The sequence below is a fragment of the Arachis hypogaea genome, chromosome 12 (assembly GCF_003086295.3).
Source record: "Arachis hypogaea cultivar Tifrunner chromosome 12, arahy.Tifrunner.gnm2.J5K5, whole genome shotgun sequence".
Taxonomy (NCBI): domain Eukaryota; kingdom Viridiplantae; phylum Streptophyta; class Magnoliopsida; order Fabales; family Fabaceae; genus Arachis; species Arachis hypogaea.
Genome location: NC_092047.1, coordinates 4,268,849 through 4,408,028, shown reverse-complemented (window position 1 = coordinate 4,408,028; position 139,180 = coordinate 4,268,849). Strand labels below are relative to the sequence as shown.

The 139,180-nt window shown below is 32.0% G+C and overlaps 9 protein-coding genes, 1 long non-coding RNA gene and 1 pseudogene across 21 annotated transcripts in view; 2 read left to right on the top strand and 9 right to left on the bottom strand.

The window, feature by feature from the left end:
• Nucleotides 1–11,481: 11,481 nt before the first annotated feature.
• Nucleotides 11,482–14,696, top strand: LOC112726483 (probable WRKY transcription factor 46). Its single transcript, XM_025775882.3, has 3 exons — nt 11,482–12,303; nt 12,443–12,571; nt 13,726–14,696. The coding sequence occupies exons 1-3, from the start codon at nt 11,987–11,989 to the stop codon at nt 14,363–14,365; spliced, it is 1,086 nt and encodes a 361-aa protein (XP_025631667.1). The 5' UTR covers nt 11,482–11,986; the 3' UTR covers nt 14,366–14,696.
• An 11,162-nt stretch (nt 14,697–25,858) lies between these two features.
• On the top strand, nt 25,859–27,650 carry LOC140177261 (uncharacterized). Its single transcript, XR_011869085.1, has 2 exons — nt 25,859–26,427; nt 27,274–27,650. It is a non-coding gene; the product is annotated as an uncharacterized lncRNA (long non-coding RNA).
• A 1,941-nt stretch (nt 27,651–29,591) lies between these two features.
• LOC112726482 (putative disease resistance protein RGA3) lies at nt 29,592–39,396 on the bottom strand. Of its 4 annotated transcripts, XM_072208558.1 has the most exons (5): nt 39,251–39,396; nt 39,088–39,153; nt 37,208–37,404; nt 31,136–33,568; nt 29,592–29,997 (listed from the first exon to the last, which is right to left on the bottom strand). In XM_072208558.1, the coding sequence occupies exons 4-5, from the start codon at nt 33,545–33,547 to the stop codon at nt 29,950–29,952; spliced, it is 2,460 nt and encodes an 819-aa protein (XP_072064659.1). In that variant the 5' UTR covers nt 33,548–33,568; nt 37,208–37,404; nt 39,088–39,153; nt 39,251–39,396; the 3' UTR covers nt 29,592–29,949. The 4 variants fall into 4 exon arrangements, 3 of the variants coding, with proteins under 3 accessions (XP_072064659.1, XP_025631666.1, XP_072064658.1); XM_025775881.3 differs by lacking the exon at nt 37,208–37,404; XM_072208557.1 differs by lacking the exon at nt 37,208–37,404 and having other exon boundaries at nt 31,136–36,191; nt 39,251–39,394.
• Nucleotides 39,397–43,709: 4,313 nt separating this feature from the next.
• LOC112726481 (putative disease resistance protein RGA3) lies at nt 43,710–50,554 on the bottom strand. 2 transcript variants are annotated; one of them, XM_025775880.3, is made up of 4 exons: nt 50,314–50,554; nt 50,124–50,214; nt 44,341–46,773; nt 43,710–43,967 (listed from the first exon to the last, which is right to left on the bottom strand). In XM_025775880.3, exons 3-4 carry the CDS (start codon nt 46,750–46,752, stop codon nt 43,947–43,949), a joined length of 2,433 nt encoding a protein of 810 aa, XP_025631665.1. In that variant the 5' UTR covers nt 46,753–46,773; nt 50,124–50,214; nt 50,314–50,554; the 3' UTR covers nt 43,710–43,946. The 2 variants fall into 2 exon arrangements, with proteins under 2 accessions (XP_025631665.1, XP_025631664.1); XM_025775879.3 differs by having other exon boundaries at nt 44,341–46,742; nt 50,314–50,532.
• Nucleotides 50,555–56,228: 5,674 nt separating this feature from the next.
• On the bottom strand, nt 56,229–78,375 carry LOC112726480 (putative disease resistance protein RGA3). Of its 2 annotated transcripts, XR_011868194.1 has the most exons (5): nt 78,188–78,343; nt 77,679–77,753; nt 60,045–62,150; nt 59,718–59,926; nt 58,142–58,517 (listed from the first exon to the last, which is right to left on the bottom strand). XR_011868194.1 is itself a non-coding variant. In XM_025775878.3 (4 exons), exons 3-4 carry the CDS (start codon nt 62,127–62,129, stop codon nt 58,503–58,505), a joined length of 2,427 nt encoding a protein of 808 aa, XP_025631663.2. In that variant the 5' UTR covers nt 62,130–62,150; nt 77,679–77,753; nt 78,188–78,375; the 3' UTR covers nt 56,229–58,502. The 2 variants fall into 2 exon arrangements, 1 of the variants encoding a protein (XP_025631663.2); XM_025775878.3 differs by having other exon boundaries at nt 56,229–58,517; nt 59,718–62,150; nt 78,188–78,375.
• Nucleotides 78,376–84,597: 6,222 nt separating this feature from the next.
• On the bottom strand, nt 84,598–88,463 carry LOC112726478 (uncharacterized). Its single transcript, XM_025775877.3, has 4 exons — nt 87,801–88,463; nt 87,628–87,729; nt 87,400–87,513; nt 84,598–84,832 (listed from the first exon to the last, which is right to left on the bottom strand). Exons 1-2 carry the CDS (start codon nt 88,461–88,463, stop codon nt 87,691–87,693), a joined length of 702 nt encoding a protein of 233 aa, XP_025631662.1. The 3' UTR covers nt 84,598–84,832; nt 87,400–87,513; nt 87,628–87,690.
• A 991-nt stretch (nt 88,464–89,454) lies between these two features.
• LOC140177260 (uncharacterized) lies at nt 89,455–91,777 on the bottom strand. Its single transcript, XM_072210424.1, has 2 exons — nt 90,961–91,777; nt 89,455–90,509 (listed from the first exon to the last, which is right to left on the bottom strand). The coding sequence occupies exons 1-2, from the start codon at nt 91,759–91,761 to the stop codon at nt 90,420–90,422; spliced, it is 891 nt and encodes a 296-aa protein (XP_072066525.1). The 5' UTR covers nt 91,762–91,777; the 3' UTR covers nt 89,455–90,419.
• A 72-nt stretch (nt 91,778–91,849) lies between these two features.
• Nucleotides 91,850–93,589, bottom strand: LOC140176575 (putative disease resistance protein RGA3; annotated as a pseudogene).
• Nucleotides 93,590–99,936: 6,347 nt separating this feature from the next.
• Nucleotides 99,937–110,585, bottom strand: LOC112726477 (putative disease resistance protein At1g50180). Of its 4 annotated transcripts, XM_072208556.1 has the most exons (6): nt 110,375–110,585; nt 110,212–110,277; nt 108,332–108,528; nt 102,260–104,692; nt 101,075–102,154; nt 99,937–100,313 (listed from the first exon to the last, which is right to left on the bottom strand). In XM_072208556.1, the coding sequence occupies exons 4-6, from the start codon at nt 104,669–104,671 to the stop codon at nt 100,239–100,241; spliced, it is 3,567 nt and encodes a 1,188-aa protein (XP_072064657.1). In that variant the 5' UTR covers nt 104,672–104,692; nt 108,332–108,528; nt 110,212–110,277; nt 110,375–110,585; the 3' UTR covers nt 99,937–100,238. The 4 variants fall into 4 exon arrangements, 3 of the variants coding, with proteins under 3 accessions (XP_072064657.1, XP_072064655.1, XP_072064656.1); XM_072208554.1 differs by lacking the exon at nt 108,332–108,528 and having other exon boundaries at nt 102,260–107,315; XM_072208555.1 differs by lacking the exon at nt 108,332–108,528.
• A 4,251-nt stretch (nt 110,586–114,836) lies between these two features.
• On the bottom strand, nt 114,837–121,683 carry LOC112726476 (putative disease resistance protein RGA3). Of its 2 annotated transcripts, none has more exons than XM_025775875.3 (4): nt 121,443–121,683; nt 121,253–121,343; nt 115,468–117,900; nt 114,837–115,094 (listed from the first exon to the last, which is right to left on the bottom strand). In XM_025775875.3, the coding sequence occupies exons 3-4, from the start codon at nt 117,877–117,879 to the stop codon at nt 115,074–115,076; spliced, it is 2,433 nt and encodes an 810-aa protein (XP_025631660.1). In that variant the 5' UTR covers nt 117,880–117,900; nt 121,253–121,343; nt 121,443–121,683; the 3' UTR covers nt 114,837–115,073. The 2 variants fall into 2 exon arrangements, with proteins under 2 accessions (XP_025631660.1, XP_025631659.1); XM_025775874.3 differs by having other exon boundaries at nt 115,468–117,869; nt 121,443–121,661.
• A 5,668-nt stretch (nt 121,684–127,351) lies between these two features.
• The window catches only part of LOC112726475 (putative disease resistance protein RGA3), a 23,140-nt gene continuing 11,311 nt past the window's right edge, over nt 127,352–139,180 (bottom strand). The window contains exons 3-5 of one of the 3 annotated variants that reach the window (XR_011868193.1): nt 131,171–133,276; nt 130,844–131,052; nt 129,265–129,640 (exon numbers count right to left, since the gene is read on the bottom strand). Coding sequence is in view for 2 of the 3 variants with exons in the window: in XM_025775872.3 (XP_025631657.2) it covers nt 129,626–129,640; nt 130,844–133,255 (2,427 nt within the window). In the remaining variant the exon portion in view is untranslated. Of the gene's footprint in view, nt 129,641–130,843; nt 133,278–139,180 lie in introns of those variants that run through there. The other 2 variants (XM_025775872.3, XM_072208553.1) reach the window with 2 other exon arrangements.

Genomic DNA, 139,180 nt, shown 5'->3' with positions numbered 1-139,180 from the left:
ATGGATACTTTTTTAAAAGAGAAATATCACTTTATACATTTGTTTATTTTAGTGAATCCAAATTATAAAATTGATATATGTTTAAATGTCTCTATGATATCATGTTATCACTGTCTTGTGAACTTTACAACACATGAGGAGGAGGGACCGTTGCACACGGCACACGTGGTTATTTGTCTCCATTCTAAATATCAAACCATTTTTCTAAACTTTTCTAGATTCCCTCTACTTTGCTTTTTGACCCATCACTATTTGATTGATTTCATCCTCAAATAACACCGAAATAAACTATTACTACTAACACAAAGTTGGTAGATAAAAAAAAATATTAGTGTTTTTATTGAAAATTAAATTATTTGATATAATTATATATGAGTGAATTTTATAAGTAAAAAGTTGATACGTGTCAAGAAGCAATAGTTCAAATGGCATAATCTTTTTATACTCAATTAAGAGGTTGCAAATTTGAATCTCTATATCTTCGATAAAAAAAAAGGTAAAAAGTTAATACGTAAAAAACGTATTATTTATGTGGCAATATCTTAATCAACACGTTCCTAAATTATTTGAATAATTTTCGTACATCTGTAATATATTTTAAATATTAATATTTAAATAAATTAAAATACTATTTTTATTTTCATATTAAAGATAATTTCTGAAATTATTTATAATCAGGCGCCAAAATCCACACGGTTGTTTTACTTTTTTGTTGGGTTCATTCTTATCAGATAACGAAATGAAGTGACCTTGTTCCCTCTCCCCTTTCCACAAAATTACATGGTAGTTTCATGGAAAATTTGCACTTCTGTCTTTTTCTTATTACAACATTATTGTTATTTATTATTTTTTTTTATAACACTGATGTTGATAGCAGCATAACATGATTTATTATTATTTAATTTTTTAAAATAAAATAAAATAATTTCAGTTGAAACTAATAAAATTTAATATTAGTTCATTTTTTAAAATATAAATAGTTTTTGTTTAAGAAAATGGTAACTATAGAAGTGTGGGTAATTAATTAAAATTCTTTTAGGAGACATAGAAATTAGACTCCAAAAGGGAAAAATTATATATATAATAACATTAATAGTCTCTGTTTATTCTTAGGGTAAGGTGTGGATATTAATTAAAGATGTGTTATCCAAAATTGATACATGCATCTTGAAGTCAAGAGATGTAGCTCTTATGTGCAGAAAATCTGTGCAAAGTTTCATTTGAAATTCTAATAACTTTTTCATTTTTTTTTTCTTTCAGAAGGTTTTTAATTTGTGGCTTTTGTGTCCTCATTGACTCATTGAAAATGGAAACAGCTGTAATAATAATAATAATAATAATAATAATAATAATAATAATAATAATAATAATAATAATAATAATAGTTAAGCGTTTTTAAGTACGGGTCTCTAAAACATGTACCCAACTCAATTTAGAGAGCAAGTTAAGCGTTTTTAACTACTTGGATATAAGGATTACTTTTCCAGAAAACTTTTCCATCTTAAGAGTCATCCCTAAAAATAGTTAAGTCTAATATTTTTATTCTATAAATATTTTATTATATAGATATTTTTTCAATTCAATTTTATCTAAATTTACTAAAAAATTTTGTTAACTTAAGAATTAGAATTTTTTATAGGTATTTTTTACTATCATCCAAATAAGGACATCAGACAAATTATCGTATCGATGCGCAAATCAAAATTCTTATTTAAAAATATTTGGATCTTAAAGTCACTCTAATTTTAAATAATTTTTTAATAAATAATAACTATAAAAAATATCTAAATTTTCCCAACAAACTATAAGGAGATCAAAAGAATGGCTAGAGGACTTTCTTTGTAATAATGGTTGGTTGTTGGAATATTGGCTCCTTATTGTTGAATTAGCATTTTCCTAATTAAATGAAAATTATCCATCTTAAAATATTATTCTTTTTATATCCACTAAAAATTAATAATATATCATTCATTATGCATCTGTATATATTTATTTATTTTGATAAAAAAAATTTTTCGAGCATAAAAAAATTATGCAAACACTTATTCAAAATCTTATTTATCAGATTTTATTGTGTTGACAGATTTTTCTCTTCCTATAAATTTCATTATTGTCGATCTACATATTTTTTTGACGAACCGGTAAATATTTCTGCTGTAAAAAAAAATTATAGACAGAACTTTTGATTTTTTCATGATGTCAAAGAGTTGAACAATATAATGAAAATAGATGACGAGTGCTTGATCGAATTGATCAGATCATGTACAAACAAAGTTTAAGTCTACCGGTTTGTTATGCATTGTATAAATTGTATAAAAAAAAAGAGGGGGTGAGAAAAAAAAATTTACTTTTCGCCTATTTTTTCGAATTTTTTGCCATAAAAGACTACAAAATCTCGTACATTAAAATCTATAGTTATGGTTATGTACTCGAGTTCATGTCCAAACTAAGAAATTGACTCTGAATAGTCCTGACAAATGATAATTATGACGAAATTTTCGAATGAATAAAAAAAAAAAAGACACCAATTTATACGTGAAAGAAAATCCTAATAACAAAAAAACAAATTGATTTACACATTTTTTAATTAAATAATCAATCATCAAAATAATTAAATATATCATAATAAATAAATAAATAAATAAAATTATTAATAGTAATATAAAATAAATTTAATATACATGTAAGATGTTTATATTAAGGAAAAGTATGAGGAGCTAATGGAATATTTATACAATGTGTACAATGACATTAGCTTATATATGTAGCTACAATCTATAGGGTTATTTTATGGACTCAGACAATACTAACCTATTTTATAGAACTTGTAATAATTAATTATCAAGTAAAGTCGCATTCTGTCTCTTTGAGTTGATCATTATATTAATCATATAGCTCAATCTATTATTTTGATTTGTTTGATAGTTCCTTAAGATATAACTAAAACTCAGGATTAGACTCTAAACCAGCTGACATTAGGGACAAAATATCGATACAAATTAAAAAACATTAGATATAAAATTAAATGAAATTAAATATTAAAAATATTTTTGAAAAACCACAAATATTTAAAAAAAAAACTAAAAAAAAACAATACCTGATTTCATAATGTTAGTGTTATTGGATGAATCGGTACTAGAAGTGGAATTGACAACACATATATTCATCCATGCATTGTAGAATAAAATTTAGGTCTCAATTGGCACCTTGAATCTTGAAATATAAAGAGAAAAAGACAAATTGATTCCTGATTTTTTTATATTTGAATATTTAATTTTTTAAAAATTTGAAAATATATTTAAATTTTTGACTTTTTTAAAATTTGGATATATACATCGATCTTTGAGTTTAATTTTTTTTTATTTTAAAAATTCTCTCACGTATGTATCTGTATCAATTAGGTTAATACAATAAAAGTCACGTATGAATTTATTGGATCTGATAGACCTAAATGAACATGAAAGATCGATATGTCCAAAATTTCAAATTTTAAAAAATCAAAAACTTAAATATATTTTTAAATCTTTAAAAACTTAAATATCTTGCAAATCAAAAAGATTAATAACTTATTTATTCTTTTCTATAATATAAATTCAGGGTAGAGCTAGCGTTCAATATTTATCTTTTTGGGTGGTACAATTCAATCATTTGTTTTAATGGCAATTTGGCAAGTAGGCTGAGTTTTTACAACAAGTTGGGTATCTATTTGCACAAGTAGGTTATAAAAACAAGGACACTCGTCCTTACAAATAAATGAGATGAATACAAAAAAGAGACTCGTTAAATTATTTCTATAACTTAAAATTATTTTTTTTCTATTATATCATTTATATAAAAATACAAAATTAGAATTTAAGTTATTATTGATTTTGTTAATGTAAGATTTTAGACAATGTTATTATTAAAATAAGACAATATATTAATAATCTTATATATTTAAAATGGTTTGACCTTAAAATAATGTGAGTAATTTTTTATGTTGTATTTTAATTTTATATTATATTTTTTAATGAATAAATTATAAATATTTATTTTTAAGTTATATTATGTTAGATTATATGGTATTATTTTTATTATGTTGTGTTAAATTTTTGAAAGTTAATTTTTTTTTAATCAAGGCTCACAAATATCCGTAACAATCTATTTTTTCTACAATAAATAGACGACAAAAATTAAAAAAACACGAGACATTTTTTTGATGTAATGAGGACACACCTGCCCTCACAATAGTGTCACATTGCCATCCTTATTAATAAGGTAGCTGCATATATGTAGGGGTGCACGCGGATTGGATTGGATCGGATATGACCAAAATTTCAATTCGATCTGTACTAAAATCATTGGATCGGATCGGATTTAATATCCATAGTTTTTAAGATTGGAACCTATCCGCACATTTGCGGATCGGATCGGATATCGGATATATCCGCAAAACACAAAAATATTTTTAAAAGCTTATTTTTATTAAAAAAATATCAATAAAATTCATTTTTCTATTCTTTTAAATATGTTTACTCTTAAAATAATATTAAACATACTTTTTTTAAATAATAAATTAAAATAATACAACATATATGATAATTATTAGTTGAAATAAAACATAAAAAAAATATTTACTTATTTATTTCTTTATTTTTGCGAATATGCGGATATGCGGATACCAACACAAAATCCGCAATCCGATCCGATTAGTGTGTGGATCCGATCCGATCCGAAAGCCCTACGGATCGGATCCATATCCACAATTCTTGGATCGGATTCGGATAAATACTGCAGATATGGAGATCGGATTCGATCCATGAACACCCCTACATATATGACAAACTTTTTTTAATTATTTATGATATCTCCCAATTTACAGGTTAAAGATTAATTTATCGTAAATTTGAGTTTTTATTTAAGAATTTAGATAAATTATTACATGCTCAAATCTCAATATTTATTTAAATAAATGAGTAAGCCAATCACTCGATCAACTCAAGTTGGTTTGTGTAAGACCCACATCGGTTGGGAGGGAAACGAAGCATGCCTTATAAGAGTGTGGATACCTCTCCCTAGCATGACGCGTTTTGACGAGTGAGTGTGGGGGGTTTCGGCTATCATCCCTATCGTCAAAGGCAAAACCGTGAGACCTTGTGTGCCAAAGCGGACAATATCATGCTAGCGGGTGGTCTGGGCTGTTACAGATTGTAAGGTCTCACATCGGTTGGGGAGGAGAACGAAACATGCCTTATAAGGGTGTGGATACCTCTCCCTAGCATGACGCGTTTTGACGAGTGAGTGAGGGGGCTTCGATTATCATCCCTATCATCAAAGACAAAACCGTGAGACTTTGTGTGCCAAAGCGGACAATATTCTGCGGACAAATTAATTAACAATATTATCTTTCATTTGGGAAACATTTATGAAGACGGACATTTTCAATATTCTTAGCATTGAAATTCAATAAGACAAAAGAAAAAGTTTGATTGATAAGAAATACTGTTAAAGCAATATTCCCTATTTAGGGATCCCTCGCAGGACTTTTCTACTCTAATTTTTAATACATGTCTATTCAAAAGATAACTAATTAAATAAAAATATTGTATACACATAAAAAATTAGTTATTAAATAATAATAATAATAATAATATGAAGATCTAAAAGATATTGAGTATTGTTAGTCATGAGATTGTTTGATTGTTATCAACTTCCTAATTAAGTTGATTGTTTAAAATTTATAAGAGAATTAATAATCAGCCCCAATTCTAATTACTTACTTTATTATTTATGTAAATATTATTTCACTTTCTTTGAAATTTTGGTTTATTTTTGGTACATCAGAAAAGTAAAATTCTGAATAGTTTAGTATGGTAAAATACTTGTTTACATACTTGAATAGTTGAATGTGTCACCCACACACACACACACATTCTAGCATTTATGAATGGTTTTAATTTATAAAATACTAAGCATTATTAAATGTTTCTGAACTACTGGTCCTTATCTTTTAGTAGTTTGTCCGCAGTTTTTTCCTATGCAAATTAAACCAGCTTTGGTTTGTATATATATATATATATATACAACTAGGCTATCAATTTGCACACACATATATTGACTCGGTATATTTCTTTTGTTGAGTATTATTAGATATATTAGATTAGAATTATGATACTAAACTTGTATAATATAATATGGTAATAAATATTCTAAAGTTGAAAGTTGTATTTGTGAGTTAGCTAGCTAGTATAGTATAAAATTAATTAATTATTAATCTCATGTGAATCATGTTACATTCTTTAATTAGGGGAACATTATTCCCAATAACTAAATTAATTAATAGTACACCCAATTATATATATTAGAACTCACAGCTTGTGTGTACTTTTTTTAATTAAAAAAATTTAGACTGAGGGAGAAATCATACTCACTTAATGATTAGTATGTAGAGCTAATAACTATAAAATGTTTAAAGAAATGAACAACTACTTAATTCAATTCAAGTTATGAAAATGTATAATAAGCAAAAAGGTAAGGTATACAACTATATATTTCTCGAATTCGCAGTCATAACTTGTTTTATTTAGCATTCATTAATTATTATGATAATTAATAAATATTAAATAAAATAAATTTTAGTTAATTTTTTTGTCTTTCTAATATTACTGTTTTTATTAATTTAATGTCAATGATATTTATAATTAACAATTAATATTTTTATTCAATAAATTAGACATTTCTCAATGTAATTAATTAAGATATACATGTCAAGTTGGAATATAATATTGATCATCACTTATTAAGATATGCACATGTTCTTCAAATAAAATAACACTTCTCAGCAGTCAAAATTTTCATAAATCTAATTTGGATATTTCGAAAACTACCTCTAACTATATTTTGGCGTTATTATTACTAGGGGATTAATTCATTCTTAATGTATTAAATATTGGTTAAAAGTAAACGCCAACCTTTAATTTATATATATATCCTCTTTATATATGATATTTATTTATTAGGTACATGCATATATGTCAAATTCATCATAATATTTCACAACCTTCATTCGGAAACATTTATGAAGAGGGTCATTTTCAATATTATTATCATTTGAAATTCAATAAGACAAATAAAATGTTTGATTAATATATAATAAGAAGAAACAATTTTCCCGAATATATAAATAGTCAGCTTATCCTTTAATTTTTTGTTTTGATTATTGGCCTTTTATAATTTAACTAAGTTTTTAATTAAGTTTTTATAATTTAAAAATTTATAATTTGCTTTCATATTAGATAATTTTTTAAGTAGTTGTCTTCAAACTGTTTTTTGTTAAAACATACAAAATGCGTTTAGAATATTTATTTTTGTGTTTGATATAAGATGAATTATAAAATATTATAAAAAATATAAACACTAACAAAATAATAACTAATAAGAATTTAATTATATTTAAATATTTAGATATGTTAAATAATTTTTAATAAATGTTAATTGATTTTAATGTATTTTAACATTTTTTTAATTTAATTAAGTGGTAACTTGAATTTAAAATTTATTTAATAATAAAATAAAAAAAATCTGCAGCAAAAACTGACAAAAAGAATGTAGACAAAACTGTTAAAATGAAACACAGAACTATTTGAATATAGTATAGATAAAATTATAGTAAAAAAATACAGATGAAATTACAATAAGAAAATACATATAAAATTATCAGAAGAGTGACAAACTATCAAAAAATGGTGAATTGTCGAAAAACAATTGAAAATGTGATAAATTGAAAAAAAAATGACAAACTATTAAAAAATGGCAAACTCTTAAAAGATGATAAAAAAAATTAATTTTTTTATTAGAATAGATATAGCGACAAATAACATGGATGTTTGGCTCATTAGAGTTAGAAAAACAAGACAGAAGAATTGGATTTATTGGTGAGATGAAAAAATATTAAAATAGTGACAGAAAAAAAAAAAATAGAAGAAAAAAATATTTTTTCTAAAGAAAATATCATAACTCTATTCGATACCATATTAAAAAGAATAAAAAAATAATTTTTTTATGTTTATTCAAATATATTAAAATAATAAAATATATAAAAATATTTATAAATATTAAAAAATTAAAATAATAAAAATATAATATTTTATAATAAATATTTAAATATATTAAATAACTTTAATAAATATTAATTAATTCTAATATAATCAAACAAAATTAACTGAATGTTTAAAATTTATATATGAGTCTCAGCCCCTATTCTGATTTTACTTACATTTTTATATAGTAAAGATTTTACTTTCTTTGAAATTATGGTTTATGACTTTATGTACTTGAATGTGTCATATATATCTTCTAGCATCTATGAATGGTTTTAATTTATAAAATATTAAACATTAAATATTTCTGAACTGATTATCGTTTTATATAGTACTTTGTCGGCAAGACCCTTATTAATTATTGGGTATCATACTTCATAAAACATATATATATTGAGAGAGAGATTGAACTAGCAATTTGGTTCTCAACAATTTTGAGCATAGATTAATTAGTTTTAAAAAATATTAATGAGATATTTTATAATAATAAATAATATAAAATAAAATTATTTATGTGTTTTATTATTTATAATAATGTATTTCGTTGTTGCTACACAAATATAAAAATAATATTATTTTAAATAATAAAACATTATATATTTCAACTTTCATATAATTTTCGTCAATTACTTTTTATTTATTATAAATTCTAATAAAACTAGTGAAGTTTCACTCTAAAAATTATTATCTTTATAATAAGTTTTTGTAAATATATACATCAATATTGCAGTTAAATTTTACACAATAAATTAATAAAAAGATATTATGTATCTTGATTATTGTCGTAGAGAATTAAATTAATATTTTTTATTTTTTTAAAAATAATTAATCTGAAATTAAAATTCTCAATAAATTAAATAACTTAATTATTTATTCTTTTATATATGGGAAAACAAGCTTAAGTTCCAGAATCAGTGCGCCTACAAAATGGTTTGTTAATTACTTATTATTTAGATAGGTTTTGGTTGAGTAAGAATTTCTTTCTATTTGAAGATTTTGTTTTGAGGGTAAACTACTAAAAAAATTTTATCTTTTTAAAAATGTTTCAAGTGTTTTATAGTGCATGATAATTCAATAATTTTAATAATTATTTTTAATTATGTATATATTTTATAATAATTTTATAACTGAAATTCATAACTAAAATTATTAAATTATCATACACTATAAAACACCGCCTGATCAAACGCATCCTATTTTTTTATTTTTTGGTTCGGAAAACGTAACTAAAGAATAAATTAATGGAGTAAAAATATTTTAATTTTTGATTGTATTATTGTTAAAATCATTTCACTTTATGGTGCGGCATAGATTGAATAATATATAAATATAATGGCACATACATTGCATTAACCATCAACATCATCAAACGTGAGCAAAGGGTTGCACATTGCGACATCAATTACGTCAACAACAACAACAACAACGACATCAATTACGTCACTACTCAAAAATCCTTGTCGCTTTTGTAGCATAAAAAAATTATCATAACCATAATCATTACAAAACAAATCAAGAAAAAAAAAAAGATTTATAGATTAGGAGATTATCATCTTGGACAAAGTCATGAATTTCAGTATTGAAAATAAATAAATAAATAAATAATATAAGATGCATTCCTAGAATCTTCTCTTTCTCTTCTTGGGTGGTTCTCACTTCCCTCTTGGGACAAAATTAGGGCAAAGCGTGTTACTCTTTTTAGTTTTTTTTTTTATCACTTTCTTTGACCCATGTAAGGGGTTAGGCACTTTTCTAAAAAAAAATTTATTGCTCATATTAAAACTAGGTTAATCTTCGATTTTATTTTATTTTATTTTATTTTATTACAGATAGAGAAGTTTAAATTTACGATCTCTTAAATAAGTATAAGGAAATTATGCCATTTGAGTTATAACTCATTGACGATTTTAATTTGTATTTAAAAATTATCATAAGTCAATTTAATCTTTAAAAATACTAACACAATTAAATTGTCGTATATTATGTTTTTATCGTGTCATGTGATACTTAATGATAATATATCATTAGTAGAAAATTAACAACTATTAATATTTTTTGGGACCAAATTAAACCACTAACTTTTTTTAAAGATCAAATTAACTTATGCGTAATTTTTTTAGAAATTAATTTGAATATTAATCCTATTGAAATTCTATTGTTATGAATTTAACTTATTTGATTTAAAAAAAATTGTTGTAACAGTTTCTTTTGGTATATTTTTCCTTTTCAATGATCAATTTGAGATGATCTAAAAAGAGGACAAAATTATCATTTATCATCTTATACTAGTATCAATTCAGTGTTGGTGGATTGAATTGAATGGGATATGATTGAAAGTTTAGAACTAATTGAAATGGTCAATAATTCAATTAAGCATGTTCATGTTCATGGACCACGCTCTTGTTCTTGTCTCTCCCAATATAGAATGAACATCACAGAAATTGGAAATTTTTTTTTATATATTCTTGAATGAAAGAATTGTTCTTATTAACTATACTCATCAATGGTAGTTTGACAATGATTGATTACAATAGGAGTGAAATATACATAATATTATAATGGTGAAATATATAATCTCATGTAAATTTCTTAAAAGGTTAGAAAAAAAATTGAAATATTAGAAATTAGACTAGCCACTTTGAAGATGAACTTTATTTATTAATCATTACTTTCAATTGATTTTGAAAAAAAAAAAAACATTTCAGTTACTATATATGGCAATGAAAATACTTGTTATGAAGAATGAGATATTTACTTTTGCTTATTTCAAAATTACGGTTATAACCGTTTTCGGTATCTATAAAATTTATGTTTTTTTTTGTTTTAATTAATTTTTCTTATATTTTGTTCAGAAAAAAAAATTTGAAATAGTTTATTATATTTTGGCCTTTACAATTAACTTATTTTGGCTAAATTTTGACATAGAAAAAAACATTAATTAAACTGTCATATTTTTATTATTTTATATATGCTACATCAATAACAGAAACAAGCAAACAACAGCTAATTAATATAAAATATTTTAAAATTTTATTGAAAAAATATTTAATTTGGTCCCTGAAATTACACTTGAGTCTCAATTTAGTTTTTAAAGTTTTAATTGTCTCAATTTAGTCCATACACTTTTAATTGACTCTACGATAGAAATTATCGCAGAAACTAACGTGATTAAAATTTAAAAAGTTTAGAAATTAAATTAAGCCAATTGAAATTTAATCAAAAGACCAAACTGAGTATTTTCTCCATTTTTTTTAACCCCAAAAAGTTGCTGTTAATGTAATTCACCTATGTTTGAAGCCCAAGAAAATTGGACCCACAATTGTAGAAAATATTACATGGTTTTTGTCTAGTCAACATCACCCTTCTTTTCCTTCTCTTTTCCCATCCTTAAAACCCCCTCTTCCTCTCACCTTCTTAGCTAAGAAAGCCTCTTTCTCATTTCACACACACCTCCATTCATATATGAACCTCATAATCTCTTCCAATTAAAGCACCTTACTCTTCTCTCTCTCTTAGAATCTTCACTCCAAATTTCACTACAATATTTGGGTTGATCCATTTGGCATTTATTTACTATAGTCTATTACCAACACACTTGGCCTAATCCAAGTGGTTATATATTCTAATTCCTTGTTCCCTATTCTATGTGCTTGTATTCTTCTTCTTAATGAATCATCATATGTTTTTGGTAACCCATCTGAAATTTCCAACACTAAGTTCCCACTTCTTCACATACCCTTTTTCAAATCATTGATGTATATTCACTTTGTAAAATGTCCAATACTATATATACAATCAAATTGGCATCTTTTTTAGTCCTATAGTTTTTGTGCATAAGCTCAAATTAAAATTCAAGTCTACTATTATTAATACTTATTATTATTAATATTATATATAATTCTCCAAAAATGGAACAAGTTAGTATTGTTGGTGAGTTAATGCAAGGAAAGGAGTTAGCAAAGAAGCTCTTTGACCATTTGAATTCACCATCACCATCATTATCATCATCCTCCTCCTCTTCATCATCATCATCACATGAATCTAATGAAGCTTTGATAGAGAAGATACTTTCAACCTATGAGAAAGCACTCACCATGCTCAATAACACCAACTTCATGAAGGATTCTTCTCATTGTTCATCTTCTTCTCTTGCAAATGGCAGCACAAAAAGTGAGGTCTTGGATAAAGAGGATGTTGCAAAGCACAAACAAGTGTCCAAGAAAAGGTAGAGTTTTTAATATTCATAACTTGCCAAATTCTTGTTCTTTTGTGATTTTTTGGGGGATGAGACTCTCAAGATTCATGATCTGGAAAGTTTTCAATTTGGGGTTCTTAAAAATTTGAACTTTTTTTGTGGGATTCAGAAAGACTATGTCAATGTGGACAAAGCAAGTGAGGGTGTGTTTGGGAACAGAGCTTGATGGTTCTATGGAAGATGGCCATAGCTGGAGAAAATATGGACAGAAGGACATTCTTGGAGCCAAGTTTCCAAGGTTAGAAATTTAGAATTATTCATCTAAAAAAAATATTTTTTTTTCCAATAATAACTCTATTAATATATTTATTATTGAATTGTACTATTTTTTAACATACTAATAATAATTTGACACTCTGAAATTTTATGTCTAAATATATTAATATTAATTGTTAGATATACCAATTCTATCATATTGGCATATATTATTGGAGAAATGGGGAAAATTGAATGTGCTTGAATATGATAGAAACATTCACTTCATTAGCATTTTTTGATATAATAAATATCTTCTAGTTAGTCACAAAGGGGGACATAGGTAACCATATAACTACCACACCATTGGTGAGTTAACCAATGATTATATAAATGGGGAAAAATAAACAATAAAAAAAAGATAACATTTATTTTTCCAGCTATATAATAAGGACAAATTGCTTTTTTAAAAAGGACTATGTAAAACTTATCCAAAGGACAACATTAGATAGATTCAATTCAATGCAAGATAGCAGCTTTTTTATTAATGCATTTAGGTTTCATTTTTCATGTGGTTTTATTGTGTTATAGAAGCAATGGATCCGTACATTGCAAACTGTAAAAATCAGAGACAAAGTTATTTGGTGGCCCTATTTAGTTTTGGATGCACATGTTCTCAATTTATTGCACTGAAAAATTAATAGAATGCAGCCAAATCCAAACCATAATAATATACTAATGTTCCTTTTGTTATTTTGTCATTCATAGTCATATTTTGTAAGTGCCTAATTTCAAGGTTTCTAAATAATTACAAAATATAATGGAGAAGTAATAATTATATATATATATATAGTCCTTAAAAATTGATGTTGTTGGCAAAATAATTTTTAGAAGATTGTATCTCTACTTAGTATACTTAAGAGTATTAGCTCCATTTGATAAATTTATTTAATAATTAATTAAAATTAATATAATTACTATTTTATCAATAAAAACAGAATGCAGCTGGGGATTTAATTTAATTATTAAATAAATTAATCTTCTAAACATATAGAATATGTATTCAAAATTTTTTAAGATATATGTTGAAAAAGCAATATTTTAAAGATTATTTTGGATTATTTTATAATAATACAAGTTTTTTTATTTTAAAAAAATTTATATGTGTTGCTGACAAAGATTGGCTTTGGATTGCAGAGGATATTTCAGATGTACACATAGACATGTACAAGGTTGTTTGGCCACAAAACAAGTTCAAAAATCAGATGAAGATCCAAATGTGTTGGAAATAACCTACAAAGGAAGACACACTTGCATTCAAGTTAGTCATCACTCAAAAAAACCAACAATTTCAAAACCAAACATGGCCTTATTATTAGAAGAACAAACCAAGAATCATCAACCAACACAAAAAGAGATGAAAACAGAACAACCCCATGAAACAATTCTCACATTTGGAACATCACAAGAACTTGAAGTCAAACTTGATGACTTTGACTTTGACTTTGACCCTGACACAAAGGAGAACATTTTCTCTTCACTTTGCTTCACTTCCCCATCAATAGTTTCTGAAAATGATGAAGACAACAACAAAATGTTCTCTTACATTGAAAGCTTTTCTCCTGAATTCATATCACCAACAACAAATTCAGAATCAAACAACATTTTCCACTTTAATGATGGACTAGGCCTATGTGTTCAAACCTCAGATTCTGATTTTAGTGATAATGTTTCAGCACCAACTTCATCAGTCTCTAATTCATCAATAGAAGGCTTGGATTTTCACTCCTTTGATGAAAAGGTGGATTTTGATAATTATTACTCCATAAACTCCTAGAATTTTTCTCTTCATATGAAGATTTTCCCACCACTTTTAAGTTAAATAGCATAATTTTGATACCAACAAGGACATATTTTTATATATGCTAAGATTAAGTGGTGAGTTTTGTAGGATCCTAACTAGCACAATTATGTGTCATGTGAATAGACAATAAAATTTCACTTTGATGCTAGTTAAGAGAGTTTAGTTTTCATGTACCTAGGACAATGTAATGTGAAAATAATGTAATATATCCATGCATGTGTCTTGTTCTGGCTCAATAAGGCTAGTAGCAAGAATTTGTGCAATGTTCTCTTTATATATAATAAATGTCTTTTTGCACAAAAAATTTATCTATAAATGATGGTAGCTAGAATTTCGATTTAACACTTAAGATCTTTTAATATTATTTTAAATGAGTCTCAGTCGATTTCACAAAATTTGTACTAAATCTGACGATTTTACAATTTAAATCTTATTACGATTTCGTATTTTACATACTTAATTTATTTTTTTGATTTTACGTAAAATCTCGATTTTTTTTACCTTTCTATGAATATATCATAAAAAGTCTTACATTGGTTATAATTTAATTTTCTAATTTTTTTATTATTTTAATTATCTTAAGTTTGTATAACTATTTGAGATTTTTTTTATAATATATTAGTTCATTAATAAGCACTAACTTATTTGTTGATTTAATTTTTTATAAATTAAATATATGTAATAATATTCACGTTGATAAATATATGTCATATTTTAATTTAGAAATCTTGGATTCAAGTTTTGTATATAATGTTTTTTAATTTATTATATATAGTGAAAGATATTTTGAAAGAGAAAGTTATAAAAAAAATTCTGTATTGTTTGTTTTGAGGTATTGAGACAGAGACTGAGAGACTGAGATTCAGTATTGTGTTTGTTGGTTCAGAGACTGGTCTTAAAATTTCTGTCTCTGTCCCTAAAATTTCAGTATTTCAGTACCTCCAAAAAGTAGGGACACAGGGGACTAAAATTTTTAGAGATGGAGACTGAAACTTTAATAACATTTTATACCTAAAATATCCGCATTTCAATTAATTAATTCCAATTTTACTCTTTGTACAAATTAAATTAGAGTTTCATTCTTGTTTCAATTTCTGTCTCCCACTTTGCACCAAACAGAATACTAAGATTTATTTCATTCTCTGTCTCTTAGTTTCTGTCTCTCAGTCTCAGTCTTTTCGTCTGTATCTCTCTACCAAACGCTACTTTATATTCCTATTTTAGTAGAGGTAGATGTCCGGTCCTAAGGCTAAGGCATATGCTTAATTTGTGTTTTCATTTTTAATTTTTTATTTATTTCTAAAGTTATAGTTTATAAAAGAAACAAAAGTATAAGCGATAAAATTATTTTATTTTCACATATTCTTTTACAAAATTTTGAAATAAATAACACTAAAAAAAAAAAAAACAAACCAAACAAAATATTTTCTATGATTTTTTCTTTAGCGATTGCTAAATAATTTATTTTGGTCTAAAATCCTATTTGGTTTGAAAATAATATTTATTAAAAAAAAAGTAGTTTTTCTTTTGTTGTCTGTTTTTTTTTTCGTTAAGGTTTTTCTTTTCCTGCCTGAAGAGAGAAAACTTCTTAGTCCAACTTAAATATGCTGTTGGGCTTTCTGAAATATCTTGTTCCTAATATGTTCTTTATAATGTTTTCAGTTATGGTCACTTTTTTATTGGACAATCTTCACTACTATGCTTTTATTTTATCTTAAAGCCAATTTCCTTTTTTCAACTTCTACTGGTCCTAAATTTGATTACAAACTAATATATTTTGGTTTTATTTTATCTTCAACAAAAGCCCATATTATGACCGAGGTTTTGTATTTAATTTTTAAATATTTTGCTGTTGGGCTTTCTGACATATATTTGTCTTAGATTTGATGTTTATTATTTTTATAGTTATAATGAATTTGTCATTTTGGTATTATGTATTTAATTTTTTTAAATATTTTAAAAATATTGATATTTCAGTCATTTTAATTATTGATCTCAGTTATATCTATATATTTTATAATCAGTGGATAAAATTACTGAAACATCAGTATTTTTGTTAAAACGCTTCTTAACTTATATTCGACAAAATCCCAAATACTAAGGCCAAGGCTAATATTTGAATTTGTTATGCCAGTATTTAATATGATACATCATTATTTTATCAAAAACGGATGAGAACAATGACCAAAATAAATCTTCTAGTTTTAGTTAAAAATTACAGGAACCAAATAAGACTATTTTTTAATTCTTAAAGGATGAACGAAATAAGGTACTTGAGTAGTATTAAATTCTCTATGCAATCAAAACCTGGGAAATTTTTAAACTATAATATCCAATTAAAAATCGAATTAACCTATAGTAACATTCCGAACAATTCAAACTTAACATATTCGTAGTTTCAAACTCAAGTCTGAGGTGGTCAAATACATAGCTTTACTTCAATCTTAAAGAATAATGCAACATTATATAAAGGATAAAGTTTTGTAGCTAAAACTATGAATTGTACTCAAAACAAAGCAATTAAAACAGAATCATTAGACAAAGACATTACACACATAAAGATAATGCTTTTATTTCCCTTTCTTCTCTTCATATTTGATCTTTATTGCATGCATCTCCTCCATCTTAATCTTCATCTTCATCATTTTGGTCTTGCCCATCAATCTGCAAAAATTCAAGGGTACACTACTAACTACTAGAGATGATATATGAAATAATAAATATAGCTACAAACAAGTAAGTGCATGTAGGTAAGGATTTTCAAAGAGTAAATACTAATAGGAGTCTGAAAAATCATTCGTTCTCTAAATAGGTTTTTGAAATATTTTTTAAATTAAATTTGTTCTTCAAAAATTTTAAATTACGTACATTAATCTTTTCGTCGTTTTCATTTCTGATGGCGTCAAAATTTGCTAATTAATGTGACACATTAAATATGAATAAAGCTTTCGAAATTTAAAATTTGTGAAGGATAAATTTAATTAAAAAAAATTTTAGAGACTAATTTAAAAAATAAATAATTTTTTTAAAGATAAATTTAACTATTTACTTAATTTTTATTAAAAATTTTCATGCAAATATGAATAAAGCATTAGAAATTGAATAAACTAACATTGCAATGTGGGATATGAGCAATTTTTTTCAAATCTAGACCTGTCTTCTTGTTATACCTTGCACTTAGTATAGGACAATCATCTATCTCTAAAAGTTGAAGATTATGGAATTGATCCATGTACTACAAGAAATAATACGAAGCTCTTCAAGAGAATCACTTGGAAAGCATGTGGGAAATGATTCCATTCTTCCTCTCCATATTCTCAAATAGTACAATTTAGTAGTTTTGTAAAGCGAATCTGTAAGAACTGCGAATAATTAACCATTTAATTAATTAATTTAATTGTCTAAAATAAGATTAAAAAATTTAAAATATTAATTAGAAAATATAAATATGATATTTGGACTTAGTAGATTTTTTTTGAGTTGAAAAATGTAATTTTTTATGAAAAATTACGTAAAAATACGTACCGGTAAATTGGCCGGTAGTACTGGCTTAAGTCTGTCCAGTACTGCGGTGAGAATAATAAAAACTGTGGAAAAACTTAGAAAAATAATTAAAGTTGAAAATTGGGTACTAATTTTAAAGGTTTGGTCCGAAATTGAGCCAAAACAGGCCAAAAATACTAACAGATTGGACCCAAGCCCAACTTATATATATACTTAAGTGAAGGCCATTCAGCCTCATTCATCATCAAACACAACCCACACCAGCTGCAAGTGAGAAGAGAGAAAAGGGAGAGTGTCACTATTCATCCTCTATTTTCGGTGGCCATAACTCGAGTTACGGTGCTCCGATTCGGGTGCCGTTAGTGGCTACGCGAAACTCTCGCCGAGCCCGTTAGTTATATCTAACTTGTGTAGGTAAGATTTCGAAATTTTCTCTCCTTCCTGCAGCCCTAAAAAATTCGTAGATTTTGATTTTGGGTGAATTTTTGTGTTTTGATTGATTAGGTGGTCTCTAAACTTGGGCTATTGGTAATTTGTGAATTTGTATATTTGAAAACTCTAGATATTGATTTATGGTAATTTATATGGTTTTAGTTAAGTTCTTGCACTTGTTGGAGTTGATTTGGAGCTTGGAATGTAAGTTGGTGATTTGTTGGTGATTGGAAGCTTGTTTGGACTCAAATTTGGTGTTGGGTGCATATTGGGAATCGGTCAAGGTATGATTTTAGTTTTCTCTATGTAATATATAATATTTCTGGACACTTAGACTAGTGGACTTTAGGATAGGATAGGATTGAATTGATTGTTGGAAATTGTTGAATTTGATAATGTATGATGGTGTTGTTGATTTTGATGAATTATGATGTTGAACTTTGAAGTTATTATTGATTGTTGAAATAGAGGTTGAAATTGATAATTTTGAGTGTTGATAATGGTTGTGAAGTTTATTGATATTAATAAATGTTGATATAATGCCTTGTGTGGATTAATTGAGAATTTGAGGAAGGTAAGTGAGAATTTTTTGGAAAAAATTGGTAGAATTGTATGTCAATAGGTTGTAGAATAAATTAGAAGGTATATAGACATCATTTAGACTCATTGAAACTTTTTTAGGTGTAGGATATTTGGTTTTAGTTGTGAATTTTGGAAGTTGAGAACCTTGTTAACTTTTTGGTAAAAATCAGTTTTTGGTGAATTTTGAGAGATCATAACTTGAGCTTCTATTTTTTAAATTTGTTGAAATTTGTCTTAAATAAAAGTTCATTTAAAGATCTTTAAATTGATATAAAGTTTGATGAAAATAGATTTTTGTAGAGAAAGTTATGACTGTTTAAAGTTTGGTGCAAAAAACTGAATTCTGCAACTTTAAAATTTTTCTGAATCTGGCGAGGGTTGTGTACATGACATGGTGCACGCAACGCGACCAACCTATTCGGGATGGGCATTTCGAGTACGCGAGGCACTTCATGCTTATGCGACACAGTGCACGTAACGCGACCAAACCATTCGGCTTAGGCATCTTGCGTACGTGGACACTGCATGCGTATGCGAGCTATTCAAAAACGAACTCTTGCGTACGCGAACTTTAATATGCGACGCGAGCAACCCATTTGGGTTGGGCATCTCACGTACGCGAGCAGAAGGTTGCGTACGCGACCACCCCTTTTTCAACAGCATGCGTACGCGAGACCCCTATTTTGCTGAAAAATAATTTCTCTTTGTTTTCAAAGATTTTCCTACTTTCAAACTTCCTTCAAATGCTGATTTAGAGTATTATCTAATAATTAGGTTCTAATATCGTTAAAGATAAGTTAGCGAATTATTTTAGTGAATTTCTATATGAATTTAGCAAACGAAATTTTAGGTTTTTGGAGTACTGAGAACGGAATTGTTGAGTGAGATAGCGAAGTGCTGTATGGATGATTAATGAGATGAGTTGTGGAAATTTGTGGATTACTAAGGACTAAAAAACGATTTCTGAAACCACTGATGTATTAATTTTTAATGAGATTGTTGAGACGCTATGCGCCTGGCAAGGATGGTGGTTAATCCCGTTTGTCGAGATCGCGGCAACGGCGTAAAGACGGTGGTTAATCCCGCTTACATTGAGATGTGAGGTCCGTGGAAAGAGTATCCCGCTCGCATCCCTTTGGAATCCTTTCGGAATCACTAGAGTGTGCAGGCACTATATCCTGGACCGTGTTTTGGGTACGATATCTCGGGGGTTCCCATTTTGAGATCGAAGGGTGACATCTCCATGGAGATGTGTCGGGTTGGTAGTTAAACCAACAATGTGATATCACAGCCAAATAGGACAGGTTTTCATCATGTGCATTTTCTATCTGTTTGCTTGTTTTGTATAACATCTCGGTTTTTTTTGAAAATTAAATAATTAGTTATTTATAAGTTATCATATTATATTGAGATTTTGTTTTTAAGAAATCTATTTTTTTTAACAAAGATAATTAAATAAAATTTTATGATTATCGAAATTTAATTTAAATATAACTTATTCTATTAGTTTGAACTATTTATTAAAAACTATTTTGATAGGCAAAAATTAAGTTAATCTTTTATAGTTATTATTAGGGATAAGTACGATTTTGGTCCCTCACGTTGAGGGTCAGAATCGAACCCGTCCCCGATGTATATTTTGATTTAAAATCGTCCTTAACGTGTTTTTTTCGTATTAAAATCGTTCTTTTTATTTTTTTGGACAAAAATACCCTTCCCCCACCCGGTCTCCCCTTCCCGCCTCCCTCTCCCCTCCCCCACCCCCAACCCCACCCCCGGTCTCCCCTTGCCCTCCTCCTCCCCTTCCCCTCTCCCCCACCCCCATCCCCACTCCACCCCCGGTCTCCCCTTCCCCCTCCACCTCCCCGTCTCCCCTTCCTGCCACCCCCACCCCCATCCCACCCTCGGTCTCCCCTTCCCCCCTCCCCCACCCCCCGGTCTCCCCCTCCCACCACCATCCACCCCCACCCTCACAACCACAACCACAACCACCACCAACCACCAACCACCACCACCACCACCACCACCAAGAAACAGGAAACAACACCACAACCACAACCACAACCACCACCAACCACCACCACCACCAAACAGAAACAGAAACAAACAAAAACAGAAAACAAGAAAGCAGAAACAAGGCGTGAGGCGGAGGCGGCAGAAGCGAGGCGGAGGCGGCGACATGAGGCGGCGAGGCGAGGCGGCAGGCGGACTCCAATGTTCTTCCCCTTCGCCGCCGCCGTCCTCCCCCTCTCCCCTTCCCCCCACCCCATTCCCCACCCCGCGTTCTTCCCCCTTCCCCCTTCGCCACCGCCGTCCTCCTCCCCCTCTCCCCTTTCCTCTCCCCTTCCTCCCACCCTGAACCCGCTTCTTCTCCGGCTTCTTCCACTTCCCCTCCTCCCTCTCTTTGCCGCCGGCGCCATCCCCCCCGCCGTCCCCCCTCCCCCTTCCCCTTTTCCCCCTTCCCCCTTTCCCCCTCTCCCTTCGTAAACCCTTCCCCCCCTCCCGTACGCGTTTTATTTTTTTTATAATTTTATAATTTTTTTATTTTAGGGGTAGTTTAGGAATAAATTAAAAAAATTTATTAGAAAGCACGATTTTAAATTTAAATGCGACTTTAAGGACGATTTTAAATCAAAATATACATCGGGGACGGGTTCGATTCTGACCCTCAACGTGAGGGACCAAAATCGTACTTATCCCTTATTATTATTATTATTAGTTACTTCTTTCTTTTGGCCGAAGCCATTAAGAAAATATGTATAAAGAAAAGCCAAATGTGGCTCATTTACAAGTATGTGTATATATATATAACTAATGTCATTAAGGGACTAAGAAAGAAAAGAACGTGGCTTGCATGCTATTATACTTATATATGCTCATGACACCTAATAATACTTTTACACTACAAACTATTATTCATTAGCATCATTTTCTTTTATTACTTTTATTCATTATAGCCGAACCCTTTAGAAAGAAAAAGAGAAATAAAGGTCGTGGCTTATGTGTATACATATATCTATGCAACCATGACACCTGTTACATTCATTTAATAACCAATGACACCTAATAAACCTTATTACCACAAATCCTGTTTAATCACCCTCATCACTAATCATACTTCCTTTTCCTTCATGCATCACCGAACCAACTTTGAAAGAAAAAGAGAGAGTAAGCCGTGAGTGAGAGGAATCAGAAACCATGGAACCTTACCTCTTCTGAGTTCGATTTCTTACGATTTGTAACTCCAATAAAAAATCTAATCCGGTAAAAGTGTTTGTATCTTCCTCCTCTACGTGTTGGTGTTACTTTTGTCCGGTGGAAATCGACGGTGACGTAGCTCCCCTACCCCTTGAGCTTGGCCACCTGGAGTTCTAGGAGGCACGGAGGATTCCGGACGTTTTTCCCTTCAGCAGCATGGTCAGAAAGTTTCTCTAAAGTTTCGAGTATTTCGATTACGTACGAAGGTAGGGTTTTGATAAATTTTCACCGACTAAATGATATTTGAAAGTAAATTGATGTTTGGATTGAGTGTTATTGAAATTTGATTGCATTTCCTGTTGAATTTTGTTGGTATATTGATATTTTGATGAGGTTGTGTTTAGTCAGCTTGGGAATGGATCAATTTTTAAGCTAATATTTTGATAAAAATAAAACAGGTTTTCAGTCTCGTTGAAGGACAAGATATCCGTTTGGAAATTTTATTTTAAGGGAAGTCATTATATTTTTATAAAAGACTGAGGTTATGCTTACTATTATAAACTAAGTTTTGAAAGGAAAATGATACTTTGAGCTTTTATTCAAAATTACTGCCACAGGAGAGCAGATGTGACATTGTTTGGGCCTTAGTGCCAAATGTAAAGTGGGGACGCCCACACACTGAGAACTGTTTTCCAGATGTACGCTTATTGATTTAGAAAGTCACACTGATGCGGCCTAGCCGTACGACTTAAAGTCACACTGATGCGGCCTGGCCGTACGACTTATAAGCACACTGATGCATCTGGAAAACCATATCTGGGACTTGTACCCGGGTAATGTCGGGAGCGGGTAGGCAACCGACACATGAGCTCATGGCCTGCGTTAGGAATAGACATACATCATTCTTGTTGCGCATTTGCATTTTACTTGACATTGTGAAATTGTTTGTGATTGTCTTCTTGTGTTTATACATTCCTTAATGTTATTCTGAATTGTGGTGACTAGATATTTCGTTGTGAATTACTTGAACTGTGGTAATCCTGACTAAACTAACCACCCTCGACCCTACTAAGAACCCCCCAGTTCATACCCCTTCTCTTCCTCCCCTTCAGATGGAGACCGGAGTTATATTCTACGAGATGGACCCTCCCTATATATACGAGGATCCTGAGGAGTGTTCTGATGTGGTTGTGATCTCTTCTGACGATGACAGCTGAGTCCTGGGAGCTGCGGTTGGGCCTTTTGATAGTTTTTTTTTTTTTTTTGTGTTAGTCTAGCCTTTGTGTTAATCTCTCACTTTTGGTCAGACTCACTGAGAGAGTAGGGTGTATATAGTGGACTAGGCTAGTTCGGGTGCCAGTTTAGGGGTTTTCTATATGGACCAGAGCCCGGAGTGTTGGGTTGTACATAGTAGTATTTTCTGAAGGGTTGTATGCTAACTCAGGATATATATATATATACACTTATATGTACGACAGTACCTGTATGCTTATGCTTGTGTATGTTTAATTAGTTGTTCTTGCAAGTTTTCTTATAAAAGTTTATCCAAAACTCGATAGTACGCTAACCCGATTACAGGCTTAATAATACATAGTAAAGGTTTCATGTGAACAAGTTGGTGACACTTGATTTCTAGTATGATCATGACTTACTAGGGATTGGGTCGTTACAACTTGGTATCAGAGCAGTTCGTTCCTATTAAAGCCTGGGGATATGGACTGAATCATGCTTCATTGCATTCTCTGAGTTGTGTCTCATGCACATAGGATATCGTTGTGATATGAATTGCATGATTGTCACTGTGTTTCCATTTTAGAGACTATTCACACTTTGCCTGAAATGTTAAGACTGATCACCTTAATATTACATGTTGGGTGTGCACAGAATCTTGATGGCTGCACGGGGACGAGGACGTGGTAGGCGTGGTGCGAACCATGCAGAGGAACCGACGAGGGGTGCAGATGCTTTTATAGCTGCAATGAACACCATGGCTGAGGCTGTGCGTGAAACGACAACTGCTACTACGCGAGCAATTGACCGTTTAGGGGAGAGGAACGGAGATCGTAACGGAGGACGCAATGGTGAGCGTGGTGGAGACGGTAATGATAATGAAGGTGTCGGAAACCACGATAACCCTATGACACTAGCAACCTTTCTGAAGGTAAATCCGCCCAAGTTTAAGGGGACACTTGTTGCAACTGAAGCTGACAATTGGTTCCGTGGTATTGAGAGGTCATTGCGAGCGCAACATGTACCAGAAAGACAGTACGTGGAATTTGCGACCTATATGCTGGAGGGAGAAGCTGAACACTGGTGGCATGGAGTGCAACGCTTGTTAAGGCAGGTGGTGGAAGAGATTGACTGGGATACTTTTAAGGAGGAATTTTACAAAAAGTACTTCCCTAGAACTGTTCGTGATGCCAAAGAAATGGAACTAATGCAGTTGACGCAGGAGAATATGTCAGTAGCAGAGTATACTCAGAAATTTGAGGATTTGTGCCGATTCTCTAAGATCTGTCAGGGAAACCCAGATGATTTTGAGGAATGGAAGTGTTTGAAGTACGAAGGAGGACTCTGCGAAGAACTAATGCACTCCTTGGTACCACTGCAAATACGAAACTTTGCAGAGCTTGTCAATAGGAGTCAGTTGGTGGAAGACTGCACCAAGAAGGTGGCGGCAGTAAAGATGAGTCGTCAAGAATTACCTCCGAAAAATTTTAATCGGTATATAGCCCCTCAGGGAAGGAACTTTAAGATGAATAGGACACTTCCTTATGGGAATCAACAAGTTAGTAATCTTCCTGCTCGTGACAATATTGATAGGCAAGGACGAGATACTGGAAAGCGACCACAGCCAGCATTAACAAACCTTGTTTGTAATCAGTGTGGGAAGAACCATGGTGGGAATCCATGTCGATTGGGTTCGAGCGTTTGTTATTTTTGTGGTATGCCTGGACACATAGCGAGGAATTGTGAGAAGAAGATTGCTCAAGATTCAGCTAAATCTCAGCAGCCGGAAAGAGTATTTATAATGATGACTGAAGATGCTCGTACTCGGACTCCCTGACCCAAGGTCAGTATTGTGCTAAGACTCGCTCCTTAACTGCACTTTATGTTTTTGGTGCGTCACATTCTTGTATTTCTTTAACTGCTATACGTAAGTTGAGACGAGATGAGGACACACGACATACCTGAGGATTAGAAAATAAGATAAGAACTGTTTACTCGCACCTGCTTACAGGTAAAGGAAGTTGAGGGCAAAATTTCCTTTTAGGACGAAAATTTTCGTTTATAGCAATTTTCGAGGACGAAAATTTTTGTAAGGTGGGTAGGATATAACATCTCGGTTTTTTTTGAAAATTAAATAATTAGTTATTTATAAGTTATCATATTATATTGAGATTTTGTTTTTAAGAAATCTATTTTTTTTAACAAAGATAATTAAATAAAATTTTATGATTATCGAAATTTAATTTAAATATAAATTATTCTATTAGTTTGAACTATTTATTAAAAACTATTTTGATAGGCAAAAATTAAGTTAATCTTTTATAGTTATTATTATTATTATTAGTTACTTCTTTCTTTTGGCCGAAGCCATTAAGAAAATATGTATAAAGAAAAGCCAAATGTGGCTCATTTACAAGTATGTGTATATATATATAACTAATGTCATTAAGGGACTAAGAAAGAAAAGAACGTGGCTTGCATGCTATTATACTTATATATGCTCATGACACCTAATAATACTTTTACACTACAAACTATTATTCATTAGCATCATTTTCTTTTATTACTTTTATTCATTATAGCCGAACCCTTTAGAAAGAAAAAGAGAAATAAAGGTCGTGGCTTATGTGTATACATATATCTATGCAACCATGACACCTGTTACATTCATTTAATAACCAATGACACCTAATAAACCTTATTACCACAAATCATTTTTAATCACCCTCATCACTAATCATACTTCCTTTTCCTTCATGCATCACCGAACCAACTTTGAAAGAAAAAGAGAGAGTAAGCCGTGAGTGAGAGGAATCAGAAACCATGGAACCTTACCTCTTCTGAGTTCGATTTCTTACGATTTGTAACTCCAATAAAAAATCTAATCCGGTAAAAGTGTTCGTATCTTCCTCCTCTACGTGTTGGTGTTACTTTTGTCCGGTGGAAATCGACGGTGACGTAGCTCCCCTACCCCTTGAGCTTGGCCACCTGGAGTTCTAGGAGGCACGGAGGATTCCGGACGTTTTTCCCTTCAGCAGCACGGTCAGAAAGTTTCTCTAAAGTTTCGAGTATTTCGATTACGTACGAAGGTAGGGTTTTGATAAATTTTCACCGACTAAATGATATTTGAAAGTAAATTGATGTTTGGATTGAGTGTTATTGAAATTTGATTGCATTTCCTGTTGAATTTTGTTGGTATATTGATATTTTGATGAGGTTGTGTTTAGTCAGCTTGGGAATGGATCAATTTTTAAGATAATATTTTGATAAAAATAAAACAGGTTTTCAGTCTCGTTGAAGGACAAGATATCCGTTTGGAAATTTTATTTTAAGGGATGTCATTATATTTTTATAAAAGACTGAGGTTATGCTTACCGTTATAAACTAAGTTTTGAAAGGAAAATGCTACTTTGAGCTTTTATTCAAAATTACTGCCACAGGAGAGCAGATGTGACATTGTTTGGGCCTTAGTGCCAAATGTAAAGTGGGGACGCCCACACACTGAGAACTGTTTTCCAGATGTACGCTTATTGATTTGGAAAGTCACACTGATGCGGCCTAGCCGTACGACTTAAAGTCACACTGATGCGGCCTGGCCGTACGACTTATAAGCACACTGATGCATCTGGAAAACCATATCTGGGACTTGTGCCCGGGTAATGTCGGGAGCGGGTAGGCAACCGACACATGAGCTCATGGCCTGCGTTAGGAATAGACATACATCATTCTTGTTGCGCATTTGTATTTTACTTGACATTGTGAAATTGTTTGTGATTGTCTTCTTGTGTTTATACATTCCTTAATGTTATTCTGAATTGTGGTGACTAGATATTTCGTTGTGAATTACTTGAACTGTGGTAATCCTGACTAAACTAACCACCCTCGACCCTACTAAGAACCCCCCAGTTCTTACCCCTTCTCTTCCTCCCCTTCAGATGGAGACCGGAGTTATATTCTACGAGATGGACCCTCCCTATATATACGGCGAGGATCCTGAGGAGTGTTCTGATGTGGTTGTGATCTCTTCTGACGATGACAGCTGAGTCCTGGGAGCTGCGGTTGGGCCTTTTGATAGTTTTTTTTTTTTGTGTTAGTCTAGCCTTTGTGTTAATCTCTCACTTTTGGTCAGACTCACTGAGAGAGTAGGGTGTATATAGTGGACTAGGCTAGTTCGGGTGCCAGTTTAGGGGTTTTCTATATGGACCAGGGCCCAGAGTGTTGGGTTGTACATAGTAGTATTTTCTGAAGGGTTGTATGCTAACTCAGGATATATATATATATATACTTATATGTACGACAGTACCTGTATGCTTATGCTTGTGTATGTTTAATTAGTTGTTCTTGCAAGTTTTCTTATAAAAGTTTATCCAAAATTCGATAGTACGCTAACCCGATTACAGGCTTAATAATACATAGTAAAGGTTTCATGTGAACAAGTTGTTGACACTTGATTTCTAGTATGATCATGACTTACTAGGGATTGGGTCGTTACATTTTGCCGACTTGAATTGCTTGCCTAATTGTATAACATGATTATTTGCTTCTTGAATTTCTTGATATACATGCTATACTTGTGTTTTACTTGTATTGTTATTACTTATGTTTTCTGTTGGGATTGAGGAGGTTCGGAAGGCGGTGGTGATGGGATCGCATGGCGGTTAGGCTGGCGAAAGCTGTGGGACAGTGAAAAACTGCTAGATTAAAAATTCACTAAGTTAAACTCCCTTATTTCATTATGGTTTTTAAAAGAAATGGTTTTAATTTTAGTATGCTTTAAGTTGAATCTCATGATTGATATGAAACTCTAGAATTGCCTATGGCATCCCGGGGTCTTATATCTTACATCATTGGGCACTGTTATAATACTGAGAACCTTCGGTTCTCATTTCATACTTTGTTGTTATTTTTCAGATGCAGGTCGCAACCCACCTCGGTGAGTTGCGTGATGGTGACAGAACGGAGGATCTTTATCTCATTTTTGAGTCTTTTGGTTTTTTTGATTAGTTCTCTCACTTTTGTATTTATATTTTGTCTTAGAGGCATACTTTGAAAGAGATATTTTGTATATGCTGTTTTATCTTTCAATATTCTGTATGTCTGTATATACTAGTCGGCTTAAACTTTGCGGGCTGCGACTTGTCCCTTATGAATATAGTATTCTTTTATATACTTATATTTTTGTTATCTTGTACCTTTATCTTGTGCCTTAAGTTTGTAGTTTTGTGTAAACGTTTTGCGTTTTTGTAACTCTGTTTTTAAGTTTATTTCTTCATCGGACTTCTAGAATTATCATTCCTTTATATATATATATAAGCTTTAGGATTATCTTAACCTTTTATTAACCTATACTTTATGGCATGAGATAAGATTTAGGATAATTAGGGTGTTATACAGTTAGTTAAAGCTTTCAACTTGAATGATTCATTAATATCAAGTACTTGAAAACTTTTAGATAGTTGAATTTGTCAGAGGCCAATTACTCCTTCATTGTTAATTTTGCAAGTTCATGTACAACATCATGCATTTTGAGTCTTTTAAATATTGAATTTTTCAAATTCAAGGAGTAAGAAGAACCGAAGAAGCATCAATTTAAAGCAAAGAAGCGAAACCAGCTTATTAACATACAACTCTCCAATGTCTTCTAGTTAACAACAAAATTATTATTTAATTTGTATACTAAAATCAGTCATTATATATTTTTGTATAGGTATATATATAGTTTAATTTATTTTTAATGTGTATTCTCATTATTGTGTATTTTAATATATATTTTATATTAGAGACTAATTTTTAGTAGTTAATTTTTATATACATCTAATATATATAATTGAATTAACAAATATACTAATATTAATTAACAGGATTTCAATAATCCTTTGTTATTTTAATTATTCTTTGCCATATTTTTTAAGTCTCTAATTTCCAAGCTACTAAAAGGTTAATAGATTTTATTAAGCCTAGATCAGATGTTATTGTGGTCATATATATATTTTGTGGTTTTGTTGTTTGTCGTTCATTGAAAAAATCCAAAAACTCCTATTAAGTTTTAGTGAATCAAAAGAAAAGTAATTACAAGAACTAAAGCAAAATATCATGTATTTTATAGAAGTCATTTATTTAACCATTTTATAATTGTAATAAGGATGAATGAAATAAAATGCATGCTTGAATGTAAAATTTGTTTGCATAATCAAATGTGATTAGAAATTTTAGCTGTAACACCGAATTAAAAATTGAATAAAATAGATAGAAATGTAGAACAATTAAAACCTTGACATATTCAAACTACTTTAAACTCAACACCCAAAAGTTTGAGGTGACCAGCTACATAGCTTTCTTTCAGTTTTAAAAGAAAATGGGACATACAAAAGCAATCGAACCACACAAATTAAAGCATTTATAAAGTAGTTGTAGCTAAAGACAGTTAGTGTTGCAAGTGTGAGAAGTGCATGAAGTTAGTCTCACATTAAAGAAAATAAGGAAGAGTGAAGAGTTTATAAAATGAGAGACTCATTAACTTAACACCTTAAGATTTTGAGTTAGATGTGGTGTCTACTCATCTTATGTTCTCTTGAACGTCGAGGCGGCCCAAGATGGTCAAAAGCTCCTCCTCATGATCTCCCAAGATAGTCAAAAGGTAAGATCAGAGGTGCCAAGATCTGAGTTGCCAAACAAAACAATTATGAGAACACAACCATTAGGCCCATCAACTTTACGTGTCACTTGATAGTTAAAAATCATTAAATTATGAAATTAAAATAACTTTAGCTTTAATTCAACCATTTTCTGTCAATTGACAATAAAAAAGTATTTCACTATCCAAAAATAAAGATTCATGCATCAACTCCTATAATCACAATAATAATAAAATTTTGTGCTCATTTTAAATAATGTATACTCAATATTCAAATGATTAAGAGTTATTCATTCTTTGTATTTCATATAATAATTAGCTTATTGCGGTTTTCAATACAATAATTCATAATACGTAGTAATTAAAAGAGTTACCATTATTAGTAGATTCATAACTAAAATTCAAGACATGTGCTGCAGGCATAATAATGTTAATCGATTTCATGTATTTATTTAGAAAGATTATTAAAAAGAAATTCAAACAATTGACAAGAACTGCTTTCTTCTTCTTCACTATTTCTAACTTGAACAAAAAAAAAAAACTCTGCTTATTAGACATTTAAAATGAATTGACGACTAATAATTGTGTCGCTAAGCCGTGAAAATTTAAAGACAAACATAGTTAATTGGTGGAGCTCATTTTTATCGGCGAATATTGCACGGGCTTTAAATAATTAAAGGTAATGTACATTTGGATAATTAATAACTAAAAGCAATGATTAACTAACTTTGGAAAATTTTTACAACAGAGTAACAGAAGGAATTTTATTTCATTTAATAAAAATTTTGATTTTAATATCTTAATATCATTATTTTCTTAAAATTAAAATGAAACATGGCTAGGATATGACTCAAGTTGAAAGTATAAATTTATAACCTATATTATATTGCATTTTCAAAATTTGGAAGTATTCCATATTATAAGGACTAATTAGTTCACTCTACCATACCTTTTATATATAAATTATACACAATTATTTAGAAAGAAAATTAGATTGTCAATTTAAAAAGTTCTAGAATTAATTATAGGGAGAGTAAGATATAACTCTAACTGGTTAATTAAAATTCGAACAATTAATTATTCATGCAAAAATTGAAATAATAATAATAATAAACCAGTATGGTTAGATTTGTAATATTATGAGATAGATTATTTGAACTAACCTTGCAATATGGAATATGAGCAATTTTGGGCCAATCTGAACCTGTCTCCTTATTGTACCTTACATATAATTTGGGACAATAAGATATCTGTAAATATTGAAGATTATGAGTTTGATCCATGTTGGGAAGAGATGACAATTCTTTACACCAATAGATATCAAGTTCTTCAAGGGAGGTCATCGGCAACCTTGTGGGCAATGATTTTATCCCTGACATGCTTATACTCAAATATTGCAATTTAGTAGCTCTTTCAAGCCATTTTGGTAAAGCATCCAGGTTATTTGATCCAGTGATTGAGAATAATTGAAGGTTTAAATTATTTACCAACACATGTTGCTTTCCTTCTTCCTCTTCATCCTCAAAATACACCAGCTTATTACAAAAAAGAAAGACCAGCTTCTTTAAAGTAGTCAAGCGACCAACAGCACTTGGTACGTACACTAACCTTGAACATTTGAAAAGATACAAGAATTTGAGTTGTTGGAAGCGCCCTATATTCATTGAAGACAAACTTGTAATTTTGATATCCGCCAAAAGCAAATATTGTAGATAGATGAGTTTGTTCATGTTTTTGGGAAGTTCTTCAAGGCTGTCACAATAAAGGCGCAAACTCTGCAAACTTTGCAGCTTACAAATGGAATCAGTTAGCTTTTTCAAACTAGCACAATTTCCAAGATAGAGATATCTCAAGTGCTTCTTCATTCTGGCAAAGCAATCATCAGGAAACGAGCTCAATTCCGTATCTTTTGTTAGGTGCAACACTCTCAGATAGTTGAACTTGTCGGAGGTCCATTCTATCGATGCTTCTTGTTGCCCCTCTTGCACAACGGTTCTTGTTCTGCTTGACTCTTTCATTGTTAATTTTGCAAGATCATGTACAAGATCATGCATTTTGAGATTTTTAAATGCCATCGAATTTCGAATCTTGGGAAAGTAGAAAGAATCTTCTTCATCAATTTGAAGTAAAGATGTTGAAACAAGCTTTTTAATATATAACTCTCCAATATCTTCTGCATCTTCCTCTTCGCGTGTAGGTTGGAGGAGTCCATGAGCCATCCACAACATAATCAACTCAATAGCCACATATTCATAATCTTTTGGAAAACAAGAGCAGTATGAAAAACATTGCTTTAGTTGTGGTGGCAAGTGATTGTAACTCAATTTGAGTGATGGCAAAATGTCAGTTTCTTCTTGATCGAGATTCCACACCTCACTATCCCTTATTTTTCTCCACTCATTTTCATCATGGCATTTTGATCTAAGCAAGCAACCCAAAGTTGTTATAGCCAAGGGTACTCCTTTGCATCTTTTAACAATTTGCTCCCCAATTTGCTTTAGCCTTGGGTACTTCTCTTCGTCCTTCTCTTCTTGGAATGCACATTTTGCAAAGAGCCGCCAACATTCATTCTCAGGAAGTCCTTCTAATTTCATTACAAGATTACTCCCCACAATGTCAGCAACTTTTCTACTACGAGTGGTCACTAGAATTTTGCTGCCTTTGTCACCACCTACTTCTAACAAGTGATTTCTCAATTCATCCCATTTGTTGTGGTTTTCATTCCAAACATCGTCTAACACGAGTAAGAATTTCTTACCATGTAACGTTTGATTGAGAAGAGATATCATATATTCCAAACTAGAATTTGCATCCACCACATTCTCTCTCTTTGAGGCCGCATGAATGATTCTTTGTATTAGCTTCTTCACATCAAAATCATCAGAAACACAAACCCACATTAATGTATCGAAATGCTCATTCACTTGGGTATCATTGTAAACCATCTGTGCAAGTGTAGTCTTTCCCAAACCTCCAATCCCAACAACTGAGATCACATCAATACCATTAGCTTGTGATTTTTGTGTCATCAATGAATTTATAATCTTTTCTTTTTCTTCACGTCTACCACACACACGGAAAGACAATGAAGAAGCAGTTTCTCGCCATGGTAAATTGTGCTCCATAGCTGGAGTGTTGACATGTTCAACTATACCCAACTTTCTCCCTTCTCTTATTTTTTCATCCATTTTCTGTTTCATATCTTTGATTTTGTGGGCCATCCTGATGCGAAATGCAAGTGGATTACTTGTGTATGAGAAGAATCGGCGAACCTCCGTGCTAGTGCTTCCATACATTTTGACCACTTCATTAAGTTTTGCTTCATACTCTATTTCATCTAATATGTCACCAGCATCATCAAATGCCTCTCTGAGTTGCTTCAACCACTCATCTATACTGCGGTTTATTGCTTGCTTGTTCTCAGCATCTATGAGATATGCATTGATGGTTCTCAAAGAACTTTCAAACTTTTTTACATCATCTTTAAGACCACATGCCAGAGTAATCTCTTGGAATGATTTTGTTGCTAAATTGGCCAAGAGTGTTGATGCCACACCAGAAACAACTTCAGACATTGAAGAATCAATGAGTGGAACCTTATGGTGATAAAAAGTAATGTTAGAGGCCAAGAAAATATATATATACATATATGTGTGGTGGGTTTTCTGATAGCATTGTTTTGGATGGCTAAGAATGACCATGTATTGACTGACAATCTTTAAATGCTGGTTGATTGAAAAATATGTTAAAAGGGGAATGTGGTAAATGACAATCTTTAAATTTAAAATTTGCTTTAAAAAAAAAAGTATTTTAACGTGTGCCGTTGAAATAAATTGGAGAAAACAGGCCTCGAATAAAATTACTATTTACCATACTGTCTTTTAATACACTTTTCAATCAACCAGCATTAACAGTATATTGATTACCATACATATCATTTGTTGTAAGATTATTTGTCAATTAACATATGGTCATTTTTAGCCATCTAAATTAATACCACCAGAGAATTTTATATATATGTATATAAAACAAACTATCAAGTTTTCAAATTATCAAAGCCTGAAGTTTGCTTAGACATTTTGGTTGAATAGCAGTGTATAAGTAACGAATTCATCCAAAAAAGATATCATCCCAAAAGCATAGTTCAAACCTTTTTGTTTTAAATTTTTTCGAATCTAAAACAAAATAATAGATATTTTAATAAATACTTAAAATGGTCCTTGAAATTAGTATCATACATTAAAATCATCTTTAAAATTTTAATTACACCAATTAGGTCTCTAAAATTGATAAGAATGCATTATATTAATTCTTGATCCGTTTTTTATTAACATCGCATTCACATAGAATATTAATGACACATATCATATCATAATATATATGGTCACGTGTAATAATATAATAACAGGTTGGTTAATGACACGTGGTATCTTAATGTGGACGGTTATACTACGTGTTACAATATTATTTGTTCATGTGTTAGCTTATGTCACGTGTAACAATACTATTCGTTCATGTATCATTCGCTATGTCATCATCATTGCGGATGCACAAATTAAATTGATCCTTGACTTTATGCTAAGTGAATTATTTTAGTCTCTAAAATTAAATATTCTGTACCATCTCTTCATGAGTTTTTTTTATAAATTTAAAATTCTCAATATCTTTGAATGGATTAATTTTAATAATATTTTTCATATATTTTTTAAATACAAAAACTTTTATAAAATATTTTTAAGATTTTAGTTTTAGTTATCTAAATTTTTTTATAATAATTTAATACACATAAATTTTGTAATATATAAAGATATTATTTAAATAAATGAATGATATGATTGATTAACACACATTTTTTATTTTCGTCTAAATATATGTGTGTTTTTCATAAGAAATTAAGAATTAAAATAAATATTTTTTATTTTTTCAATTCTTATAAAATACACATTTTTAGACTAAAATAAAAAATATATTTTATACTCAATCAATCAATATAGCTCTTTTATTAATAACATAATTTTATATTACATAATTTTATATTACAAAATTTATTGATATTAAATTATTATGAATAAAATGTGTATGGTTAAAAGTAAATTTTGAAATTTATAAAGAAGAATGATAGAGGATCATTAGAATTTATTATCTTGGTCAATAATTAGCTATTAATGTTTAAAAGTACAGTGTGGAATAAAGGAGGTTGATAACTAAAAGTAATAACCAAAAACAATAAATTCTAATGATTCTCTAACATTTATCTTCTATAAAAATACTTGTATTTAAATAACTTATGAAAAATTAAAGAATTAAAATTAGTGCATTTAAATATATTAAGAATTTTAAATTTATAAAAAAATAAAAAAATTATGAAAAGACTAATTTGATGTACGACATTTAATTTTATGGACTAAAATAAGTCTTTTTTTTTTTTACCAAAGATAGAAGACTCGAACCCGCAACCTCTTAATTGAGTATAGGGAGACTATGCCATTTGAGCTATAACTCATTGGCGGCTAAAATAAGTCATTTAGTACAAATTCAGAGATCAATTTAATGTATCTGCAATTAGGGGTGGCAAACGGGCTTAAACCCGCTGGGCCGGCCCGCGTAACCTGCCAAAAAAGGCGGGGCGGGTTGAAAAATTGGAACCACCAAATAGCAAAAATCCGCCTAACCCGCACCGCTTAAACCGCGGGCTTTGGCGGGGCGGGGCGGGCTTAGTTTTTTTTAGTGAGGGGGTATTTTTGCAATTTTTTTGCCAAAACCTAACTTCCCTTAACCTAACTTACAAGAGTATGAAGATAAAAATTGAGTGTTTTGGATTATGTTTATGTTACTTTGAAGACAATATTTATAATTATGTTTTGGATTATGTTTATTTTGCTTTGGAGAGAATATTTATACTTACGTTTTGGATAAAAACTTGGTTTATAATTATGTTTATTAGATATTTTATAATTACAAAGACTTTAATGTTTGTGAATATAAAAATATAAATTTTATGCCTTTAGAAATTATAAATTTATTAATATGGTTGTGCAATTATATATATTATTTAGTAGTTAATAGTAAAAAAAAAAAAAGAGGAGCTTTGGCGGGCTTAACCCGCCAGCCCGCAGTTAGGCGGGGTGGGGTGGGATTCTAGGACCGCCTCACTAGGTGGGGCGGGACGGAGCGGACTTCTGGCGGGACGGGACGGACTTCTCCGCTTGCCACCCCTTTCTACAATGATGATATAATAAATGTCAGTAGATGAATAATATTGTTATAGATGGCATAACCATCTACGCCATCATATCATATGTCATTAACTGACCCGTCATTATGCCACGTGTTATTAACCAATCTGTCATCATACAGTTATATATAATCAAACCATAAGGTAACATATATCACAAGATTTATATATATTATCAATTAATGTCAATACATTGTTAACAAAAAAGATAAACTAATGTATGTGGTGCTGTTTTATCAATCTCAAATATATAATTGATGTAACTAAAATTTCAAAGATAATTTAAATACACAATATCATTTTCAAGTGTACGGAAAAAAATCCCTTTTCAAAAGCAGTCTCAAAATTCATAGCATAACTGAACTTATTATCTGATTGCTCGCAATAATTTAACCTTCGACCAAAGGGCAAAGATATTAAAACAAATCCCTGTCCAAATTTCATCAACAAATTCAAATGTTAATATAAAACTGGAAGCAATTAATAATGATAATAATTTATCTCTCAAATTTTAGTTTATGTGTAATTTATCCTATTTAAAATGTGCTATCCAGTATTTTACCTCCGGAGGAAGAGACTATTTATAATTATAAGTAATTTTTACGGTGTTTTGAAATGATGTCTGGTTTGAGTATTAACTTTGATAAATCTAATTTGATTCCGGTTAATTGCGAGCGAGAGTGGTCACAAAGGATGTGTAGTTTGTTGGGGTGTAAGAAAACAATGTTGCCAATCAAATATCTTGGTATTTCTTTGAGAGCAAATCCGAAATTGGTCAAGACATGAAAATCTATTATAGACAAAGTAGAAGAGAAATTCAATCTGTGAAAAGCCAAAACGATTAATAAAGCTGGTAAGCTGATACTCATTAAATCTGTACTTAATAGTCTGCCGGTTTATTACCTTAGCTTATATAAGATACCCAAAACAGTAGCAGATAAGTTGATATTTTTACAGAGGAGGTTCTTGTGGAGTAATGAAGACAGAAGGAATGGGGTACCTTCGATGAGGTGGGATATTGTGCAAGCTCCAAAACGTTTTGGGGGTTTGAGCGTGGGCGATGCAATGCTCCGGAATACAGCGTTATTGTTCAAGTGGTGGTGGCGATTTTCAAATGAGGATTGCCCATTATGGAAAAAAATTGTGGCTCCTACAATGACTTGAATCCAAGTGTCCTTCTTTCTTGTCAGCCGGTTCCTAAAACAAAGGGTCCGTGGAAGGACATTTGTCAGTTGCAGATAAGAGAACAACAAGCGAGAGATAAGATGGTCGGAAGGTTATCATTAGAGCTAGGAGATGGTAGAAGAATTCGTTTCTGAGAAGATAATTGGCTACCATGTGGTGTGTTGCAGGATGTATTTCCAAGGCTTTTCTCGGTTTCAAACCAAGTCGGATCTGTAATAGGGGATTGTGGGTTATGGGATGGGTTGGAGTGGATATGGAACTTTTATTGGAGAAGAGTAATATTCCAATGGGAGTTAGAATTAGTTAATCATCTTCATGAAGTTTTACAATCTGTCAGGTTAACAAGTGAGAGGGAGGACAGAATTATAGAACTTTGATAGATTAGGAGTTTATTCTACTAACTCATTTGTGCAGGTCTGCAGGCTGAGACTCTCTCGGAGGACATTACGAGTTATAGTTTCACTAGATCTATATGGAGAGAACTAGTACCACCAAGAGTTGAGCTATTCACCTGGTTTGTGTTAGTTGGTAGGATCAATACTAAGAAAAGATTGATTAGATTGAGCATTATTAATCACAGGGATATAATTTGTGTTTTATGTAAAAAAGAAACTGAGAATGATTTTCAGTTATTCATTGGCTGTGAATTCACATGGCAGGTGTGGTGTGCTAGTTAGATGCCTATAATAAACTTGGTCTATTCCAAGAACCATTAAGCAACACTTTGAGAGTTGGACAGGAGCTCCTGTAAGAAAATATGAGCGTAACAGCTAGCTGATTGACTTTTTTGCTATCATTTAGAATACGTGGTTGGAAAGGAATGCCAGGATTTTCAGGAATCAAGAAACAGGTGTTGCGGAAGTTATTACCAAGTCGATTAGGAGCTACAAAGAGTGGGTTGACTTTGTTCCGTCTAATTGTTGATGGCAATGTCGAAAATAACTACGATTTTTTTTTAGTATTTGTATTATAATTCTAACTTTCTAAATGCTTCACTTTACTGTGTTGAGTTTTTATTTTAAAAAAATAATGTACATCTAATATAGTTGATGAAACATATATGTAAAGGGACAGTTTGAAACAAAAGTTTTGAAAGCCAAACCAATAATCGAATAAGTTAGAGATTTAAAAATTCAATTGAATTTAAATTATGTGGAATCGAATTTAATAAAATAATTTTTTATGTTTTATTATTTTTAAACCGTTAATCGCTAAAAACCAAATTGATTTGACAGATTAATCGATTGTTTGACCCTTTTTTTTTGTTCTTTATCAGTTCATTGCCGATCAATTTTTATCTTGGCTGAATTGATTCGAGGATCGGTCTTGATTAATCAGACTGATTTCAATTATCAGAACAATAGTTTAGAAAACACAGACTAATTTTTTTTGAACATCTTAACAACTCCAGGAGATTAAATTGCACATTTAGAAAATTTACGATATTATGTTTTTTTTCCTTCATGATTTAGTATAAGTCTACCATTATTGATATTATTAATTTATTTTTTAGTACTTAATTTTCATTACTTTTAAAACAATTAAATAAATGGTGGAAATTGAAATATAACAAAAGAAGCCGCACGAGAAGGTCAGATCTAAATCCTTACATATGAAGTAAGACTGAAAATTAGAAACTAGAATAAAAAATTCAGATCTAAATTCTTGTTTTGAAGACTAATCAATATATCATACCTCCTGACGTTGCTGAAGTGTGATTAAAGCCAAAGAACATCAAACAACAGCTTATATATTTTGCAGCTAAAAAAGAAAAAAATTTATTATTAGAAACTTGTTGCATTTGAGAACTACACATTGAGCTGAGTAAACTCAAAAAAATAAGAAATAAGAAAAAAACCTTCAAGTAGTGAAAATTTTGGTTATTGCTTGCTTGGACTCTCTTGTATTAGTGGATGAGCAACGAATTTATTGAAGAAGTGAGCAATAATGGACAGAGAGATGAGAAGTGAGTTATACGGATAGATTTTTTTTTAGATTTTTTATGTATGGTCATTATTACAACTAGTATAAAACCTGCGCGGACCAAATATTCCTCCATTAACATATATGATATTTATGTTAATCTTTTAAATAATATAGTTGATAAATAATGCTAAAACTATATTTAGACATAGGAATCCGATTGTATGTTTATAAGCACAAATTTGCTGTTATATAACAAACATATATAAAAAAAAAATCTAATTTTTCATTAATCAAAAATTAATAACCCTTCACAATAACAATTTGGTCATGCCCATCTGACATATGTACTGTATTAAAAATTAGAGTAGAAATTAGCGAAATTTATCACGTGTAGAACCATTTAATTATGGCTCACGCGCTAATTAATCTATTTTGTTATATTTATGTATGGTTTACTTGTAAAAAATTTATATTTTTTATTGAAAGAATTAATTTACTTAAGATACACAAATTTAGTGGTTAATCTTTGTTATATTATTGGTGTTTAATTTGGTTAAAAAGTTAATATTAATATTTAGAGTGGTTAATTTTTTTAATATTTTAATTAATATTTTTTTATCATTTCTATAATTTTTTTTTCAATTTATAATTTTAATAACACATTTTAACTAAAAGTCAATAAGAGCAGCGTCGATAAGTCAAGCACGAAGGAAAGCAAAGGCTTCAAAGCAACTATAAAAGTCAATTTTCTTATCATTTAAGCAACTATACAAGTATGAGGCTGATTTATTCAAAAATTCATAATCTAAGACGTGTTTGAGAGTTTTGACTTTGAATTCAAAAAGTCATATTACGAATGTATGATTTTAAATGAGTCAGTCGATTTTATAAAATTTATATTAGATCTGACGATTTTATAATTTAAATCTTATTACGATTTTACATTTTATGTATTAAATTTACTTTTTTTTACTTAAAATCTCGATTTTCTTTAACTTTTTGTGAATATATCATATGAAAATCTTATATTGGTTAATTTTTTATTTTTTTTATTATTTTAATTATCTTAAGTTTGTATAACTATTTGAGATTTTTTTGTTTTTATAATATATTAGTTCATTAATAAGCACTAACTTATTTATTGATTTAATTTTTTATAAATTAAATATATGTAATAATATTCACGTTGATAAATATATATCATATTTTAATTTAAAAATCTTGGATTTAAGTTTTGTATATAGTGCTTTTTAATTTATTATATATAGTGAAAAATATTTTAAAAGAGAAAGTTATATAAAAAATCTCTCTTATATTCCTATTTTAGTAGAGATATATGTCCGGCCCTAAGGCATTTGCTTAATTTGTGTTTTTACTTTTATTTTTTTTAATTTATAAAAGAAACAAAAGTATAAACGATAAAATTGTTTTATTTTCACATATTCTTTTACAAAACTTTAAAATAAATAACACTAAAAACTTAAAATACAAACCAAACAAAATATTTTCTATGATTTTTTTCTTTAGACATTGCTAAGGAATTTATGTTGTTGATCTAAAATCCTAGTTGGTTTAAAAATAATATTTATTAAAAAAAAACTGATTTTTCTTTTGTTGTCTTTTTTTTTTTTTGGGTCAAGTTTTTCTTTTCCTGCTGAAGAGAGGAACTTATTAGTCCAACTTATATATGCTGTTGGGCTTTCTGAAATATCTTGTTCCTAATATGTTCTTTATATTCTTTTCAGTTATGGTCAATTCTTTATTGGACAATCTTTTCGATATTGGTCCTAAGGGTTTTTTTGAACTTGTATTGGTCCTAAATTTCGATATTGGATCAATATATTAAATCTTCAACAAAAGCCCATATTAAGGCCGAGGTTTTGTATTATTTTTTTAAATATGGTAGTCGTTGGGCTTTCTGACATATATTTGTCCTAGATTTGATATTTATTGTTTTTATAGTTATGATACACATCTGCTGGTATAGCCACACCAACACAGTTGAGCCCCATGATAATGCCCTACACCGATCAAGGTCAGTTAATAGAGGCGACAACCTAATGTGCACCCGAGAGTAAGAGGTATCCAGAAATAGAATGTCTCTGATGATCTGTATGATGTAATCTTTGGTGTAACACAGTAAGTGCTCGTTCGTCAGGTACTCCTCCAACTCCCCACAAACAATATTTTAAAACCAAGTAAGATTAACAATTCACTTATTTTACGACTGTCTATCATGGGGCCCGAAACAAACTTCTAGTAATTCCTGATAAAAGTCCTCAATAGATCGCCCATTATAGAACTGTTCCCATCCATCGATGCAGTCGCTGACTGGATCTCCATCAATGTTGAGTTCCAACTGATACACCACATTATGAAGGGTGATAGTCATCTTCCCACATGACAAGTGAAAAGTGTGTACCTCTCGATCAAAGCAAATATCAATGGTCCCACTCTAGCATATACGCTATATGCTCAAATTTCGTGCTCGTGTAAGGTGTGACCTAATCTGCTCGGATGGCTGCTGTAGTAAGTTTCTTCTTGTACGCAAGATTTGAGGCACCTACCAAAAAATCAATGAGTCAAGCACAACGGAATCCATAAGTAATAAGACAAATTTCAAACTATGAAACAGATAAGTTATAAAGTATACCATTTGGCCTAATCTGCCAGCAATGTAGTCGATCGGATCTCGCCTATAAAAGGTATTCTTATACTCTAACATATTTTGCGCCATGAAACTACAATAGGATAGAATAAATTAAAATACAATAATTTTAAGTTAACTTATTTTTTATCAAACATATTTAAACTTAATCTAACTATCTAAACCATAACATATAATTTAACCCTAAACTATAATCAGTTCAACTGAAATAGTAATCTAAATAAAAAAATAATTTAAAATAAACTAACTTATTCTCAAACCCAACTGCAATAAATCTAAAAAATCTAAATACTTAGACCATAAACTATAATTTTACTCTAAACCTTAACTAGTTCAATTGAAATAATAATCAAAATTAATTTTTTCATTAACCAACATAAACTAACTAAAATATCTAAATTAATAATACATGGTAGAGCAAATTAACTATATGATCTAATTATCAAACTAAATAATTATCAAACTAACTAAAATTAAAAACTAAAAACAAAACTTAATCTAACTAAATAAACATGTTAAAATCATAAAATAATACAATAAATTAGATTGAAAATAACTAGAAGAATAAAATTATATGAAATTCTTAAAAATGCTAAAAATAAAGAGTCTAACAAGAAGAGAGGATGAGAATGTGGAAGGATGAAAAAGTGAAACGTGAAAAGTGAAAAAAAAAAGTTCACAGATTTTATATTTTGGCGAACATCTTTAAAGTTCGCCAAGGAGGCGATGAACTTCATACAATACATAAAGCTTGCCGAGGGAAGCGACAAACCTTGTGAAACCATCAAGGTTCGCCGAGGGAAACAACGAACTTCCCCCTAATGCCAAAAAAAAAAAATTTCGAATTTAAAATTCGATTAATTTTTTTTTTAAAAATAATTTTTTTATTTTATATAAAAATATCCTTTATATTTGAGTTTAGTTAACTTTATATTTAAACTCTTTTTTTATATGTTTTTATTTTCTGTTTTATATTTAGAAGTTTATAAAAAATAATAATAATAAAAATAATAAAATTACTTTTTCTATTCTCATTTTATATATTTACTTTTTTTTTCCCTAAAATTCTAACAACTGAAAACACTACAAATAAAAATACCAATTAAACTGCCCCTAAATTTGAGATAGTTTTCATGACAGTAATATGCAATGGTGGTGTAGCAAATTAGAAATTAAACTCCATGCTATTGATCATAACTAGATTAATATTATTGTAATTGCTAATATGTATCTTGTCTTTCTCATCAAAGAAGCATTAATAAAGCGATGTTCATCTACTTTGCAGATATACTACCCAAGGAAATAAAATAAAATGTCATTTTTTGTTATGGAAAATGAAACCACATATAACATGTAATTTATAAAATTTAAAAGCATATTTCAAGCCCCTGAAATATTTAATTTAATTTATTTGTTTTTGTAAAGATGACCAAAATAAAGTAGTTGAATATAAGTTTGAAGAATATTAGAGGTACATCAAAATTTATTATTTTTGGTTATTAATTAGCTATTAATGTTTAAAAGTGTAAGTTAAAATATGTTGTTAAATTACTAAACTTAAAAAAATAAGTTAATGGCTAAAAATAATAACCAAAAAATAATAAATTTTGATAACAATTTAAAATTTCTTTATAAATTTTTTACACTGTTAAATTTGTTTAAAATTTTTTAAACAATAACACCCAATTAAAATTTTTTTTGGTGACTCAATACTTTAAAGAAATTTAGAATAATAATTTAAACTTTAACATATCAAACTTCAAACTGAATACTTGTACATGCATAGATTTTGTTCAGTTTTAAAAGAAAACAATTATAAAAACACAACCATGCATGAGGCAAAGACATTACACAAAGATAATGCTATTATTATCTTTTTTTTTCTTCTTTTTCTTCTTTATCAACTGGCAATGATTCAAGGCCTTCATCATCATCATCTTCATCTTCATGTTCAATATCTTCAATATGCATGCAGAGCAATCTGCAATAATTCAAGGCCAGTATTAGACTAGTGCTTATGAAAATAACTTGAGCTTTAATTCAACCATGCATATATATACTAAATATAATTAAATTGTTTTATAATTTTCAAAATTTGAAAGTATTCCATATTATAAGGACTAATTAGTTCACTCTACCATATCTTTTATATAAAAATTACACACAATTATTTAGATAGAAAATCAGATTGTCAATTTAAAAAGTTTTAGAATTAATTATAGGCAGAGTAAGATATATAACTCTAACTGGTTAAATAAAAATCCAACAATTAATTATTTATGCATAAATTGAAACAACAACAACAACAGTGTGGTTAGATTTGTAACATTATGAGATAGATTATTTGAACTAACCTCGCATTGTGGGATATGAGCAATTTTAGGCCAATCTGGTCCTGTATTCTTATTGTACCTTGTATATAATTCAGGACAATAAGATATCTTTAAATATTGAAGATTATGAGTTTGATCCATGTTAGGAAGAGATGACAATTCTTCACAGGCAACAATATAAAATTCTTCAAGAGAGGTCATCGGCAACCTTGTGGGCAATGATTTAATCCCTGTTGTCCTTATTCTCAAATATTGCAATTTAGTAGCTCTTTCAAGCCATTTTGGTAAAGCATCCAACTTTTCTAATCCATCGATAAAGAATACTTGAAGGTTTAAATTCACATGTTGCTTTTCTTCTTCCTCTTCATCCTCAAAATTCACCAGCTCTTCACAAAAAATAAAACCCAGCTTCTTTAAAGTAGTCAAGCGACCAACAACACTTGGTACAGACACTAACTTTGAACAGTTGTAAAGATACAAGAATTTGAGTTGTTGGAAGCGCCCTATGTTCATTGAGGACAAACTTGTAATTTCCATCTCTAAATGCAAATATTGAAGATAGATGAGATTTTTCATGTTTTTGCAAAGCTTTTGGAGGCCGTCAAAACCACGAAGGCTCAAACTTTGCAGATTTTGCAGCTTGCAAATGGAATCAGGGAGCTTTTTCAAATTACGACAATTTCCAGCTTGCAAATGCAAATATCTCAAGTGCTTCTTCATTGTGGCAAAGCAATCATCAGGCAACGAGCTTGATTCCATATATTTTGTTAGGTGCAACACCCTCAGATAGTTGAACTTGTCGGAGGTCCATTCTATCGATGCTTCTTGTTGCCCCTCTTGCATAACGGTTCTTGTCTTGCTCGACTCTTTCATTGTTAATTGTGCAACATCATGTACAAGATCATGCATTTTGAATCTTTTAAATGTTATTAAATTTTGGAAATCAAAGTAGTGGTAAGGATATCCTTCTTCAATTTGAAGTAAAGAAGTTGAAACAAGCTTCTTAATATACAACTCCCCAATATCTTCTGCATCTTCCTCTTCACGTGTAGGTTGGAGGAGTCCATGAGCCATCCAGAACATAATCAACTCAATTGCCATGTATTCATAATCCTTTGGAAAACAAGAGCAGTATGAAAAACATTGCTTTACTTCTGGTGGCAAGTGATTGTAACTCAATTTGAGTGATGGCAAAATATCAGTTTCTTCTTGATTGAGATTCCACACCTCACTATCCCTTATTTTTCTCCATTCATTTTCATCATGGCATTTTGATCTAAGCAAGCAACCCAAAGTTGTTATAGCTAAGGGCACCCCTTTGCATTTTTGAACAATTTGCTCCCCAATTTGCTTTAACCTTGGGTACTTCTCTTCGTCCTTCTCTTCTTGGAATGCACATTTTGTAAAGAGCTGCCAACATTCATTCTCAGGAAGTCCTTTTAATTTCATTACAAGATTACTCTCCACAATGTCAGCAACTTTTCTGCTACGAGTGGTTACTATAATTTTGCTGCCTTTGTCACCACCTACTTCTAACAAGTGATTTCTCAATTCATCCCATTTGTTGTGGTTTTCATTCCAAACATCGTCTAACACGAGTAAGAATTTCTTACCATGTAACGTTTGATTGAGAAGAGATATCATATATTCCAAACTAGAATTTGCATCCACCACATTCTCTCTCTTTGAGGCCGCATGAATGATTCTTTGTATTAGCTTCTTCACGTCAAAATCATCAGAAACACAAACCCACATTAATGTATCGAAATTCGCCTTCACTTGGGTATCATTGTAAACCATTTGTGCAAGTGTAGTCTTTCCCAAACCTCCAATCCCAACAACTGAGATCACATCAATATTATTAGCTTGTGATTTTTGTGTCATCAATGAATTTATAATCTTTTCTTTTTCTTCACGTCTACCACAGACACGGAAAGGCAATGAAGAAGCAGTTTCTCGCCATGGTAAATTGTGCTCCATAGATGGAGTGTTGACATGTTGTTCAACTATACCCAACTTTCTCCCTTCTCTTATTTTTCCATCCATCTTCTGTTTCATATCTTTGATTTTGTGGGCCATCCTGATGCGAAATGCAAGTGGATTACTTGTGTACGAGAAGAATCGGCAAACCTCCGTGCTAGTGCTTCCATACATTTTGACCACTTCATTAAGTTTTGCTTCATACTCTATTTCATCTAATATGTCACCAGCATCATCCAATGCCTCTCTGAGTTGCTTCAACCATTCATCTATACTGCGGTTTTTTGCTTGCTTGTTCTCAGCATTTATGAGATATGCTTTGATGGTTCTCAAAGAACTTTCAAACTTTTTTACATCATCTTTAAGACCACATGCCAGAGTAATCTCTTGGAATGATTTTGTTGCTAAATTGGCCAAGAGTGTTGATGCCACACCAGAAACAACTTCAGCCATTGAAGAATCAATTAGTGGAACCTTATGGTGATAAAAAGTAATGTTAGAGGCCAAGAATATATATATATACGTGGTGGGTGTTTTCAGGTAACATTGACCGACAAATAATCTTGCAACAAATTATACATATGGAGAATCAATGTATTGTTAATGCTGGTTGATTGAAAAGTATATTAAAGGGAAGTTTGGTAAATGACAAACTTTAAATTGAAAATTTGCTTCTAAAAAAGAAGTATTTTAACGTGTGCCATTGGAATAAATTAGAAAAACAGGCCTTGAATAAAATTACCATTTATCACACTTTTTAATACACTTTTCAATCAACTAGCATTAACATTATATTAATTACCATACGTATCATTCGTTGTAGGATTATTTGTCAGTTAATATATGGTCATTTTTAATCATCTAAAACAATGCCACCAGAATATATATATATATATATATATATAAAACAAACTATCAAGTTTTCAAATTATCAAAGCCTAAGGTTTGCTTAGACATTTTGGTTGAATAGCAGTGTATAAGTAACGAATTCATCCAAAAGATATCATCCCAAAAGCATAGTGCGAAGCTTTTGGTTTTAATTTTTTTGAATCTAAACAAAATATATAGATATTTCAATAAATTCTTAAAACGTCTTGAAAATTGGTGTTGTATATTAAAATCATCTTTAAAATTTTAATTACACCAATTAGATTCTTAAAATTAGTAAGAGTACATTACATTAATTCCTAATCATTTTTTATTAATGGCGCATTGACGTGAAACATTAATGACACGTATCATATTATAATATGACCATGTGTAATAATATAATAACGGGTTGGTTAATGACACATGGTATCTTAACGTGGACAGTTATACTACGTGTCACAATATTATTTATTTACGTTTATATCACGTGTCACAATACTATTTATTCACATGTCTTTCACTATATCATCATTGTAGATGAACTAATTAAATTGATCATTGACTTTGTACTAAGTGATTTATTTTAGTTCCTAAAATTAAATGTCGTGTATCAAATTAGTCTTTTTCATGAGTTTTTTCTTTTTTTTTTTGTATATTCAAAATTCTCAATATCTTTGGATGCACTAATTTCAATCATATTTTTCACATATTTTTTAAATACAAATGCTTCTATAAAATAATTTTAAGATTTTAGTTTTCATTATCCAAATTTTTTTCTATAATAATTTAATACACATAAATTTTGTAATATATAAAGATGTTATTTTAGTAAAAGAATTATACGATTGATTAACGCACATTTTTTATTTTCGTCTAAAAATATGCGCGTTTTTCATAAGAAATTTAGAATTAAAATACACTTTTTTTTTTTCGATTCCTATAAAATACAAATTTTTTGGACTAAAATAAAAATATATTTTATAACCAATCAGTCAATATAGCTCTTTTATTAATAACATAATTTTATATTACAAAATTTATGGATATTAAATTATTATGAATAAAATGTGTATGATTAAAACTAAATTTTGAAATTTATAAAGAAGAATGTTAGAGGACCATTAGAATTTATTATTTTGGTAAATAATTAGTCATTAATGTTTAAAAGTGTGGGTTAAAATATATATTGTTGGATTATTCGACTAAAGAATGTTGATAGCTAAAAATGATAACCAAAAATAATAAATTTCGATGGCTCTCCAACATTTATCTTCTATAAAAATACTTGTATTTAAACAACTTGTGAAAAATAAAAATTGAAATTAGTGCATTCAAACATATTAAAAATTTTGAATTTATAAAAAAAAAAAATTATGAAATGACTAATTTGGTGGACGACATTTAATTTTATGGACTAAAATGAGTCATTTAATATAAAATCAAAGACTAATTTAATGCATCTGTAATGATGACATAACAAATATCAGTAGATGAATAATATTGTTACATGTGGTATAACCATCTACGCCATCATACCACCTGTCATTAACCGATCCGTCATTATGCCACGTATTATTAACTGATCTGTCATTATACTATTATACATAATCAAACCATAAATAAAATAACATGTCACTAAAGACTTATATCATCAAGTCATGTCAATGCATTGTTAACAAAAAAAAAATATCAAAAACTAATGTGGTTCTGTGTTGCCAATCTCAAATACATAATTGGTGTAACTAAAATTTTAAAGATAATTTAAATACACAATATCATTCTCAAGTCTACTGAAAAAAAAAAAGAAAAAACATAAAAATCCCTTTTCAAAAGCAGTCTCAAAATTCATAGCACAACTGAACTTATCTGATTGCTTGCAATAATTTAACCTTCGACAAAGGGCAAAGATATTAAAACAAATCTCAGTCCAAATTTCATCAACAAATTCAAGTGTTAATATAAAACTGGAAGCAATTAATAATGATAATAATTTATCTCCCAAACTTTAGCTTATGTGTAATTTATTCTACTTAAAATGTACAATTCAGTATCTTGATGAACTTGTCAAATAGTACAAGAAAGATATTTTATTAATATTTTGTCCAAAATTAGTTTTTATTTTGTCAATATATAAAATATTAAAAATACTTTTGCATATTAAAATTAGCTATTAAAATTAATTATTATGTATTTATATATAAATATATGTATAATTTAATTTATTTTTAATATGTATTTTATATTTCAACATATATTCTATCTTGATAACTAATTTTAATTTAATATACATCTAACATAGTTGATAAAACATATATATAAAGGAGCAGTTTAAAACAAAAATTCTAAAAACCGAACCAATAATCAAATCAGCAGAGTTAGAGGTTTAAAAATTCAATCGAATTTAAATCACGTTGAATCGAATTTAATAAAATAATTTTTGATATTTTATTATTTTTAAACAGTTAATCGTTAAAAATCAAACTGATTCGACCAATTAATTGATTGTTTGACCTTTTTTTTGTTTTTTATTAGTTCATTATTGTCGATAAGTTTTTATCCTGACTGAATTGATTCGATGATTGATTCCTCAATTAATATTTCAGTTCTCAGAACAATAATTTAGAAAACACAGAAATTAACATCTTTTTTGAATCTTTTAACAACTCCAGGCGGTTAAATTGTACATTTAGAAGGTTTACGATATTATATTTTTTTTTTTCCTTCGTGATTTAGTCTACCATTATTGATATTATTAATTTATTTTTTAGTACTTAATTTTCATTACTTTTAAAACAATTAAATAAAACGGTGGAAATTGAAATATAAGAAAAGAAGCACGAGAAGATGAGATCTAAATCCTTACATATATATATGAAGTAAGACTGAAAAATAGAAACCAGAATAAAAAATTGAGATCTAAATTCTTGTTTTGAAAACTAATCAATATATCATACCTCCTGACGTTGCTGAAGTGGGATTAAAGCCAAAGAACATGAAAGAACAGCTCATATATTTTGCAGGGAAGAAATTCCCACCAATGAAATGCTAAAAAAAAAAAAAAAACTTTTATTAGAAACTTGTTGCATTTGAGAACTACACATTGAGCTGAGTAAACTTAAAAAAATAAAAAATAAGAGAAAAAACCTTCAAGTAGTGAAAATTTTGGTTATTGCTTGCTTGGACTCTCTTGAATTAGTGGATGAGTAACGAATTTATTGAAGAAGTGAGCAATAATGGAGTGATGAGTTTTTTTTTTGGACAGAAAGATGAGAAGTGAGTTATATGGATGGAAGAAATTGAAGGGTGTGTAATGGGGGTAACATATACTTCAATTACTGGACCTAATCATCCACTATTTTCTATTTTTAATTCAAGTATAGTGCAGTAGTCTATAATGGGGGTAACACGTCTTTTGTCCCTTTCCAATAATCTATTAGGGAAAATTAACTAAAAAGAAAACAAAAGATTCTTTTCTTTTCTTTTCTTTTTCTTTTCCTTTTGGTGTCTATCTTCTCTTTTACTTTGATATATATGTATATGAATAATACTATATAATTAATAAATATTATCATTTTCAATAAGCATTTAATTAGTAATAATTTGTATTTATATTTATAAATATTTTATATACAACAAACATATAATTTATAATTTGCCGATGTTAAGTGTCAATTCTCTTGTAGTGATCCTAGATAAATAATAATGACGAAAATCTTAAAAATTATAAACATTTCTCTATATATATAATTGATGTTATAATTACTGTATAACTTTGTCAACCTAAAGGAAAATAATATTTTTTAATATTTAAAAATATTTTTTATTTAAAAAAAAAAATGTTGCAATAATATAAAATATATAATTTTAATTTTAGTAATACTACTATAACCACCATAATAATAATTAGGAAAAGTATATGAAACCAAGAGGTTACCAACCAAAAACTAAACAAAATCACATTAATTTATATTAATAATTAATTTTAAATTTTTTAAATTTAAAATTTTAAAAATTTAAAATTGATTAAGTAAACCTAATTAAAACCTATAAAAACCTTCCTCTTCTCTCTCACATTAACCTACCCACCTCCAACAATCACATATACAGACCTCTCTCTCACTGTCAGACTCTCTCTGCCTTCCCACCGCGACCCACTCCTCCGATCGCTTCCGCTTCCAGCCCGAACTGTCTTTACCAGATCGGGAGCTCGTGATATCTCAGTAATGTTTGCACCACTAGATCCATGTGTATAACGAGCAAGAGCCGAAAGATCGACATCCTTCGAGATTGGTGACTTCCTCAAGCACGCCTTGAAGATCTGGAGACGTGAACTCTCATCCAGTAAAAGAATGTATAAATTTTTAGAGACTAATTTAAAAAATAAATAATATTTTAAAAATAAATTTGACCATTTACTTAATTTTTATTAAAAATTTTCATGCAAATATGAATAAAGCATTAGAAATTGAATAAACTAACCTGGGATATGAGCAATTTTTTTCAAATCTCTAGACCTGTCTTCTTGTTATACCTTGCACTTAGTATAGGACAATCATCTATCTATAAAAGTTGAAGATTATGGAATTGATCCATGTACTACAAGAAATAATACCAAGTTATTCAAGAGAATCACTTGGAAAGCATGTGGAAAATGATTCCATTCTTTCTCCCCATATTCTCAAATAGCACAATTTAGCAGTTCCGTAAAGCCAATATGTAAGAACTGCGAATAATTAATCGCTTAATTAATTAATTAATTTAATTATTTAAAATAGGATTTAAAAATTTAAAATATTAATTAGAAAATATAAATATGATATTTAAATTTAATAGATTTTTTTGAATTGGAAAATATAATTTTTTGTGAAAAATTACGTAAAAATATGTACCAATAAATTGGTCGGCAGTACTGGCTTAAATCTATCCAGTACTGCGGTGAGAATAATAAAAACTGTAGAAAAATTTAGGAAAATAATCAAAGTTAAAAATTGGATAATAATTTTAAATGTTTGGTCCAAAATTAAGACAAAACGGACCAAAAATACTAACGGGTTGGACCCAAGTCCAACTTTTATATATATATATATATATATAATGTTTGGTCCGAAATTAAGTCAAAACAGACCAAAAATACTAACGGGTTGGACCCAAGTCCAACTTATATATATATATATATATATATATATATATATATATATATATATATATATATATATAATATATATATATATATATATTATATATATATATATATATATATATATACTTAAGTGAAGGCCATTCAGCCTCATTCATCATCAAACACAACCCACACCAGTTGAAAGTGAGAAGGGAGGAAAGGGAGAGTGTCACTATTCATCCTCCATTTTTGGTGGCCATAACTCGAGCTACGGTGCTCCGATTCACATGCCGTCAGTGGCTACGCGAAATTCTCGCCGAGCCCGTTAGTTATATTTAACTTGTGTAGGTAAGATTTCGAAATTTTTTCTCCTTCCTGCAGCCCTAAAAAATTCGTAGGTTTTGGTTTTTGGTGAATTTTTGTGTTTTGATTGATTAGGTGGTTTCTAAGGTTGGGCTATTGGTAATTTATATGGTTTTAGTTAAGTTCTTGCACTTGTTGGAGTTGATTTGGAGCTTGGAATGTGAGTTGGTGATTAGAAGCTTGTTTGGACTCAAATTTGGTGTTGGGTGCATATTGGGAATCGGCCAAGATATGATTTTGATTTTTTCTATGTAATATATAATATTTCTGGACACTTAAGCTAGTAGACTTTAGGATAGGATTGAATTGATTGTTGGAAATTGTTGAATTTGATAATGTATGATGGTGTTGTTGATTTTGATGAATTATGATTTTGAACTTTGAAGTTATTGTTGAAATAGAGGTTAAAATTGATGATTTTGAGTGTTGATAATGGTTGTGAAGTTTATTGATATTAATAAATGTTGATATAATGTCTTGTGTGGATTAATTGAGAATTTGAGGAAGGTAGGTGAGAATTTTTGGAGGAAATTGGTAGAATTGTATGTCAATAGGTTGTGGAATGAATTGGAAAGTATATAGACATCATTTAGGCTCATTGGAACATTTTTAGGTGTAGATATTTGGTTTTAGTTGTGAATTTTGGAAGTTGAGAACCTTGTTAACTTTTTGGTAAAAACCAGTTTTTGGTGAATTTTGACAGATCATAACTTGAGCCTCTGTTTTTGAAATTTGTTGAAATTTCTTTTAAATAAAAGTTCATTTAAAGATCTTGTAATTGATATAAAGTTTGATGAAAATAGATTTTTGTAGAGGAAGTTATGACTGTTTAAAATTTGGTGCAAAAAAATGAATTCTGCAACTTTGAAATTTTTCTGAGTTTGGTGAGGGTTGCGTACACGACATGGTGCACGCAACACGACCAACCTATTCGGGATGAAAATTTTGAGTACGCAAGGCACTGCATGCGTACGCAAGCCAGCAGACTTTCAACCCTTGCGTATGTGACATAGTGCACGTAACTCGACCAAACCATTCGGCTTGGGCATCTCGCGTACGTGGACACTGCATGCGTATGCGAGCTATTCAAAAACGAACCCTTGCATACGCGAACTTTAATACGTGACACGAGCAACCCATTCGAGTTGGGCATCTCACGTACGTGAGCAGAGGGTTGCGTATGCGACCACCCCTTTTTCAACAGCATGCGTACGCGAGACCCCTGTTTTGCTGAAAAATATTTTCTCTTTGTTTTCAAAGGTTTTTCTACTTTCCAAACTTCCTTTAAAGGCTGATTTAGAGTATTATCTAATAATTAGGTTCTAATATCGTTAAAGATAAGTTAGTGAATTATTTTAGTGAATTTCTATATGAATTTAGAAAACGGAGTTTTAGGTTTCTGGAGTATTGAGGATAGAATTGTTGAGTGAGATAATGAAGTGCTGTATGGATGATTAATGAGATGAGTTGTGGAAATTTGTGGATTACTAAGGACTGAAAAACAATTTCTGAAACCACTGATGTATTAATTTTTAATGAGATTGTTGAGACGCTATGCGCCTGGCAAGGACGGTTGTTAATCCCGTTTGTCGAGATCGCGGCAGCGGCATAAAGACGGTGGTTAATCCCGCTTACATTGAGATGTGAGGTCCGTGGAAAGAGTATCCCTCTCACATTCCTTTGGAATCACTAGAGTGTGCAGGTACTATATCTTGGACCGTGTTTCGGGTACGATATCTCGAGGGGTTCCCATTCTGAGATCGAAGGGTGACATCTCTATGGAGATGTGTCAAGTTGGTAGTTGAACCAACAATGTGATATCACAGCCAAATAGGACAGGTATTCATCATGTGCATTTTCTATCTGTTTGCTTGCTTTGCCGACCTGAATTGATTGCCTAATTGTATAACATGATTATTTGCTTCTTGAATTTCTTGATATACATGCTATACTTGTGTTTTACTTGCATTGTTATTACTTGTGTTTTCTGTTGGGATTGAGAAGGTTCGGAAGGCGGTGGCGATGGGATCGCATGGCGGTTAGACTGGCGAAAGCTGTGGGACAGCAGAAAACTGCTAGATTAAAAATTCACTAAGTTAGACTCCCTTATTTCATTATGGTTTTTAAAGAAATGGTTTTAATTTTAATATGCTTTAAGTTGAATCTCATGATTGATATGAAGCTCTAGAATTGCCTTTGGCGTCCCGGGGTCTTATATCTTACATTATTGGGCACTATTATAATACTGAGAACCTCCGGTTCTCATTTCATATTTTGTTGTGATTTTTCAGATGAAGGTCGCAACCCACCTCGGTGAGTTGCGTGATGGTGACAGAACGAAGGATCTTTATCTCATTTTGGAGTCTTTTAGTTATTTTGATTAGTTTTCTCATTTTTGTATTTATATTTTGTCTTAGAGGCATACTTTGAGAGAGATATTTTGTATATGCTGTTTTATCTTTCAATATTCTGAATGTCTGTATATACTAGTCGGCTTAAACTACGCAGGCTGCGACTTGTCCCTTATGAATATTGCATTCTTTTATATACTTATATTTTTGTTATCTTGTATTTTTATCTTGTGCCTTAAGTTTGTAGTTTCATGTGAACGTTTTGCGCTTTTGTAATTCTGTTTTTGAGTTTATTCCTTCATCAGGCTTCTAGAATTATTATTCCTTTCTATATATATTTATGTATAAGTTTTAGAATTGTCGTAACCTTTGATTAACTTTTACTTTACGGCATGAGGTAAGGTTTAGGGTAATTAGGGTGTTATACCGTCAGGTAAAGCTTCCAACTTGAATGATTCATTAATATCAAGTACTTGAAAACTTTTAGATAGTTGAATTTGTCAGAGGCCAATTACTCCTTCATTGTTAATTTTGCAAGTTCATGTACCACATTATGCATTTTGAGTCTTTTAAATGTGAATTTTTCAAATTCAAGGAGTAAGAAGAACCGAAGAAGCATCAATTTGAAGCAAAGAAGCGAAACCAGCTTATTAATATACAACTCTCCAATGTCTTCTGGTTAACAACAAAATTATATTTAATTTATACACTAAAATCAGTCACTATGTATTTTTGTATAGGTATATATATAGTTTAATTTATTTTTAATGTGTATTCTCACTATTCTGTATTTTAATATGTATTTTATACTAGAGACTAATTTTTAGTAGTTGATTTTAGTATACACCTAATATAATTGAATTAACAAATATACTAATATTAATTAATAGGATTTCAATAATCCTTTGTTATTTTAATTATTCTTTGCCATATTTTATAAGTCTCTAATTTCCAAGCTACTAAAAGCTTAATAGATTTTATTAAGCTTAGATCAGATGTTATTGTGGTTGACGGTTATCAGTGGCTAAGAGAACGGGGGGTTGAATCTTAGCTTCTTTTTTTGCTTAGTAACACTTGCTGGCCTTTGCAATAACTTCAAGAGACTTTTTGCTTTTTGTCTCGTACCTAGCCACGAGACGTTTTCTTTTTATCTCCTAACCAGGAAAGAGATATTTTTCAGTTTTATCTCCTACGCAGCAGAAACAGAAATGGAGTAGAAAAGAGAGAAAATCATACCACGAAGTATCCTGGTTCAGCTGCCAAGTGCAATGCAGCCTACATCCAGTCTCCATCACAACAATGATGAAATTTCACTATAATCATCATGATTACATACACCAATTCTCCCTAGGAACTACCCTTCCTATCTGGGACAAGTCCAGAATCTATTTCCAATCCTGAACTTGACTTGGTAACCTACCAAACTTTCAACTGCTAAGTGCTAACCCAACTTGCAAGGGGATTCCCACAGAATCATGAAACACAACACAGATGTACAAAGGACCTCTAGGACATCTATGATTTTTTCTTTTAATTTTGTATACTCTGTCTTTTTCCGCTCTTTGGCTTTTTCTTACAAACCTCACTGTTTTCCTTTTTCCATGAGACTCAAGACAGACAAAACTAAACAGAAAAATACAAAATGAAGAACATTGAAGGAGAAGAACTTCTGTTAACTTGGAAAGCTATGAGAACTCTGTGCTTACACTCTTTTCTCCTTGCTTCAAGCCCTGCCTGTTCTCCCTTATTTATAGAAGGGGAAGCCTCCAAGGTTGAAACTGTTGAACCGAGCTAATCTTCTTCTTCTTCAAACCAAAACCAGTTTGGCCAGAGAGAGAGGAGAGGAAACTGAACACTAAAATCAGCATACAATTACCTCTATGTCATTCCTTCTCACCAAACTTCATCAATCTGAGCCTTCCATCTTGACTTGCTCCCCAAGAAGGATTCCTGACCCTTGATGAGTCCTTGATGCTTGACAGCTCCTCCTGCTCTTATCTTCTGCCTCTTTCTCCACGTAGCTACAGTAGCTACCTCTTGTGGTAGTTGATCAAAAGTAGAGACGAGCCATGCTTCTAAGGGATCTTCTTCTCTGACCGAAATGGATCTCTTCCATTTTCGGGTATGGAGAGCTTGAGACTTTCTCACCATTTCTTACCATAAGTGGCAAAGATCTCAGCCACACCCTACTGTGGATCTTCTTCTTGATAACGCCATCATCATTATGGCCTCTTCCTTGCTACTAGCTTCTTCTTCTTTCTTCTGATAGCTTGTTTTCACTTCTATTTTTCCTGTAAAGTGACAACCGAACAGAGAAGAAAGAGAAGAGAGAGAATGCTTTCAAAGGAAATAAAGAAGGATATTAAAATCAATTACACTCAATTAAAACCTACTTCCCTCTTTCATAGTAACGTGTGAAGCAATAATAGCAATCAAATCAATTTCAAACTTTCTCTTTCATGTTTCCAATGCTATTAATGCAACTTAAATGAATTTGAAATCCATCAAAGAATGAAAGTGGCATCCTTTGAAAGCATGCAATCTTTGCTTTCTCTCTTTTTCAATTTCGGACCAAGTCTTGTTGGTCTTGTAGCAAATGTTAATTTGGGCTTGCACAAATGATTCATGGCCCAAATTCACATGATAATAATTTCAGCCACATATTCTTAAACATTTTTGCACAAGGCTGAAAATTCACTTCATGTTGGGCTTTTTATTTTCGGTCCAAAATAAAATCTGCACAACAAAATTATTAATTAACAAATGTAAATTGAAGATTAAATTAATAATTTTGTAATTAATTATTTTAATAATGTTTGATCATCATCAAATTAATTTAGAATTTTTCAAATTCATCAGTGGTAATATATATATTTTGTGGTTTTGTTGTTTGTCGTCCATTGAAGAAATCCAAAAACTCCTATTAAGTTTTAGTGAATCAAAAGAAAAGTAATTACAAGAACTAAAGCAAAATAATATGTATTTTATAGAAGTCATTTATTTAACCATTTTATAATTATAATAAGGATGAATGAAATAAAATGCATGCTTGGATGTAAAATTTGTTTGCACAATCAAATGTGATTAGAAATTTTAGCTGTAACACCAAATTAAAAATTGAATAAAATAGATAGAAATGTAGAACAATTAAAACCTTGACATATTCAAACTACTTCTAAACTCAACACCCAAAAGTTTGAGGTGACCAGATACATAGCTTTCTTTCAGTTTTAAAAGAAAATGGGACATACAAAAGCAATCGAACCACACAAATTAAAACACTTATAAAGTAGTTGTAGCTAAAGGCTGTTAGTGTTGTAAGTGTGAGAGGTGTATGAAGTTAGTCTCACGTCAAAGAAAGTAAGGAAGAGTGAGGAGTCTATAAGATGAGAAACTCATTAACTTAACACCTTAAGATTTTGAGTTAGATGTGGTGTCTACTCATCTTATGTTCTCTCGCTTGATCTCTCTCCAAAGTCTCTCCAATGATCGAGAGCTCCTCACGGCATCTCCACCTGATAATTCAAGGTCAGTAGATAGACTAGTGCTTATGAAATTAAATTAACTTGAGCTTTAATTCAACTATGCATGCATATATATATAATTAAATTGTTTTATAATTTTCTAAATTTCCATTTTCTGTCAATTGACAATAAAAAAGTATTTCACTATCCAAAAATAAAGATTCATGCATCAACTCCTATAATCACAATAATAATAAAATTTTGTGCTCATTTTAAATAATGTATAGTCAATATTCAAATGATTAAGAGTTATTCATTCTTTTTATTTCACATAATAATTAGCTTATTGGGGTTTTCAATACAATAATTCATAATACGTAGTAATTGAAAGAGTTACCATTATTAGTGGTAATATTAAGATTCATAACTAAAATTCAAGACGTGCTGCAGGCATAATAATGTTAATCGATTTCATGTGTTTATTTAGAAAGATTATTAAAAAGAAATTCAAAAAATTGACAAGAATTGCTTTCTTCTTCTTTACTACTTCTAAATTGAACCCAAAAAAAAAAAAAAAAAACTCTGCTTATTATACATTTAAAATGAATTGACCACTAATAATTGTGTCGCTAGGCCGTGAAAATTTAAAGACAAACATAATTAATTGGTGGAGCTCATTTTTATTGACGAATATTGCACGGGCTTTAAATAATTAAAGGTAATGTACATTTGGATAATTAATAACTAAAAGCAATGATTAACTAACTTTGGAAAATGTTTACCAACAGACTAACAGAAGGAATTTTATTTCATTTAATAAAAATTTTGATTTTATCTTAATATCATTATTTTCTTAAAATTAAAATGAAACATGGCTATTGGCTAGGGTATGACTCAAGTTGAAAGTATAAATTTATAACCTATATTATATTGCATTTTCAAAATTTGGAAATATTCCATATTATAAGGACTAATTAGTTCACTCTACCATACCTTTTATAAATAAATTATACACAATTATTTAGAAAGAAAATTAGATTGTCAATTTAAAAAGTTCTAGAATTAATTATAAGGAGAGTAAGATATAACTCTAACTGGTTAATTAAACATAAAACATCAACAATTAATTATTCATGCATAATAATAATAATAATAATAATAATAATAATAATAATAATAATAATAATAATAATAATAATAAACCAGTATGGTTAGATTTGTAATATTATGAGATAGATTATTTGAACTAACCTTGCAATATGGAATATGAGCAATTTTGGGCCAATCTGGACCTGTCTCTTTATTGTACTTTGCATATAATGTGGGACAATAATATATCTCTAAATACTGAAGATTATGAGCTTGATCCATGTTAGGAAGAGATGATAATTCTGCACATAGAAGGATATAAAGTTCTTCAAGAGAGGTCATCGGCAACCTTGTGGGCAATGATTTTATCCCTGTTAACATTATACTCAAATGTCGCAATTTAGTAGCTCTTTCAAGCCATTTTGGTAAAGCATCCAACTTCGCAGACCCAATGATTGAGAATAATTGAAGGTTTAAATTATTTATTACCACATGTTGCTTTCCTTCTTCCTCTTCATCTTCAAAATTCACCAGCTCTTCACACTCATAAAATCCCAACTTCTTTAAAGTAGTCAAGCGACCAACAGCACTTGGTACGGACACTAACCTTGAACATTTCAAAAGATACAAGCATTTGAGTTGTTGGAAGCGCCCTATATTCATTGAAGACAAACTTGTAATTTTGATGCCCATCAAAAACAAATATTGTAGATAGATGAGTTTGTTCATGTTTTTGGGAAGTTCTTGAAGGCTGTCACAACCAAGGCCCAAACTCTGCAAACTTTGCAGCTTACAAATGGAATCAGGAAGCTTTTTCAAACTAGGACAATTTCTAAGAAAGAGATATCTCAAGTGCTTCTTCATTATGGCAAAGCAATCATCAGGCAACGAGCTCAATTCCATATATTTTGTTAGGTGCAACACCCTCAGATAGTTGAACTTGTCGGAGGTCCATTCTATCAATGCTTCTTGTTGCCCCTCTTGCATAACGGTTCTTGTCCTGCTTGACTCTTTCATTGTTAATTGTGCAAGATCATGTACAAGATCATGCATTTTGAGTATTTTAAATGTCATTAAATTTTTGAAATCAAAGTAGGGGTTAGAATCTCCTTCAATTTGAAGTAAAGATGCTGAAACAAGCTTCTTAATATACAACTCCCCAATATCTTCTGCATCTTCCTCTTCGCGTGTAGGTTGGAGGAGTCCATGAGCCATCCACAACATAATCAAATCAATAGCAACATATTCGTAATCCTTTGAAAAACAAGAGCAGTATGAAAAACATTGTTTTACTTCTGATGGCAAGTGATTGTAACTCAATTTGAGTGATGGCAAAATGTCAGTTTCTTCTTGATCGAGATTCCACACCTCACTATCCCTTATTTTTCTCCACTCATTTTCATCATGTGATTTTGATCTAAGCAAGCAACCCAAAGTTGTTATAGCCAAGGGTACTCCTTTGCATTTTTTAACAATTTGCTCCCCAATTTGCTTTAGCCTTGGGTACTTCTCTTCGTCCTTCTCTTCTTGGAATGCACATTTTGCAAAGAGCCGCCAACATTCATTCTCAGGAAGTCCTTCCAATTTCATTACAAGATTACTCCCCATAATGTCAGCAACTTTTCTGCTACGAGTGGTCACTATAATTTTGCTGCCTTTGTCACCACCTGCTTCTAACAAGTGATTTCTCAATTCATCCCATTTGCTGTGGTTTTCATTCCAAACATCGTCTAACACGAGTAAGAATTTTTTACCATGCAACGTTTGATTGAGAAGAGATATCATATATTCCAAACTAAAATTTGCATCCACGAAATTCTCTCTCTTTGTGGCTGCATGAATGATTCTTTGTATTAGCTTCTTGACATCAAAATCATCAGATACACACACCCACATTAAGGGATCGAAATTCGCCTTCACTGGGGTATCATTGTAAGCCATTTGTGCAAGTGTAGTCTTTCCCAAACCACCAATCCCAACAATTGAGATCACATCAATACTATTAGCTTCTGATTTTTGTGTCATCAATGACTTTATAATCTCCTCTTTCTCTTCAAGTCTACCACACACACGGAAAGGCAATGAAGAAGCAGTCTCTCGCCATGGTAAATTGTGCTCCAGAGCTGGAGTGTTGACATGTTGTTCAACTATACCCAAGTCTCTCCCTTCTCTTATTTTTTCATCCATCTTCTGTTTCATATCTTTGATTTTGTGGGCCATTTTGATGCGAAATACAAGTGGATTACTTGTGTATGAGAAGAATCGGCGAACCTTCGTGCTAATGCTTCCATACATTTTGACCACTTCATTAAGTTTTGCTTCATACTCTATTTCATCTAATATGTCACCAGCATCATCAAATGCCTCTCTGAGTTGCTTCAACCACTCATCTATACTGCGGTTTTTTGCTTGCTTGTTCTCAGCATCTATGAGATATGCTTTGATGGTTCTCAAAGAACTTTCAAACTTTTTTACATCATCTTTAAGACCGCATGCCAGAGCAATCTCTTGAAAAGATTTTGTTGCTAAATTGCCTAAGAGTGTTGATGCCACACCAGAAACAACTTCAGCCATTGGAGAATTAGTGAAAACAACCTAGCAAAAAAGTATAAGATGGAAAAGAAAGGTTAACCACACAACGGAAAAAAAATTACAATTGCATAATGTAAAAATTACTAGTAAAGTAGTTAATTTCCTAGTTAATGAAAAAACAACATCGTATACTATAACAGATAAAATCTCCAAATAAAATATAAGTGGTTTATTCTTTTTAATAAAATTGATTTGGTTTAGTCAATTTGGTCACACTACTTTATGACTATATTTGTTATCTGATTCTTGCTCGAAATTGGAACTAATTTGACCAGACAACATGCAGCTCTCTCGCGATCCACATGACAATCAGCATCAATGTCTGGATATGAGGCCCAATTAATATTAGTAAAGCCTTTCAAACTAAAATCAGGTGAGACAGGGAATAAAATTCCAGTAGCAGGGCTGTTTTTAAGGTACATGAGAACTTAAATTGCTGTTTGGTAGTGTGCGGTGGTAGGAGAATCTAGGCATTGACTTAATTTGCAAACAGCATAGCAAATATCAGGTCGTATTGTTGTCAAATATACTAATCTATCCACTAATAGATGATAACCTAAGACATTAATGCAAGGAAGAGCCACTATCTTGGATAGTTTGGATGTGTATTCCATAGGTGTACTTGCAAGTTTGGCATCACCAAGGCCATAGTTTTTCAACAAATTAGTAACATATGTGAAAAGAAGAAGCAAAATTCTTCTTTTATTAAGTGATACAAGTAGAACATGATGAAGTTTCAAAAAAATTAAAGAATATTATAGAACTTAAACTTGGTCTATAATCAAGTATGATGCAAATGGTTCTTATTAAGTTACAAGACTCATGAAACTACTTGCAAGTTGTCCAACTTGTATAGTTAAAGTTCTAGTCAAAATTTGCAATAAAGATAAGTTATTGTGGTTGCAATATTTGACTTAATCAAAAAATGAGTTGTTACATAAGTTGATATTTATCAACTTGCCATATAACTTGATAAAAATGAATATGAAAAAAGAATCTAGTACACACACTTGTGCAATTTGTGCACAACTTGATCAACTTGTAAACCAGATGCACCTCTACAAAATACTATATAGGTGGTTAAGGCATTTGCTAATGTATGTCATGTTTTTGCAATTAGTGAGTGAAACTTAAAGAGAAAAATAGTAAGGCCTCTCATGTGTGTAATCTCTTTGTATGAATTTCTATAATACGTAAGAGAGTATTATAGACTTCTCTATGTATTGTAAGAGATTGTGTTTTCACCACTTTGTCATATTATTTCCACTATTGTCTATATTCTTATTTAGTTCCATCTATTTCTCGTCCACAAATTATAGTTATGTTATTTTGTCCCTATTAACTCTGGTACCTAACAGTGGTATTAGAGCTTTAGGTTCTTAATCTTCCGCTACAAAAGTGCAAGTTGGTATCAGAATCATGACAACAAAATTTAAGATCGAGAAATTCAATGGGAATAACTTTTTTCTTTGAAAATTGAAGATCAAGGCAATTTTGGAAAAGGAGAATTATAGAAAGCAGGCCTACCGGCACTCTTGATGACAAGTGAAAAGAGATGGAGGGGAACGTCGTTGCCAATTTACACTTGGCTATGGCAGAGTCCGTATTATCAAGCATATCGGAGAAACAGACAGCAAAGGAGATTTGGGAGGCGCTCACTAAGTTGTACGAGGCAAAGTCACTTCACAATAGGATATTCATAAAAAAGAGGCTCTATACTCTTCGTATGAGTGAATATCGGTGACGGATTACATCAACAATCTTAATACTGTATTTTCACAACTAACAGCTATAGAGTGTCAAATTGTAGAAAATGAATGTACTGAAATTCTTCTCCAAATTTTACTAGACTCATTTGATCAACTTCGATTTGATGATGTTGTTGCTACTATTCTTGAAGAAGAAAGCATGCACAAAATAAAGATGATCGAAATGGAAAGTTCTAAGAAAGCAGAAGTTTTGTCGGTGATGAGAGGCAGATCAACGGAACGTGGCTCTAGTGGGAGTCAAAGTCATGATAGATCAAGGTCTCGAAAGAAGAACCTTACTTGTTACAATTGTGGCGAGAAAAGGCACTTGAAGAAAGATTGCTAGTTCAACAAAAAGAGCACAAAGAAAACTGCAAATGCAACTACCTCACATGGTTATGTTGCAAACACCTCTGATGATGGAGATGTCTTGTGCATCAAAACTGCTATTGGTCATGAAGACAATAAACTACTAGTTGATGTCTGGCTGTTGGATTGTGGAGCAACATATCACATGACTCCACATCATGAGTGGTTTAGCACTTATGAACCTGTTTCAAAAGGATCTGTACTCATGGGAGATGATCATGCCTTATGTAAACCCCGGTTAAATTAGTAAATAATTAGTCAATAAATTAGTTTTTAATAAGGAAGATTAGAAACTCGAATATTATATCAAATTAGGATAGAGCTCATCGAAACGAGAATTTTGACACTAATTTCGAAGAAATCGGTCTAAGATTGGACCGAATGGGCCAAATCGGTTGAACCGGATCCAAACAGGGCCGTTAGTCCAACCGAACCGACCTGTTAAATGAAGCCAAGCTCCTTTCTCTTCCTTATTCAGCTGGAGCAACGTGAAATGCATCGAGGGAAGAGAGGAAACACCGAAACCCTTACGGTGAACTCCAATCCCCCGTAACTTCTTCGTCCGAGCTCCGATCGCCGCACCGTTTGCAGCCACGCGTCCAGCGCGTCGAGCTCTATATTTCTACCGGAACTATTTCACTGGTAAATTGTTTAATCACTCTCAGCCTCCTCTTCCCCTAATTTTTGAATTTTGAGTAGGAATGTTGAATTTTTTTTATTTCTAATGTTTTAGGATCCAATTAGATTGAGAAAAATGTTCACTCTTGCTTATGTGAAGTTTGGGTAAGGTGAGGATATAATAATTCTATTTTAACTTCATTGAATTTGAGCTTTGAGTATTAAATTGGATATATATGTGTTATAAATGTGTATTAGGTTGAAAATAAATAATTGGAGCTTGAAATTGTGAATATTGGAACTTGGAGGAAGTTGAGCTTAGAGTTTGTTGAATTTTGAGGAGCTGCCTTGGTTTTAAATAAATTGATTTGGTCGTTACGTGGAAATCAGCCAAGGTATGGTTTAGGTTTCTTGCATTTAATATATAATGTTCTGTGAAAACTTAGGCTAGAGGACCATAGGATAAGTTGGAATGCTGGTGTATATTGAATGTTTAGGAATTTGTTGATGAATATGTTTGGTTAGTGCTTGTTGGATAATTGATAATTTGAATATATGGTGGAGATTATTATTTATGTTGAAGATGGTAAGAAATGTGGTTGGTTGGTTGATTTTAGGTTTACAAGAACATTGAATAAAAGCTTGATGGAATTGTTGAGGAATGAATTGTTTAGTGTTATTGAATGGTAGTTGATAAATGGTGGAAACTTGTGTTGAGTTTTGTTATTGGTATATGGTGTTAGTGTTGGGTTTGGCAAATTTAACAAGGAAAGGAGTGAAGTTTTTAATTGAAAATTGAGGTTTGGATACTTTTGAAAATGTTGGTTTTTGGCTGAACTTTGGCAGGCTATAACTTGGCTTCTGGAACCCCAAATTGATTATAACTTGTTTCAAATAAAAATTGGGTTCGTGAAGTCTATGCCGTTCGAAGAACGGAAGAAAAATGATTTAAAACGATTAAGTTATGGCCATCGGAAAATTTGGTAAAGAATATGTGGATATGCAGGTGGTTTTCCCTGATTGTGCAGCTCTCTGTTAATTCTTTTTTTTTTTTGAAGAACGCATGCCCACGTGTACCCGTGGCATGAAATTTTGGGGATGCGTACGCGACCGGTCCCATGCGCATGCGTAAGTTAATCAAGCATGTCCACGTGTACGCGTGACCCATGTGTACGTGTGACATGGAGTTTTCACCCACACGCATGCATGACAAGGGATGCGTGCACGAGCTGCGTTTTCACACTCCCACGCTCACGTGTGAGCCACATGTACGCGTGGCACCTGTTCCAGCAAACATGATTTTTGAGGTTTTAAAACCTATTTCAAACTTCTAAACCTCTATTTTTATTCCTTTGGTCATAAATAATAGTGTTAAACCTGATAAATCAGATGAAGTTAGGAGGTGGGAATAACTTGAAGGTGAAGTAAAGTTGAAAAGTGATTAGTTGATTATGAAATGTTATGAATAATCATATATGATACTTGGCTGGATATTGAAATGAATGATTATGTATGATACTTGGCTTGGATGATTAAATGATCTGAGATACGAGATTCTCTAGATAAAGTACCGTGGCTTGCCACCACGTGTACCAGGTTGAAAACTCAATAATCTGTTGACCCTACGACGTAAGGGTGACCGGGCACTATAAATTCCCGGGAATGTAACCCCCATTGAGCAATATTGATTATTTGAGAAAAAGCTATGCATAAACTCTTAGGGATGCACATCGAGGGACAGTCTAAGGTTTTCGGACTTGTCAGGTTGGCTGGATAACCGACAGATGAGTCTCATGAGCCATAGGACAGGCATGCATCATATGCATATTACTTGAATTACTTGCTTGTGCATTAACTGGGTGTGCCTATGTGTACTTGCCATGCTATATGTATATTTGTTACCTGCAGTATTTGTAACCTTCTTGTGTTTGTCTTTATCTGTTTATCTGTCTGTGAAATGCTGACAGAGATGGAGGTATGGAGGAATGGCAGTATGTGACTTAGATTTAAGGTTAAGTTAAGTTAGGTTTAGATACTTTTAGAAAACCACCTTTTATGGCTTCTGTTTAATACTTTAACCTCTATAATCTGAGTGTCGGCGTTCTAGGATTGCCTCTGGCATTTCCAGGACCTTATATATTATGTGTGTGGCACATTTATCATACTGAGAACCTCTGGTTCTCATTCCATACTATGTTGTTATTTTTCAGATGCAGGTCGATAGGCATCTCACTAGGCGTCTGGATACCTGAGGCGAAGTGGTTACTGGATTATTTTGTTGTGCTGTGATATATATATATATATATATATATATATATATATATATATATATATATATAATGTGTGTGTGTGTATATATACTATGTACTTAGCTTAGAGGTTTATGGAGAGGCAGGATTGTGTTTATGTACATTTGGGTTTTGGATATGTATGTGTGTGTGTGTGTGTGTGTGTGTACATTTGGGTTTTGGATATGTATATATATGTTTGTGTATGTGTGTGTGTGTGTGTGTGTGTGTGTGTGTGTAAATATTCTCCGACCAGTCTTGACTTCGCGGGCAGAGTTAAGAGCTTGTTATTTTGTATCTTTGGCACTCTATTCCTGCTTTTATTATCTTATGTTTAATAGTTATAGTTTTTTTAGCACGCAAATTAACTCGTCCCTTGAGCGTTGCGCTTTTATTTCGCGATTTTTATTTCCCCTATTCTTCAAGGCTCTTAGCATATTACAATCTTTCTGCTATTACATGTATACATTTTATTTTAGAGGTCGTAATACCACACCACCTCTATTTTACGACTTAAGCGTAAAGCTTTGTATGGTAGGGTGTTACATTATGGTATCAGAGCAGTTCGTTCCTATAGAGCCTGAAAGACGGACTGATTGTGCTTCTGTGCATTCTCTGTATATGTGTTTATGTGCTATTAGGATATCTGACTGATATATATGGCATAAACGTTTGTGAGCATGCATTTGGAACTTAAAGGATTAGACCTGCAATATTGAGACTGTTCAACTTAATATCACTTGTTTGGTGTGTATAGAGACCAGATGTCGACTCGCAGACGCGGTCACGGGCGAGATAGAGGTAGGATAGGCACTATTACTCCTAGCCCAGCAGGGACTGATCCAGCAGACTTTATGGCTGCCCTGAAAAATATGGCTGCAGCTATGCAGGCGACAGTCGAGGCACTGGGTAATCAGATAAACCAGGGTAATCATGGGAATAATAATGATGAGGACAGTCCTATGGCACTTGTTACATTTTTGAAAGTTCACCCTCCGACCTTTAGGGGAACCTCAAATCTCACTGATGCAGATAATTGGATTCAAGTTATGGAACGAACATTGCAGGCTCAACAGGTTCCTGAAGAACAATGGGTTGAATTTGGAACTTATCAACTGCAAGGTGAGGCTCAGTATTGGTGGCAGGAAACACAACGTATATTGCAGCCTGATGGTGCTGCGATTCTTTGGGAGGTCTTCCAAACAGAATTCTATAAAAAATACTTTCCTAATTCAGCCACAAAGGCCAAGGAACTTGAATTAATGTAGTTAAAGCAGGGACAGGTGACTGTTGCTGAGTATACTAGCAAATTTGAGGAGTTATATCGCTTTTCTCGTATCTGTCAAGGTGCGCCTACAAATTTTGTTGAATGTAAGTGTATTAAATATGAGGGAGATCTTCAGAGCGATATTCTGAGCTTCATTGCTCCAATGGAGATCAGAGTATTTTTTGAATTGGTGAATAAGAGTAGGGTGGCTGAAGATCGTATGAGAAAGAGGCAGCAGAGAAAAGAAGTTTGAGGGTGCCTTTTCAGAGGCCTTCAGGGAGGAACTTTGCTCCGAAGGCCGAATACTAATGTTAATCAGGGAAGAAGGTTTGGAAAGCAGCCACAACAGTATTTGAACTGTCAGAGGTGCAGAAAGTATCATCATGGAGTTCTGTGCAGGTTAGGACTTGGGGTATGCTATTTTTGTGGACAGGCCAGGCATATGGTCAATAATTGTCCAGAGAAGAAGAAGTACGAGACTGGTAGGGTGTAGCAGCCGGGGATAGTATACACCACTTCTGCAGTAGGTGCTGAGGGATCTGAGATACTGATTAGAGGTAACTGTGAAATGGCTGGTAAAATCTTAAATGCTTTATTTGATTTAGGAGCAACTCATTCATTTATTGCATTTGAGAAGGCTAATGAGTTAGGATTAAGAATGGTAGTTTTAGGTTATGATTTGAAAGTGTATAATGCTACTCATGAAGCTATGGTGACTAGGATAGGATGTCCACAAGTTCCCTTTCGAGTGCAACAACGTGAATTTGTTCATGATTTGATTTGTTTACCGATAACTGGTCTTGATTTCATCTTGGGAATGGATGGGTTATCTAAAAATCATGTTTTGCTTGATTGTTCTGAGAAATTAGTACAGTTTATGCCGGAAGGATAAGAAGCGCCGGTTGTGGTGAATAGTTATTATTTGAACTCTATGATAGTAAAATGTTCTGGAACTGAATGTCAGGATATTATGTTATTAACTGCGGGAGTATCAGGTGATGATCAGAATTTAGAGCATATTTCGGTTGTATGCGAATATCCAGATGTATTTCCAGATGATATTAATGAATTTCCACCTAACCGAGAGGTTGAATTTGCAATTGAGTTGGTGTCTGGAGCCGGTCCGATTTTGATTACTCCTTACAGGATGTCACCTTTAGAAATGGCTGAACTGGAAAATGTGTTAGGTAAGCACTTTATTCGACCAGGTGTTTCTCCGTAGGGAGCACCAGTGTTACTGGTAAAGAAGAAGGATAGAAGTATGTGCTTGTGTGTCGATTATCGACAATTGAATAAGATCACTGTAAAGAATAAATATCTGCTACCTAGAATCAATGACCTAATGGATCAATTACAGGGTGCAGGTGTGTTTTCTAAGATTGATCTGCGATTCGGGTATTACCAGATAAGGGTTAGAGATGAAGATATTCTGAAAACTGCTTTCCAGACACGTTATGGTCATTATGAATATATGGTGATGTCTTTTGGGTTAACTAATGCTCCAGCAATATTCATGGATTATATGAATAGAATTTTCCGGCCGTATCTAGATAAGTTTGTTATTGTCTTCATTGATGATATTCTTGTTTACTCTAAGACTGAAGAGGGGAATGCTGATCTCTTGCAAACTGTACTACAAATTCTGAGAGACAGGAAGTTATATGCTAAGTTATCTAAATGCGAGTTCTGGAAGAGTGAGGTGAAGTTTCTTGGTCACGTGGTGAGTAAGCAGGGAATAGGTGTGGATCTTGCTAAAGTGGAAGCAGCGATGAATTGGGAGTGACCAACCTCAGTAACAGAGATTAGGAGTTTCCTAGGTCTAGCAGGTTATTATCGCAGATTCGTTAAGAGATTTTCACAGCTCGCCTTACCTTTAACTAAGTTGACTAGGAAGGATACGCCTTTTGTCTGGACTCTGGAGTGTGAGGAGAGTTTTCAAGCATTGAAGCATAGGTTGACTACTGCACCCGTATTGATATTACTTGAATCAAGTGAACCGTTTGAAGTGTACTGTGATGCATCACTGAAGGGTTTAGGGAGCATTCTGATGCAGCACCAGAATGTTGTAGCATACGCCTTATGGCAGTTAAGGCCGCATGAGATGAACTATCCGACTCACGATTTAGAACTTCCTGCTGTTGTGTTTGCTTTAAAGATTTGAAGGCACTATCTCTATGGCATTAAGTTTCATATTTTCTCAGACCATAAGAGTTTGAAGTATCTTTTTGAGCAGAAAAAGTTGAATATGCGTCAGAGGAGGTGGATGGAGCTTCTAAAAGATTATAATTTTGAATTGAATTACCATCCAGAAAAAGCGAACGTTGTGGCGGACACCTTGAGTCGTAAGTCTTTGTATGCAGCTTGGATGATGCTACAGGAAGAAGAGTTACTAAGGGCATTTCAAGGTTTAAATTTGGGAGTTAGAGAAGAATCTGAAATTCTGTGTTTGAGTCAGTTGCAGATTTTAAGTGATTTTAAATCAGAACTTCTGAAGGCTCATCGAGATAGTGAAGCGTTATGTAAGGTATTACTAGCAGTTGAACGGGGAAAATAGTGGAGAGTGTCAGAAGGTCAGGATGATTTGTGGAGGTTCAAGAACCGAATCGTTGTGCCAGATGTCGGAGACCTGCGACAAAGTATCTTGAAGGAAGCTCATAAGAGCGGGTTCTCAATTCACCCGGGGAGTACCAAAATGTACCAAGATCTGAAAGCGATGTTCTAGTGGCCAGGAATGAAGAATGATGTGGCATTGCATGTATCTAAATATTTAACGTGTCAGAAGGTTAAGATCGAGCATCAGAGACCATCAGGGACCCTTTAGCCTTTAAAGATTCCACAATGGAAATGGGAGAGTATCGCAATGGATTTTGTGATAGGGTTGCCTAGAACCCGGTCTGGTTGTGATGCTATTTGGGTGGTTGTGGATTGACTGACAAAATCAGCTCACTTTCATCCCATTCGAATAAGTTGCACAATGGAGGAATTGGCTAGAATGTATATCAAAGAGATTGTCAAGTTGCATGGCGTGCCTTCTACCATTATCTCTGACAGAGATCCTCGTTTTACCTCAAGGTTCTGGGGGGCCTTTCAGTGCGCATTTGGGACCCAGTTAAGTTTGAGTATTGCATATCACCCTTAGACATATGGTCAGTCAGAAAGAACTATTCAGACCTTGGAGGATATGCTAAGGGCTTGTGTTTTGGACCAGCCGGCGAGCTGAGATCGGTATATGCCATTAGTGGAATTTGCTTATAATAATAGCTATCATGCAAGCATCGAAATGGCTCCATATGAGGCTCTGTATGGCAGGAAATGTCAATCTTCGCTATGTTGGTATGAAACTGGAGAAAGAAGTTTATTAGGGCCTGAGATGATAGCTGAAACTACTGAGCAGATAAAGAAGATTCGTAGCCGAATGCTTATAGCCCAGATCCGTCAGAAGAGCTATGCTGATCAGAGGTGAAAGCTTTTGGAGTTTGAAGAAGGAGAGCATGTCTTTTTGAAGGTTACACCAACCACTGGAGTGGGAAGAGCTATTAAGACCAAGAAGCTGAATCCCCATTATATTGGGCCATTTGAGATCCTGAAAAGAATTAGGCCAGTGGCTTATAGAATTGCCTTACCGCCGTATCTTTCGAATTTGCACGATGTGTTTCATGTGTCACAGCTTCGGAAGTATACTCCTGACGCAAGTCATGTTTTGGAACCGGAACCAATCCAAGTAAGAGAAGATCTAACACTCCCAGTAATTCCGGTGAGAATTGATGACACCAATTTTAAATGATTACGCGGGAAGGAAGTATCATTGGTAAAAGTAGCTTGGAGTCGAGCTGGTATCGAGGAACATACTTGGGAACTCGAATCAGATATGCGGAAGGACTACCCACATCTCTTTTCAGGTATCGAGGAATGAATTGTTTAGTGTTATTGAATGGTAGTTGATAAATGGTGTAAACTTGTGTTGAGTTTTGTTATTGGTATATGGTGTTAGTGTTGGGTTTGGCAAATTTAACAAGGAAAGGAGTGAAGTTTTTTATTGAAAATTGAGGTTTGGATACTTTTGAAAACGTTGGTTTTTGGCTAAACTTTGACGGGCTATAACTTGGCTTTTGGAACCCTAAATTGATTATAACTTGTTTTAAATGAAAATTGGGTTCGTGAAATTTATGCCGTTCAAAGAACGGAAGAAAAACGATTTAAAACAATTAAGTTATGGCCATTGGAAAATTTGGTAAAGAATATGTGGATATGCAGGTGGTTTTCCCTGATTGTGCAGCTCTCTGTTAATTCTTTTTTTTTAAGAACGCATGTCCATGCGTACGTGTGGCCCAAGCGTACGTGTGGCATGAAATTTTGGTGATGCATACGCGACCGGTCCCATGTGCACGCGTACGGTAAACAAGCATGTCCACGCGTACGCGTGACATGGAGTTTTCACCCATGCTCACGCGTGAGCCACGCATACGCGTGGCACCTGTTCCAACAAACATGATTTTTGAGGTTTTAAAACCTATTTCAAACTTCTAAACCTCTATTTTCATTCCTTTGGTCATAAATAATAGTGTTAAACCTGATAAATCAAATGAAGTTAGTAGGTAGGAATAACTTGAAGGTGAAGTAAAGTTGAAAAGTGATGAGTTGATTATGAAATGTTACGAATAATCATATATGATACTTGGCTGGATATTGAAATGAATGATTATGCATGATACTTGGCTTGGATGATTAAATGATTTGAGATACGAGATTCCCTAGATAAAGTACCGTGGGTTGCCACCACGTGTACCAGGTTGAAAACTCGATACTCTCTGTTGACCCTACGACGTAAGGGTGACCAGGCACTATAAATTCCCGGGAATGTAACCCCCATTGAGCAATATTGATTATTTGAGAAAAAGCTATGCATAGACTCTTGGGGATGCACGTTGAGGGACAGTCTAAGGTTTTCGGACTTGTCGGGTTGGCTAGATAACCGACAGATGAGCCTCATCAGCCATAGGACATGCATGCATCATATGTATATTACTTGAAGTACTTGCTTGTGCATTAACTGGGTGTGCCTAAGTGTACTTGCCATGCTATATGTATATTCGTTACCTGTAGTATTTGTAACCTTCTTGTGTTTGCCTTTATCTGTTTATCTATCTGTGAAATGCTGACGGAGATGGAGGTATAGAGGAATGGCAGTATCGGACTTAGATTTAACGTTAAGTTAAGTTATGTTTAGATACTTTTAGAAAACCACCTTTTATGGCTTCTGTTTAATACTTTAAGCTCTATAATTTGAGTGTCGCCATTCTAGGATTGCCTCTGGCATTCCCAGGACCTTATATATTATGTGTGTGGCACCTTTACCATACTGAGAACCTCCGGTTCTCATTCCATACTATGTTGTTGTTTTTCAGATGCAGGTCGAGAGGCATCTCAATAGGCGTCTGGATACCTGAGGCAAAGTGGTTACTGGGTTATTTTGTTGTGCTGTGATATATATATATATATATATATGTATATATGTACTTAGCTTTCTCTCTGCATAACTTATTCTTTTTGATCCTCTTAGAGGTTTATGGAGAGGCAGGATTGTGTTTATGTACATTTAGATTTTGGATATGTATATGTGTGTGTGTGTGTGTGTGTGTGTGTGTGTGTAAATATTCTCTGGCCAGTCTTGACTTCGCGGGTTGAGATAGGAGCTTGTTATTTTGTATCTTTGGCATTCTATTCTACTTTTATTATCTTATGTTTAATAGTTATAGTTTTCTTAGCACGCAAATTAATTCGTTCCTTGAGCGTTGCGCTTTTATTTCGCGATTTTTATTTCCCCTATTCTTCAAGGTTCCTAGCATATTACAATCTTTCTGCTATTACATGTATACATTTTATTTTAGAGGTCGTAATACCACACCACCTCTATTTTACGACTTAAGCGTAAAGTTTTATGTGGTAGGGTGTTACACCTTAGAAATTGTGGGAATCGGTACCATCAAAATTAAGATGTTTGATGGTTCCATCCATATAGTTCAAGGTGCAAGACATGTGAATGGCCTTAGAAAAATTTGTTATCCGTTGGGCTGTTAGGTTCTTAAAGGTACAAGATCAATATTGAAAGTTGATTGTTGAAGGTGACTAATGGTGCTTGTGTGATTATGAAGGCAAAATGGCTAACAACCAATCTCTACTTGCTTTCTAGAGATGCAGTTCGAGATGTAGAAGCATCAGTTGCATCTGCAAACCAAGAAGACACAACGATATTGTGACATCACAAATTAGGCCATATGTCAGAATGTGGTCTATAGGTTCTTGCATAATATAATCTCCTTCCATGGCTTAAAACGGTGAATCTACCTTTCTATGAGCACTTGTGACAAGCAAACAGCATAGATTAAAGTTTGAAAGATCAACCGCTAAAAGCAAACGCATACTAGACTTGATTCATTCTGATGTGTGGGAATCACCAGAATTATCATTAGGAGGAACAAAATATTTTGTCTCCTTCATAGATGATTACTCACGAAGAGTCTGGGTATTTTCCATCAAGAAGAAGTCAGATGTGTTTCTAGTATTTAAGGAGTTTAAAGCACGAATATAGCGTGAAAGTGAGAAGAAAATAAAGTGCTTGAGGACAGACAAGGGAGGAAAATACACTGATGGTGATTTCACTATATTTTACAAGCACGAGGGTATTCAGAGGCAATTCATAGTTGCATATACAGCTCAGGAAAATGGTGTTGTAAAGTGGATGAACAGAACTCTTCTAGAAAGAAGTCGAGCTATGTTGCAGACTGCAAGATTAGCCAAGTTTTTCTGGGCAGAAGCAGTCAAAACAGCCTGCTATGTGATTAACAGATCATCGTCAACAACAATTGGGTTGAAAATTTCATTGGAGATGTGGCAAGATAAGCCACCTGATTATTCTTCTCTCTATATGTTTGGATGTCCTGTTTATGTGATTTTTAATATCCAAGAAAGAACAAAGCTTGATCCTAAATAAAAAAAGTGTATCTTCTTGGGATATGCTGACAATGTAAAGGGGTATCGTTTATGGGATTCCACTATCCACAAAGTTATTGTCAGTAGAGATGTTATATTTGATGAAAACGAGTTACAAAAAGAGCAAGAAAATAACAGTAGCACTAAAGAAACTAATACAATATACATGAATAATAAGTCTAGAGAAAAGGACACTTCTGAAGCAGAACCTGAGCAAGTTGAACAAGGACCAGCTGAAGCTCACAGAACAACACGTGAACTGAGAAAATCATCATGGCATGCCCACTATGCCATGACTTATCATGATGCATATTATTTTGTTATTGAAAATGGAGAACCATCAACCTTTCAAGAGGCTGTTGAAAGTCCACATTTTTTTTATGGATGGCAGCCATGCAAAAAGAAATGGAAGCACTACGTAGAAACAAGACGTGGGAGCTTGTCCCACTCCCGGACAGAAGAAAAGCAATTAGTAACTATTACGGATCCTACACCCGGAACGGTCCCCGAACCCGGTTACCAGGGTCCGACCTACTTCGCCCTTCCAGAAGGCCCGGAACCGACCCACCAGAGCTCCGAACCAACTTTCGAATTCAAATGTCTCCCTTATCTTAGCCAAATAAGATAAGATAAGATAAGATATTTACCATCACTTATAAATAGAGGACCCAGGTCCCTCCAGGTATTCATTCATTCCTCACACCTTATACCTCTTAGATCCATTCTGACTTGAGCGTCGGAGTGTCTTTGCAGGTACCACCCCCCATTGCTCCAGTCAAATAATCTGGCATCCGCCTCGACCCGCAAGTTCTCGATCCATCTCTCAACCCGTACCGGAGACATCTTGTACAGTAACAAATGGATTTAAAAAATAAAGTGTGACAATCACGACCAGATAGAAGTTATCGTGCAAAACTAGCGGTGAAGGGATTCTTCTTTTCGGTCGATCTGCTTTGTCATTCTCCATCGTTGCTATGTCTCCTGGCTGTCGATCCTTGTCATCACAGCTGGCCATCGTTGTTGGATACCTAGTCATTGCTGCATCTAGTTTTGATTCATTGAGTTGAGCTTTTGAGTTTGCCCCAGTTTCCTTACTTTGAGCCCCTACTTCTGATAGGTTTTTTTTTCTCTTTTAATTTTTTTTGCTTTAGTTATTGCATATTATATTTTTCTATTGTAATGCAAAAGAACATGCTTGGTTTATACTGCGAGGTGTTTTACCAAAACTAATTCTTACAAAGATTAATTGCTTTGAATTGTCTTTGTTTTTAATCCCATGATAATTCTCAAGGCTAAGCTGTTTATATATTATTTCTCTTAGGTGCCTCAGTGAGATGTTAGCATCTACTTATTAATTCCTCATTACAGTATTATAATTAATTATAATTTATGTTTATGCTAAATTCTTATATGTTAATAGTTTATTTAAATGATGGTTCATGATTGTTAGTAACTTGATTAAATTTAATTGTCAATAAACTGTTGAACTTGAATGTTTAATTGTCAAATGTTTTTTTTTTTAAGTTAAATACTTTAAGAGTGGTTGTTGAATGATTTTGAATTTGTTAAGGACAGGCAGAGTGCTTGAGAATGTTGGTTATGGAATAAGTTCCTCAATTTATGATGCCATGAAGATTGATGTTAGAAGATTTGAGTTTAGTCTAATACAACTTTTAATCATTGATTAGTTGTATTTCTTTTATTTTGTCTGCTAGCTTTGATTATCTTTGTGTATGTTTTATGTTGTCTTAATGTTGAGATTTAGACTCAGAGTGCTTAATTATAAGTATTTATTATATAATTGTAGAGGATTTGAATGTATAATACTTATTATAACTTATATTACTATATATTTTAGTTTATTATGTGTTTTGGGTTAAAGTTATTAATTTTAAATGCCTAGATTTAAGTAAATATACATATTTTATGTATGACGATATATACATATTTTCTTTAAAAATTCATAACAAGTAAACTCATGCAAATTTATTAGTCTCATGCAAGTTTACTAGTCTTAGGTGAGTTCTACGAATTTTTTTAGGTTTGTGAATTTGACAACTTTGATATGAATTTAGAAAAGACAAATTTATATAATATAATTATATAAATGGCGAAGGTTAAAACCTATTAAGAAACTTTATGACTTAATATAGTAATAGTCTAAATTTTACTATTTATTTTATTCTCATTATAAATCATCGTTCTAATGTGAAATGATATGCTAACAAAGAATGAAGGACGAGATACAAACCTGGTAAGTTATAATATAATCTCCAAATTAAACCTGATAATCCAAGTGAACCTTCAAGAATCTTAGGACTCGAATCTAATTGCCACAATAGAAGAAGGAAACAAATCATGATTATTTCAACATTGCTAATAGAGGTAGAACATATGTTCATCAAAATAGGCCAAGTGTTATAAAGATGTATGTATTTGTACATTTCATATATACAAAATAAATCTAACTCTAACTCTATATTAAGTTGACACCGTATATATTAGAGGAAAAAAGATTTGACATGAAATTGAAAGGGGTGTTAGCCAACTTCAAGTATTTTGATAATCCATTAAAAAATAACTAGTTTTTTTAGTGTTTAATGCATTGAATTTTAATTTAAAAATTATTTATCCATGAAATTTACTACTTTAATAACCTTAACAAATGTTTTTAGGATCCTCGTCATCACTGGTATAAATTAAATAAAAATAATAATAATAATAATAATTACACATTGTAGAGAAAAAAAAACCACTTACGGAAGAGTGTCAAACTTGTGTGCCACAAATAAATTGAGGCGAAAATAATGTATGATAAGTTGCTGAATGGAATTAATTAAGAGTAAGAGTTTAATTTGAGAATGGGATAGATGAGGTGCTGAGAGTGAGAGAAAGGGACTTTGTTCTTTGCAGGATAACATAAATTAAAAGAAGAGCAATTATATTATGAAATCAAACAAAACGGTTCTTAAGAGAATATATCATAAAGCACGCAAAATAAATCTTTCTTCTTGAAATCATTTTAGAAACATTAAACAATAAAGTTAAGTTTGCATTGGATTACTTGGATGATTTCTTCATCAAAGTATATACTATATAAAATGGGATTCTAAACCTTCTCAGTCAGAAAGGTATATGAACTTTTAAAAGTAATAATACATAACATATGAACTTTACTCTACTAATATTGTTTTTTTATCCCATTATATATATATAATGTCAATCTTATTGATGATCAATAATGATACCGAATTAAATTATCATAACAAGAAAGTATAAGGAGCCAATATATGTATATTGTACAATGTGTACAATAAGAATTAAATTATAATTAAAACCAAATCATAATCAATTAATTTTTGAATAGTTTTTAATTTTAAATTTGAAACAAATTAGGATTGCAATCAGTTATACCAACACACAGACTCTCTCTTTATACAGTCTTATCCTCTCTATCTCTTTCTTCTCGGTACTCCCAGCTGTGCGTAGAGGTCACCCACCACCATTGCCTTCCGATCGTGTGCGTTGTTCTCGTCGCACCGCACCAGCGCAACGACTCCAACCAACACCTTTCTCACCGCCGTGCGCAAAGGCCACCCACCACTGGTACATTACGATCGTGTGCGTTATTCTCGCCGCACCGCAGCAACCCACGTTGCAACCATCGCAGCAACTCCAACCAGGACCATAACTGAAGGTTCATTTCAATATGTATCTGGATGGTTAATTATTAAACAAAATAGATAGTCAATAGTCATTCTGCGTATATGATACCACTTATTGCTTACATGATTATCTTTACGCACAAATGTCGGATGTTCTTGTCTACGTATAACTGGATGTTCACAATTACTTTACGCGTGGATGGTTGGTTTAGGAGGTTCGGTTCTGCGGTTTGCGTGGGTGACGATCACTATTCCGGTTCACGCGGCGCCGCAAAGGTCGGATGTTCAACTGCTTCAGGTGCGAAGCAGTTCCTTCCTGCGACAGGAGTAGGCGCGCGGAGGCTGAGCGCTGCAGTTTGGGTCGGGGATGAGGGATGCGCCGGTTTGCAGTGGCGGGATGCAGCTTGCAGCGCACACGTCGGGGTGGGGATGGGGGGTTTTGCGGAGCAAAGTGGGGGGTTTGGGGGACTAGGGAAACGGTGGGTGCAAAAGGGTTAATGATGGATAAATTTGAATTAGGGGTAAATGGGTGGTCAATAACACAAAATTGAACAGGCTATTTGGGATTAGGGTAAATAAGGGTTAATTTGCATTTTTAATTTAGATTGGGTCAAATAAACAACCAATTGTACATATTATATAGATATCTCATTGTCTCTCTAGCAGGACTCACAACCAATTAAAAATAAAATATACTTAATGAGAGACATTTCGAATAATTAAGGTTTAATTACTCTGTTGGTCCCTATAGTTTCGCGAAATTTTCAATTAGGTCCTTATACTTTTTTTCCTTTTAATCAGGTCCCTATACGTTAATTTTTTTTTTCAATTTAGTCCCTATTAACGTTAAACGTCAAAAAAAATGTTAGTAAATTGTGAAATTACTTTTATACCTTTAGGAACCTAATTGAAAAGAAAAAAAATATAAGGACTTAATTGAAAATTCGGTGAAACTATAAATATTCAATGAAAAATATTCCTATAATCCCTATTCAATGATTCATTATGTTAAACAAATAATTTTTTTATTAAAATTTCATAATAATAAAAAATTAATATCCATAAATAAAATATTATATAACTCAAACAAAATCTTAAAAATATACCTTTTATTATGCTTTCGCTCATTTTCTAACACATAAGGCATACAAAATGTTGCTATCTCTACTCTGAATTAAATAAAACAATGTAAAACAATGAGGCATAGAAAGTCCATTTCTTTTTGCCTCAAGCTTCTCACATAATCTTGGATTTAAACAGTCTCAAATCGTCTGCAAATTTCACATGATTTAGATTGCTCCTTAGAATATTGTTAGGTTGGCAAGCTGAAATCAGAATATTTCTCTGATGACGTTCTTGTCACAGCTACTTTTGATAGTGTCTGTTTAGCTCTTGGCATTGGCTGAGAACCAGCACCATTCCTCCCACTTAAAGCATCCAACTTCAACAAATTCTGTAAATAAGAATTAGTATATATGACCTCCTGTTGTCAATAAGAAGCACAAGATAGCTTGCTTGATATATGGAAGTTGAGAAAGGCACAATAATAAGATAATGAAAATTATCCATCTATAGATATTCCAGAAATCATTTTTTCTATCTGTGATGAAAAAAAGCTCACCTGCATATTAAAATAACCTAAAGCAATAAAAATCATGGGTCAATGTCTCATGAAATCATAACTTGATGATATTAAGGAAATATCTTGTTTAGAGATTAAAGAAGATGCCAAATTTACATACCATCAAGGGATCACGTAGGCTCAGTTAGAGATTCCATAAGTGAAGGATCACTCCCAGCAACACAGATGCGCTTGTGGATCTCTCTGTATGAAACATTAAGATAATTAAACTCCAAGTTGAAAAATAACATATACAAATATCCCAAATCAGTAACTCCAACTATCATCAGTACTTGAAAGCCAGATCCAATACACAAAATAAGAGCATAAATGGATAGTTAAAAAGGAAAAATCTTTTAGAGGGACTAAAATTTTTTTATAAGCTTGTATCTAAACAATGAATCAATGTAAGGAATAGTATATTAAATAGAAACTATCAACTATTGAGTTTCATTCCACCTCATTCATAATTAATTCCTTTGTGGTACTATATATTAAAGATCCACATAGTGGATGAATAGGTCCACATATATCACCTTGAATTTTTATAGGAATTCAGGGGACTCAAATCCAATCTTTACTGGTGATGGCCTTAAAATTAACTTCCCTTGAAAACATGCAGCACAACAAAATTCACTAGATTTAAGAATCTTCTGGTTCTTTAGTGAATGTCCATGGGAGTTTTCAATAATTCTCCACATCATGGTTGTTCCCGGATGACCCAATCGGTCGTGCCAAGTTATGAATTCATTTGGACTAGTAAACTTCTGGTTTACAGTGGCATGTGATTCAATTGCACTAATATTGGTATAATATAACCCAGATGAAAGTGAGGATAATTTTTCTAATATAACTTTCTTATTTGAATCATGAGTTGTGATACATAAATACTCATGATTTCCCTCATTCATTGTCTCAATATGATATCCATTTCGGCGAATATCTTTGAAACTCAATAAGTTCCTCAGAGACTTAGTAGACAATAGTGCATTATTTATTATGAATTTTGTTCTTCCGGAAAATAAAATTATAGCTCTTCCGGAGCCTTCTATCACATTGCCTGAGCCAATAATAGTATTAACATATTCTTCTTTTGGCACAAGATGGGTAATATATATCACTTTTGAGAATGGCGTGCGAACTTGCACTATCCGCAAGGCATACATCTTCATTATATATCATTGCTATTTTCTTCAAAGACAAATAATAATAATATTAATAATAATAAAATGAGTAGTATGCACAGTTAAATTGAATACTTTATCGAAATTATTTTTCTAAGAAACACTGTCCATAATGTCATATACTAAAATTTTATTTTGAAACTTGACACATTTAATGATTTCAAAGCATAAACATTAATATTTTATTATTTATATACATCACATTTGAAACTTTAAATACATAGAAAATAAAAATTTACAATAAGTTTCTTACATTATTTATTAACATGGATGCTTAACAATCTCACATATTAAACCATTCCATCATTAATCAAATGACCAATATTTCCTTCAAGATCCTCAAAGAAATTAGATACATCATAATGAGTAGTAGAATTTTCAGCATCATTTGAAACAAAATTTGTTTCCTTTCCTTTGTCATCCTTTTTCAAAGATGCCTGGTAAAGATCGACTAGCTGTCTTGGGGTACGACAGGTACGTGACCAATTGCCCTTTCCACCATAACGGAAACACTTATCCTCTGTTGATTTATTTTGCCCAATATTTCTTTCTTTATCCCACTTCTGGTGAGATCCTCTCTTTTGAACATAATTCCTTTTCCTTCCATAATTTTTCTTGTTATTAAAACCTTGCCATTTACCTCTTCTGGGGTAATTTGCCGCATTTACTTCAGGAAATGGGGTGGCGTCAGCTGGGCGCGCTTCGTGATTCTTTAAGAGCATCTCATTATTGCGTTCAGCAATAAGAAGGCAAGAAATTAACTCAGAATATTTTTTAAATCCTTTTTCTCGACACTGCTGCTGCAGGTGCACATTCGAGGCATGGAAGGTCGAGAAAATTTTCTCTAACATATCATTATCAGATATCATTTTCCCACATAATTTCATTCGTGAGGTGATTCAAAACATTGCTGAATTATATTCATTTATGGATTTAAAATCCTGTAAACGCAAGTGCATCCATTCATATCGGGCTTGAGGAAGTATCACCGTCTTTTGATGATTATACCTTTCTTCAAGGTCTTTCCAAAGATCTGCAGGATCTTTTAATGTAAGATATTCATTTTTCAATCCTTTGTCAAGATGACGACAAAGAAAAATCATGGTTTTGGCTTTATCCTTCTGGGCAGGGACGGACTTAGAGGGGGGCGAGTAGTGGCCTCGGCCCCTCAAAATTTTTAAAAACTATATTTATATACGAGATATGTATTTAAAAATATAAAAAATATTATATAATTCAGTATTTTTATATGTATTATTTTTTATTATGTGATAGATTTATGTCTTAATTATTTAATGCACTAATATTTTTCACTTAACTAATTTAATATCATATAACTTTTAAATTAGTTTTTATATAATAATCTCTATATTTATTTAAAAAAAATCATTTGTCTATTTTATATTAACATATTTAAAATTTATATTATTATATTAATAATAACTTACGTAGTTATATTTTGGTAATCACAGTATGTACTTTAGATATTCTTTTCTTATAAAAAATACTTATTTTTCTTCTAAATTTACGTTGTTAAAAAAAAACTTTTATAAAAATATCTTATATCTTGTATTCTATAAAGGTATTGTATCTTTTAAATAATTAATAATTTATCATTTATTTTCAAATTTTTAAAAATTTTTGAAAGAATTAATTTTAATTGATAAGATATGTGATCATTTTTAACTAAACACGCTATAAATTATTGATACTTTATAATTTTATAATGTACGATTGATATTGTTATATTTTTTTATGTAACTATCATATTAAAAATAAAATTGTGAAAAAAATTTATAATTATATATATATATATATATTTGATAAATTTTTTAAAAAATTAACTCTAATAACTATATGTTAATTATTTTTATGAAATGAAAAAAATTTATCTAAAATTCGGCCCCTCCATACTAAACTTTCTGGATCCGTCCCTACTTCTGGGATGCATTATTTTCAGTCTTAATGGTATCTCCAAGATTCATTGAATCAAGATGGATTTCAGCATATAGTATCCATGATAAATAGTTATTTCCAAATATATCAAGAGCATTAAATTCAAGATGAGAGAGTTTCGACATAATGAAAATTGTTACCTGAGTCTTCCTAAAATTTGATTAGAGTCTCGTGCTGATAACATGTTTTAGAATAAATAAATAAGACTCTAATATTAATATTTACCACAATTACTATCTCAATATAATACATATAATTAATGTATTTATTAATATATGTAGTATCTTATATATAAGAGAGAAGAGTATTTGATAGTATAAAGGAGGAATAGAGAATTTTTATTACTGTTGGTGTGTTTTGCTCAGAGGCAAAAGCCTCTATTTATATGCGTATATGATAGTAGTTTTTTAAATTATATTAAATAAAATTCTCCTTAAAAACCTGAGCCTCGTAAAAAATGGACATCCACCTCAAACTATCTTATCACAATCGTTCCTAATATGTTTCTTTCTAATTTTTCAGTTATGGTCAATTTTTTATTGGATAATCTTCACATTACTATGCTTTGATATTGGTCCCACGTTTTTTCTTTTTGTGTAACACCCTAACTACCAAAGCTCGCACTTCCGGCTGTGCGACTCTGATAGCTCAGACATTACGACGACACTTATATTATTTAATACTAAAATATGAGCCTGTTTAAAACTTTAAACCGCAATACCGCTCCCAAAGATACTTTCATTCGATAACGTACATCCATAAATACCATTCAACTTACAACAACTCATACAGAGTACATCCATATATATATATACATAAATATATATAAATAATATTACAAACATAATACAATACAATTCCTATCCCTCTTACAGATTATATCGAGATAAAGGCGAGGGTACAATAAACCATAACTAAAACAATATAGAGCATCATAACAACAATTAAATAAGCTCTTCGTAACTTCTGCGCCCATATCCTGAAAGGGGAAAAATGTAGGGGGGTGAGAACATCATCCTCGAAAGGGTTCTCAGTAGAGGGTTTTTGGGAATTACTGTAATAGGATACATGAAGATAATCGCACCAGTAATTCATAACCGTCTTATGCCTCTTTTCAAAAATAACGGTTTACGATGAAAGTAAAGTCGGAAATCTTTTCAGAAAGAAGAACCGTTCAATTCTCAAAAACTCAAAAGCCTTTCAAAGCGGTTTATCTAAGCGAAACCAAAATAGCCTTTCATATTTTATTCCAAACCAGAAACACAAAACCGAAATCAACCGTCAGTTCATCTCTTTCCAACCACGGCCCTAGGCCCAAACAATCCAACCAACAACCAATCACCTCAATCCAACAGAGTCCCAGATGCAAACACAGATAGGAAGTTCAAGCACAAACAAACAGTTATTACAAGTAGAACAGTTAGCAATTAATCACATAGGCAAACCAAGTATAATATGCACACCCAACCAATGTCACACAAATGCATATGATGCATGCCTGTCCCTAGTGGCTGATGATATCATCTGTCGGTTATAGAGCCAACCCGACAAGTCCTGGTAGCTAACCATTGGACTGTCCCTCTGTCGTGCATCCCCAACTCGAGTTATACTCATCATAAACTTGATCATAATCATGATCCATATCCATCACCCTCACTGGTGAATATTTATCCATCACCATCACTGGTGAATATTTATGGGGGCGAGCTCATCCGGGCCTTTCACAGTGCCCGGCCACACTTACGACATAGGGTCAACAGAGTATCAAGTCTCGACCTGGAGCACGTGGTGGCTAGCCACTGCTACTACCCAGGGAAACTCGTATCTCAGATAGTGGAAGTGCAACATTCATATATATCAATGATTCAGCATAAACATGCATTCAATCTCATCCATGGATCAACATCCATCTCAGCCATCCGGCTCACGGTTCAGTCCAGAACCAGCCAATATTCATATCATACACAGCCATTCCGGCTCACGGTTCAATCCAAAACCAACCAATATGTATAATCATACACAGCCATTCCGGCTCACAACAAAACATCACTTCCACCATTCAACATCATTAAATTCATAAAGTCGGCATTTAAGCCATAAATTATTTTCTCAATTCATTTCACTTTGAAATCGAGTTTCAACTCTTTTCAGCCTTGGCTTTAAAGATCTCATTTCTCAAATCATCTTAGGCTCATAAGCCACTTTTACTCAAGGTAAATTCCCCTTTGAAAACAATGCCACTCTCGGCATCCTCTTTCCAAACTTCCATAACCATGGCAAGTTAAAGATTTATTTTGAAACATTCAAAATCATCCATTCAACAATGGGATTTTATAACAAAGTTTCTCGACAGAGTCCCAAGTCTTTAGGGGAGAATAACATATCTCATTTCACCAAATTCATTTAAAATCATTAAAACATTGGCTTTCTGATTTGAGTAAGAAAATAGGATCTAAGCCAAACCGAGTCACGTAATCTTTACTTCTTTCAAAACCATTTCCTTTACTTAAACAAAACCGGCTTCAATTCCATAATTAAATCTGAAGCGTTTCAAACTGATAAGAGAATCATTTTTGTTGTGTTAAACTTAGAGTTCAAAAGATACTTTGAATCTTATTTAAAACGTCAAAATAATGAGGCTCATCACTCGAAATCCAATTCCTTTTAAAATCACGAAAACTCTCCCAAGGGACAATCTTTGTGTTTAATAGAGAAAAACATAAACCCGTTTTACCTTTTAAAACAGCCTCAAAGCAAAATTCTCTTTCGAATGACTTGTACCCAAAGACATACTGTTCTTCTTGGAAAATAAGGAGAAATCATGATTCTCTTTTCAATAATTCTTTCAACGCATAACTTCATTGCTTTCTTAATTGTTCTAAGTAAAGGTAATAAAAGAAGCCATAATTTCACAATCCTCAAAATAGATAGGAAAGGCATTAAACTTAAAATTCCCCAATTAACATTTCAAATAAGGACTCGGATTCTATAGAAATTTCGGCAGCACCTCCCCTAAAACTTGGACTTTTGCCACCCGGTTCGGGTCCCAACTAAACCGTTTCTCATTCCTTTTCAACAGCTCAAAACCAGAAATCAATTCAAAAGCAAGCTAAATCCAACAATCGCCTCAGTGGCATATCTCAAGGAAACCATTTCAAATATCAACTCAATATCAACCGATTTAACTCATTTCTAAAGCTTTAAAGAATCGGTTCAGCATTAAATCATTTATCAAAACCAAATCAATTAAAGCGACCCAGGCTGACTTTCAAGAGTATTCTATCTTTCACATCATCAAAATAATTGACTCAATTCAAACTAATCCTCAACGGATTAAACTCATATTTCAAATCTTTAAAGAATCGACTTCAGACATTACATTTCACAAAGCCGCACCACAATTCAACCAAACCAACATCCATAGTCATTCGAGTCAATCAAATAATACATAAGGCAGATACAATCACCAAATACACAATATCTCGCACCAGTATCCATATGTAATAATTCCAATAATAAACTATAGTTTTTGGAAAGCGCCCCTACCTCAAAACGCAAATCCATAACTCAAACATGTCACAGAGTCCTTTCCGCCTCAACCCGAACTGACGGCAACTAAAATCTCAGCTCCCAGTCACGTTCGCAACAACCATCGCAACACTATTCGCAACATATAATAATCAGGACTCGACCCCACATTACCCAAAACTCATATTCATTAATCAAACACAACCGAATACCAACGCGAGGCTTTTTGAAACATAATTTACTTACTGAGCTAGCGAAACGAAGCAGCCGCAGCTCCATATCAACCCGGCAGCGACTCCGTCAGCCACCTCAAGCGGCAGCGGCGATGAAAGACTCCGACAACCGCGGCTACACAACAACGTCATAGCGATAAAACCCAGGAATAGAAAGGAATGAAGACCAAATGCAAGGACCCTTACCGGCAGTGGTTTTCCGGCGACTAAACTGCGTTCTCCGGCGGCAGAGATGGCGGAGCAGCTCGAAACGGCCAGCAGCAGTGGCGGCGTTATCCCAGCACCAACATCCACCACCGTTTTCCGGCAACCAGAGGCACTGCGGGGTTTCACGGCGGCAGATCTAGCAGGAAAAGGGACCCTCGGCAGTGGCGCGTCGGCGGCGACTGGACGCAACTCCTCCAGCTTGCATCTCCTTCTCTCCCAGCGTCGCCCATTCTCGGCCTTCCTCCTCCTTCGAGTTCGACAAAAAGGGACCCACGGCGGCGCTGTGCTTCCTCCACGATTGCGGACCCGACGATGGCGCAGCAGTGAGGACGACGGAGCTGGCGGCGAGTCCCTCTCTGCGCGACACTGACAGAGCGGCTTCTTCCTTCCTTCGACTCGGACCTGACGGCGGACCCCAAGACGGCGCGACGGCTGGGCGGCGATCACAACGCAGCCCTTCCCTCTCTGCGCGATCTCCCTTCTCAAGCTCCCTCTCCCTCTCTGCCTCAATTTCTTTCTTTCATGGTAAAGGGAAGCCGTGTGGGTGTGGGCCACGAAGCACAGCTCGCAGTGAGGCGGCTGAGGACGATGGCGGCGCGGTGAACTCCCTTCCCTTCCCCCTTCACGCCGGCGACCCCTCATTCCTTCTCCCTCAATTTCACTTTCTGCTTCTGTTTCCTTCCTTTCATGAAAAGGAGAAAGGAAACCGTGCGTATTGTGGCTGCTGGGGTATGGGCAACAACGGGTAACCGGGTAGGGTTTCAGGGTTAGGGTTTTACTTTTGAAAATTAGGGTTAAGGGCATTATGGTAATTTCACATAAAATTGGGAATAATATAGTAATTGAAACCCAAATTAAATCCAACACTAGTTATATATAGAAAATACTATTTGCTCACCAATTTCACAAATTATTTTCAATAAAATGCCCAAATCTAAAAATTAGAAATAGTATACTTAATTTCTTCATTTTCCAAAATAGCAGTAATAATATTTAAAATATTATTTATCTAATCCAAATCATATAAAATCCTTATTATTTCATAACTATCAATCTTATACTTTAAATATAGAAAATAATCCAATAATTATAAAATTGGATAATAATTATAACTCATCTCAAATCCAATAAATCAAAACTTGCCTTAATTATCTTTAATAAAATAATCTCTGAAATTAAGGCTATAAATTACTGTAGGATTTGAGACTTGATCATAATAAGACTTTTCAAAAGTTTTGGGTCTTACATTTTAAACTTGTATTGGTCCTAAATTTGATTGGACTATTGGGTCAATTTATTTGGAATTTAGTTTTATCTTCAACAAAAGTCCATATTTAGGCCGAGGTTTTGTATTTAATTTTTAAATATGGTAGTTGTTGGGCTTTCTGACATATATTAGATTTGATGTTTATTATTTTTATAGTTATGATCAATTTGTCATTTTGGTATTATGTATTTAATTTTTTAAATATTTTAAAAATATTGATATTTCAGTAATTTTAATCATTAATCTATATATTTTATAATCAATGAATAAAATTACTGAAACATTAGTATTCTTCTTAAAAGGCTTCTTAACTTATATTCTACAAAATCCCAAATACTAAGGCCAAGGCTAATATTTGAATTTGTTTTTTTTTTTTTTTGAACAAATGTAGCTCAACACAATAAAGTAGAGCAGAGGAACAAGGACAACCAAATAAACACAGACATAACTAGAAAGCTAGTATCCGTTGTCATCTCCGACATTGCCATCAACAACCAAACGGATCGACCCCACACCATTCCTTGTAACTCAAGAACGACATGATCTTTACTCCTTCAACACTTGTCTCTATCTGTTGGAAGACTCTGTTATTCTGCTCCAACCAGATGTTCCAAATAACCGCACAAAATCCAATTAGTCATTTTTTTCTCAGACTTCTCACATGTAGCTTCGATCCAGCTCTCATAGAACTCTTTAGTGGTTCCCGGGATGGCCCAAACTCTATCAGAATACGTCAGCCATGCACACCACACCTGCCACGTGAAGTCAAAGGCAAAAAATAAATGATGAACAAACTCTATGTCCTTTTTACACAATACACAAATATTGTCATGATGATTAATAATGCAAGTCTACTCAACCTCTCTTTCGTATTTATCCTGCCTACTAGCACAATTATTTATCAAAAACGGTTGAGAACAATGACCAAAATAAATATTCTAGTTTTAGTTAAAAATTACAGGAACCCAAGCAAAATAATATATTTTCATAAAAACTAAAAGCTTAGTTAAGCCTAAAATATTTCATACAAGACTTTTTTTTTAATTCTTAAAGGATGAACAAAACAAGATCCTTGAGCAGTATTAAATTCTCTATGCAATCAAAACCTGGGAATTTTTTAAACTACAAAATCCAATCAAAAATCGAATTAATCTATAGTAACATTCAGAACAATTCAAACTTAACATATTATTCATAGTTTCAGTCTTAAATAATAATGCAAAATTATATAAAGGATAAAAGTTTCGTAGCTAAAAACATGAATTGTACTCAAAACAAAGCAATTAAAACAGAATCATTAGACAAAGACACTACACATAAAAATAATGCTTTTATTTCCCTTTCTTCTCTTCATATTTGATCTTGATTGCATCTCCTCCATCTTCTTCATCATCATCATCATTCTGGTCTTGCATATCTATCTGCAAAAATTCAAGAGTACACTACCAGCTACTAGAGATGATATATGAAATAATAAATATACCACAAACAAGTAAGTGCATGTATGTAAGGATTTTCAACGCTTAAATAGTCAAAATCGTCTCTGAAGTCTGAAAAATTAATCACTCTCTAAATAGGTTTTTGAAAAATTTTTTAAATTAAATTTGTCTTTTAAACATTTTAAATTAGTCACATTAATCTTTCCGTCACTTTCATTGCTGACGGCGTCAAAATTTGCTATTGTGACACATTAAGTATGAATAAAGTTTTAGAAATTTAAAACTTGTGAATGATAAATTTGATTAAAAAATCTTTTAGAGACTAATTTAAAAAATAAATAATCTTTTAGAGATAAATTTGACCATTTACTCAATTTTCATTAGAAATTTTCATGCAAATATAAATAAAGCATTAGAAATTGAATAAACTAACCTCGCAATGTGGGATATGAGCAATTTTTTTCAAATTCAGACCTGTCTTCCTGTTATACCTTGCACTTAGTATAGGACAATCTTCTATCTCTAAGAATTGAAGATTATGAAATTGATCCAAGTTGTTGGGAAGAAATGACAAGAGTCTACAAGAAATGTATTGAAGTTCTTCAAGAGAATTACTTGGAAAGCATGTGGGAAATGATTCCATTCTTCCTCCCCATATTCTCAAATAGCGCAATTTAGTAGCTCTGTAAAGCCAATCAGATAAAGCTTCCAACTTGAATGATCCATTAATCACAAGCACTTGAAGGTTCAAACTATAGGCTGCCACATTTTTCTTTTTTTCTTCTTCTTCGCCTTCGAAATTCACCAGTTCAGTACACCAATGAATCACTAGCTTCTTTAAAGCAGTTAACCGACCAACAGCACTTGGTACATACACTAACTTTGTACAATACCAAAGAAACAAGAATTTGAGTTGTCGAAAGTGTCCTATGTTCATGGAGGACAAACTTGTAACTTTGACAGTTAGAAAAAAATATTGAAGGCTGATGAGATTTTTCATGTTTGTTGGAAGCTCTTGAAGGTTGTAACATTTAGGAAGGTTCAAACATTGTAGATTTTGCAAGTCACAAATGGAATTAGGGAGTGTTTTTAAACTACTACAACCTTTTAGATTGAGGTATCTCAAGTGTTTCTTCATCTTGGCAAAACAATTATCAGGCAATGAGGTGAATTTCATCTCTTCTAAGTTGAAAACCTTTAGATAGTTGAATTTGTCAGAGGCCAATTCCTCCATGGATGCTTCTTCTTGTTTCCCCAGCTGCACAATGCTTCTAGCTTTGCTTGACTCCTTCATTGTTAATTTTGCAAGTTCATGCACAAGATCATGCATTTTGAGCCTTTTAAATGTCATTGAATTTTTCAAATTAAAGGAGTAGGAAGAAGCATCAATTTGAAGCAAAGAAGCTGAAACTAGCTTATTAATATACAGCTCTCCAATGTCTTCTGCATCTTCGTCTTCGCGTGTAGGTTGAAGGAGTCCATGCGCCATCCAAAACATAATCAACTCAATAACCACAAATGGATAATCTTTTGGGAAACAAGAGCAATATGAAAAACATTGCTTTAGTTCTGGTGGCAAGTAATTATAGCTCAATCTCAATGATGGCAAAATAGTACTATTTTCTTGATCTAACTCCCACACCTCACTATCACTTATTTTTTTTTCCACTCATTTTCATCATGGGATTTTGATCTAAGAAGGCAACCTAAGATTACTATTGCTAAGGGTATTCCATTACATTTTTTAACAACATTTTTTCCAATTTTCTTAAGCCTTGGGTATTCCTCTGCTTCCTTCTCTGCTTATTGGAATGAAAATTTCACAAATAGTTTCCAACACTCACCTTTGTCAAATGGTTTCAACTCAAATTGAAGATTGCTTCCCATAATAGAGGCAACATTTTTGCTACGAGTAGTCACCATGATTTTGCTGCCTTTCGATTCTTTATCGCTGCTCGCTGTGAATAGGTAGTCTCTCAATACTTTCCATTCAGAGAGATTTTCATTCCAGACATCGTCTAGCACGAGCAGGAACCTCTTACCATGTAATTTCTGATCAAGAAGAGATTACAAAGCATCCAAACTAGAATTTTGTTCAACTCTACCTGGTTTTGAGGCAACTTCAACAATTTGGAATATTATCCTCTTAACAACAAATGAGTCAGACACACACACGCACATTAGTACATCAAAATTCTTTGACACTTCAATATCATCTATTTAAATGCCTGTGATTAAACGATTTTCTGTTGAGATTAATATGTTGTGTTTGTTATTTAATTGGTTGATTTCTAGATCTTTTGTGAAACGGATTGAATCCGTGACTTTTAGTTTCCTTTGATTTAAATACATAAGGAATGATCCTAAATGATGGATTTGGAAACGTTGATTTGAAATGTTGGTTTTGATTGAGTTGAGGTTGAAAGGAGGGGACTCGTGATGGGTGGCAAACTTCAGTTTTTAGGGGAGGTGCTATCGAAATTTTCTCAAGAATTTGAAAGAGTGTTGGTTATGGTGTTGAAAATGATTTTTTTTTTTAGTAACTTTAACAAAAGAGATGTGTTTCGAATGCTTTTATAGATTATTAAAGAAGATCAGATTCTTATGATTTTGTTAACTTGTTATTTCAAACTCATTTGATTTCTAAAAACGAAGAGGGTTTTGATTAATTAGTCAAAGACTTTAAAACAGCAAGTTATATATAAATTTGAGGGTTTGGGAATAAGAAAGTAAGTCTGGAGGTTATGCTTGGTGTTGAGCTGTGATTAGTGGTAATTGGCTTGATAGAGAGAGAGAGGATAAGGATGGAGTATAATTAAGGCATGGTGATGATTTTTGGTTGATTATAGCGATGTGGGATGATGACTATGATTAATGATGACGGTGATATTATTGATGACATGATTTTAGATTTAATAAGAAGTGAGTTGATGAGATGATGAAAGTAATGAACGAGGCTGTTGGTCAGCGTTGGACGAATGATCGAGATCCTCGGAGATAAAGGAATTAGAGCGCGGCAACGGAAGCGCACTGAGTAAAAAGACCTTGGAACTACTATGCATTGAATATAAAGGCAGAGTACGCTCATGTACTCGTGGTGGCGGATGGAATTTTCGAGGGTGAAAATTTCTATTAGGGGGTAGAATGTAAAACCCGGTCAAACCGTAATTAATTAAATAATAAATTAAATAGGAGCGAATATGGTTAGAAAATTTAGCAATCAGAATTTGATAATTTAAAAATGCGCACTAAAAATTTGACCGGCAGTATCGACTGCGATCTGTCCGGTACTGTGGCTGAGAAAATTAATTAGAAGTGAATGATTTTAAGAAATAAGAATTTATAACTTGGGAAGATAAAAATATTTAAAATACGATTTAAAACTCTAATCTTAAAGGTTTTGGACCAAAATTGGGCCAACGAATTAAACCAAGTGAACCAGGTCTAAGTGGGTCCAAGACCAAGACCCAACATATATAAACATTAGTTATGAGTATTTCAGCTCATTAACCCTAAAGAAAGGGTGTGGGGCGCTGAAATGGAGAAGAGAGGAAGAAGAGAGAAAATCCTAACTTCATCAAACTTTAAATCACCATAACTTTCTCTTCGAAACTCTGATTGACGAGCCGTTTGCAGCCACACGTCGCTCTTCTCATTCTCTACAATTCTATCGAAGTTTTATGGTGAGAACTCACTGTCCTCTGCCCAGTTTTTTTCCTCCTTAAATTCAAGTTTGGTTATGGGTGTTGACTAATTTTATGATTTTGGTTATTTAGGAGTGCTCTAGTATGAGCCATTGGTGAGTTCCATCAACCAATTTTGTGGGTTACGGTAAGGAACCCTCTAACCCTTGTGATTTATCAATTTCATAAACCCTAAGTTGATTATAACTGTGAAAATTGATTATGTAAGAGTATTGGGTGATTTTGGTGCACAATTGGAAGATTGATATTGCTTGTGGGGCTTTGGTGAGGCTTGGAGTTAAGGGTTGGTGAAGACTCTCAAGAAGAAGCTCAATTATTTTGGCTACAAGAGGTACGGTTTAAGTTTTATTTAAGTACCGTATGATGTGATGATAATTCCTAGGTTAGATGCCCCTAGGATTAAGTTTGGATTGTATAAATGGTTGGTACTAATATGTATAGTTGATATGTAAGGTAAATTAATGATTGGATTGAGAATTGTGTGAATTTGTATATTTGGTGTGTTGAGAATTTGACGAATTGGATAATGAATATTGGTTTGTGGAATATGCATTTAAATTGTGAATTTGGGCCGGAGGCCGTAAATCTTGGGCCGGAGGCCGGAAAGAGGTAAGGAAGGTAAGTGATGTGTGTATTGTGTGATGTCATATGAGATTGAATGGATATTGAATATTGAGTGTGTGAATAAATGGGAGGAATGTGGAATAATAAGAAATTAGGAATTTAGGAGTGGAAGGTGACGAAATTGAATTGAATTGTGTAGATGAGGTAGATTTGGTTTTGGTTGAGTGTAATTTTGTGAATGTGGTTGGATTGTGGTCATTTGGATGAGTGGAAATGAATTTGGCTTGTGAACATTGGAATAATTGGTGATTTCTATTTTTGGGTAAAAACTTATTTTTGACCAACTTCGCCGGTCCGTAACTCGGCTGTCGAAGTTAGGAATTCTTCAAAACTGAATTTTTATGAAAGTTCATTCAACGATCTTTCCAACGGTTCAGACATGGTTGAAAAAGGAATTTTGTAGAAGAAGTTATGTGTGGCGGAAGTTTGAGGTTTGAAAATGAAATTCTGCAGCTTTTTAAACTTAGTAAAATTTTTGGTAAAACGTAATTCGATGCGCACGCGTCACTCACAATTTTTACTCTCTCACGCGTGCGCCTGGCTGATGCGTACGCGTCGCTGTATTGATGCAGGTGCGTGGTATAAATTCCAGAGAGTTGTGATGGTAGCGTGCCGATTTTGTGCGAGGAGCACAAAACGCATCCATGCATATGCGTGGCTGATGCGCACGCGTCACCCTACCTCTCTACTTCCCACGCGTGCGCATGGGCAACGCTTATGTGTCACCTGCTTTTCTCCGCTACCCACGCGTGCGCGTGAGCGATGCGCACGCATGACCCTGTTTTCACCAAAAAAATATTTTTTGAGTTTTTAAAGCCGAATTTCAGACTTCTAAACCTCTATTTTCATCGTTTTAGTCCTAAATTTTTATAGTGTGCCTAGTAATGAAAAGAAGTTAGGACATGTGGTAACTTGTGGATGAAGTAAAGTGAGAATCAATGATGAATGGTGAGAAATGATGATTGTATGAGTTGCTGAGGATGATGGTGAAAGTGTTGTGTATGTTATGAGCCGGATGGCTGCGATAAGCATTGAATTATGGCTGAGTATGTATACGTATATGACTAATGATTAAATGATTATGATTGATTGAGGAAGCTTGAACATGTGGCGAGTATGCCAAAGATGCATATATGGTTAATAAATGAATATGGTAAATGAATAATGATGGAAAATGTTGAATGTGAATATGTTTGTGTTTTCTCTCTGGTTGTAAGGGTGACAGGGCACGAATTCCCTCTAATGGTAATAAGGCACAACAGAGAGACTGTGCCCAGGTAGTAGGCAGTGGCATTGTCCACTTGCTTCGGGTATGAGATGGGAAAGGAGAATTATGATAAATGAGTTTAATTATGAAGTTTTGAATGAATGTATGTCTGTGATACCTGGGTAGTAGCAAGGGTTGTGGTTCGTCCCGCTTGCTCCGGGTCATTGTTTGAGAATTGGTAATAATGAAGAGTGCTATGAATGAATGTGTATTTGTGATACCTGGGTAGTAGCAATGGTCGTGGTTTGTTCCGCTTGCTCCAGGTTAATGTTTGAGATTTGATAATAATGATGATTGATTTTAAACTGAATGAATGTATGTTTCGAGATCCTGGGCAGTAGCAAGAGTTGTGGTTCGACCCACTAGCTCCAGGTCAGAGATTGTGACGCCTGGGTAGTAGCCGCAGTAGTGGTGATTCCATTCGCTCCAGGTTGAGCTTTTAAACACCCGCCTGGATAGTAGCCGCAGTAGTGGTTGTTGCACTGGTTCTGGGTTAAACGGGTAGTAGCAAAGGGGTTGTAGCTCAAGCCCACTTGCTCCGCATGGGTGTTTCTGTCCATGGTTAGCTACCAGGACGTATCGGGTTGGCTATATAACCGACAGATGATATCATCAGTAATAGGACAGGCATACATCATTTGCATATGTTTGAATTGTTTGGGTTTGCCTATTTGTTTTGGATTGCTATATCATATATGCTGTGTTACCTGATTATGTGCTACTTGTTCTACTTGTACCTTAATGTGTATTACTTGCCTGTATTATTTGTGTTTGTACAACTGAGAGGTCCCTCATGCTGGTGTCGATTGACGCTGAGGACTGTTCTTGTTGAGATGGAGTAATGATATGATTTTATTTTTACCTTCTTTTTGTCGATACGTGAGCGCTACGAATTCGCGATTTTATTTTTACTCTTTTCAAGCTTCTCGATTAATACTCCTTTCAATTTTATTTGTAATTATGTGTTAAAATTCCCCTTTGAGAGTTATACCACCTTATTATCATTAACTTATGACTCGAGTATAAGGATTTGAATATTACGGTGTTACATATATAATTTTAATTTTAACAATATATAATCACCATAATAATAATTATCGTAGAATCCAAATTATATATACTAGTATGAATTACTAATATTATTATTATTGTTAGATATAATTGTTTGTGTATATTTTTTATCAGTTTATGTTTTTTTTTTAATAGTATTATAATATAATATCATAATTTTTATAACTTAAAAATTTAAAATTTAATTTTTATTATTTAAAAAAATTCAATTTACGCGCCCTCCAAAAGAAAGAATTTGACCAATGTGATATGAACAATCGGAAAAGTTAAAAAAAAATCTTTTATACCATAAAAAAATATAAAAAAGGAGTATAAAAAATTATGGACACATCATTTCTCACAAGTTCTACCTTGTATTTTTTTTAGGTCTTGAAATTATGCTGCACTTTTAATTTATGGTTGTATTATTCTATTAATTTTAAATTTTAATGCTAAATAAATTTTTTATTTTTGGTTGTATTTAATTTTTAAATATGGTAACTGTTGGGCTTTCTGACATATTTGTTCTAGATTTGATGTTTATTGTTTTTATAGTTATGATCAATTTATCTTTTTGGTATTATGTATTTACTATTTAATTTTTTTTAAATATTTTAAAAATATTAATATTTCAGTAATTTTAATAATTAATCTCAACTATATTTATATATTTTATAATCAATGGATAAAATTACTGAAACATCAATATTCTTAAAACATTTCTTAACTTATATTCGACAAAATTCCAAATATTAAGGTCAAGGCTAATATTTCAATTTGTTATGCTAGTATTTAATATGTTACATCATTATTTATCAAAAACGGATGAGAACAATAATGACCAAAATAAATCTTCTAGTTTTAGTTAAAAATGATAGGAACCCAACCAAAATAATATATTTTCATAAAAACTAAAAACTTAGTTAAGTCTAAAATATTTCATACAAGACTATTTTTTTTTAATTCTTAAAAAGGATGAACGAAATAAGATCCTTGAATAGTATTAAATTCTCTATGCAATTAAAACCTCGGAAATTTTTTAAACTACAAAATCCAATTAAAAATCGAGTTAATCTATAGTAACATTAAGAACAATTCAAACTTAAAATATTATTCATAGTTTCCAAACTCAACATACACACTCAAGCCTGAGGTGGCCAAATACATAGCTTTACTTCAGTCTTAAATAATAATGCAACATTATATAAAGGACAAAGTTTTGTAGCTAAAAACATGAATTGTACTCAAATCAAAGCAATTAAAACATAATCATTAGACAAAGACACTACACATAAAGATAATGCTTTTATTTCCTTTTATTCTCTTCATATTGATCTTGATTGCATCTCCTCCATCTTCATCTTTATCATTATGGTCTTGCCCATCAATCTGCAAAAATTCAAGAGTACACTCCTAGCTACAAGAGATGATATATGAAATAGTAAATATAGCCGTAAACAAGTAAGTGCGTGTAAGAATTGTCAATGATTAAATGATCAAATTCGTTTCTAAAAAAACATTTGTTCTCTAAATTGGTTTTTGAAATATTTTTTTAATCAAATTTGTCATTCAAAAAATTTAAGTTAGTCACATTAGTCTTTTTATCGTTTTCATTGCTGATAGCGTCAAAATTTACTTAAATGACACCGCAGTAGCTACATCATACACCTAACCGTCCTAATTAGGTCTAACATGATAAGTTTATCTAATCTAATTAGGACAATCATCTATCTCTGAGAATTGAAAATTATATATGAAATTGGTCCATGTTGTTGGGAAGAAATGACAAGAGTCTACAAGAAATGATATGAAGTTCTTTAAGAGAATCACTTGGAAAGCATGTGGGAAATGATTCCATTCTTCCTCCCCATATTCTCAAATAGCGCAATTTAGTAGCTCTGTAAAGTCAATCAGGTAAATCTTTCAACTTGAATGATCTATATTAATCTCAAGTACTTGAAAACTTTTAGATAGTTGAATTTGTCAGAGGCCAATTACTTCTTCATTCTTAATTTGCAAGTTCATGTACATGATTATGCATTTTGAGTCTTTTAAATGTCATTGAATTTTTCAAATTCAAGGAGTAGGAAGAACCGAAGAAGAATCAATTTGAAGCAAAGAAGCGAAACCAGCTTATTAATATACAACTCTCCAATATCTTCTAGTTAACAACAAAAATATTATTTAATTAATACACTAAATTAATTATTATGTATTTTTGTATAGGTATATAAATAGTTTAATTTATTTTTAATGTGTATTCTTACTATTCTATATTTTAATATATATTTTATATTAGAAACTAATTTTAGTAGTTAATTTTAGTGTACACCTAACATAGTTGAATTAACAAATATATTAATATTAATTAATAGAATTTCAATAATCCTTTTGTTATTTTAATTATTTTTTGCCATATTTTATAAGTCTTTGATTTTCAAGCTACTAAAAGGTTAATAGATTTTATGAAGCTTAGATCAGAAGTTCTTGTGATCATTTATATATAAATATATATTTTGTTGTCCTAAATTGAAGAAATCCAAACACTCCTATTAAATTTTAGTGAATCAAAAGAAAAGTAATTACAAGAACTAAAGCAAAATAACATGTATTTTATAAAAGTCATTTAACCATTTAATAATTGTAATAAGGATGAATGAAATAAAATGCATGCTTGGATGTAAAATTTGTTTGCACAATCAAATGTGATTAGAAATTTTAGCTGTAACACCGAATTAAAAATTGAATAAAATAGATAGAAATCTAGAACAAGTAAAACCTTGACATATTCAAACTACTTCTAAACTCAACACCCAAAAGTTTGAGGTGCCCAGCTACATAGCTTTCTTTCAGTTTTAAAAGAAAATGGAACATACAAAAGCAATCGACCCACACAAATTAAAGCATTTATAAAGTAGTTGTAGCTAAAGACTGTTAGTGTTGTAAGTGTGAGGAGTGTATGGAGTTAGTTCCACATAAAAAAAAAAGAGTAAAAAATTTATAAGATGAGAGACTCATAAACTTAACATCTTAAGTTTGTGAGTTAGATGTAGTATCTACTCTTGCTTAAATACTAGTCTCTGTCTTAAATACTAGCCTCCAATAAGCATCCTTCTTAATGGTCTCCAACAAAAATATAATCTGAGTTGCCAAACAAAGCAATTATTAGAACACAACCATTAGGCAAAGATAATGCTATTATTATCAAGTATATGTAAAGTTGCAATAATACAGACTAGTGCTTATGAAATTAAAATAACTTGAGCTTTAATTCAACCATGCATGTATATATATATATATATATATATATATATATATATATATATATATATATATACTATTAAATTGTTTTATAATTTTCTAAATTTCCATTTTCTGTCAATTGACAATAAAAAAAGTATTTCACTATCCAAAAATAAAGATTCATGCATCAACTCCTATAATCACAGTAATAATAAAATTTTGTGCTCATTTTAAATAATGTTGAACCAATATTCAAATGGTTAAGAATTATTCATTCTTTGAATTTCACATAACAATTAGCTTATTGTGGTTTTCAATACAATAATTCATAATACGTAGTAATGGAAAGAGTTACCATTATTAGTGGTAATATTAAGATTCATAACTAAAATTCAAGACATGTGCTGCAGGCATAATAATGTTAATCGATTTCATGTATTTATTTAGAAAGATTATTAAAAAGAAATTCAAACAATTGACAATTTAAAAAGTTCTAGAATTAATTATAGGGAGAGTAAGATATAACTCTAACTGGTTAATTAAACATAAAACATCAACAATTAATTATTCATGCATCATAATAATAATAATAATAATAATAATAATAATAATAATAAAGTTAGATTTGTAATATTATGAGATAGACTATTTGAACTAACCTTGCAATGTGGGATATGAGCAATTTTGGACCAATCTGGACCTGTCTCCTTATTGTACCTTGCATATAATGCAGGACAATTATATACCACTAAATACTGAAGATTATGAGTTTGATCCATGTTGGGAAGAGATGACAATTCTTCACACCGATAGATATAAAGTTCTTCAAGAGAGGTCATCGGCAACCTTGTGGGCAATGATTTTATCCCTGTTTTGTCTATACTCAAATATTGCAATTTAGTAGCTCTTTCAAGCCATTTTGGTAAAAAGTCCAACTTTTTTGATCCAATGATAAAGAACAATTGAAGGTTTAAATTATTTACTACCACATGTTGCTTTCCTTCTTCCTCTTCATCCTCAAAATTCATCAGCTCTTCACACCAAAAAAATCCCAGCTTCTTTAAAGTAGTCAAGCGACCAACTGCACTTGGTACGGACACTAACTTTGAACAATTGAAAAGATACAAGAATTTGAGTTGTTGGAAGCGCCCTATATTCATTGAAGACAAACTTGTAATTTTGATCTTCATCAAAAGCAAATATTGTAGATAGATGAGTTTGTTCATGTTTTTGGGAAGTTCTTGAAGGCTGTCACAATAAAGGCCCAAACTCTGCAAACTTTGCAGCTTACAAATGGAATCAGGAAGCTTTTTCAAACTAGGAAAATTTTCAAGAAAGAGAAATCTCAAGTGCTTCTTCATTGTGGCAAAGCAATCATCAGGAAACGAGCTCAACTCCATATCTTCTTTTAGGTGCAACACCCTCAGATAGTTGAACTTGTCGGAGATCCATTCTATCGATGCTTCTTGTTGCCCCTCTTGCACAACGGTTCTTGTTCTGCTTGACTCTTTCATTGTTAATTTTGCAAGATCATGTACAAGATCATGCATTTTGAGTGTTTTAAATGTCATCAAATTTTGAAACTTAGGAAAAAAGAAAGATTTTTCTTCATCAATTTGAAGTAAAGATGTTGAAACAAGCTTCTTAATATACAACTTCCCAATATCTTCTGCATCTTCATCTTCGCGTGTAGGTTGGAGGAGTCCATGAGCCATCCACAACATAATCAACTCAAAAACCTCAAATTCGAACAATTAATTATTCATGCAAAAATTGAAATAATAATAATAATAAACCAGTATGGTTAGATTTGTAATATTATGAGATAGATTATTTGAACTAACCTTGCAATATGGAATATGAGCAATTTTGGGCCAATCTGAACCTGTCTCCTTATTGTACCTTACATATAATTTGGGACAATAAGATATCTGTAAATATTGAAGATTATGAGTTTGATCCATGTTGGGAAGAGATGACAATTCTTTACACCAATAGATATCAAGTTCTTCAAGGGAGGTCATCGGCAACCTTGTGGGCAATGATTTTATCCCTGACATGCTTATACTCAAATATTGCAATTTAGTAGCTCTTTCAAGCCATTTTGGTAAAGCATCCAGGTTATTTGATCCAGTGATTGAGAATAATTGAAGGTTTAAATTATTTACCAACACATGTTGCTTTCCTTCTTCCTCTTCATCCTCAAAATACACCAGCTTATTACAAAAAAGAAAGACCAGCTTCTTTAAAGTAGTCAAGCGACCAACAGCACTTGGTACGTACACTAACCTTGAACATTTGAAAAGATACAAGAATTTGAGTTGTTGGAAGCGCCCTATATTCATTGAAGACAAACTTGTAATTTTGATATCCGCCAAAAGCAAATATTGTAGATAGATGAGTTTGTTCATGTTTTTGGGAAGTTCTTCAAGGCTGTCACAATAAAGGCGCAAACTCTGCAAACTTTGCAGCTTACAAATGGAATCAGTTAGCTTTTTCAAACTAGCACAATTTCCAAGATAGAGATATCTCAAGTGCTTCTTCATTCTGGCAAAGCAATCATCAGGAAACGAGCTCAATTCCGTATCTTTTGTTAGGTGCAACACTCTCAGATAGTTGAACTTGTCGGAGGTCCATTCTATCGATGCTTCTTGTTGCCCCTCTTGCACAACGGTTCTTGTTCTGCTTGACTCTTTCATTGTTAATTTTGCAAGATCATGTACAAGATCATGCATTTTGAGATTTTTAAATGCCATCGAATTTCGAATCTTGGGAAAGTAGAAAGAATCTTCTTCATCAATTTGAAGTAAAGATGTTGAAACAAGCTTTTTAATATATAACTCTCCAATATCTTCTGCATCTTCCTCTTCGCGTGTAGGTTGGAGGAGTCCATGAGCCATCCACAACATAATCAACTCAATAGCCACATATTCATAATCTTTTGGAAAACAAGAGCAGTATGAAAAACATTGCTTTAGTTGTGGTGGCAAGTGATTGTAACTCAATTTGAGTGATGGCAAAATGTCAGTTTCTTCTTGATCGAGATTCCACACCTCACTATCCCTTATTTTTCTCCACTCATTTTCATCATGGCATTTTGATCTAAGCAAGCAACCCAAAGTTGTTATAGCCAAGGGTACTCCTTTGCATCTTTTAACAATTTGCTCCCCAATTTGCTTTAGCCTTGGGTACTTCTCTTCGTCCTTCTCTTCTTGGAATGCACATTTTGCAAAGAGCCGCCAACATTCATTCTCAGGAAGTCCTTCTAATTTCATTACAAGATTACTCCCCACAATGTCAGCAACTTTTCTACTACGAGTGGTCACTAGAATTTTGCTGCCTTTGTCACCACCTACTTCTAACAAGTGATTTCTCAATTCATCCCATTTGTTGTGGTTTTCATTCCAAACATCGTCTAACACGAGTAAGAATTTCTTACCATGTAACGTTTGATTGAGAAGAGATATCATATATTCCAAACTAGAATTTGCATCCACCACATTCTCTCTCTTTGAGGCCGCATGAATGATTCTTTGTATTAGCTTCTTCACATCAAAATCATCAGAAACACAAACCCACATTAATGTATCGAAATGCTCATTCACTTGGGTATCATTGTAAACCATCTGTGCAAGTGTAGTCTTTCCCAAACCTCCAATCCCAACAACTGAGATCACATCAATACCATTAGCTTGTGATTTTTGTGTCATCAATGAATTTATAATCTTTTCTTTTTCTTCACGTCTACCACACACACGGAAAGACAATGAAGAAGCAGTTTCTCGCCATGGTAAATTGTGCTCCATAGCTGGAGTGTTGACATGTTCAACTATACCCAACTTTCTCCCTTCTCTTATTTTTTCATCCATTTTCTGTTTCATATCTTTGATTTTGTGGGCCATCCTGATGCGAAATGCAAGTGGATTACTTGTGTATGAGAAGAATCGGCGAACCTCCGTGCTAGTGCTTCCATACATTTTGACCACTTCATTAAGTTTTGCTTCATACTCTATTTCATCTAATATGTCACCAGCATCATCAAATGCCTCTCTGAGTTGCTTCAACCACTCATCTATACTGCGGTTTATTGCTTGCTTGTTCTCAGCATCTATGAGATATGCATTGATGGTTCTCAAAGAACTTTCAAACTTTTTTACATCATCTTTAAGACCACATGCCAGAGTAATCTCTTGGAATGATTTTGTTGCTAAATTGGCCAAGAGTGTTGATGCCACACCAGAAACAACTTCAGACATTGAAGAATCAATGAGTGGAACCTTATGGTGATAAAAAGTAATGTTAGAGGCCAAGAAAATATATATATACATATATGTGTGGTGGGTTTTCTGATAGCATTGTTTTGGATGGCTAAGAATGACCATGTATTGACTGACAATCTTTAAATGCTGGTTGATTGAAAAATATGTTAAAAGGGGAATGTGGTAAATGACAATCTTTAAATTTAAAATTTGCTTTAAAAAAAAAAGTATTTTAACGTGTGCCGTTGAAATAAATTGGAGAAAACAGGCCTCGAATAAAATTACTATTTACCATACTGTCTTTTAATACACTTTTCAATCAACCAGCATTAACAGTATATTGATTACCATACATATCATTTGTTGTAAGATTATTTGTCAATTAACATATGGTCATTTTTAGCCATCTAAATTAATACCACCAGAGAATTTTATATATATGTATATAAAACAAACTATCAAGTTTTCAAATTATCAAAGCCTGAAGTTTGCTTAGACATTTTGGTTGAATAGCAGTGTATAAGTAACGAATTCATCCAAAAAAGATATCATCCCAAAAGCATAGTTCAAACCTTTTTGTTTTAAATTTTTTCGAATCTAAAACAAAATAATAGATATTTTAATAAATACTTAAAATGGTCCTTGAAATTAGTATCATACATTAAAATCATCTTTAAAATTTTAATTACACCAATTAGGTCTCTAAAATTGATAAGAATGCATTATATTAATTCTTGATCCGTTTTTTATTAACATCGCATTCACATAGAATATTAATGACACATATCATATCATAATATATATGGTCACGTGTAATAATATAATAACAGGTTGGTTAATGACACGTGGTATCTTAATGTGGACGGTTATACTACGTGTTACAATATTATTTGTTCATGTGTTAGCTTATGTCACGTGTAACAATACTATTCGTTCATGTATCATTCGCTATGTCATCATCATTGCGGATGCACAAATTAAATTGATCCTTGACTTTATGCTAAGTGAATTATTTTAGTCTCTAAAATTAAATATTCTGTACCATCTCTTCATGAGTTTTTTTTATAAATTTAAAATTCTCAATATCTTTGAATGGATTAATTTTAATAATATTTTTCATATATTTTTTAAATACAAAAACTTTTATAAAATATTTTTAAGATTTTAGTTTTAGTTATCTAAATTTTTTTATAATAATTTAATACACATAAATTTTGTAATATATAAAGATATTATTTAAATAAATGAATGATATGATTGATTAACACACATTTTTTATTTTCGTCTAAATATATGTGTGTTTTTCATAAGAAATTAAGAATTAAAATAAATATTTTTTATTTTTTCAATTCTTATAAAATACACATTTTTAGACTAAAATAAAAAATATATTTTATACTCAATCAATCAATATAGCTCTTTTATTAATAACATAATTTTATATTACATAATTTTATATTACAAAATTTATTGATATTAAATTATTATGAATAAAATGTGTATGGTTAAAAGTAAATTTTGAAATTTATAAAGAAGAATGATAGAGGATCATTAGAATTTATTATCTTGGTCAATAATTAGCTATTAATGTTTAAAAGTACAGTGTGGAATAAAGGAGGTTGATAACTAAAAGTAATAACCAAAAACAATAAATTCTAATGATTCTCTAACATTTATCTTCTATAAAAATACTTGTATTTAAATAACTTATGAAAAATTAAAGAATTAAAATTAGTGCATTTAAATATATTAAGAATTTTAAATTTATAAAAAAATAAAAAAATTATGAAAAGACTAATTTGATGTACGACATTTAATTTTATGGACTAAAATAAGTCTTTTTTTTTTTTACCAAAGATAGAAGACTCGAACCCGCAACCTCTTAATTGAGTATAGGGAGACTATGCCATTTGAGCTATAACTCATTGGCGGCTAAAATAAGTCATTTAGTACAAATTCAGAGATCAATTTAATGTATCTGCAATTAGGGGTGGCAAACGGGCTTAAACCCGCTGGGCCGGCCCGCGTAACCTGCCAAAAAAGGCGGGGCGGGTTGAAAAATTGGAACCACCAAATAGCAAAAATCCGCCTAACCCGCACCGCTTAAACCGCGGGCTTTGGCGGGGCGGGGCGGGCTTAGTTTTTTTTAGTGAGGGGGTATTTTTGCAATTTTTTTGCCAAAACCTAACTTCCCTTAACCTAACTTACAAGAGTATGAAGATAAAAATTGAGTGTTTTGGATTATGTTTATGTTACTTTGAAGACAATATTTATAATTATGTTTTGGATTATGTTTATTTTGCTTTGGAGAGAATATTTATACTTACGTTTTGGATAAAAACTTGGTTTATAATTATGTTTATTAGATATTTTATAATTACAAAGACTTTAATGTTTGTGAATATAAAAATATAAATTTTATGCCTTTAGAAATTATAAATTTATTAATATGGTTGTGCAATTATATATATTATTTAGTAGTTAATAGTAAAAAAAAAAAAAGAGGAGCTTTGGCGGGCTTAACCCGCCAGCCCGCAGTTAGGCGGGGTGGGGTGGGATTCTAGGACCGCCTCACTAGGTGGGGCGGGACGGAGCGGACTTCTGGCGGGACGGGACGGACTTCTCCGCTTGCCACCCCTTTCTACAATGATGATATAATAAATGTCAGTAGATGAATAATATTGTTATAGATGGCATAACCATCTACGCCATCATATCATATGTCATTAACTGACCCGTCATTATGCCACGTGTTATTAACCAATCTGTCATCATACAGTTATATATAATCAAACCATAAGGTAACATATATCACAAGATTTATATATATTATCAATTAATGTCAATACATTGTTAACAAAAAAGATAAACTAATGTATGTGGTGCTGTTTTATCAATCTCAAATATATAATTGATGTAACTAAAATTTCAAAGATAATTTAAATACACAATATCATTTTCAAGTGTACGGAAAAAAATCCCTTTTCAAAAGCAGTCTCAAAATTCATAGCATAACTGAACTTATTATCTGATTGCTCGCAATAATTTAACCTTCGACCAAAGGGCAAAGATATTAAAACAAATCCCTGTCCAAATTTCATCAACAAATTCAAATGTTAATATAAAACTGGAAGCAATTAATAATGATAATAATTTATCTCTCAAATTTTAGTTTATGTGTAATTTATCCTATTTAAAATGTGCTATCCAGTATTTTACCTCCGGAGGAAGAGACTATTTATAATTATAAGTAATTTTTACGGTGTTTTGAAATGATGTCTGGTTTGAGTATTAACTTTGATAAATCTAATTTGATTCCGGTTAATTGCGAGCGAGAGTGGTCACAAAGGATGTGTAGTTTGTTGGGGTGTAAGAAAACAATGTTGCCAATCAAATATCTTGGTATTTCTTTGAGAGCAAATCCGAAATTGGTCAAGACATGAAAATCTATTATAGACAAAGTAGAAGAGAAATTCAATCTGTGAAAAGCCAAAACGATTAATAAAGCTGGTAAGCTGATACTCATTAAATCTGTACTTAATAGTCTGCCGGTTTATTACCTTAGCTTATATAAGATACCCAAAACAGTAGCAGATAAGTTGATATTTTTACAGAGGAGGTTCTTGTGGAGTAATGAAGACAGAAGGAATGGGGTACCTTCGATGAGGTGGGATATTGTGCAAGCTCCAAAACGTTTTGGGGGTTTGAGCGTGGGCGATGCAATGCTCCGGAATACAGCGTTATTGTTCAAGTGGTGGTGGCGATTTTCAAATGAGGATTGCCCATTATGGAAAAAAATTGTGGCTCCTACAATGACTTGAATCCAAGTGTCCTTCTTTCTTGTCAGCCGGTTCCTAAAACAAAGGGTCCGTGGAAGGACATTTGTCAGTTGCAGATAAGAGAACAACAAGCGAGAGATAAGATGGTCGGAAGGTTATCATTAGAGCTAGGAGATGGTAGAAGAATTCGTTTCTGAGAAGATAATTGGCTACCATGTGGTGTGTTGCAGGATGTATTTCCAAGGCTTTTCTCGGTTTCAAACCAAGTCGGATCTGTAATAGGGGATTGTGGGTTATGGGATGGGTTGGAGTGGATATGGAACTTTTATTGGAGAAGAGTAATATTCCAATGGGAGTTAGAATTAGTTAATCATCTTCATGAAGTTTTACAATCTGTCAGGTTAACAAGTGAGAGGGAGGACAGAATTATAGAACTTTGATAGATTAGGAGTTTATTCTACTAACTCATTTGTGCAGGTCTGCAGGCTGAGACTCTCTCGGAGGACATTACGAGTTATAGTTTCACTAGATCTATATGGAGAGAACTAGTACCACCAAGAGTTGAGCTATTCACCTGGTTTGTGTTAGTTGGTAGGATCAATACTAAGAAAAGATTGATTAGATTGAGCATTATTAATCACAGGGATATAATTTGTGTTTTATGTAAAAAAGAAACTGAGAATGATTTTCAGTTATTCATTGGCTGTGAATTCACATGGCAGGTGTGGTGTGCTAGTTAGATGCCTATAATAAACTTGGTCTATTCCAAGAACCATTAAGCAACACTTTGAGAGTTGGACAGGAGCTCCTGTAAGAAAATATGAGCGTAACAGCTAGCTGATTGACTTTTTTGCTATCATTTAGAATACGTGGTTGGAAAGGAATGCCAGGATTTTCAGGAATCAAGAAACAGGTGTTGCGGAAGTTATTACCAAGTCGATTAGGAGCTACAAAGAGTGGGTTGACTTTGTTCCGTCTAATTGTTGATGGCAATGTCGAAAATAACTACGATTTTTTTTTAGTATTTGTATTATAATTCTAACTTTCTAAATGCTTCACTTTACTGTGTTGAGTTTTTATTTTAAAAAAATAATGTACATCTAATATAGTTGATGAAACATATATGTAAAGGGACAGTTTGAAACAAAAGTTTTGAAAGCCAAACCAATAATCGAATAAGTTAGAGATTTAAAAATTCAATTGAATTTAAATTATGTGGAATCGAATTTAATAAAATAATTTTTTATGTTTTATTATTTTTAAACCGTTAATCGCTAAAAACCAAATTGATTTGACAGATTAATCGATTGTTTGACCCTTTTTTTTTGTTCTTTATCAGTTCATTGCCGATCAATTTTTATCTTGGCTGAATTGATTCGAGGATCGGTCTTGATTAATCAGACTGATTTCAATTATCAGAACAATAGTTTAGAAAACACAGACTAATTTTTTTTGAACATCTTAACAACTCCAGGAGATTAAATTGCACATTTAGAAAATTTACGATATTATGTTTTTTTTCCTTCATGATTTAGTATAAGTCTACCATTATTGATATTATTAATTTATTTTTTAGTACTTAATTTTCATTACTTTTAAAACAATTAAATAAATGGTGGAAATTGAAATATAACAAAAGAAGCCGCACGAGAAGGTCAGATCTAAATCCTTACATATGAAGTAAGACTGAAAATTAGAAACTAGAATAAAAAATTCAGATCTAAATTCTTGTTTTGAAGACTAATCAATATATCATACCTCCTGACGTTGCTGAAGTGTGATTAAAGCCAAAGAACATCAAACAACAGCTTATATATTTTGCAGCTAAAAAAGAAAAAAATTTATTATTAGAAACTTGTTGCATTTGAGAACTACACATTGAGCTGAGTAAACTCAAAAAAATAAGAAATAAGAAAAAAACCTTCAAGTAGTGAAAATTTTGGTTATTGCTTGCTTGGACTCTCTTGTATTAGTGGATGAGCAACGAATTTATTGAAGAAGTGAGCAATAATGGACAGAGAGATGAGAAGTGAGTTATACGGATAGATTTTTTTTTAGATTTTTTATGTATGGTCATTATTACAACTAGTATAAAACCTGCGCGGACCAAATATTCCTCCATTAACATATATGATATTTATGTTAATCTTTTAAATAATATAGTTGATAAATAATGCTAAAACTATATTTAGACATAGGAATCCGATTGTATGTTTATAAGCACAAATTTGCTGTTATATAACAAACATATATAAAAAAAAAAATCTAATTTTTCATTAATCAAAAATTAATAACCCTTCACAATAACAATTTGGTCATGCCCATCTGACATATGTACTGTATTAAAAATTAGAGTAGAAATTAGCGAAATTTATCACGTGTAGAACCATTTAATTATGGCTCACGCGCTAATTAATCTATTTTGTTATATTTATGTATGGTTTACTTGTAAAAAATTTATATTTTTTATTGAAAGAATTAATTTACTTAAGATACACAAATTTAGTGGTTAATCTTTGTTATATTATTGGTGTTTAATTTGGTTAAAAAGTTAATATTAATATTTAGAGTGGTTAATTTTTTTAATATTTTAATTAATATTTTTTTATCATTTCTATAATTTTTTTTTTCAATTTATAATTTTAATAACACATTTTAACTAAAAGTCAATAAGAGCAGCGTCGATAAGTCAAGCACGAAGGAAAGCAAAGGCTTCAAAGCAACTATAAAAGTCAATTTTCTTATCATTTAAGCAACTATACAAGTATGAGGCTGATTTATTCAAAAATTCATAATCTAAGACGTGTTTGAGAGTTTTGACTTTGAATTCAAAAAGTCATATTACGAATGTATGATTTTAAATGAGTCAGTCGATTTTATAAAATTTATATTAGATCTGACGATTTTATAATTTAAATCTTATTACGATTTTACATTTTATGTATTAAATTTACTTTTTTTTACTTAAAATCTCGATTTTCTTTAACTTTTTGTGAATATATCATATGAAAATCTTATATTGGTTAATTTTTTATTTTTTTTATTATTTTAATTATCTTAAGTTTGTATAACTATTTGAGATTTTTTTGTTTTTATAATATATTAGTTCATTAATAAGCACTAACTTATTTATTGATTTAATTTTTTATAAATTAAATATATGTAATAATATTCACGTTGATAAATATATATCATATTTTAATTTAAAAATCTTGGATTTAAGTTTTGTATATAGTGCTTTTTAATTTATTATATATAGTGAAAAATATTTTAAAAGAGAAAGTTATATAAAAAATCTCTCTTATATTCCTATTTTAGTAGAGATATATGTCCGGCCCTAAGGCATTTGCTTAATTTGTGTTTTTACTTTTATTTTTTTTAATTTATAAAAGAAACAAAAGTATAAACGATAAAATTGTTTTATTTTCACATATTCTTTTACAAAACTTTAAAATAAATAACACTAAAAACTTAAAATACAAACCAAACAAAATATTTTCTATGATTTTTTTCTTTAGACATTGCTAAGGAATTTATGTTGTTGATCTAAAATCCTAGTTGGTTTAAAAATAATATTTATTAAAAAAAAACTGATTTTTCTTTTGTTGTCTTTTTTTTTTTTTGGGTCAAGTTTTTCTTTTCCTGCCTGAAGAGAGGAACTTATTAGTCCAACTTATATATGCTGTTGGGCTTTCTGAAATATCTTGTTCCTAATATGTTCTTTATATTCTTTTCAGTTATGGTCAATTCTTTATTGGACAATCTTTTCGATATTGGTCCTAAGGGTTTTTTTGAACTTGTATTGGTCCTAAATTTCGATATTGGATCAATATATTAAATCTTCAACAAAAGCCCATATTAAGGCCGAGGTTTTGTATTATTTTTTTAAATATGGTAGTCGTTGGGCTTTCTGACATATATTTGTCCTAGATTTGATATTTATTGTTTTTATAGTTATGATACACATCTGCTGGTATAGCCACACCAACACAGTTGAGCCCCATGATAATGCCCTACACCGATCAAGGTCAGTTAATAGAGGCGACAACCTAATGTGCACCCGAGAGTAAGAGGTATCCAGAAATAGAATGTCTCTGATGATCTGTATGATGTAATCTTTGGTGTAACACAGTAAGTGCTCGTTCGTCAGGTACTCCTCCAACTCCCCACAAACAATATTTTAAAACCAAGTAAGATTAACAATTCACTTATTTTACGACTGTCTATCATGGGGCCCGAAACAAACTTCTAGTAATTCCTGATAAAAGTCCTCAATAGATCGCCCATTATAGAACTGTTCCCATCCATCGATGCAGTCGCTGACTGGATCTCCATCAATGTTGAGTTCCAACTGATACACCACATTATGAAGGGTGATAGTCATCTTCCCACATGACAAGTGAAAAGTGTGTACCTCTCGATCAAAGCAAATATCAATGGTCCCACTCTAGCATATACGCTATATGCTCAAATTTCGTGCTCGTGTAAGGTGTGACCTAATCTGCTCGGATGGCTGCTGTAGTAAGTTTCTTCTTGTACGCAAGATTTGAGGCACCTACCAAAAAATCAATGAGTCAAGCACAACGGAATCCATAAGTAATAAGACAAATTTCAAACTATGAAACAGATAAGTTATAAAGTATACCATTTGGCCTAATCTGCCAGCAATGTAGTCGATCGGATCTCGCCTATAAAAGGTATTCTTATACTCTAACATATTTTGCGCCATGAAACTACAATAGGATAGAATAAATTAAAATACAATAATTTTAAGTTAACTTATTTTTTATCAAACATATTTAAACTTAATCTAACTATCTAAACCATAACATATAATTTAACCCTAAACTATAATCAGTTCAACTGAAATAGTAATCTAAATAAAAAAATAATTTAAAATAAACTAACTTATTCTCAAACCCAACTGCAATAAATCTAAAAAATCTAAATACTTAGACCATAAACTATAATTTTACTCTAAACCTTAACTAGTTCAATTGAAATAATAATCAAAATTAATTTTTTCATTAACCAACATAAACTAACTAAAATATCTAAATTAATAATACATGGTAGAGCAAATTAACTATATGATCTAATTATCAAACTAAATAATTATCAAACTAACTAAAATTAAAAACTAAAAACAAAACTTAATCTAACTAAATAAACATGTTAAAATCATAAAATAATACAATAAATTAGATTGAAAATAACTAGAAGAATAAAATTATATGAAATTCTTAAAAATGCTAAAAATAAAGAGTCTAACAAGAAGAGAGGATGAGAATGTGGAAGGATGAAAAAGTGAAACGTGAAAAGTGAAAAAAAAAAGTTCACAGATTTTATATTTTGGCGAACATCTTTAAAGTTCGCCAAGGAGGCGATGAACTTCATACAATACATAAAGCTTGCCGAGGGAAGCGACAAACCTTGTGAAACCATCAAGGTTCGCCGAGGGAAACAACGAACTTCCCCCTAATGCCAAAAAAAAAAAATTTCGAATTTAAAATTCGATTAATTTTTTTTTTAAAAATAATTTTTTTATTTTATATAAAAATATCCTTTATATTTGAGTTTAGTTAACTTTATATTTAAACTCTTTTTTTATATGTTTTTATTTTCTGTTTTATATTTAGAAGTTTATAAAAAATAATAATAATAAAAATAATAAAATTACTTTTTCTATTCTCATTTTATATATTTACTTTTTTTTTCCCTAAAATTCTAACAACTGAAAACACTACAAATAAAAATACCAATTAAACTGCCCCTAAATTTGAGATAGTTTTCATGACAGTAATATGCAATGGTGGTGTAGCAAATTAGAAATTAAACTCCATGCTATTGATCATAACTAGATTAATATTATTGTAATTGCTAATATGTATCTTGTCTTTCTCATCAAAGAAGCATTAATAAAGCGATGTTCATCTACTTTGCAGATATACTACCCAAGGAAATAAAATAAAATGTCATTTTTTGTTATGGAAAATGAAACCACATATAACATGTAATTTATAAAATTTAAAAGCATATTTCAAGCCCCTGAAATATTTAATTTAATTTATTTGTTTTTGTAAAGATGACCAAAATAAAGTAGTTGAATATAAGTTTGAAGAATATTAGAGGTACATCAAAATTTATTATTTTTGGTTATTAATTAGCTATTAATGTTTAAAAGTGTAAGTTAAAATATGTTGTTAAATTACTAAACTTAAAAAAATAAGTTAATGGCTAAAAATAATAACCAAAAAATAATAAATTTTGATAACAATTTAAAATTTCTTTATAAATTTTTTACACTGTTAAATTTGTTTAAAATTTTTTAAACAATAACACCCAATTAAAATTTTTTTTGGTGACTCAATACTTTAAAGAAATTTAGAATAATAATTTAAACTTTAACATATCAAACTTCAAACTGAATACTTGTACATGCATAGATTTTGTTCAGTTTTAAAAGAAAACAATTATAAAAACACAACCATGCATGAGGCAAAGACATTACACAAAGATAATGCTATTATTATCTTTTTTTTTCTTCTTTTTCTTCTTTATCAACTGGCAATGATTCAAGGCCTTCATCATCATCATCTTCATCTTCATGTTCAATATCTTCAATATGCATGCAGAGCAATCTGCAATAATTCAAGGCCAGTATTAGACTAGTGCTTATGAAAATAACTTGAGCTTTAATTCAACCATGCATATATATACTAAATATAATTAAATTGTTTTATAATTTTCAAAATTTGAAAGTATTCCATATTATAAGGACTAATTAGTTCACTCTACCATATCTTTTATATAAAAATTACACACAATTATTTAGATAGAAAATCAGATTGTCAATTTAAAAAGTTTTAGAATTAATTATAGGCAGAGTAAGATATATAACTCTAACTGGTTAAATAAAAATCCAACAATTAATTATTTATGCATAAATTGAAACAACAACAACAACAGTGTGGTTAGATTTGTAACATTATGAGATAGATTATTTGAACTAACCTCGCATTGTGGGATATGAGCAATTTTAGGCCAATCTGGTCCTGTATTCTTATTGTACCTTGTATATAATTCAGGACAATAAGATATCTTTAAATATTGAAGATTATGAGTTTGATCCATGTTAGGAAGAGATGACAATTCTTCACAGGCAACAATATAAAATTCTTCAAGAGAGGTCATCGGCAACCTTGTGGGCAATGATTTAATCCCTGTTGTCCTTATTCTCAAATATTGCAATTTAGTAGCTCTTTCAAGCCATTTTGGTAAAGCATCCAACTTTTCTAATCCATCGATAAAGAATACTTGAAGGTTTAAATTCACATGTTGCTTTTCTTCTTCCTCTTCATCCTCAAAATTCACCAGCTCTTCACAAAAAATAAAACCCAGCTTCTTTAAAGTAGTCAAGCGACCAACAACACTTGGTACAGACACTAACTTTGAACAGTTGTAAAGATACAAGAATTTGAGTTGTTGGAAGCGCCCTATGTTCATTGAGGACAAACTTGTAATTTCCATCTCTAAATGCAAATATTGAAGATAGATGAGATTTTTCATGTTTTTGCAAAGCTTTTGGAGGCCGTCAAAACCACGAAGGCTCAAACTTTGCAGATTTTGCAGCTTGCAAATGGAATCAGGGAGCTTTTTCAAATTACGACAATTTCCAGCTTGCAAATGCAAATATCTCAAGTGCTTCTTCATTGTGGCAAAGCAATCATCAGGCAACGAGCTTGATTCCATATATTTTGTTAGGTGCAACACCCTCAGATAGTTGAACTTGTCGGAGGTCCATTCTATCGATGCTTCTTGTTGCCCCTCTTGCATAACGGTTCTTGTCTTGCTCGACTCTTTCATTGTTAATTGTGCAACATCATGTACAAGATCATGCATTTTGAATCTTTTAAATGTTATTAAATTTTGGAAATCAAAGTAGTGGTAAGGATATCCTTCTTCAATTTGAAGTAAAGAAGTTGAAACAAGCTTCTTAATATACAACTCCCCAATATCTTCTGCATCTTCCTCTTCACGTGTAGGTTGGAGGAGTCCATGAGCCATCCAGAACATAATCAACTCAATTGCCATGTATTCATAATCCTTTGGAAAACAAGAGCAGTATGAAAAACATTGCTTTACTTCTGGTGGCAAGTGATTGTAACTCAATTTGAGTGATGGCAAAATATCAGTTTCTTCTTGATTGAGATTCCACACCTCACTATCCCTTATTTTTCTCCATTCATTTTCATCATGGCATTTTGATCTAAGCAAGCAACCCAAAGTTGTTATAGCTAAGGGCACCCCTTTGCATTTTTGAACAATTTGCTCCCCAATTTGCTTTAACCTTGGGTACTTCTCTTCGTCCTTCTCTTCTTGGAATGCACATTTTGTAAAGAGCTGCCAACATTCATTCTCAGGAAGTCCTTTTAATTTCATTACAAGATTACTCTCCACAATGTCAGCAACTTTTCTGCTACGAGTGGTTACTATAATTTTGCTGCCTTTGTCACCACCTACTTCTAACAAGTGATTTCTCAATTCATCCCATTTGTTGTGGTTTTCATTCCAAACATCGTCTAACACGAGTAAGAATTTCTTACCATGTAACGTTTGATTGAGAAGAGATATCATATATTCCAAACTAGAATTTGCATCCACCACATTCTCTCTCTTTGAGGCCGCATGAATGATTCTTTGTATTAGCTTCTTCACGTCAAAATCATCAGAAACACAAACCCACATTAATGTATCGAAATTCGCCTTCACTTGGGTATCATTGTAAACCATTTGTGCAAGTGTAGTCTTTCCCAAACCTCCAATCCCAACAACTGAGATCACATCAATATTATTAGCTTGTGATTTTTGTGTCATCAATGAATTTATAATCTTTTCTTTTTCTTCACGTCTACCACAGACACGGAAAGGCAATGAAGAAGCAGTTTCTCGCCATGGTAAATTGTGCTCCATAGATGGAGTGTTGACATGTTGTTCAACTATACCCAACTTTCTCCCTTCTCTTATTTTTCCATCCATCTTCTGTTTCATATCTTTGATTTTGTGGGCCATCCTGATGCGAAATGCAAGTGGATTACTTGTGTACGAGAAGAATCGGCAAACCTCCGTGCTAGTGCTTCCATACATTTTGACCACTTCATTAAGTTTTGCTTCATACTCTATTTCATCTAATATGTCACCAGCATCATCCAATGCCTCTCTGAGTTGCTTCAACCATTCATCTATACTGCGGTTTTTTGCTTGCTTGTTCTCAGCATTTATGAGATATGCTTTGATGGTTCTCAAAGAACTTTCAAACTTTTTTACATCATCTTTAAGACCACATGCCAGAGTAATCTCTTGGAATGATTTTGTTGCTAAATTGGCCAAGAGTGTTGATGCCACACCAGAAACAACTTCAGCCATTGAAGAATCAATTAGTGGAACCTTATGGTGATAAAAAGTAATGTTAGAGGCCAAGAATATATATATATACGTGGTGGGTGTTTTCAGGTAACATTGACCGACAAATAATCTTGCAACAAATTATACATATGGAGAATCAATGTATTGTTAATGCTGGTTGATTGAAAAGTATATTAAAGGGAAGTTTGGTAAATGACAAACTTTAAATTGAAAATTTGCTTCTAAAAAAGAAGTATTTTAACGTGTGCCATTGGAATAAATTAGAAAAACAGGCCTTGAATAAAATTACCATTTATCACACTTTTTTAATACACTTTTCAATCAACTAGCATTAACATTATATTAATTACCATACGTATCATTCGTTGTAGGATTATTTGTCAGTTAATATATGGTCATTTTTAATCATCTAAAACAATGCCACCAGAATATATATATATATATATATATATAAAACAAACTATCAAGTTTTCAAATTATCAAAGCCTAAGGTTTGCTTAGACATTTTGGTTGAATAGCAGTGTATAAGTAACGAATTCATCCAAAAGATATCATCCCAAAAGCATAGTGCGAAGCTTTTGGTTTTAATTTTTTTGAATCTAAACAAAATATATAGATATTTCAATAAATTCTTAAAACGTCTTGAAAATTGGTGTTGTATATTAAAATCATCTTTAAAATTTTAATTACACCAATTAGATTCTTAAAATTAGTAAGAGTACATTACATTAATTCCTAATCATTTTTTATTAATGGCGCATTGACGTGAAACATTAATGACACGTATCATATTATAATATGACCATGTGTAATAATATAATAACGGGTTGGTTAATGACACATGGTATCTTAACGTGGACAGTTATACTACGTGTCACAATATTATTTATTTACGTTTATATCACGTGTCACAATACTATTTATTCACATGTCTTTCACTATATCATCATTGTAGATGAACTAATTAAATTGATCATTGACTTTGTACTAAGTGATTTATTTTAGTTCCTAAAATTAAATGTCGTGTATCAAATTAGTCTTTTTCATGAGTTTTTTCTTTTTTTTTTTGTATATTCAAAATTCTCAATATCTTTGGATGCACTAATTTCAATCATATTTTTCACATATTTTTTAAATACAAATGCTTCTATAAAATAATTTTAAGATTTTAGTTTTCATTATCCAAATTTTTTTCTATAATAATTTAATACACATAAATTTTGTAATATATAAAGATGTTATTTTAGTAAAAGAATTATACGATTGATTAACGCACATTTTTTATTTTCGTCTAAAAATATGCGCGTTTTTCATAAGAAATTTAGAATTAAAATACACTTTTTTTTTTTCGATTCCTATAAAATACAAATTTTTTGGACTAAAATAAAAAATATATTTTATAACCAATCAGTCAATATAGCTCTTTTATTAATAACATAATTTTATATTACAAAATTTATGGATATTAAATTATTATGAATAAAATGTGTATGATTAAAACTAAATTTTGAAATTTATAAAGAAGAATGTTAGAGGACCATTAGAATTTATTATTTTGGTAAATAATTAGTCATTAATGTTTAAAAGTGTGGGTTAAAATATATATTGTTGGATTATTCGACTAAAGAATGTTGATAGCTAAAAATGATAACCAAAAATAATAAATTTCGATGGCTCTCCAACATTTATCTTCTATAAAAATACTTGTATTTAAACAACTTGTGAAAAATAAAAATTGAAATTAGTGCATTCAAACATATTAAAAATTTTGAATTTATAAAAAAAAAAAATTATGAAATGACTAATTTGGTGGACGACATTTAATTTTATGGACTAAAATGAGTCATTTAATATAAAATCAAAGACTAATTTAATGCATCTGTAATGATGACATAACAAATATCAGTAGATGAATAATATTGTTACATGTGGTATAACCATCTACGCCATCATACCACCTGTCATTAACCGATCCGTCATTATGCCACGTATTATTAACTGATCTGTCATTATACTATTATACATAATCAAACCATAAATAAAATAACATGTCACTAAAGACTTATATCATCAAGTCATGTCAATGCATTGTTAACAAAAAAAAAATATCAAAAACTAATGTGGTTCTGTGTTGCCAATCTCAAATACATAATTGGTGTAACTAAAATTTTAAAGATAATTTAAATACACAATATCATTCTCAAGTCTACTGAAAAAAAAAAAGAAAAAACATAAAAATCCCTTTTCAAAAGCAGTCTCAAAATTCATAGCACAACTGAACTTATCTGATTGCTTGCAATAATTTAACCTTCGACAAAGGGCAAAGATATTAAAACAAATCTCAGTCCAAATTTCATCAACAAATTCAAGTGTTAATATAAAACTGGAAGCAATTAATAATGATAATAATTTATCTCCCAAACTTTAGCTTATGTGTAATTTATTCTACTTAAAATGTACAATTCAGTATCTTGATGAACTTGTCAAATAGTACAAGAAAGATATTTTATTAATATTTTGTCCAAAATTAGTTTTTATTTTGTCAATATATAAAATATTAAAAATACTTTTGCATATTAAAATTAGCTATTAAAATTAATTATTATGTATTTATATATAAATATATGTATAATTTAATTTATTTTTAATATGTATTTTATATTTCAACATATATTCTATCTTGATAACTAATTTTAATTTAATATACATCTAACATAGTTGATAAAACATATATATAAAGGAGCAGTTTAAAACAAAAATTCTAAAAACCGAACCAATAATCAAATCAGCAGAGTTAGAGGTTTAAAAATTCAATCGAATTTAAATCACGTTGAATCGAATTTAATAAAATAATTTTTGATATTTTATTATTTTTAAACAGTTAATCGTTAAAAATCAAACTGATTCGACCAATTAATTGATTGTTTGACCTTTTTTTTGTTTTTTATTAGTTCATTATTGTCGATAAGTTTTTATCCTGACTGAATTGATTCGATGATTGATTCCTCAATTAATATTTCAGTTCTCAGAACAATAATTTAGAAAACACAGAAATTAACATCTTTTTTGAATCTTTTAACAACTCCAGGCGGTTAAATTGTACATTTAGAAGGTTTACGATATTATATTTTTTTTTTTCCTTCGTGATTTAGTCTACCATTATTGATATTATTAATTTATTTTTTAGTACTTAATTTTCATTACTTTTAAAACAATTAAATAAAACGGTGGAAATTGAAATATAAGAAAAGAAGCACGAGAAGATGAGATCTAAATCCTTACATATATATATGAAGTAAGACTGAAAAATAGAAACCAGAATAAAAAATTGAGATCTAAATTCTTGTTTTGAAAACTAATCAATATATCATACCTCCTGACGTTGCTGAAGTGGGATTAAAGCCAAAGAACATGAAAGAACAGCTCATATATTTTGCAGGGAAGAAATTCCCACCAATGAAATGCTAAAAAAAAAAAAAAAACTTTTATTAGAAACTTGTTGCATTTGAGAACTACACATTGAGCTGAGTAAACTTAAAAAAATAAAAAATAAGAGAAAAAACCTTCAAGTAGTGAAAATTTTGGTTATTGCTTGCTTGGACTCTCTTGAATTAGTGGATGAGTAACGAATTTATTGAAGAAGTGAGCAATAATGGAGTGATGAGTTTTTTTTTTGGACAGAAAGATGAGAAGTGAGTTATATGGATGGAAGAAATTGAAGGGTGTGTAATGGGGGTAACATATACTTCAATTACTGGACCTAATCATCCACTATTTTCTATTTTTAATTCAAGTATAGTGCAGTAGTCTATAATGGGGGTAACACGTCTTTTGTCCCTTTCCAATAATCTATTAGGGAAAATTAACTAAAAAGAAAACAAAAGATTCTTTTCTTTTCTTTTCTTTTTCTTTTCCTTTTGGTGTCTATCTTCTCTTTTACTTTGATATATATGTATATGAATAATACTATATAATTAATAAATATTATCATTTTCAATAAGCATTTAATTAGTAATAATTTGTATTTATATTTATAAATATTTTATATACAACAAACATATAATTTATAATTTGCCGATGTTAAGTGTCAATTCTCTTGTAGTGATCCTAGATAAATAATAATGACGAAAATCTTAAAAATTATAAACATTTCTCTATATATATAATTGATGTTATAATTACTGTATAACTTTGTCAACCTAAAGGAAAATAATATTTTTTAATATTTAAAAATATTTTTTATTTAAAAAAAAAATGTTGCAATAATATAAAATATATAATTTTAATTTTAGTAATACTACTATAACCACCATAATAATAATTAGGAAAAGTATATGAAACCAAGAGGTTACCAACCAAAAACTAAACAAAATCACATTAATTTATATTAATAATTAATTTTAAATTTTTTAAATTTAAAATTTTAAAAATTTAAAATTGATTAAGTAAACCTAATTAAAACCTATAAAAACCTTCCTCTTCTCTCTCACATTAACCTACCCACCTCCAACAATCACATATACAGACCTCTCTCTCACTGTCAGACTCTCTCTGCCTTCCCACCGCGACCCACTCCTCCGATCGCTTCCGCTTCCAGCCCGAACTGTCTTTACCAGATCGGGAGCTCGTGATATCTCAGTAATGTTTGCACCACTAGATCCATGTGTATAACGAGCAAGAGCCGAAAGATCGACATCCTTCGAGATTGGTGACTTCCTCAAGCACGCCTTGAAGATCTGGAGACGTGAACTCTCATCCAGTAAAAGAATGTATAAATTTTTAGAGACTAATTTAAAAAATAAATAATATTTTAAAAATAAATTTGACCATTTACTTAATTTTTATTAAAAATTTTCATGCAAATATGAATAAAGCATTAGAAATTGAATAAACTAACCTGGGATATGAGCAATTTTTTTCAAATCTCTAGACCTGTCTTCTTGTTATACCTTGCACTTAGTATAGGACAATCATCTATCTATAAAAGTTGAAGATTATGGAATTGATCCATGTACTACAAGAAATAATACCAAGTTATTCAAGAGAATCACTTGGAAAGCATGTGGAAAATGATTCCATTCTTTCTCCCCATATTCTCAAATAGCACAATTTAGCAGTTCCGTAAAGCCAATATGTAAGAACTGCGAATAATTAATCGCTTAATTAATTAATTAATTTAATTATTTAAAATAGGATTTAAAAATTTAAAATATTAATTAGAAAATATAAATATGATATTTAAATTTAATAGATTTTTTTGAATTGGAAAATATAATTTTTTGTGAAAAATTACGTAAAAATATGTACCAATAAATTGGTCGGCAGTACTGGCTTAAATCTATCCAGTACTGCGGTGAGAATAATAAAAACTGTAGAAAAATTTAGGAAAATAATCAAAGTTAAAAATTGGATAATAATTTTAAATGTTTGGTCCAAAATTAAGACAAAACGGACCAAAAATACTAACGGGTTGGACCCAAGTCCAACTTTTATATATATATATATATATATAATGTTTGGTCCGAAATTAAGTCAAAACAGACCAAAAATACTAACGGGTTGGACCCAAGTCCAACTTATATATATATATATATATATATATATATATATATTATATATATATATATATATATATATATTATATTATATATATATATATATATATATATATATATATACTTAAGTGAAGGCCATTCAGCCTCATTCATCATCAAACACAACCCACACCAGTTGAAAGTGAGAAGGGAGGAAAGGGAGAGTGTCACTATTCATCCTCCATTTTTGGTGGCCATAACTCGAGCTACGGTGCTCCGATTCACATGCCGTCAGTGGCTACGCGAAATTCTCGCCGAGCCCGTTAGTTATATTTAACTTGTGTAGGTAAGATTTCGAAATTTTTTCTCCTTCCTGCAGCCCTAAAAAATTCGTAGGTTTTGGTTTTTGGTGAATTTTTGTGTTTTGATTGATTAGGTGGTTTCTAAGGTTGGGCTATTGGTAATTTATATGGTTTTAGTTAAGTTCTTGCACTTGTTGGAGTTGATTTGGAGCTTGGAATGTGAGTTGGTGATTAGAAGCTTGTTTGGACTCAAATTTGGTGTTGGGTGCATATTGGGAATCGGCCAAGATATGATTTTGATTTTTTCTATGTAATATATAATATTTCTGGACACTTAAGCTAGTAGACTTTAGGATAGGATTGAATTGATTGTTGGAAATTGTTGAATTTGATAATGTATGATGGTGTTGTTGATTTTGATGAATTATGATTTTGAACTTTGAAGTTATTGTTGAAATAGAGGTTAAAATTGATGATTTTGAGTGTTGATAATGGTTGTGAAGTTTATTGATATTAATAAATGTTGATATAATGTCTTGTGTGGATTAATTGAGAATTTGAGGAAGGTAGGTGAGAATTTTTGGAGGAAATTGGTAGAATTGTATGTCAATAGGTTGTGGAATGAATTGGAAAGTATATAGACATCATTTAGGCTCATTGGAACATTTTTAGGTGTAGATATTTGGTTTTAGTTGTGAATTTTGGAAGTTGAGAACCTTGTTAACTTTTTGGTAAAAACCAGTTTTTGGTGAATTTTGACAGATCATAACTTGAGCCTCTGTTTTTGAAATTTGTTGAAATTTCTTTTAAATAAAAGTTCATTTAAAGATCTTGTAATTGATATAAAGTTTGATGAAAATAGATTTTTGTAGAGGAAGTTATGACTGTTTAAAATTTGGTGCAAAAAAATGAATTCTGCAACTTTGAAATTTTTCTGAGTTTGGTGAGGGTTGCGTACACGACATGGTGCACGCAACACGACCAACCTATTCGGGATGAAAATTTTGAGTACGCAAGGCACTGCATGCGTACGCAAGCCAGCAGACTTTCAACCCTTGCGTATGTGACATAGTGCACGTAACTCGACCAAACCATTCGGCTTGGGCATCTCGCGTACGTGGACACTGCATGCGTATGCGAGCTATTCAAAAACGAACCCTTGCATACGCGAACTTTAATACGTGACACGAGCAACCCATTCGAGTTGGGCATCTCACGTACGTGAGCAGAGGGTTGCGTATGCGACCACCCCTTTTTCAACAGCATGCGTACGCGAGACCCCTGTTTTGCTGAAAAATATTTTCTCTTTGTTTTCAAAGGTTTTTCTACTTTCCAAACTTCCTTTAAAGGCTGATTTAGAGTATTATCTAATAATTAGGTTCTAATATCGTTAAAGATAAGTTAGTGAATTATTTTAGTGAATTTCTATATGAATTTAGAAAACGGAGTTTTAGGTTTCTGGAGTATTGAGGATAGAATTGTTGAGTGAGATAATGAAGTGCTGTATGGATGATTAATGAGATGAGTTGTGGAAATTTGTGGATTACTAAGGACTGAAAAACAATTTCTGAAACCACTGATGTATTAATTTTTAATGAGATTGTTGAGACGCTATGCGCCTGGCAAGGACGGTTGTTAATCCCGTTTGTCGAGATCGCGGCAGCGGCATAAAGACGGTGGTTAATCCCGCTTACATTGAGATGTGAGGTCCGTGGAAAGAGTATCCCTCTCACATTCCTTTGGAATCACTAGAGTGTGCAGGTACTATATCTTGGACCGTGTTTCGGGTACGATATCTCGAGGGGTTCCCATTCTGAGATCGAAGGGTGACATCTCTATGGAGATGTGTCAAGTTGGTAGTTGAACCAACAATGTGATATCACAGCCAAATAGGACAGGTATTCATCATGTGCATTTTCTATCTGTTTGCTTGCTTTGCCGACCTGAATTGATTGCCTAATTGTATAACATGATTATTTGCTTCTTGAATTTCTTGATATACATGCTATACTTGTGTTTTACTTGCATTGTTATTACTTGTGTTTTCTGTTGGGATTGAGAAGGTTCGGAAGGCGGTGGCGATGGGATCGCATGGCGGTTAGACTGGCGAAAGCTGTGGGACAGCAGAAAACTGCTAGATTAAAAATTCACTAAGTTAGACTCCCTTATTTCATTATGGTTTTTAAAGAAATGGTTTTAATTTTAATATGCTTTAAGTTGAATCTCATGATTGATATGAAGCTCTAGAATTGCCTTTGGCGTCCCGGGGTCTTATATCTTACATTATTGGGCACTATTATAATACTGAGAACCTCCGGTTCTCATTTCATATTTTGTTGTGATTTTTCAGATGAAGGTCGCAACCCACCTCGGTGAGTTGCGTGATGGTGACAGAACGAAGGATCTTTATCTCATTTTGGAGTCTTTTAGTTATTTTGATTAGTTTTCTCATTTTTGTATTTATATTTTGTCTTAGAGGCATACTTTGAGAGAGATATTTTGTATATGCTGTTTTATCTTTCAATATTCTGAATGTCTGTATATACTAGTCGGCTTAAACTACGCAGGCTGCGACTTGTCCCTTATGAATATTGCATTCTTTTATATACTTATATTTTTGTTATCTTGTATTTTTATCTTGTGCCTTAAGTTTGTAGTTTCATGTGAACGTTTTGCGCTTTTGTAATTCTGTTTTTGAGTTTATTCCTTCATCAGGCTTCTAGAATTATTATTCCTTTCTATATATATTTATGTATAAGTTTTAGAATTGTCGTAACCTTTGATTAACTTTTACTTTACGGCATGAGGTAAGGTTTAGGGTAATTAGGGTGTTATACCGTCAGGTAAAGCTTCCAACTTGAATGATTCATTAATATCAAGTACTTGAAAACTTTTAGATAGTTGAATTTGTCAGAGGCCAATTACTCCTTCATTGTTAATTTTGCAAGTTCATGTACCACATTATGCATTTTGAGTCTTTTAAATGTGAATTTTTCAAATTCAAGGAGTAAGAAGAACCGAAGAAGCATCAATTTGAAGCAAAGAAGCGAAACCAGCTTATTAATATACAACTCTCCAATGTCTTCTGGTTAACAACAAAATTATATTTAATTTATACACTAAAATCAGTCACTATGTATTTTTGTATAGGTATATATATAGTTTAATTTATTTTTAATGTGTATTCTCACTATTCTGTATTTTAATATGTATTTTATACTAGAGACTAATTTTTAGTAGTTGATTTTAGTATACACCTAATATAATTGAATTAACAAATATACTAATATTAATTAATAGGATTTCAATAATCCTTTGTTATTTTAATTATTCTTTGCCATATTTTATAAGTCTCTAATTTCCAAGCTACTAAAAGCTTAATAGATTTTATTAAGCTTAGATCAGATGTTATTGTGGTTGACGGTTATCAGTGGCTAAGAGAACGGGGGGTTGAATCTTAGCTTCTTTTTTTGCTTAGTAACACTTGCTGGCCTTTGCAATAACTTCAAGAGACTTTTTGCTTTTTGTCTCGTACCTAGCCACGAGACGTTTTCTTTTTATCTCCTAACCAGGAAAGAGATATTTTTCAGTTTTATCTCCTACGCAGCAGAAACAGAAATGGAGTAGAAAAGAGAGAAAATCATACCACGAAGTATCCTGGTTCAGCTGCCAAGTGCAATGCAGCCTACATCCAGTCTCCATCACAACAATGATGAAATTTCACTATAATCATCATGATTACATACACCAATTCTCCCTAGGAACTACCCTTCCTATCTGGGACAAGTCCAGAATCTATTTCCAATCCTGAACTTGACTTGGTAACCTACCAAACTTTCAACTGCTAAGTGCTAACCCAACTTGCAAGGGGATTCCCACAGAATCATGAAACACAACACAGATGTACAAAGGACCTCTAGGACATCTATGATTTTTTCTTTTAATTTTGTATACTCTGTCTTTTTCCGCTCTTTGGCTTTTTCTTACAAACCTCACTGTTTTCCTTTTTCCATGAGACTCAAGACAGACAAAACTAAACAGAAAAATACAAAATGAAGAACATTGAAGGAGAAGAACTTCTGTTAACTTGGAAAGCTATGAGAACTCTGTGCTTACACTCTTTTCTCCTTGCTTCAAGCCCTGCCTGTTCTCCCTTATTTATAGAAGGGGAAGCCTCCAAGGTTGAAACTGTTGAACCGAGCTAATCTTCTTCTTCTTCAAACCAAAACCAGTTTGGCCAGAGAGAGAGGAGAGGAAACTGAACACTAAAATCAGCATACAATTACCTCTATGTCATTCCTTCTCACCAAACTTCATCAATCTGAGCCTTCCATCTTGACTTGCTCCCCAAGAAGGATTCCTGACCCTTGATGAGTCCTTGATGCTTGACAGCTCCTCCTGCTCTTATCTTCTGCCTCTTTCTCCACGTAGCTACAGTAGCTACCTCTTGTGGTAGTTGATCAAAAGTAGAGACGAGCCATGCTTCTAAGGGATCTTCTTCTCTGACCGAAATGGATCTCTTCCATTTTCGGGTATGGAGAGCTTGAGACTTTCTCACCATTTCTTACCATAAGTGGCAAAGATCTCAGCCACACCCTACTGTGGATCTTCTTCTTGATAACGCCATCATCATTATGGCCTCTTCCTTGCTACTAGCTTCTTCTTCTTTCTTCTGATAGCTTGTTTTCACTTCTATTTTTCCTGTAAAGTGACAACCGAACAGAGAAGAAAGAGAAGAGAGAGAATGCTTTCAAAGGAAATAAAGAAGGATATTAAAATCAATTACACTCAATTAAAACCTACTTCCCTCTTTCATAGTAACGTGTGAAGCAATAATAGCAATCAAATCAATTTCAAACTTTCTCTTTCATGTTTCCAATGCTATTAATGCAACTTAAATGAATTTGAAATCCATCAAAGAATGAAAGTGGCATCCTTTGAAAGCATGCAATCTTTGCTTTCTCTCTTTTTCAATTTCGGACCAAGTCTTGTTGGTCTTGTAGCAAATGTTAATTTGGGCTTGCACAAATGATTCATGGCCCAAATTCACATGATAATAATTTCAGCCACATATTCTTAAACATTTTTGCACAAGGCTGAAAATTCACTTCATGTTGGGCTTTTTATTTTCGGTCCAAAATAAAATCTGCACAACAAAATTATTAATTAACAAATGTAAATTGAAGATTAAATTAATAATTTTGTAATTAATTATTTTAATAATGTTTGATCATCATCAAATTAATTTAGAATTTTTCAAATTCATCAGTGGTAATATATATATTTTGTGGTTTTGTTGTTTGTCGTCCATTGAAGAAATCCAAAAACTCCTATTAAGTTTTAGTGAATCAAAAGAAAAGTAATTACAAGAACTAAAGCAAAATAATATGTATTTTATAGAAGTCATTTATTTAACCATTTTATAATTATAATAAGGATGAATGAAATAAAATGCATGCTTGGATGTAAAATTTGTTTGCACAATCAAATGTGATTAGAAATTTTAGCTGTAACACCAAATTAAAAATTGAATAAAATAGATAGAAATGTAGAACAATTAAAACCTTGACATATTCAAACTACTTCTAAACTCAACACCCAAAAGTTTGAGGTGACCAGATACATAGCTTTCTTTCAGTTTTAAAAGAAAATGGGACATACAAAAGCAATCGAACCACACAAATTAAAACACTTATAAAGTAGTTGTAGCTAAAGGCTGTTAGTGTTGTAAGTGTGAGAGGTGTATGAAGTTAGTCTCACGTCAAAGAAAGTAAGGAAGAGTGAGGAGTCTATAAGATGAGAAACTCATTAACTTAACACCTTAAGATTTTGAGTTAGATGTGGTGTCTACTCATCTTATGTTCTCTCGCTTGATCTCTCTCCAAAGTCTCTCCAATGATCGAGAGCTCCTCACGGCATCTCCACCTGATAATTCAAGGTCAGTAGATAGACTAGTGCTTATGAAATTAAATTAACTTGAGCTTTAATTCAACTATGCATGCATATATATATAATTAAATTGTTTTATAATTTTCTAAATTTCCATTTTCTGTCAATTGACAATAAAAAAGTATTTCACTATCCAAAAATAAAGATTCATGCATCAACTCCTATAATCACAATAATAATAAAATTTTGTGCTCATTTTAAATAATGTATAGTCAATATTCAAATGATTAAGAGTTATTCATTCTTTTTATTTCACATAATAATTAGCTTATTGGGGTTTTCAATACAATAATTCATAATACGTAGTAATTGAAAGAGTTACCATTATTAGTGGTAATATTAAGATTCATAACTAAAATTCAAGACGTGCTGCAGGCATAATAATGTTAATCGATTTCATGTGTTTATTTAGAAAGATTATTAAAAAGAAATTCAAAAAATTGACAAGAATTGCTTTCTTCTTCTTTACTACTTCTAAATTGAACCCAAAAAAAAAAAAAAAAAACTCTGCTTATTATACATTTAAAATGAATTGACCACTAATAATTGTGTCGCTAGGCCGTGAAAATTTAAAGACAAACATAATTAATTGGTGGAGCTCATTTTTATTGACGAATATTGCACGGGCTTTAAATAATTAAAGGTAATGTACATTTGGATAATTAATAACTAAAAGCAATGATTAACTAACTTTGGAAAATGTTTACCAACAGACTAACAGAAGGAATTTTATTTCATTTAATAAAAATTTTGATTTTATCTTAATATCATTATTTTCTTAAAATTAAAATGAAACATGGCTATTGGCTAGGGTATGACTCAAGTTGAAAGTATAAATTTATAACCTATATTATATTGCATTTTCAAAATTTGGAAATATTCCATATTATAAGGACTAATTAGTTCACTCTACCATACCTTTTATAAATAAATTATACACAATTATTTAGAAAGAAAATTAGATTGTCAATTTAAAAAGTTCTAGAATTAATTATAAGGAGAGTAAGATATAACTCTAACTGGTTAATTAAACATAAAACATCAACAATTAATTATTCATGCATAATAATAATAATAATAATAATAATAATAATAATAATAATAATAATAATAATAATAATAATAATAAACCAGTATGGTTAGATTTGTAATATTATGAGATAGATTATTTGAACTAACCTTGCAATATGGAATATGAGCAATTTTGGGCCAATCTGGACCTGTCTCTTTATTGTACTTTGCATATAATGTGGGACAATAATATATCTCTAAATACTGAAGATTATGAGCTTGATCCATGTTAGGAAGAGATGATAATTCTGCACATAGAAGGATATAAAGTTCTTCAAGAGAGGTCATCGGCAACCTTGTGGGCAATGATTTTATCCCTGTTAACATTATACTCAAATGTCGCAATTTAGTAGCTCTTTCAAGCCATTTTGGTAAAGCATCCAACTTCGCAGACCCAATGATTGAGAATAATTGAAGGTTTAAATTATTTATTACCACATGTTGCTTTCCTTCTTCCTCTTCATCTTCAAAATTCACCAGCTCTTCACACTCATAAAATCCCAACTTCTTTAAAGTAGTCAAGCGACCAACAGCACTTGGTACGGACACTAACCTTGAACATTTCAAAAGATACAAGCATTTGAGTTGTTGGAAGCGCCCTATATTCATTGAAGACAAACTTGTAATTTTGATGCCCATCAAAAACAAATATTGTAGATAGATGAGTTTGTTCATGTTTTTGGGAAGTTCTTGAAGGCTGTCACAACCAAGGCCCAAACTCTGCAAACTTTGCAGCTTACAAATGGAATCAGGAAGCTTTTTCAAACTAGGACAATTTCTAAGAAAGAGATATCTCAAGTGCTTCTTCATTATGGCAAAGCAATCATCAGGCAACGAGCTCAATTCCATATATTTTGTTAGGTGCAACACCCTCAGATAGTTGAACTTGTCGGAGGTCCATTCTATCAATGCTTCTTGTTGCCCCTCTTGCATAACGGTTCTTGTCCTGCTTGACTCTTTCATTGTTAATTGTGCAAGATCATGTACAAGATCATGCATTTTGAGTATTTTAAATGTCATTAAATTTTTGAAATCAAAGTAGGGGTTAGAATCTCCTTCAATTTGAAGTAAAGATGCTGAAACAAGCTTCTTAATATACAACTCCCCAATATCTTCTGCATCTTCCTCTTCGCGTGTAGGTTGGAGGAGTCCATGAGCCATCCACAACATAATCAAATCAATAGCAACATATTCGTAATCCTTTGAAAAACAAGAGCAGTATGAAAAACATTGTTTTACTTCTGATGGCAAGTGATTGTAACTCAATTTGAGTGATGGCAAAATGTCAGTTTCTTCTTGATCGAGATTCCACACCTCACTATCCCTTATTTTTCTCCACTCATTTTCATCATGTGATTTTGATCTAAGCAAGCAACCCAAAGTTGTTATAGCCAAGGGTACTCCTTTGCATTTTTTAACAATTTGCTCCCCAATTTGCTTTAGCCTTGGGTACTTCTCTTCGTCCTTCTCTTCTTGGAATGCACATTTTGCAAAGAGCCGCCAACATTCATTCTCAGGAAGTCCTTCCAATTTCATTACAAGATTACTCCCCATAATGTCAGCAACTTTTCTGCTACGAGTGGTCACTATAATTTTGCTGCCTTTGTCACCACCTGCTTCTAACAAGTGATTTCTCAATTCATCCCATTTGCTGTGGTTTTCATTCCAAACATCGTCTAACACGAGTAAGAATTTTTTACCATGCAACGTTTGATTGAGAAGAGATATCATATATTCCAAACTAAAATTTGCATCCACGAAATTCTCTCTCTTTGTGGCTGCATGAATGATTCTTTGTATTAGCTTCTTGACATCAAAATCATCAGATACACACACCCACATTAAGGGATCGAAATTCGCCTTCACTGGGGTATCATTGTAAGCCATTTGTGCAAGTGTAGTCTTTCCCAAACCACCAATCCCAACAATTGAGATCACATCAATACTATTAGCTTCTGATTTTTGTGTCATCAATGACTTTATAATCTCCTCTTTCTCTTCAAGTCTACCACACACACGGAAAGGCAATGAAGAAGCAGTCTCTCGCCATGGTAAATTGTGCTCCAGAGCTGGAGTGTTGACATGTTGTTCAACTATACCCAAGTCTCTCCCTTCTCTTATTTTTTCATCCATCTTCTGTTTCATATCTTTGATTTTGTGGGCCATTTTGATGCGAAATACAAGTGGATTACTTGTGTATGAGAAGAATCGGCGAACCTTCGTGCTAATGCTTCCATACATTTTGACCACTTCATTAAGTTTTGCTTCATACTCTATTTCATCTAATATGTCACCAGCATCATCAAATGCCTCTCTGAGTTGCTTCAACCACTCATCTATACTGCGGTTTTTTGCTTGCTTGTTCTCAGCATCTATGAGATATGCTTTGATGGTTCTCAAAGAACTTTCAAACTTTTTTACATCATCTTTAAGACCGCATGCCAGAGCAATCTCTTGAAAAGATTTTGTTGCTAAATTGCCTAAGAGTGTTGATGCCACACCAGAAACAACTTCAGCCATTGGAGAATTAGTGAAAACAACCTAGCAAAAAAGTATAAGATGGAAAAGAAAGGTTAACCACACAACGGAAAAAAAATTACAATTGCATAATGTAAAAATTACTAGTAAAGTAGTTAATTTCCTAGTTAATGAAAAAACAACATCGTATACTATAACAGATAAAATCTCCAAATAAAATATAAGTGGTTTATTCTTTTTAATAAAATTGATTTGGTTTAGTCAATTTGGTCACACTACTTTATGACTATATTTGTTATCTGATTCTTGCTCGAAATTGGAACTAATTTGACCAGACAACATGCAGCTCTCTCGCGATCCACATGACAATCAGCATCAATGTCTGGATATGAGGCCCAATTAATATTAGTAAAGCCTTTCAAACTAAAATCAGGTGAGACAGGGAATAAAATTCCAGTAGCAGGGCTGTTTTTAAGGTACATGAGAACTTAAATTGCTGTTTGGTAGTGTGCGGTGGTAGGAGAATCTAGGCATTGACTTAATTTGCAAACAGCATAGCAAATATCAGGTCGTATTGTTGTCAAATATACTAATCTATCCACTAATAGATGATAACCTAAGACATTAATGCAAGGAAGAGCCACTATCTTGGATAGTTTGGATGTGTATTCCATAGGTGTACTTGCAAGTTTGGCATCACCAAGGCCATAGTTTTTCAACAAATTAGTAACATATGTGAAAAGAAGAAGCAAAATTCTTCTTTTATTAAGTGATACAAGTAGAACATGATGAAGTTTCAAAAAAATTAAAGAATATTATAGAACTTAAACTTGGTCTATAATCAAGTATGATGCAAATGGTTCTTATTAAGTTACAAGACTCATGAAACTACTTGCAAGTTGTCCAACTTGTATAGTTAAAGTTCTAGTCAAAATTTGCAATAAAGATAAGTTATTGTGGTTGCAATATTTGACTTAATCAAAAAATGAGTTGTTACATAAGTTGATATTTATCAACTTGCCATATAACTTGATAAAAATGAATATGAAAAAAGAATCTAGTACACACACTTGTGCAATTTGTGCACAACTTGATCAACTTGTAAACCAGATGCACCTCTACAAAATACTATATAGGTGGTTAAGGCATTTGCTAATGTATGTCATGTTTTTGCAATTAGTGAGTGAAACTTAAAGAGAAAAATAGTAAGGCCTCTCATGTGTGTAATCTCTTTGTATGAATTTCTATAATACGTAAGAGAGTATTATAGACTTCTCTATGTATTGTAAGAGATTGTGTTTTCACCACTTTGTCATATTATTTCCACTATTGTCTATATTCTTATTTAGTTCCATCTATTTCTCGTCCACAAATTATAGTTATGTTATTTTGTCCCTATTAACTCTGGTACCTAACAGTGGTATTAGAGCTTTAGGTTCTTAATCTTCCGCTACAAAAGTGCAAGTTGGTATCAGAATCATGACAACAAAATTTAAGATCGAGAAATTCAATGGGAATAACTTTTTTCTTTGAAAATTGAAGATCAAGGCAATTTTGGAAAAGGAGAATTATAGAAAGCAGGCCTACCGGCACTCTTGATGACAAGTGAAAAGAGATGGAGGGGAACGTCGTTGCCAATTTACACTTGGCTATGGCAGAGTCCGTATTATCAAGCATATCGGAGAAACAGACAGCAAAGGAGATTTGGGAGGCGCTCACTAAGTTGTACGAGGCAAAGTCACTTCACAATAGGATATTCATAAAAAAGAGGCTCTATACTCTTCGTATGAGTGAATATCGGTGACGGATTACATCAACAATCTTAATACTGTATTTTCACAACTAACAGCTATAGAGTGTCAAATTGTAGAAAATGAATGTACTGAAATTCTTCTCCAAATTTTACTAGACTCATTTGATCAACTTCGATTTGATGATGTTGTTGCTACTATTCTTGAAGAAGAAAGCATGCACAAAATAAAGATGATCGAAATGGAAAGTTCTAAGAAAGCAGAAGTTTTGTCGGTGATGAGAGGCAGATCAACGGAACGTGGCTCTAGTGGGAGTCAAAGTCATGATAGATCAAGGTCTCGAAAGAAGAACCTTACTTGTTACAATTGTGGCGAGAAAAGGCACTTGAAGAAAGATTGCTAGTTCAACAAAAAGAGCACAAAGAAAACTGCAAATGCAACTACCTCACATGGTTATGTTGCAAACACCTCTGATGATGGAGATGTCTTGTGCATCAAAACTGCTATTGGTCATGAAGACAATAAACTACTAGTTGATGTCTGGCTGTTGGATTGTGGAGCAACATATCACATGACTCCACATCATGAGTGGTTTAGCACTTATGAACCTGTTTCAAAAGGATCTGTACTCATGGGAGATGATCATGCCTTATGTAAACCCCGGTTAAATTAGTAAATAATTAGTCAATAAATTAGTTTTTAATAAGGAAGATTAGAAACTCGAATATTATATCAAATTAGGATAGAGCTCATCGAAACGAGAATTTTGACACTAATTTCGAAGAAATCGGTCTAAGATTGGACCGAATGGGCCAAATCGGTTGAACCGGATCCAAACAGGGCCGTTAGTCCAACCGAACCGACCTGTTAAATGAAGCCAAGCTCCTTTCTCTTCCTTATTCAGCTGGAGCAACGTGAAATGCATCGAGGGAAGAGAGGAAACACCGAAACCCTTACGGTGAACTCCAATCCCCCGTAACTTCTTCGTCCGAGCTCCGATCGCCGCACCGTTTGCAGCCACGCGTCCAGCGCGTCGAGCTCTATATTTCTACCGGAACTATTTCACTGGTAAATTGTTTAATCACTCTCAGCCTCCTCTTCCCCTAATTTTTGAATTTTGAGTAGGAATGTTGAATTTTTTTTATTTCTAATGTTTTAGGATCCAATTAGATTGAGAAAAATGTTCACTCTTGCTTATGTGAAGTTTGGGTAAGGTGAGGATATAATAATTCTATTTTAACTTCATTGAATTTGAGCTTTGAGTATTAAATTGGATATATATGTGTTATAAATGTGTATTAGGTTGAAAATAAATAATTGGAGCTTGAAATTGTGAATATTGGAACTTGGAGGAAGTTGAGCTTAGAGTTTGTTGAATTTTGAGGAGCTGCCTTGGTTTTAAATAAATTGATTTGGTCGTTACGTGGAAATCAGCCAAGGTATGGTTTAGGTTTCTTGCATTTAATATATAATGTTCTGTGAAAACTTAGGCTAGAGGACCATAGGATAAGTTGGAATGCTGGTGTATATTGAATGTTTAGGAATTTGTTGATGAATATGTTTGGTTAGTGCTTGTTGGATAATTGATAATTTGAATATATGGTGGAGATTATTATTTATGTTGAAGATGGTAAGAAATGTGGTTGGTTGGTTGATTTTAGGTTTACAAGAACATTGAATAAAAGCTTGATGGAATTGTTGAGGAATGAATTGTTTAGTGTTATTGAATGGTAGTTGATAAATGGTGGAAACTTGTGTTGAGTTTTGTTATTGGTATATGGTGTTAGTGTTGGGTTTGGCAAATTTAACAAGGAAAGGAGTGAAGTTTTTAATTGAAAATTGAGGTTTGGATACTTTTGAAAATGTTGGTTTTTGGCTGAACTTTGGCAGGCTATAACTTGGCTTCTGGAACCCCAAATTGATTATAACTTGTTTCAAATAAAAATTGGGTTCGTGAAGTCTATGCCGTTCGAAGAACGGAAGAAAAATGATTTAAAACGATTAAGTTATGGCCATCGGAAAATTTGGTAAAGAATATGTGGATATGCAGGTGGTTTTCCCTGATTGTGCAGCTCTCTGTTAATTCTTTTTTTTTTTTGAAGAACGCATGCCCACGTGTACCCGTGGCATGAAATTTTGGGGATGCGTACGCGACCGGTCCCATGCGCATGCGTAAGTTAATCAAGCATGTCCACGTGTACGCGTGACCCATGTGTACGTGTGACATGGAGTTTTCACCCACACGCATGCATGACAAGGGATGCGTGCACGAGCTGCGTTTTCACACTCCCACGCTCACGTGTGAGCCACATGTACGCGTGGCACCTGTTCCAGCAAACATGATTTTTGAGGTTTTAAAACCTATTTCAAACTTCTAAACCTCTATTTTTATTCCTTTGGTCATAAATAATAGTGTTAAACCTGATAAATCAGATGAAGTTAGGAGGTGGGAATAACTTGAAGGTGAAGTAAAGTTGAAAAGTGATTAGTTGATTATGAAATGTTATGAATAATCATATATGATACTTGGCTGGATATTGAAATGAATGATTATGTATGATACTTGGCTTGGATGATTAAATGATCTGAGATACGAGATTCTCTAGATAAAGTACCGTGGCTTGCCACCACGTGTACCAGGTTGAAAACTCAATAATCTGTTGACCCTACGACGTAAGGGTGACCGGGCACTATAAATTCCCGGGAATGTAACCCCCATTGAGCAATATTGATTATTTGAGAAAAAGCTATGCATAAACTCTTAGGGATGCACATCGAGGGACAGTCTAAGGTTTTCGGACTTGTCAGGTTGGCTGGATAACCGACAGATGAGTCTCATGAGCCATAGGACAGGCATGCATCATATGCATATTACTTGAATTACTTGCTTGTGCATTAACTGGGTGTGCCTATGTGTACTTGCCATGCTATATGTATATTTGTTACCTGCAGTATTTGTAACCTTCTTGTGTTTGTCTTTATCTGTTTATCTGTCTGTGAAATGCTGACAGAGATGGAGGTATGGAGGAATGGCAGTATGTGACTTAGATTTAAGGTTAAGTTAAGTTAGGTTTAGATACTTTTAGAAAACCACCTTTTATGGCTTCTGTTTAATACTTTAACCTCTATAATCTGAGTGTCGGCGTTCTAGGATTGCCTCTGGCATTTCCAGGACCTTATATATTATGTGTGTGGCACATTTATCATACTGAGAACCTCTGGTTCTCATTCCATACTATGTTGTTATTTTTCAGATGCAGGTCGATAGGCATCTCACTAGGCGTCTGGATACCTGAGGCGAAGTGGTTACTGGATTATTTTGTTGTGCTGTGATATATATATATATATATATATATATATATATATATATATATATATAATGTGTGTGTGTGTATATATACTATGTACTTAGCTTAGAGGTTTATGGAGAGGCAGGATTGTGTTTATGTACATTTGGGTTTTGGATATGTATGTGTGTGTGTGTGTGTGTGTGTGTACATTTGGGTTTTGGATATGTATATATATGTTTGTGTATGTGTGTGTGTGTGTGTGTGTGTGTGTGTGTGTAAATATTCTCCGACCAGTCTTGACTTCGCGGGCAGAGTTAAGAGCTTGTTATTTTGTATCTTTGGCACTCTATTCCTGCTTTTATTATCTTATGTTTAATAGTTATAGTTTTTTTAGCACGCAAATTAACTCGTCCCTTGAGCGTTGCGCTTTTATTTCGCGATTTTTATTTCCCCTATTCTTCAAGGCTCTTAGCATATTACAATCTTTCTGCTATTACATGTATACATTTTATTTTAGAGGTCGTAATACCACACCACCTCTATTTTACGACTTAAGCGTAAAGCTTTGTATGGTAGGGTGTTACATTATGGTATCAGAGCAGTTCGTTCCTATAGAGCCTGAAAGACGGACTGATTGTGCTTCTGTGCATTCTCTGTATATGTGTTTATGTGCTATTAGGATATCTGACTGATATATATGGCATAAACGTTTGTGAGCATGCATTTGGAACTTAAAGGATTAGACCTGCAATATTGAGACTGTTCAACTTAATATCACTTGTTTGGTGTGTATAGAGACCAGATGTCGACTCGCAGACGCGGTCACGGGCGAGATAGAGGTAGGATAGGCACTATTACTCCTAGCCCAGCAGGGACTGATCCAGCAGACTTTATGGCTGCCCTGAAAAATATGGCTGCAGCTATGC

Excerpts from the sequence above, each read along its gene's own strand:
- LOC112726483 (XM_025775882.3), top strand. The coding sequence starts at position 11,987 with ATGGAACAAGTTAGTATTGTTGGTGAGTTAATGCAAGGAAAGGAGTTA. Across the intron at positions 12,304-12,442 it reads AAACAAGTGTCCAAGAAAAG|AAAGACTATGTCAATGTGGA; the intron begins GTAGAGTTTTTA and ends TGTGGGATTCAG. Across the intron at positions 12,572-13,725 it reads CTTGGAGCCAAGTTTCCAAG|AGGATATTTCAGATGTACAC; the intron begins GTTAGAAATTTA and ends TTTGGATTGCAG.
- LOC112726482 (XM_072208557.1), bottom strand. The coding sequence starts at position 33,673 with ATGGTCATTCTTAGCCATCCAAAACAATGCTATCAGAAAACCCACCAC. Across the intron at positions 29,998-31,135 it reads CTCATATTCCATATTGCAAG|ATCTTGGCACCTCTGATCTT; the intron begins GTTAGTTCAAAT and ends TTGGCAACTCAG.
- LOC112726481 (XM_025775879.3), bottom strand. The coding sequence starts at position 50,178 with ATGAGCTGTTCTTTCATGTTCTTTGGCTTTAATCCCACTTCAGCAACG. Across the intron at positions 46,743-50,123 it reads CACTTCAGCAACGTCAGGAG|TTGTTTCTGGTGTGGCATCA; the intron begins GTATGATATATT and ends CAATGGCTGAAG. Across the intron at positions 43,968-44,340 it reads CTCATATCCCACAATGCGAG|ATTGCTCTGCATGCATATTG; the intron begins GTTAGTTCAAAT and ends GAATTATTGCAG.
- LOC112726480 (XM_025775878.3), bottom strand. The coding sequence starts at position 62,129 with ATGGCTGAAGTTGTTTCTGGTGTGGCATCAACACTCTTAGGCAATTTA.
- LOC112726478 (XM_025775877.3), bottom strand. The coding sequence starts at position 88,463 with ATGAGGGGTCGCCGGCGTGAAGGGGGAAGGGAAGGGAGTTCACCGCGC. Across the intron at positions 87,730-87,800 it reads TCGCCGGAAAACCACTGCCG|CCGCGGTTGTCGGAGTCTTT; the intron begins GTAAGGGTCCTT and ends GTTGTTGTGTAG.
- LOC140177260 (XM_072210424.1), bottom strand. The coding sequence starts at position 91,761 with ATGGAGGAATTGGCCTCTGACAAATTCAACTATCTAAAGGTTTTCAAC. Across the intron at positions 90,510-90,960 it reads CTCATATCCCACATTGCGAG|ATAGATATGCAAGACCAGAA; the intron begins GTTAGTTTATTC and ends GAATTTTTGCAG.
- LOC112726477 (XM_072208554.1), bottom strand. The coding sequence starts at position 104,797 with ATGGTCATTCTTAGCCATCCAAAACAATGCTATCAGAAAACCCACCAC. Across the intron at positions 102,155-102,259 it reads CTCATATTCCATATTGCAAG|GTTTTTGAGTTGATTATGTT; the intron begins GTTAGTTCAAAT and ends TTCGAATTTGAG. Across the intron at positions 100,314-101,074 it reads CTCATATCCCACATTGCAAG|ATTATATTTTTGTTGGAGAC; the intron begins GTTAGTTCAAAT and ends TTGGCAACTCAG.
- LOC112726476 (XM_025775874.3), bottom strand. The coding sequence starts at position 121,307 with ATGAGCTGTTCTTTCATGTTCTTTGGCTTTAATCCCACTTCAGCAACG. Across the intron at positions 117,870-121,252 it reads CACTTCAGCAACGTCAGGAG|TTGTTTCTGGTGTGGCATCA; the intron begins GTATGATATATT and ends CAATGGCTGAAG. Across the intron at positions 115,095-115,467 it reads CTCATATCCCACAATGCGAG|ATTGCTCTGCATGCATATTG; the intron begins GTTAGTTCAAAT and ends GAATTATTGCAG.